This window comes from Cyprinodon tularosa, unplaced genomic scaffold (assembly GCF_016077235.1).
Source record: "Cyprinodon tularosa strain WSP-4 unplaced genomic scaffold, ASM1607723v1 ctg195, whole genome shotgun sequence".
NCBI classification, from domain to species: Eukaryota; Metazoa; Chordata; class Actinopteri; order Cyprinodontiformes; family Cyprinodontidae; genus Cyprinodon; species Cyprinodon tularosa.
In genome coordinates, this window is record NW_024038707.1 from 1,977,868 (window position 1) to 2,122,046 (window position 144,179).

General features: G+C 38.1%; 1 protein-coding gene across 1 annotated transcript; it reads left to right on the top strand.

The window, feature by feature from the left end:
• Positions 1-45,305: 45,305 nt before the first annotated feature.
• LOC119782568 (BMP/retinoic acid-inducible neural-specific protein 3-like) lies at positions 45,306-118,029 on the top strand. The gene is made up of 7 exons (XM_038283588.1): positions 45,306-46,146; positions 65,605-65,807; positions 74,673-74,881; positions 88,101-88,206; positions 100,086-100,322; positions 109,441-109,663; positions 116,729-118,029. The coding sequence occupies exons 1-7, from the start codon at positions 45,911-45,913 to the stop codon at positions 117,852-117,854; spliced, it is 2,340 nt and encodes a 779-aa protein (XP_038139516.1). The 5' UTR covers positions 45,306-45,910; the 3' UTR covers positions 117,855-118,029.
• Positions 118,030-144,179: the final 26,150 nt, after the last annotated feature.

Below are 144,179 nucleotides of genomic sequence, written 5' to 3' on the forward strand. Positions count from 1 at the left end.
GGGTTGAGGGGGGGGATCAGGGGGATCTCTGTTCCCATGCATAGAGATGTCTGTGGCATGCACTAAATTAACATAGACCCACGTAATCCTACAATAACATGATATTTACAGTTGGTTTATTAAAAAATGCTTTTTAGTAAAAGTCAACAGCAATAACTCCAATACAAAATGATAATTTTATTAAAAATGAATTTATTAAAAAATGCTTAACAATTCCTGTACTGAATGAATAGCACAATGAAATATATAATGTCTCATCTATACATCCCTCACTTAACAGTAAAAGTTAACAATAACTCTCAACTCCCAATAACACATGATACTCAGCCTCAGCAATGAACGAAATAATGTCTGTTCTGTGGGCTATTGGAAAAAATAAATTAACAAATGAGCTAATTAACAAAAAATACCTCTTGTGTAGCAAAAAATAACTCAAAATGTACCAAAAACGAACAAACATATCAATAGACTATCTTTACTTTCGGTGTCCAGGTGGCTTTTCAGATCCCTTGCACCTCCATTGGACACAGAGACATATGTGCCTGCTTTGCACACTGTGCACAAGGCCTCCCGTTTGTCTCGACCCGGTCTGAAAGCGGGGAAACTCTTTTGTAAATTGTCGGTAAACATATATTTGCGCTTTGGCATGTTTTTGGTGTACTGACAGCCACACTATCTATATTCTGATTAAGAACAGGGCTGCCCGCACTGACGTGGCTCAGGGATTACGTCACACGCAGCGCCGTTCGCAGTGCCCTAGTGCCTGTAAATTAAAAGGTCCAATGAAGGTAAAAAACAGGACATTTCCTCACTTTCTAAAAAAAAAAAAACGGGGACGCCAGGGACAGGACGTGAAATACGGACATGTACTGGGAAATACGGACGTTTGGTCACCCTAGGATCTGTAGCTTTGAAAAATCTGATTTACGGTCACATTTCACTGCTTAGAGAGTCACTACGTGGAGGAGAGACACACAGCAGCACTTAGTGAATATTAACCCGCAGCTATTTTGATATTTAGGTAAAAGTAGGTTGGTTAAAAAAGTTAGAGATCATACCATTGAAAAATCTGTTTGTTTGACATACAGAGCTTTTTCAGTCAAAAATAGCAACAAATTGTAAGTTTATACAAGTTAGTATTATAATGCAAAAAGCTTAAGCAAACATAGTTTGTTCTTCTTTACTAGTTAAAAAATCTTTGACCATGACTCCCAGTTACAGGTTAAAATTAACATATTTTCTTATTGAAAAGACGGAATCACACCATAGAGCTTATAATTATCTTGATATTTGGTTTCTGGCATCATTTTATTAGTAAAGAGGTTCATAAATCTTTTTTAACAGAGCACAGAGAGAAGTAGGGAGAGCTGCAGATTTAAAGGTGAAATAGATTTACTGGGATATCCAACATGCAATACAATATATTTCCAAGTTTACCAGAAAGTTTACAAAAAAAAAAAAAATCTGCTATGCTGTATTTTAAATTCAGCATATCCATATTTTTTTGGATGGAATTGAAATTGTACTTCTATGCATGATATATGGATTTTTGGTATCGGAATCATCTGTTATTCGCTATATTTTTTATACATTAATGTTTTTGGGCCCTATATATGTAATGCACTAAAAGACATCTCTCTAAAGATCTATAAATATAAATATGAGTTTATTATAGATCTCCCTGTTTTCTAAACCATAGGAAATAATTCAATAAGTATATGTTTGAGCTCATTTTTGGAAAATAAAAAAACAAATGAAAGCGTTCATCAGCCCCCATCCTTAGTGTGTCCCCACCAACTTTCATTACTAAGTTACACCCTTGGGTGTAACTTAGTACATTTACAAGTAGTAAATGTGTAAATACATATATATCTTGTATTTTTATAGATTTTTTTTTGGTGCTTTTATAAACATTTAAGACTTGGCCTTTTTCGTTATCTGTAGGCCTTAATGGGAAGTTTAACCTGACTCCGCCAGATGGATTTGCTCCGCATATCCATCTGGAAACCTTCCGTTGAAGTAATTTAGGGAAGGGGCGAAAATACTGGTTAGCTGATTGGCCTATGTTGGTGATAGACGGGCCAAATAAACCAATCAGATCAACGAAGTATATGACGTACTAACAGAGCGATGATGAAGAGGAGCCAATTGATAGATCAAACTCTTGCTGAAACAAGTCGGGAGAAGAGAAAAAACATCTTTTCCTCTGAGAAAAGCCTCCAGAGCAGTGGTTTGCTCTTCTTTCAGTGAAGAAATACTCTGTAATTCCCATAAAACTTGCTTGATAGCCACGCTAACGCTAGTTTCATCGGCTGAAGCCGCCATGTTCTTTAGACTGAACTGTCGCGCTTCTCGTTGCGTCACACTTCAACCCGCCTCAAAGCCAACGCTGATTGGACGTTCGTTTGGTGAACGGCTCCAAATTTTCTTCAACGGAGAGTCTCCAGACTGATTAGCGAGTGAAATCTTGAAAGCTTTTGGGAAGTTGGCCTAGCCTTGAAGGAGAAGCAACTTCAGCTTTTCCTGTTAAGGCTTTGCACAAGGCAGAACTTTTTCTTTTTTTTTTTTCAAAACATGTTTTGGAAGAAATACATAAGGCAAATATCCAAGTTCAATAAAATTCTTACGTTTTAGTCATTTTATTTATTTATTTATTTTTTTGCAGTTACAGTATTGGGGAAGTGTAGCCCCACCTGAGACTATTGGCTGCATTACAGGTAGAGAAAAGAAAATGCAGAACCTGAATCTTCCTTTGCGCTCTAGGTCTGACAGTGGGGTCTGTGTTGGGGTCATAAGCGTATGGTAGCACTTTTAAGTTTCTTGCTAAATTAGTGTTTTTTTCAGGGATCTGTTGTTTATCTTTGCTAGATTAACTTACAGTCTGGATTTGTTCAATAGATATCATTAAGAGGCATTGCTGTTTCTGATTCAATCTAATTAAGTCAGGGATGACTGGAGGCACGTCCATCACTGCACCTGCGGGTTCAGGCTGCAGGTAAACAGCCATAAATAAAAAGCACATCCTGCTGTAGAACCTGAACTGCTAAAGAAAGGTTTTGGACTTAATATTTTGAGCTCAAATACAAACATGCAGCACAAACAAAAGTCTACAATTGGATTGATTGTGATTTATGTTTGGAAGTCAGAAGTGTAACAAATAGAATAAATTACAAACAGACGATATTTTCTTCAATGTTTCATGTGACTCGCAATTCATTAGTCAATTTCATAATAAAAATATTCTTTCCTAAATAATAAATGCATAGTTTTACTTAATGGACATATGCTAAAAAAGTAGCCTGTTCATGGCGGACCAGGGAACATACTGTAGCTGTCAATCGGACCTGGTCTGGTAAGGAATATAAATATTGAATTTACTAAATGCTAAACTAATCAATAGCTTCAGATCACTATAGGGGCATATACTTGACGGAGTCACGTTGATGCCCCACAGCAACTACCAGGTGATGCCGATAAAAAATCGAAGTGCTAGACACCTGTTAAACATTAAGAGTGCGACACACAGACAGTTTTAAACTAAATTATCAAAAATATTCCAACCAAGACATGTAAACAGCAATATAAGACATCCATGTATACAGTTTATTAGCACAGCAAATGCAATACCATGTCTACTTGTCCTTTCAAATGGTTATTCTTTTATTATTTGCTGTGATCTTCTCTGATTGAACAATCAACCATAGCAGCACAAAATAAGCAGCCTTAATAGAAAGTGTGTGATATGTGTATATATATACATATATATATAAATTTTTATATATATATATATATATATATATATCTATAAAAGTTTAGGGTCACATTGAAATGTCCTTATTTTTGAAGGCTACAGGCTACTGCGGGTACTATTTAATGAAGATGCCAGTTGGGGACCTGTGAGGCGTCTGTTTCTCAAACTAGAGACTCTAATGTACTTATCTTCTTGCTCAGTTGTGCAACGCGGCCTCCCACTTCTTTTTCTACCCTGTTTAGAGCCTGTGTTTGCTGTCTTCTGAAGGGAGTAGTACAAACCGTTGTAGGAAATCTTCAATTTCTTAGCAATTTCTCGCATGGAATAGCCTTCACTTCTAAGAACAAGAATAGACTGTCGAGTTTCAGATGAAAGTTCTCTTTTTCTGGCCATTTTTAATGTTTAATTGACCCCACAAATTAAATGCTCCAGAAACTCAATCTGCACAAAGGAAGGTCAGTTTTGTAGCTTCTGTAACGAGCTAAACTGTTTTCAGATGTGTGAACATGATTGCACAAGGGTTTTCTAATCATCAATTAGTCTTCTGAGCCAATGAGCAACACATTGTACCATTAGAACACTGGAGTGATAGTTGCTGGAAATAGGCCTCTATACACCTATGTAGATATTGCACCAAAAACCAGACATTTGCATCTAGAATAGTCATTCACCACATTAGCAATGTATAGAGTGTATTTCTTTAAAGTTAAGACTAGTTTAAAGTTATCTTCATTGAAAAGTACAGTGCTTTTCCTTCAAAAATAAGGACATTTCAATGTGACCCCAAACTTTTGAACGGTAGTGTATATATATCTTTTTTTTTTTTTTTTTTTTTTCCCTTTTTGAGTAGGAAGATATAACTTAAATCAGATTTTTAAATATAGCAAGACTGGAACTTCCAGGCGGTCGCCCCATGGCTCTGGATTACCTTTACAGAGTTCATGAGGGAGACCCAGAAATTGTGGAAGTATTTAAGAGGTGTCTAAAAACTTTTCCATTTCGTTCAGCCTTTTAAAACCAACAATTAATATATTTACTTTATGGTCTTTTATTGTCTGTTGATCTTGTCTTGGAACTGTTTTTAACTCCCTGTTACCGTAGCACTTTGAGATTTCCTTTTAAATGTAAAGTGCATTACAAATAAAATGTATTACAATAAATATATGACTGATTTGTTCCTTAAATATAGAGTTATTTATTATCTTTATTCGGCTCTATGTTCCAATAAAACTGTGGAACCAGTTTAAGCCAGTTTGCTCAAACAGGAAAAGGATCTCGTGTATACGTGAAATATATATATTACATAAATAAATCAGGCACACTTTGTGCACAATAAAATGTGCAACAATATGAGGTAGCCATTTAAAAACTTTACACCAGTATTTATTTCTTTGATCTCCCGTGATTTCAAGCCCACTTCTGAAAATAAGCCAACAGATAGAGCTCAAATGGACGTGGCTATTGTGCTCATAATTACAAGTTCCCATTAACCAGTAAAGCTAACCTGCCGGCATACTTTTAGGTAAATTGTGAAATAATTTTCAAGCAGTTTGAAAGAAGAAAGAAAGATGGATGTTGAAGGGGGGTAGTGAGAGCTTTTTTACTCTTAACAATAAGAGTAAATTACCAACCAGCTTCTTTTACACTGATTGCATGGAAATACTGAAAAACTGCCGACATAGATGAGTCATGAGTTTTATAAGGGGAAAACAATTTACACCAAAGTTAGCTTAAATTTTCAACTTTATAAGAGTGGTATATGGGTGTTAACATTTTGATGAACAAAGAAACAAAACAGTGTGCAACACATTATGTGTTTATGGTTAACAAACATACACAGAATTAAGTACAAGGACGATTCAAGTGCTTTAGATGAATAAAACACCAAAACAGAGGAAAAATAAAAGCATGTGCAGATAAAAAACACCATAAAAGCAGGTTTTAAAGCAAATAAAAAGGTTGGACCACAAACTTAAACTATTGATTCCTCAGTTAAATCTGAAATAAAACTTAAATGGAAAGAGAAATAAATGTTACTATTACAGTTATTTTAAGACTTTCCCACTCGGAGTTTGGTAGGAAACATAAGCGCTGAATTTTACTTTAATATGCATAAGCGGGTGAATGAGAACAGGGATTTTTCCCCCCAGGCCTGAAACTGGTGGTGGAATGGAGAAAGATTAAGTTGATTCAGTCCATAGACTGCTGGTTGGCGAGACAATCTGTTTGAGATGTGATGGTGAGATCCAGCAGACTGTGTGACCTGATGCTAGTGGTTAGATAGATTTCCAGCTTGGATAAAAACAGGTAGCATGAACCCTTCCACAATGAGCAAGCATAAAGCAACAGTGGAGAGAAAAAGTTCCCCTTTTGGAAGAAACCTCTGGCAAAATCAAGCTCCTGTTCTTCTGCCGAACCACTTGAGGTGTGACGGGGAATGCAGTAAGAGTACAGGAGGAATTAAACTCTGAGAAACTATGAAAAAGCCAGATGCTTAGCTAAGATGGTGGAAAAGGGGATGGAGGTGAGTTGAATCGGGATCATCAGAGTCAAAATCAGACATAGCGCAATCACTGCTTGGCTGGAGAGCAGATTCAATTGTGGATTTGAAGACATAAAAGTAGGGGTGTGGGAAAAAAAACTATATATATGGATTTTGGCTGCCTCATGTAATATTGATATTTTAGATCCTTTTAGTCCTTAACGATTTTTTTTTTAAGTAAAAACATTTCTACGTAAAACTGAGGGAAAAGGGTCTACCTCTGCACTGCCAGTCTAGCAGATAGTGCTGTAGGGCTCTTTTGCTGTGTGGCGCACCGCCATATATGTAGTGGAGGAAGTCGCAGTGGAAGACGTAAACTTACTCAAACTCCAAGCAACATGGATACCAAAATAACTGAAAGATCAATATCATCTGATGAGCCTATACAGAGGTTGCTTAACTATACATTTAATTTTCAAAGCGGAAAAAATATCGCCATATATATGGTGATATTGCAATATGGTGATAATATTGTATCGTGACCCAAGTATCATGACACGTATCGTATCGCAACACCCATGCCAATACTCACTCCTATTTAAAAGGAACTCTGGATGCTGATTGGGATTCATGGAGGTGCCGTTCAAAGCTGATTGATTTGCGTCAGAGGCAGGTGAGCCTCTGCTGATGAGGGAAGGTAATTTTGTTTGTTCAGTTGAACTTCCACCTAGAATTCATTTAACAGTTAAACTTTAACAGTCAAAAACAGTTCTAATGAAAGGATTAATTTACTATAAAACTAAGCAAAAAAAGACAAACAATACATTTTACACCAGCAGGATGTTGTAATTTTTCATAAGAAATGTTTATTCAACCAGAGGGAATTACTGGAGAATTCATTAAAAAGATGTCAATCATTGTGGCTACAGTAGCAGCCATTCAAAATGGCCTTTCCCAGTCAAACACCAGGCAAATGGCAGCAATATCCCCTCCAACTTACAGCCATTGGCCTTCTCATGGGCGTGCATATTTTTTCACTCTGACTCCACCCTTTTACTGAGTTTTAGGGTCTGACCAGGAGATGTCCACAATTCATGACAGAAAGAATATTTTAGATGTTTAAAAAGGAATTGTAGGGGACTTGCCAAGGACCCATCAAGGAAAGTGGGGAAGTTTTAAATGGCTACTAATGAATGCACATGCTCGAACCTGAGTGAACCTTCTCAGAGTTGATTAAATTAACACCCAACAGCCGATGTGAAACGGAAATGCAGTTTCCAACCTTAGGCTAGGTCAATTAAGAGTTGAGGATTTGAGTCATAGTTTGTGAAATGGGCCTCAGGTTGATGAGTTGGGGTTTGTTAGAAAGCTCCGTTGCCACAGCAAAGCTTTCTGCTGGGTGCACGCAAGCTCTCTAAATTGGTAAGCGTGCAGTAAGCCCACAAACCTTTGATTGGTGCAAGATGTTGGAAAATAAAGAGTTCTAGAGAAAAGCATTTCCTGTCTAAAAAAATCACTCCTCTGCGACTCCCAGCAAAATCCCCTCCAACTTCCAGCCACGGGCCCTCTCCTTGTCGTGCATTTACTCTGACTCCAACCTTTCACTGAATTACAGGGTCTCTCCAGGAGACGACGCTTCTCTCTAGATCTTAATGTCCAAGAATCATGACAGAAACAATATTTTAGTACAAAGATTGATGTTTAAAAAGAAATTGTAGAGGACCAACCAAGAACCCATCAAGGAAAGTGGGGAAATTGTGAATGGCTACTACTGTATGTACCTTCCATACCAATGGGATCATATTTTATACTCATCAATAAAACAGACACATGTAGTGAACAGAAAATCAATATAAAATATTTAATTGAGCTTATTTAGAAACTATGTTTGTGTCAGAGTTTTCAACTGTTGGTTTATTCAAAAAAATTGAAAATTTCCTTCAATCATTTTACAGATTAGTGTTTCAAAGGTTAAAGTCGTTATGAAACCCACATCCTCTACAGGCAATTGATTAACCACTGTGCACGTATGACATCACCAGGACCAGATAATATAATTTTCACTGTTGATTGTGAGAACATTTGAATAATTCTGTGATGTTAAGCTACTTATAGATGTTTTTGTTTATTCCATCAAGCTTTATCCCTGACTACATGTCAGCCTGTTAGACCTTAAGCTATATTCCCTAAATCAGCGCCTCTGTTATTGTTAAAACCTGACCCTATTGTGTGCAGAAGTGGAACTATGATGTAGGCCAGAACTCAAGAACGGGGACAGATCCATTTGGTATTCTGAGTGTAAACAGATTTGCTTTTCTTAAATATCATCCCTAGTGGAAGTAAATTGGAAAGCGTAATTGACTCGCTCATTATGCTTGCACATTAGCCAGTATGGATTCCCGCATTAGCATAATGTCACCCATCTTTTTACTTCACTGCTAATGTCTTCTTCTTTCCTGTGAAAAGTACTTTTTATAGCAGCTGATGTAAAACATTTATCAAATACTGTATTCAAACACACAAAGCAGCTTCACATAGAGGGAGCATAAAGTCACTTTCAGATCATTATTTAAGGAAATCAGAAAGAGATGTAAATGGAAATCAATACTTAACTCACTGTAAGCAGTAAAATTATCACTTATTATATATGAGAAGGCGAGTTTATCTATAAAGCAGAATTTAGTAGCACTTTACATTAAAAGATGGAATTTAATAGGATATCTTTAAAGCAAAACATTGCAGTGGCTTAAAGGAGATTGAATAATTAATCAAAATAAGTAATTAAAGAGAATACAAATGAATATTTAAAATATTAAGATGATTATAGAAGAATTATAATAAAACAATTGATAAATCAATGAAAGGAAGTTTGACTACAAACTTAAACAAAAAATGTTAAAATATTACAATCAAAGTTCACACTTTACATATATAATGTTTTCTGTGAGTTAACTGCAGATAAATGGGGGTGGGGGGGTTAGAACTAAAAGCTGCTTTTCCCTGTTTGGGTTTTCTGGGTCTGTAGAGTAGATTTGAGCCAGAAGACCCGAGAGTCTGCAATGTATTTTGGTGCTAAGCCATTCAGTGATTTATAGACTAACAGAAGTATTTTAAAGTCTATTCTCTGAGATATGGGGAGCCAGTGTAACAACTGTAGGACTGAGGAATATAGGCTTCACTCTAATGGAATAGAGGAGCCTCACAGCAGTCAAGAAGAACATATGTTTTTAGAAAGTAAAAAAGTTAGTTTGACATGAAACCCAACAACCTCTCTCTCTCTCTCTCTCTCTCTCTCTCTCTCTCTCTCTCTCTCTCTCTATATATATATATATATATATATATATATATATATATATATATATATATATAGGGGTGCCCGGTTTTCGGTCCGGTATTTGTTGATGTAATGATTGTTAGCCTGACATGTTGGTCGTGTTGCTGTTAGCATAAACAAAACGTGTTGCACAATGTTTGCACACTGTTGCACTTTTATCCACAACTTTCATTCCGCCGTCATCGTAGGTCACTCTAAATGCAAAGTGGTCCCATACAGCAGACCTATAAAGTGCTGCTGGCGCGTCTTCCAACTCCTGTTCTTTCCCACTCACCATTCTCACACAATTCTCCACAACAACAGATTTTTTCTGCTACGCTGCTTCACTTCTTCTTCTTCTTGTTTACTACTGGTGGTTGGCTTTGGTCGCAGTACCGCCACCTTCTGCTCTGGAGTGTACACGCTTCTATGAGAAAAAGGAGCCACGCATGAACCGTTGTAGGTACCAGATTGACTCGGGCTGCCAGATTAACTCGGGGGCCTACGCCTTTTGAGATGCGTCAGAGCGTCCGCCATCTTAAATGTGGCAAATCTGCAGTTTCTCAGTCACTTAAACAATATCAGAGGGACTTTCATCTCTGAATATACTTTGTATTCGTAGTATTTTTGTTTTTGTAATATTACAAGTTTATTTTTTGTATCCCTTTAGCTTCATTCTCCTGAATTTATTCTCGTTACAAATGCAGACCGCGGGCTCAATGTAGTTTGTTTGAGTGGCGTGGCCATAATGTCACGTCATCGGGAGGCGCAAGGCCCATGGCGAATTCGGTGACGTCATCGGAAGGCGCAGGGACCATGGAGAATTTCTTCGTAAAATTGTCCGTTTACAAACCGCAATCCCGCTTTCGAATAAAACCTACACCCCGCTATAATTACTTTAGTAAGCTGTCCAGACCAATCAAAATGTTTTGCGCAATTGTGCAAACGTTTATGTATTGTGACGTCATCAAAAGGCGCAGGCCCCCGAGTCACTCTGGCAGCCCGAATCAATCTGGCACCTACACCGTACGCAACACACGCTAATCGAACCAAGACAGTTGAACCGAACGGTTCGGACGGTTTTCATAAACCGTTCCATCCCTAATATATATATATATATATATATATATATATATAATTTTTTTTTTTTTTTTAACAAGTTTATTCATACTAGTTGGAAGAAAAAAATGTATGCCGCAATCGCAAGGCGACAAAGTCTGCCTATTGTGTGGTTAGACTGGATGGAATCTGCATGCTACCAGGGCAGCAACAGTGACAACAAAGATGGCTGACTACCATGAGGTTATTATTGAGCTGAGGCACTTAGCATGGTGATTTATAACCAATGCTGTAGCTTCTAGCTTTATCATATGTCACCTAGAAGCTTTGATAGAGCATGTCTTAGTTAGTGACACACATGGACAGCGGCTATATTAAAAAGTTGTCATGCCAGACTATGTATCTCTGAGTCCCCAACAACGAATTTTGCCCCTGTGTCAGAAAAACTGAGGAAGCCCATTTTTTCCACCTAAAAATATTTTATATAGAATATGGAGCTGGAAGAGTCTCAATATTCACAAACTCACACATGCATACAGTAGGGCTAGATCCACATGAACATGATTTACACAAGCACATGACATTTACACAACATAAAAACCAAATCCATAAAAGTGTTTGTGATGCATTCACAATTATATCTTGATTTATAAATTTCCCACTGGTCTTTGAACTGAACTGTATTTGTGTATGGATTTTTTAGACTCACTTATGTTGTGCGAAAAAAAGTATTCAACTATACAGTCCAGTTAAATAAACTGAGATTGATGGATTTACTCAGTCGGCACTTTATTTGCTTTACAAAGTAAATTGAGAACAAGACATCGATGTCACACATGTATGATGATCTGCCCTGTTCTGCTCTAGACAGAGTTTGTCTCCCTTACTTACAATAAGGGTAAGTAGTCAGATTTTAATCAAAAGACACCTTGGTTAAATAGTAACATGTTATGAATGAACCTTGAGAAAAAAATCTGGCTTGTTATGGGAATAAGTATTTCTTGTCCCAAACACTCCTTACTTAGACATTTTATGGCCATTTAGGTGAAACAATCTGAGTTAAAACTTTTTTTCAGTTTGAGTTTGAGTTTTATTGGAAGGATCCCCATTAGCTACAGCTATACTTCAGATATTCTTCCTGGGGTCCTGAAAAATATATACATTAAAAACAAAACAAACAATAAAACAAATAAATGAAAGGAAAAGAAAAGAAAATCCGTATACAAATTCATATACAATATATACATATTAACATACATATGTGCCCTCATGCGTAAACATACCTACACTTATACATACATATTCGCACACAAATATAAATAATTATAACATTCAGTTAAATAATTTTGATAGATGCTGTTTAAGATATAATTTAAATTTATTGACATTAATAGCAAGCAGGATATGTTTTGGCAGATTATTCCATTCTTTCATACCTCTTTTTTTCATGGAATTTGATCCCACTATGGGTAGTGTGAAATTACCTTTAGTTGCATGTTTGGTACTGTACTGGTGATTTTCTACGCTGAAAGAAAGATGCCTGAACAAAACAGAAGAAAATTTTGAATTAGAAATATTTCTTATGAAAATATGAATACAACAATCTTTCTTTGACCAACAACTAAGTATACGGAAGAGGATTAGGGCCACTGGAAAAAAAAAAAGTTAACTGATTTTTAAATTTTATTTCAGTTTTACATGGGAAAAAACTTTTTTTCTCAGAATTCAGACTTTTTTTTCCAGAATTCTGACTGAATTCTGACAGTAAAAAAGTCAGAATTCTTAGATTAAAGTCAGAAATTTGAGATTAAAGTAAGAATTCTGAGAAAAAAGTCAGAATATTGAGAAACAAAGACAGAATTCTAAGATTAAAGTCAGAATTCTGTAACCTGACTCCGCCAGATGGATTTGCTGGATTTGCTCCGCATATCCATCTGGAAACCTTCCGTTGAAGTAACTTTGGTAAGGGGCGAAAATTTGGTTAGCTGATTCGCCTATGTTGGTGATAGACGGGCCAAATAAACCAATCAGATCAACGAAGCATATGACGTACTAACAAAGCGACGAAGAAGAGGAGCCAATTGATAGATCAAACTCTTGCTGAAACCAGTCGGGAGAAGAAAAAAAACATCTTTTCCTCTGAGAAAAGCCTCCAGAGCAGTGTTTTGCTCTTCTTTAAGTAAAGAAATACTCTGTAATTCCGATAAAAATTGCTCGATAGCCACGCTAACGCTAGTTTCATCGGCTGAAGCCGCCATGTTCTTTAGACTGAACTGTCGCGCTTCTCGTTGCGTCACACCTCAACCCGCCTCAAAGCCAACGCTGATTGGACGTTCGTTTGGTGAACTGCTCCAAATTTTCTTTAACGGAAAGTAGCCAGACTGATTAGCGAGTGAAATCTTGAAAGCTCGCGAGATCAGGATGGTCTCACAAGGCTAAGAATTCTGAGAAAAAGTCAGAATTCTGACTTTACTCCCATACTAAACTGAAATAAGATTTAAAAATCAGTTAACTTTTTTTTTTCCAGTTGCCCTAATCCTCTTCCATACAATTAAGATCGTTGTGCATTTATATTATATTTTTCCTGTAGCTGCACCTGAGTGCTACACGAGCAGCTCTATTTTGTATAAGTTGTAATTTATTCATATATCCCCCAGTGACTAAATATCATAAAATAAGAAATGAATAGAAATCTAAAATTTCCGACCATGTCTTACATAACTCAGGAATGCATTTTTTTTTTTTTTACATAATATGATCTGCAAATTAATTAGAATCTGGATTAAACCTGATTGTTGGTTCCACAAGAGAGGAGCCTGATTACTAAAAGTTCTGCCTCCCATTTTACTTTTAGAAATTGTACTAAACCTTCAGATTTTGACTAAAGTGCTTTGTTAGAGTATATAAGAGTATATAAGCTTTAAACTTGAGGAGGAGGATTTTAAAATCTATTCTGGATTTAACAGAAAGTCAATGAAGGGAGGCAAAAATGAATAGATTTTAAAAGGTGTAAAGATGTTCCTTCAATAGGTTTTTTTTTATATATATATATAAAAAAGAAAAGTATGCAGAAAGGCAGACTAGACCACTGCTGGCAATAGTGACGCATTTGTGAGGTTTGTTAAAAAAGCGTTAAATTATTCATGATGTAGTTTTACAAACCAAAAACTGAGTTAACATATCAATAAAAACCTGCACTCTGGACCTCTATATTTTCTTACCTTTTAATACAATACCCTGGCATACATCCTGTCTACTGCTATCTACTGTTTGTAACTAACTGTACTGAAAAAAACACCTAAATATATTTAGAAGATGTTTAATTATAAAAAGGTAAAAGGACTTATCAGAAAAGCAGCCAATAAATAAACTGTAGCAGTCGTATACTGTATATACCATGTAAGCTAAAAGGTCTACTTACAGAAAGCACAGCATGAAATCTCCATTTTCTTTTTACTGCTTTTGTCATTGGATTATTTAGTAGAGGATATAACTTTTTATTTCTTGTGTCTTGCTACCGGTTGGTTACCTTTATGCAGATGTGCCCTGCTGTGACAGGCTTTCAGTATTCTAGGTCAGCCCTCCAATGCTCCAGCGTGACTCAAGACTGAAAGGCCATGTATGGGGAGGAAGCAAAAATAGCTGCTGGGCCACAGAAGCCGAGGCTTTGACAAAGACTCGGACATGTATGTTCCCTGACCTGAATAACCAAAAGAGCCGAGGCGTGCTCTCCCAGGTAGGCCGTGCCACAAATATGGACCAGCTTTAATCATAAAGCTAGATAACATAGAAACGGCTGTAGGAAATATATTCATATTAATAAAACTTCAGAACTGAGATCAGGTTGAGATGAGTGCAAATGTGCTTCTGCCTACTAAAACTCCCCACTGCAGAATGTGTGAGTGACAGAGGCTATTTACTGTCGTTTCCAAACATCTTTCCTGCAAAGCTGCTTCAATTACTCACAGTACAGTGCCCCCCCCAACCCACACCCAATCCCCCCCGGTCGCCGTCTTCACTCCAGAGTTAAATGGAATTAGCAAAGCCGAGACCTCATAATCATCAGCTCCATTTTGTTTGCACTTTCACATTCACCACCTGCCAAGCTACACTTCCATTCCATTTCAGAGAGACTTTTAAAGAACAATGAGCACACAGTGTGGCCATGATCTGCCTTACACGGTGCCCGTCAAGTACAAATCATTCCTTCACAATAAGAGGTTCAGAAGAAGTAATTACTTAGTTAAACTCTTTTCTTGTCAACTGGGAGACTCCAGCATGTTATCTATTAAACCAGAAAGAAGTGTGCAGAACTCTTTGGAACGTGCCAAGCACTTGACAGAAATTAATCATTTTTTAAGCCCTTTCAGCAGAGATGGTGCCAAAGGAACACACATACAGAGACACAGTCCTCCTGTATCCTAAATCCTTTAAGACATTTCATGTACATTTTAACCATATTACCCCTCACTTCCTGTGGGAGGAATTCACAACCTCATTCCTTCCTTGTGATTATGCCGACATTTTACATATCCCCCGCCTTACGCTTGTATTCAAACCCATTTAAACATTCTCACATTTCATCACATTAGAACTGCTAGAGCCTAATGTGCCTCTATTTCCATTATGTAAAGTGGAAGGAAAGGGATTAATGGATCTGAAACACTTTGAATATTTAAATCTGAAGAGTGTGGCGGGCATTTGTGTTTATCCCTTTATCTGTATATGCCCAAAATAAAATCCAGTGCACCCAATTTAATAAAAAAAAATAGGGTCCAACTGTGTTTCATTTAAATTGAAGCGGGAAGACAGAGGACATTTGAGAAGAACAAAGAGTTTCATGAAGACAAAGGAACACAGCAGACACATTGGGGGTTGACTAGTTGAACATATTTAATTATGAAGGGTGACATTTGCTGTGTCTCAATATTCTAATCCCTACAGTAAATCCCTCAATCACTAGATAGAGCAGGAACTTTATAGTGCAGGGGTTGATGTTAAGGATTTTTAACACTTGCCCAAATGGCAAGTGACTTTCACATTTCATATGCCCAGAAACAATTTTTACTTGCCCAATATAATGTTTGATAAATATAGTTCCTAATATAAATTTTTGTGTGTGTATATATATATATATTAGTGCTGTCAAAATTATCGCGTTATTATCGCGTTAACGCGAGGCCATTTTAACGGCGATAATTTTTTTAACGTGAGATTAACGCTATGTGGTTTTATGGTACAATTTTCCAAGTACATCCCGCTGCAGCCTGCGGGAAGGCGGGGCTATTTTCCCCCAGTCTATGCATTTTCTATAGGCTTCGAGAGCGGACCTCCTCAAGGGAAAAAGACGCTCATACACTGGGTGACGCTAGTGCCTTTTCTTTAAGCCCCACCACCAACAAACAAGTTGAGTGTCTGGTAACTAGTAGCAACCTGAAATACGCTGAGAAAACAGATTACTGAGGAGAAATGGAATCTGCTACGGCACTCTTGCTGTCTGTGTACGCCACAGGTCGGTATCGTGTGTGTGTGTGGGTGGGTGCTTGTGTGTGTGTTCTCATTTTTGTTAAGAGGCTGAAAAGTAACTTTCTAGAGCATAGACTACCTCCATCTAGTGATGTCGGTCTATTGATTTTGATGTATTGATTGAAAATTGTTCATTATTATCTTGGTTAATTAACATCTAATGTTAACTCTACTACATTTTATAGCAGTAGGGTAAAATGCTTGTCTTTGTTCAAAAGACTGTATTAACTGTAAAGACTGTCTTTTACATCAGCCTGTTTTCAGGGCCTTTTTTTTTGGCTACATATTTGTTATTTTTGGCATAAATCAGTATCTGTGACCTGTTTTCATTTTAAAAAAAAGAACATTGGCACAAACCTAGCCTGTATGTATTTTTTTGTATGTCATCGAGAGTATTTAAATGATTTTCAATCAGGAAAAAAATGTGCGATTAAAATGCGATTAATCGCGAGTTAACTTGGGCATTGATGCGATTAATCGCGATTAAAAAAATTTAATCGATTGACAGCACTAATATATATATATATATATATATATATATATATATATATATATATATATATATATATATATATATATATATAAAAAACTAAAACTGTTTTCTCACCCCCCGTGGGGTGGTATGTGTCATCCTCAAGCTCGGGTCCTCTACCAGAGGCCTGGGAGTTTGAGGGTTCTGTGCAGTATCTTAGCTGTTCCTAGGACTGCGCTCTTCTGCACAGAGACCTCTGATGTTTTACCTGGAATCTGCTGTAGCCACTCTCCCAGTTTGGGGGTCACAGCCCCCAGTGCTCCAATTACCACTGGCACCACTGCTGCTCTTACTTTCCACATCTTTTCTAGCTCCTCCTTCAGTCCTTGGTATTTCTCAAGCTTCTCGTGTTCTTTCTTCTTGATGTTGCTGTCGCTTGGGATTGCCACATCTATCACTACTGCCTTCTTCTGCTGTATATATATATATATATATATATATATATCAATGAAACATGTTTGTTTTTTTAAATGTTTTTTGTAATTCAGTATTTTTTAAGTTTACAGGTTCCTGGTGTGTATATGCATGCGTCAGATAATTAACTCAAGCCTACATTACCGTGTTAACATGCTTTTCAATCCTTTCTGCACATTCTTTTTAAACTAAACTTTGCTTTAAACTGTTGTGGGCTTGGAAAAATATAAATTGTAATGTTAATAATCTAAAAAAAACTTGACAGGTTAAAAACTTAAGATAAATCACAAGCAAGAAGTCAATGTCACAAAAGAATAACTTTTATTTTAGAGTCACGGTATGTTTATACGAGATAATCCTATTAATATCATGTGACTTTTCTAGAGAATCATTATACATAGTTATTTTATACAGGGTTTCCACTGTCTTACATAATTTCAGAATTCCCTGACTTTTAACTGACTCGGGATTAGTTTTCCCTGACAAAATAAATGCAGCAACAAGACAATAATAAGATAACAGGTCACCAATTTAACATGTTTAGCTCTATAACATTTAAATGCACCTCTCCAATTTCTAAAAGAAAAAAAATGTTATTAAATTTTTTTAATGTATGACCTGAATCACTGCACAAAAGACTGCCTTAAGATAGCCATATTTACACTGTGCGCATGGGTAGTGGGTGTGTCTGATTCGCGCCAATTCCTGGACAAAAATCACGCCATCTTGTGGAAAATCTTGCGGCTTTTTCAAATCACGCGACTATTTTAAATCACGCAAGAATGTGTACAAAACAACAAAAATGGCGCCAGCAGCGCATGTGGGTCCTTTTTTAAGCGAATGTCGGTGATTCAAAAGTAATTTTGAGTGATAAATAATTTTTTTGCGATCATTGCACTTGCCTGGCGGGCAAATGCAATGAAATTTGTACTCTCCCCACAATAAAAACTAAACTGCCTCGGGAGATCGGGCAATGGTTAACATCGAGCCCTGTAGTGAACTCAGTTAACTGACCGTTTGGACAGATGATCACTACTTTACTCTTCCCGTTGGTCACATGACTCCCCCTCCCCACACTTTTTCTGTGCCATCTTTGTTATTTGGCGACGCTCTCGGGTAGCAACAGCCGAAGGCAACAGTGGGCTGCTGTGACAAGCAATCCAAAGCATTCTGGGATATATCTGTTCATCTAATGACCAAGGATGAACACTACTTTTCAAGGTGCATTGTGGGAAACTTCGAGTCCACTACTTTTTCATTCACTAGACATTTGGACACTCATTTAAAATGGCGTAACCACTATATAGTGCCCTATACAGTGATTAGGACGGACATTTGGACACAGCCATTTATTTCACCTGTGCAATGCATGCTGGGTAGATGATGCAGCTAGGTCTTACTGGACTGGAGCCAAGAGAAGAAGCACATGAAGGCTAACATTACCAGAGATGTTTTTTTGTATTCTATTGCATTTGACTGCGTAAATTTAGTCCAGGGGTCTTCAATGTTTTCCAGGCCAAGGACCCCGAAACTGATGGCGAGATGGAGCGGGGCCCCCTAATTACATATATTGTATAAAATTGTAGTATATATCTGGTCCAATAATCACTCTATTACAGATGTAGTCATGTTACGAAGATAATTCCAACCTGGGATTATTAAAGCATTTCTGATTCCTGGTTGATGGGACAGGTGTTGTTAATGAAACGGTGCCAAGGTTTGAAAGAGCTCCTGTGTGTCGCTGAATGTGTGCATTGATGACTAAAAGACATCTTCTGCCTCCATTTATCTGTTTACTACAGTGTGTTGAATTTATGTTGATATGTATTTAAAGACAGGGGGTGAATATAAAAAAAGTCTAATCGACGAAAACTTTTGCGACCCCCAATTTGCAACCCCCAGTCGGAGGTTTTCAACAGGGGTCCGTGACCCCTAGGGGGACCCCCTGCAAGAACTATCACTAATAGCAGAAGCTAATATGAATTCAAAAGAAATCAGAAGATAATGAATGTTGTTTAAAATGGCAGTGAAGCATCTTTAAGTTGTTGTAACACATCGTTCTAATACTGTACAATATATCTTGATCCCCACGCTAGCTGTAAACAGCTGTTTGTTGCATTGCTCTTCATCTGGGTTAGCATCTCCTTACAGCCTCACAAACACCAGCTTCATCAACCAACTCTTCCCTCTTCCTCCGTTTTGGTCCTTCTAAACTTTGCTGCTTATTGTTATTTATTCTCATAATTTTCAACACACTTCGGTTCAAACTATTTAACTTTACTCATTACTGTTTTGGCTGGAACAACCTAATGCTAGGGACCTAGCATTCGTCATTAATCCAAAATCCATTGCAGAGTAAACAACATGGCGTTTTCTTTGTGGCAATTCTTTGGTTTATTTAATTTGATCTTTTGTGCTTAATTTGGGTTTCTTTGCATTCTCTCTGTCGTAACACCACATTCCCTCAATCTTGAGCCCCCCTGTACCCCCTGGCTGTCTCTCCTCTGTTCATTAACTCCCCTATTTAGCATTCCAGTAGTTAATCTCCCCAGTATATGCTTCTTGGTTTCCTTAGCTGATGTCAAATCCTCCCGTTGTTCCCTCCAGCCTGTGCCGTTGTCTCTCATGTTCCTCACAAGCATCAATCAGAGAGCAACCAAGAAGCTCCAGAGAAGCAGCCGCACCAAATGGGATTGTATCTCGCCTCTCTTGCAATCCTACCCTTAAGAAAGCCACTATTAAAATAGACCCATACAAAAAGAGAATTGCCCAGTTGGGTACAATGCTAAGATGCGGGCATTGTACAGTGGGCACTGGTTGGAAATGGACGGTTTCCTGCATGATTCCTGTGTGATTCCCACGTGAATCACGATGTATTTCTTGAGGCCAGTTTTTTTATTTCAAAAAGAACTGCAATGTACCCGGACAACCACCAGGCAGCACTTGGGAACTTTTTTTTTTCTCCTTAATCCAGGCTGTTATTTAGATGCTGTCTTTAAAGCAGGTTTATTGGGGATCTTGGTGTGATATTGTGCTATTTTATGATGTTTTTGATTAAAATAAAGTTAATGAATTAATTTAACATAGTGACTGCATTATCTTATTTCATGAAAATTGTTGCATACTGTATGGGAGCAGTTATAGATACACCCTGCGACCTTATCTGAGAACTGTTTATTTCTATTTATCTCTATTATTTAATGAAAAATTATTATAATTAATCTTTTGGCAAAACAAATAACTGAATCAATAAAGGTCCGTGGATCATCCGTCCATTCGGGAGGGAGGGGGGTTCATGCAACGTCATTCCATCACCGGTATCTCGGTATCCAATCAGCTCACTGACTTGCTCGTTGATCAAAGCCATCTCTGACAACAGCATTGAAACAGCACTATTTATCAAGACAGTCTGGCTGCAGCACCGCAGCTGTCAGACCAGTTCCGCTGCAGGCGCCTGTCACAGGCCACCTCCACCGTAGAGCCGGAAATAAACAAATTTAGCCACGCCCACCTCCCCCCAACCGACATCACCTTCTAGACGGAGAAGAAGGTTGTTGAACACGCGAGACTCCGCAACAATGGTAAGTTAATTTCTTACTTTTACCGCGAAGCAAAAGATGTCTGGCTTTCATATGCTTGTCAGCAATGTATCGCTGTAGCGTTATATGTAAAGCACGTGCGGTTACTGAATGTTACAGTCAGTGATGGGCAGTAGCGCCGCTACATGTAGCGAAGCTATTAGTTTAACTAATAGTTTAACGGAGTTATTTGCTGGACATTAACGCATGAGCCTCTATTCTGCCTCTCCTGTCTGTGTCTATGAAACATGCGCATGCGTACTGCAGTGGAACTGCAGTGGAACCAATAACCTGACTCAAAAAAAGTTGTACTACTTTATAAGGCTTAAATAGTTGTACTATTTTCATTTGTTCTGCTCTCTCTGCTTTTTCTCATTGTATCTTCGCCTCGTCTTTTCCTGTTTGGCTGTGACACCACCCTGGAGAGAAATATCCGCTGTGCTTCTGCCATCAACACCTTTGTTTATAGATGTTGGAGATCAGCCTGTTTTACAGTGTAGTCCTGTTTCTCTGACTTCGACTGGCTGAATGTGCTCTCTTCATCCTCTGACATGGGAGCTGTCTCGGAGCTCGTCTGCCTGGCTGTGTGTTTCCTGGACGGGGCCACTTTTTACAGTTGCTGTTGTCTCCATGAACACCAATTGGCCTCGGTAGATGGCCGCTCACAGAGCCTGGTTATGCTGGCATCTTTCCTCTCCACTGTCACTACAAGCATGCTTAGTGTGAGGGATTGCATTCAAGTCAGTGAGTCGATGCAATCAAGTGGTTTTCCTTAGATAGACAACTTTTAATCAATCTGATTGGATTATCTGGTGAACTGTAAAGTGCCTTGAGATGACATTTGCTGTGAATTGGCGCTATATAAATTAAATGAATTAAATTGAATTTAGATTTGACTTTTTAAATGTATTTTTCACGATTATTGAATTTTTAGAACTTGTTAGCTAGTTTATTTTAGTTTATATTTTTGGAAAAATTTTTAGTTCCAGTTTAATTTTCATTCGTGTCAGTTCTAATTTTAGTATTTTACGTGAAAAAAAAAGAAAGAAAATCCCAGATATGGACAGACCGCTGCAGGAACGCAAATTGTCTGACTGCCATACTGCCATCTGCTGGTGTAATGCTGTACAGCGATAAAAAGCGAAAACGGCAACCAAAAACCACACCTCATATTAGTACATTCTCATAAAGACACAAACAAAAGAAGTCTTAATCCAAGAAATTACTCAAGTAAGAGTATCTTACGCATGCGCATCTTACGCACCATTCAAGAATATAGAATTGAAAATACAATTAGCCCTAACCCTGACCCTAACCCTAACATTTAAAACAGCAAGCAACGTTGTTAGAGACATGAAGAAGTGATTATTGCACTGTTTTTCCCAGTTTTACGTCCGCCCGCGGATCTGCTTTTTTCGTCTGTCTGCCTGAGCATGCGCACTGATCTGGTTTTTTGAGGAAAAACGTCCAAAACGTACGAAATAGTGTGCATAACTTTTCGTACGATTTCATACAAACTCATAATAAGAATATGTTGAATGTGCAGCCAGGGCTGTGCTGAGATCCTTATGTATCAGAATGGCCCAGTTAAATTCTCTTTCCTAAACTGATTAGGAATCTGTGGGGGACACTTGAAATTTAACATTCATGGAAACTCACCATCCAATCTGAGCTGGAATTATCTTTCAGCTCAGATGTTCTTTAATCAGATTTAAGTTTTCCAAATCTGGTAGAGACATGCCCCAAAGGGCCTGAATCTGTAATAAGATTAAAATAGTTTTGAATCAGAAAGACATAATATAAGTTTAGTTGTTATATCAAATAGAAATTATATAAAAATGTTTATTGTTGAAATACTGACTTTAAACAGGTCAGTCAGGTATGAAAACTTTGATAAGAAGCTGTAGCCATTCTGAAGGGTATCTGAAACCAACAAGAAATCCAGTTTGAAATAAGCTTTGTTATTGCACATTTTAAAGAATAATTAAAGAGAAAAAGAAAAGTGTATCTACTAATCCAGTACTAAATGCTTCAATTTAAAAATGTGTTTTCCAATCCTCTTTCTGAATGGAGATAAAAAAAAACAAACACATTTTATAAAACTGATTATAAATACAGCACGTTTTCTTATCAGACATTTAAAAGGGTAATTGCTTTCCTCTCTAATATTTTCTTTTTTACCTTGTGTTTTCAAATTCTTTTTTTAGATTTTACTTTCATTTTATTTAACCTTCTCTGTTTATCATGTTCATGACCTCTCTGGTCCCCGCATGTTCTCTTAACGCTTTCCCTTTTCTAGTTAGCTTTCGTCTGACCCTTCTGATCCCTAACGACGCCCAAAACCAAGTTAAGCAAAACATAGTTGCTCCCTAAGATGTAACCAGCTCTTACTGGTTAGATGGCCAGACTTGGATAATAACATGATAGCTACTACAGTAGATACTTTGCACAATCACAACTCTCCCATTATATATTCCCAACATCCAGATAAGTCAACTAATTAAGTACCAACACTTTTTTACTTTATTTAAGAAGAAATTTTAGCCATCTATACTTAACTGGAGTAATTAATTTTAAGACAACTTTTTACTTCTACTCCTTATATGTTTTTTTTTTCCTTTTTACAATTATCTCTACTTTCTACTCCTTACATTTTAAAAATAGACGTATTATGTTTGTTTCATTTAAGCTCATTTTTATTATTGCCTGTTGGTATTTAAAGAAAAAAATAGATTGTTTCATCCAGACAATTAATTTCTTTATGGTTGGACTTGGTGCTGTAGAAACTTGTTGTTCGTCACATACCAACATAAAAAGTTTTTCCAAGATGATGTAAAGTCAAATTTGGCACTGTTACCATTAGTTATGAAATGGAGTGCTTGGCCTGGTGGTTAGAGCAGTGCGCTTGTCCTCTGAGAAGGTTGCAACTACCCGGGTTTGATCCCCACAGCCTGCACTCTGGCTCCCTGAGCAAGACCCTTAACCCAAGACTGCTCCCCAGGCATCACACAATGGCAGCCCACTGCTCCCCAAGGGGATGGGTTAAAATGCAGAGAGTGCATTTCCTAATCATGGGACATTAAAGGGATTTAAAAAAAAAAACGAAGAAACTTAAGTCTAAGAAAGTTATCATCCAGAATTTGAGAAAAATGTTGCTTCAGTGGAGTAGGACAGCAACCAGTATAAGGATTAAAGCTTCTGTCTTTACCATTTTTCCATTATTACATTTAATTTTATACTTAAGTAGTTTTGAAAATTGTACTTTTACACTTTTACTTGAGTAAAAAGCTGATATCTAACTACTACAAAAGTGTTTTAAAACAGTAGGAATTATACTTCTACTCTAGTAATAAACATTACAATTTGTGTCACCTCTGCCTACATCAGCTTCCAGTTAAATCCAGAATAGAGTTTTCTAATCCTTCTTTTTACATATAAAGCCCTAAATAACCAAACTCCATTTTACAGTATGTCAGAGATCTCATTGTTTCTTATGTTCCTAACAGGCCCCTCCTCTCTCAATCTGCTGATTTACTTGTGGTTCTTAGAATATCTAAAATTAGAACGGGAGGCAGATCTTTCAGTTATCATACTCCTCTCCTTTGGAACCAACTACCAGTTTTATTTTTTAGAAAAAGAAAAATAAAGAAAACTTATAGTAAGAGTGGCTAAGGATATCCTGAGCTATTTCCTATAATTATGCTGCTATAGGCTTAGATTGCTGGATGACATAGGGACCACTTTTCCTAAATCTCCTTAATTAGCTTCTATTTTCTATTTCTACGGTATTAGTTGTTTTGGTTTTTTTTTGCGTAACCCCTAAGTCTATTTCTTCTCAGATTTTTTATGTCATCATAGTAGCTTTATTTGGCCTGATGTTTGGCTTTGAAACAATCCTGCTGACATTAACACATTTGATTATAGATGACAGAAGTTTGCCTGTTTTTCAGTGTTCTGTACTGTTTTTTTTAAGATACTGTTTCCTCACTGCATGCATTCTCCTCATGAGGGATTGCTGCAGAGTCATCAACACAATACAAGCAAATGTCTACTGTTGGCACATCCTTTTTCAGAAGGAGCAGATCCTGTAAAGTCAATGACTTAATGAAGTGTGCTGGTTTTCCTAAGATAGAAACTTTCAAACAATCTGAGTGGATGACCTGATTGAATTGTCTCTGTAAAGTGACTTGAGACGACGTGTTGTGAATTGCCATTATATACATGAACTCAGTTTTTAATCATATAGTTTACAACATACAGTTAAAAAAATTAGATGTTTTAATTACATGATTTAAATGTTAAATTGTACATGGTTAAAATGCTTTTTCAGTATCTCTCCTGGTCCCACTTACAATCAGCCTCATTTTTTTCATAACCTTCCTATTCTGTTCTATTCCTGCCTCTCATCTGCTGCTGCAGGAAACTAAAAAGGGGGAAAGGTTTGGGTGTAAATGATCAGAAATGGTCTACATTCATCCTAAAGCTCAGCATGAGGCAGATGGATGTGGGGAGAGCGGAGGGGAGATCAGTCAAACAAGAGATAACAGGAAATTCATGTAGAAGGAAAACCCAAAGAGAGAGACAGGGAGACAGGAGGACTGCTGGTTGAGGTGGTGGAAGGGAGGTGAGGTGGTGGCGCTGGGGGAAGCAGGAACTTTTCAATTACAGCACACCCAGACAACAAAGAACTAGATTTCAAGAGGATATAACAGCCTGTAGCCCAGAGGGAAAAGCTCATTTAGCCTGTTCTCCTATTCCTTATCCACACAAATTACTGGTTGGAATATCTAATGCATTTCTTTTGTTGCTCCTGCAAACGCTGCCTCTGCTATCATGATACATGTCCCAAATGTCAAGATCAGCTACCTGGGGAAGCAAATCCTCCTCCTGACAGATAACAAGAAAACTGCCTCCTGCTTTCAATTTCAAAGAGTTTTGAGTTTACTGAGACAATGCAGACGTCTATCAGTCGAACAGATGGAAACAACTGCCGTTCAGGCTCTGAAGATGTGGCCGACTCATAATTGGATTGACAAATTGTTATAATTTGAACTTTGAAATAAAAGAGCAAAAAAAGAAAAAAGCTTCCTTGACATTCTGCTAAATGACAATAACCCAAATGGGAATCAATAGATGCAGGCTATTGATCCCACTCTTCGCTGGATAAAAGAGAGTCTTAAGCTTATTTAACACAGCGAGGTCTTTTTCAATCAGCAGCTCAGTGTGACTGACAAACATAATGACAAAATAAGACCAGGGTGTTTATTCAGCACACATAACCTTCTTTTTAAAGAGCAAACAGAGGAAATCAGCTTTTGGTTTCAGTATTTTATTTTTGGGTTGTTGTTTTTATTTCACATCAAAGCAAATCAATCATTGATCTCTCAAAACAGAACTACAGGGTTATGAAAGCGTTTGCCCCAAATTGCTGCCTTCGGTTTTTGCCCATGTGCTGCACTCTGTGAAAACAGAGTTAATCCTGGACTGACTGTGAAAGCAAAGATTGATTTAACTAGCAACACCCCAGCCCTATTTCTGTCTACTTCTACTTACTGGATTCTACCTGTAGAATCAAGAATTCCATCAGGAGGAACATGTCTGATAACAAGCAGCAGGCTAAAAATGGATCTGAAAAGTAACACATAATGTCTCAATTACTAGGTCAGAATTCAGCCAAGAGTGCACACACATAATACTCAAATGATACTCAAAACACACTTGTAAACCACTTTCATTGTGCATTTCAGATATGTTATGCGTAAAGATTTTACACTATAGGACCCTTAATATGTCACAAGTATGACTCCATGCTTCTTCTCTCGCTTGTTTTTTATGTGTCCATAGCAGGGGTGTAAATAATTATCGTTTTGTATCGATGCATCGATCCAACAGCCGATGATCCGATGCATCGATACGTCCGCAAGAGAATCGATTCATGTTTTTTTTTTTCCTCCGGTGTATTTTTATCCATTTGCGCCTTGGTGTAATTCTCCTCCCGTGCTGCGGTGGCGCTAAACCTATTTTGCCCTCCTACCTCGCTTCCTCTTACAGCAGTTTGTTGCAGTGAGCTTGTCATTACCCGATCCGTACCGGAAGCACGATCCGTACCATCAGCTCATTTGGGCGTGCGCAAACAGAATAACTTCCGGTGGCAATATTTCCTTTTTCTTACTTTTTTATTCTTTTGTATTTTTTAGAGGCAATGGTTTCTTTTTGTATATCTTTGTATTTTCGTCAATATTGCTTTTTCTAAAAATGAAAAAACAGAAATACATAAAAAAGTTCAATCGCCATGTGATAGTTACTTTCACTGCTCTGAGCATGCGCAAATATACGTCACACAGCGTATATATTTAAATTTGTTTAAATATTTGATTTACTCTGTACTGAACTATGCACTCCAGCAGTACTGATCCCACAATGGATTCATTTGCTACCTTTCGTGACCTGCAGTTTTTCATTGATAAGGGAACATTTCCCGAAAATTTGGATTTTTATTCCAGAAAAAATGACGTCAAGCAATACAATGGTGTGAATTTAAAAAGCATTCATTTCTTCCAGAAAAGTCTTCAATATTGTCTTTACGATGTAGTTTAGTATTCTTTAATTATTTAAGGATATAAATAAAGTTTTTTCAGTACCGTAATTACATTATTTTTTGGCGACCCGGAAGTTATTCTGTTCACGCAGGCGCAAAAAAGCTGATGGTACGGATCGGGTAGCAACAGAGCTTGACACAGACATTTTTGATTTATGCTCAGTATAGTCCGACGACGGAGGGACATGAGGGCCAAAAATAGCTGAGATCCAGGTGGAAAAAGGTCTTCTAGAGGGTCAAACTTCACGAGTTGTTTTGCGCAATTTCGGTCATGAAAACAAAACAAGCCGGCCTCCTGTCTGCGGCACTGTCTGCAGTCAGCTACAATTTGGGAGAGGTGCAGCGGAGCGTCTGTGGGGGGGGGACGTCTGGAGTCGAGGTATTGCATTGCACTCATTGCACTGATTTTATGCAGTATTTTCTGATGCAAGGCCTTGCAGAATCTATAACGCATGGGTATTATTATTATATTATATCAGTGAATGAGGTTTTAATAGGAATAGATGGAGTACAACTTTTCTACTTCTGTTATTTTCTGTAGTTTCTCAAAAAAAAAGGAATAACGATATTACAGCTTTCATTGATTTATTTCAAATTTGAAACATTGTCTAGCCTGTAAGGTGTAAAAAAAAAAAAAAAAAAAAAAAACAATTAATCGAATCGTAGTGTATTCTTGAGTATTAAAAATAATCGAATCGTTGGGTCAGGAAATTGATACTGAATCGAATCGCCATGATGGATGTGATTTACACCCCTAGTCCATAGCCTAGTATTGTGTGGACCTGCTTTTTAAGAGCTCATGTCAACTGTTGTCAATTTCGGGGTGGAACCAACTTGAGAAAGGAAACTGCCGTAATTGGCAACCAGGTAACTTCAGGTTCTCTCCGGGCTCATCCCAATTCTGGAGCTCGGTCCTTCAAATTACCCATCCAACACAGTCCGGGTCATTGAAAGACCTTAAAAACGTTGAAGTCCTGAAATAATTATGTGTGAATTGGGACAGTCTATCCCCCAGCAGCAGTCCTGCAGTCACCCCTGGGGTAAATGTGGTTGCCTAGCAACCATGACAGCATTAGACACGGATCTATGAAGTGTGAACACAGAAGGAAAATATCTAAAAGGTCAATTTTAATCTAAAAAGTCAAATTCTAAACCTAAAGGAGCAGTTGGTAAGAACTCTATGGTCATTTGGAACCGGAATATAGTGATATTCCCTACAAATAATTATTCCTCTCCATCCACAGTGTCTAAATCAAGAGGTATGGTGCAAAACTACTTGGGTGCAGTCTGTACTCTGTGTTCAATCCTTTTTTCAGAATCATTCAATTCATGCAACTGCAGTTTTGGTTTTACGTTTAAGATGAGCTGCTCTTGTGTGATATTTACAGAGCTTTGACAGCGTTTTCTGCTCCTCTATCTTTATTTTAGGCAATAAGATTGGGCTTAGTGACATTAAGTGTGATCATTTTGGTCATTTAAATTTTGCACCATCATTGTCCTTTGGCAGGTTTGATTTTTTCAGCTGCCAGAAGATGTCCATCCTCGGCTGGGCTTTCTTGATGAGGGAGTTGATGTTAAGCTCTCATTTTAGGTCTTGTGAGATGATAATTCCCAGGAAGTGGAAAGACTCCAGTGTCAATTCTGGAATCACAGATGGTGATTGGAATACCTGGAGCTAAATTCTTCCTGAAGTCCACAACCATCTCCACTGTTTTTATAGTGCTGAACTCCAGGTTGTTCTTCCTTCACCAGGTCGCCAGATGGTCAACCTCCCACCTGTAGGCGGACTCTCCACCATCAGAGATAAGTTCAATGAGAGTGGTGTCATCTGCAAACTTCAGAAGCTTGACAGATTAGCTCGTAGTAACGCTGTAGTGAATCACAGAACACTGTAGTTCCCTCCCGAGTACGGTGGCCCTGAAGTGCAAACTGCAACTACAAATCTAAAGGCGCAACTACATTAAGGAAATCGCAACTACATAAAGCAAAGCACAACTACATCAAGAAAAACAAAACTACATAAAGCAAAGCGCAACTACATTAAAAAAAAACAAAACTACATAAAGCAAAGCGCAACTACATTAAGGAAAACACAAGTACATAAAGCAAAGCGCAACTACATTAAGGAAAACACAATTACATTAACATGAGACATCACTGATTGGACGACGGCGCTGTTTGATCCTTGAACCGGAAGTTGCGTCGTCTGAACAGTCCAGCTTCTTTTAAGCGTGTCTTCAGTGGACGCAAACTAACGGAAATTTCGTGATTAGTCTTGAGCATATCCAGTATCACCTCTCACGTATGTCCTGATTCAATATATTCCTGGATAACGGGAGCTATGTTTGGGGCGCCGACAATATCCATGTTTTCAAAAGCCGCAGCAGGCAGAATGACTTCCGGTTCAAGGGTCAAACGGCGCCGTCGTCCAATCAGCGATGTCTCATGTTTCCCACTGGTACCTACCTTTTCCGGTAGGTTAATGTAATTGCGTTTTCCTTAATGTAGTTTCGCTTTGCTTTATGTAGTTTTGTTTTTCTCAATGTAGTTGCACTTTGCTTTATGTAGTTGCGCTTTTAGATTTGTAGTTGCAGTTTGCTCTTCAGGGCCACCGTACCCGAGTGACTTGCTCTGATTTTAAATAAAAGAAAGTAAATGTATCAGTTAATGAAAGTGATTTAATTCAGTTTATTTACATACATGTTTTGTTTAATTGAGTGATGCGTTCAAGACCAACCCAACACTACAGAACGCAGCATTTGCTATTTTTATCAAAGAAGGCTTGGCTTTCTTAAAAAATATTTACACAGCCTACTGTGCCCGAATCATCTTCACTTGTCATTTTGAAATCACCTGCACCATGTCCTCCTCTTTCTTGAATTGGGCAACCTGAGTTGGCCAAAGATCCTAAACCGTAATATAAAAGAGGCTATGCAGGTATTGAAAATATCTGGTAGTTATCACCAAGAGAGACATTAACAGTTGTTTAGGATAATAGTTACTTTTCTCTTAGGATTAGGTTGATTTTTGTATGTTTACCCTAAAAAATAAAATGATCATTAAATAAACAAGTACGAAATTCCTTCTGTTCTGGTATAAAAGGTTATAAGATCACCTGCAGCATTAAAGTGAGACAAATGAGCAAATGCAGAATAGAAATGTAGGTGGTGTACATTCATACCTTCCCATGAAACATATTAAAGATACTTTAACTAATTCCTTCTAAAGTCACCGAGCTTTCTCAGCGTGAAAGATTGCCTCGAGTAGGTGTGAAGTTGCCGTAAGGAGGGCTGGGGCACAGAAAATCCAAATCATCATCTGTCGCTGCACCTGCGCTATCTGACAGAAATGCCATAAATAATGAGAATTCCCTCGAAAATGTTTTCAGGGTTGAAAATGCATTATTTACCAGTTAGAGGTCACAGATTTCTTTTGCATAATTTTGAGTTTAATAGCCCTTTTAGTTGGAGGAAAATGGCATTTTCGTGCAAATGATCACACTTTGGGGAGTGCAAGCTGAGTGCACTCCTGAACCTGAAACACATAAACCAAGAAATCTGTTCCCTGATAATGGCCAGCCGTTTTTCATACCTGGTGAAGACGGAAATGTACGTTTCACAAAAGGAAGCGCGAGCGGTTTAGTCATGCAACCTGCAGGTTATGAAGCTGTGGAACATTAAGTAAAACTGTGTTCTCAAAGTACTCAGTAGTCAGTATTTCCCAGCTCCAAGCTGGAAAACATAATCTAAAACATCCAGAAAGCCTTCTAAAATCTAAATTCAGTGTTCCACTATGGCTGCTGTAACAATGAAGCACAACATTCCCTGCAGAAATAAGCTTTTAGGTTATTTCTTTTCGATTTTAATCTCATTAAGTGAGTCTCTTTCTCCTTCCTCCTCTCTCCTCACACTGTGTTCAATTACATACAAACTATTGCTGGCATTACAAGCCAATAACCTTATTTTAGTAATTCAAATGGTACTGATCATTTCTGCTATTCATTAGGCTGTACTTTTGTCATTTTAGTCACCTACTAATTACGCTCTACATGTACAAAACTGAGCCTCCTGCTAAGAGATGTGACGTACTGACAAAATGTCTTCAGAAATGTTTTATTCCCACTTTGACAGCCAACAATTTAAGGTAATTTATATTCACTGGACTCAGTTTACTGCAACTAATGTAATTCTATGTTGATTTTGGTTTCTAGACAGAGTCACCTATGGAGCTAGCTTACATTTATCTTTTCCAACATATTTAAAGTTTATGTATCAACCTTCTATGTTCTTTTTTGTCTCCCTCGTTTTGTCTTTTTTCTCTATACCTCTGGTTTCGTCTGAAATACCTAATGTCAGGTTTCTGTTTCTGTTATGTTTTTCTTTTGAGTTTTTTAGTCTTACTTTACTCCTTGTTTTCTAGTGTTTAGTCTTCTTTTCTCCATGTTTTATAGTCCTAGTAATTTAATTATCTTTTTGTTATTTCCAGTCTTCCAGGTTTCTATTTGTTGCTCTCTGCTGCCCTCTTATGTTCTCCTTCTTCCCTAGCTCTTTCCCTCTCTTGTTCTGTGCACACCTGCTCCCCGTTTCCTCATTAGCCCCCTCTTTGTCCAGTCTCCTTTAAAAGCCCTCTCTCTTCAGTTCCCCTTTGCTGGGTCCTCATCAAACACCGTCTAACATGCTCCAACTCCCTCTCTCTGAGCCTTCCTCCTAATGATTGTGATTCCCCTGATCTCTCCATGGTTTCTGGTACGTTTAGACTAGTTTTCATGTTTTGATTTTTTGGATTTTTGGACTCCTGGTTTCATGTTTGTTTGGACTTTGTTTTCTTTTTGGATTTTTGGATAACCAAACAGGAATCCACAAGAGATTCACCTCTGCCTCCCTGCCAATGGTTTGGATCAACTAACCATAGCCAAATCGTGACATATAATAGGTTTATAAAACAGCCAGCTGTGATCTCGCGTGATGGGAGCTGCCACAGAGTTCAGCAGAATCAGCATCAACCCCCTTCCACTGAGTAGCTCTCATTAACCTTATAGAGATAAAACTAAGGATATATGGAGGCTCACTCAAGACTCTTTCCCACTGAAAATAGCGGGCTAACACGTTTTTTCCAAACATGAGTCGACCTACTAATAATTGGCATTTAACTCCTTTCCCATTGGCAAACAAAGCTGACAATCTGCATGGCCTCTGTTCTCCCACCGCTGCGTGTCTAGTGACACCATCACACAGGGTTAATTTTGATGATGTCAACAGAAATCTGGAAAGTTAACAATGGAGGGCCTCATGTAAGGAAGCCATGGTTTAGTAAGTGTAGTTTATTGTTTTGCTCTTTTATCTCTTTTGCCAGTGCTGCACAATGTTTTTCGAATGTAAACAGAGTTTTTTCGGCTTGTTAATTCAGACCCGACTGGCGAGGTGTGTTGACATCCATAGTTTGCCCGAAATAGTATCATGTAAATCAGTGGGGCAACCTGGGTCTGGTGTTCCTGTATGGAAGTAAATCTGTGTCGCTGGGATTTGAATTAAAAATGCCTCTGAAATTTAAATGTTGTATGTTTGTACTTACTGTTTCAGTGTTAAAATATATTCAGAACACATTTTTGACCTAAAGGAAAAATTCATTGTCATTATTTCTACACAGTTGAAATTTCATGTTATTTTCTCTTCAAGCTAAAAATTCATATTACGATTTCAAAGTGATTACATTTTCAATACTTTTTTTTTTCAGTTAAATAAATCTGCATATAAAAAAATTCAACCTTTCAAAATTCAAACTCAATATTTTCAGTCTCCTGAGATTCAACTGGCTCTATTTCACTGTATTAAATTCAGCGTCTAAATTCAGTGTAAAAAGGAAAGGGTTTACTTCAGGTCACAGACATTAGCAATGGATTGTGGCGTCCAACACCCAGCCAATCCCGTTAAGTTTTCTTTGTCACGTGACGTGACGCATGTGGTGCTCATACAGAAGGAAAACCAGCATGATGGAGCCGGTCATGCAAGCTAACGCTAGCTCAACTACAGAAAAATGAAAGTAATAAACTCACTGTTGAGTCAAACACATAAATGACTGGCCAATGCCGGAGATAATTTTAGTGATTTTTATTGAGTTATTTCTCTTCTGGTGAACAAAGATGGTTGGTGCAGAATATTTACATGGACGTCCAAGGCAGATTAAGAGCAGAAAAAGAGCAGTACCTTCAACAATCAGAGTCCATCACCTTCAGTGTGACATCTCAGTAGCCCAGCCACAGACTGCCTCCCTGTGGAACAGAGGCCTGCTTTTAAAGCTACAGGCTCCGTCAAAAGAAAGCAAAAATAAAACAAAACTAAGCAATTACTTCTAACTCAAATGAACTAAGTAAACAAAAATAATTATCTTAATAATAATAATAACAAAACAATACTAATGAGAAAAGAATAATAAACATGTAATCAAAAATGCAATACTCAATTTAATACAACACAATCTGTATGTTCTGATGACATCACTACGTCATCATGTGACTCCCTCCCGGGGCGCTACAACCCGGAAGTAACCCTGTTTGAAAATAGAAGCAGAAAATAAACTTAGTTGAAAATAAACGTTAAACAAAATAAACCGGAACATCGCGTGTGCACCCACGATGAACAGCGCCAGCCCAACCTGCAACAAAAGTAAGCGAGCGATTGTGTCCCGGCTGATGACGGCTCCTCCGTCACAACCAGGATAATAAAAGTGCACGTGTTTTGCCAGCAGGTTTCGACATTTTAAGTTAGTTCAGATCAAAGATGGCAAAAGTACTCACTTTCCGTACTTGAGTAGAAGTACAGGTACTTGTGTTAAAAAATACTCTGGTAAAAGTGGAAGTACTGATTAAACTTCTTTACTCAAGTAAAAGTAACAAAGTACAGGCTTGTAAATTTACTTAAAGTATAAAAGTAAAAGTAGAAACCACTTTTTTCATGCCGTTGCCTACATTTTAAATGGATGTCTGCCAATAGGACTAGATCTCCGTTGTGTTCATTTTCAATCATCTCGTCGTCCATGCTACTATGCTAACGCCACCGCCACCAAGCTGCAATGATTTGCCGCAAATGAATATCGCTGAATCTGTCGATTCATCTTGTAGTGGTGCGTCAAATGCAACGTAGATTCCCATCCAATTAGATTGAATTTGGTATTGATGACGTGAAGAATAATAACGGTAACTCCATTCAAATGATTCAAAACTAAAGTAACGAGCCAATTTTTTAAAATGTAAGGAGTAGAAAGTACAGATATTTGTGTAAAAATGTGAGGAGTAGAAGTAAAAAGTCACCATAAAAAAAGGTAGTAAAGTAAAGTAAAAATATCAGAAAAATCTACTTGAGTACAGTAACAAAGTATTTGTACTTCATTACTTCCCATCTCTGGTTCAGATGTTAATAAACTGTTTCATAGCTTTGATCATAGCAATCAGCATCAGCAGTACTGTGTCTGTCTCCCTGCCAGATCCCAAATCATCTTCTCTGATTGGTTGATGTGGCGCATCCAGCAGCAAAAGTTCAATTTTTCCAACTCCAGCAGCTGCTGCTTTCGCAGCACATCCTGCACGTCAGATGCCCATGATGCGCTGCTTCAGCTGCACAGATGCACTGCTCCTGCTGCACGTCAAGCATTGATTTTGTATGTAAACTAGCCGCTTCTGCTGCTTCAGGTGTGAATGTAGCATTACAATTAGACAGCATTTATTGTAATTTTGTATATACAAAGTTTATACAAAAAAATTACGTTTTGTACAGCTTTCATGACATTTCTAAAAAGAAGCTTAAGAAGCTTCAGAGAAATTAAGAGTATCTGTCACGACTCATTGTAGTTTTTGTTTTACCATCTGTTATTTGTCCATTGATGGTTCAGATTGGATTGGTGATCAATTTAATGTTCAGCTTGTTCGTAACGAGCTTCATTGTTTCTGTAAACAGATGTAGGCTTTCAAACCATGAGAAGCAAAAGTTGGGAAAGTTGGTAAACAATGTGGCTACAACAGCTCCTGTGTTCATTATTTGAACAACTCGGCTCTGTTAGGGCGTGCTGTACTATTAAAAAGTAATATCAACATTATTTTTATTCGTTTTTCCATGTAAACCATACATTGCACCACAAGTATAATCCAAATGTTATCTTTTTTTAGAGGATAGTGGACCATAATGTTAATCCTGTTGTAGCATTAATTGCTTGTTGAGCAGAATTACATTTTCAAAGCATAAGATGATGAAGTTGGAGTGTGATTGTAGCTTCCATTTCAGCACACAAGGTTGCTGAAACACTGAGGAGAGCAGGTCTGTACAGCGTGAATTATGAAAGATACGTCATCATAACTCAACATGATTTTGCCCTAAAAATATATTTTGTCTTTTTGAAAAACTGAAGAATGACGAGATCCAGTGTTACAGTTGTCAACATCAGAGAAGCAGATCAAAAAGCCGAGGAGGAAGATGAGAGGAAGATCCATCTTCTGCATGTTTGTGTGTTCAAATATTAGTGTAAATTAAAAATGCACCACAAAAAGTTCCCTTTGTTGTTCTTGTGATTCTATCTTTAAATAAAATCGATGTTATATGTGTAATATATCAGAGCTAAAGGAAATAAAAGGCAGACGTCGGCTTTCAGAAGTTCTCTATTTCTTGTACACACGTAAAATGCTTTTTCTATTTTTTATTTTAGAAATGTAATACAGAGTTAAAACTTCATCAGAATGCAGCCTGGAAAATCGATCCACCAAGCTGTTCATCCAGCAGGTTGGGAGGAAATGGACAGAGGTAAAAAGACCAAGAACCAACTCTATACTGCCAACAAGCGGAGATTGTTACGTGAGAGCTTGGACTTCCTGACCAAATTCACCAGTGGGATTCCACATATATCAGCATTTGGAATATGGATAATTCCTCATAAAAATGTAATATGTAATCTTTTTGATACTAAGAATTTTTTTTCTTTCTATCATGATGTTAAATACCGGTGTTGAGAGTAACTGATTTATACAATTGCAGTTTAAAGTAATTTCCGGAACGCCGGAACGTTGTTTGTGATCTAATGCGGCGCAGCTCTAAAACTCTATTGTTAAATTGCTTAAAAATCATTGTCAGCTTCATGCTTATTTCATATCCATCTAAATACTGACATCATGCAAAAGTAAAGTTTAAATCATCCTGCTGTTCTTCCATCATAGATGAAAAAACTTCAAATACACATAATTATATTGCAATTAATTTCTCCAAAGAAAACACATCTAAATGGTGCAAGTTAGTATACATTGTTTTCAGATATGGAGTCCTTGTAATTAATTACTTAATTTAATATTTAATATCCAAAAAAATCACCCACCCATCCATCCATCCATTTTCTTACACGCTTATCCCTAGTGGGGTTGTGAGGGCTGCTGTTGTCTATCTCCAGCTGTCTACTGGTGAGAGGCGGGGTACACCCTGGACAGGTCGCCAGTCCATCGCAGATACACAAAATTCATTTTTAATAATTAAACTTCCAGTTTTAAAATGAAAGTCAAATTCTTTAAAATATTTAAATCACTAATTTGAATTCTATACTTGACTTCTAAAGATAGACAGGTGAACGGCCCCATTTTTTAATTTGGATGACAACAACCTTTAGAAGCAGGACATTAAATGGCAGAGGAGTGCAGGATGTCCATGTGACTTGTTCCCAAACTGAACCTGTTCAAGAATGTATCGAGTTAATTTGCTCTTTCCAGACTTCCATCTGTCTGATCATTGTTCTGCTTGAAGCCTGTGTTCTTCTTCATCCCTGAGCAAACATCTCTGCTAGTGTTCTACTGGAGTTTGTTTTCCAGCCTTTTCCTTGAAAGTCGTTGGGAAGCGGCTGTTCCAACCGTTGCAGTTCCGAATTCTCCCGAGTGGTGCTGGACTTTACACAAGTGAATAAAGTGAATGTAATTAGTTGTTTATCAATTGGTTGTGTTGGAAGGTTCACAAGCAAGTTTGGTTGTGGCCGGTTGGTCGGAAGCATCTTGCTAACTAGTTAGCAACTTAGTGCTAGTAGGTTCCCGATGGGAAATTACTTTGGGACCAAGTAGCACTAAATTGGTGACTTAGAAACGTCACTGTCAAGGAACGCTATGGACAGAGGAAACATGCAAGAGAAGGAGAATTTTGTGTCTGAGGTCGTGGATGAGTCTCCTCCGTCATCCATTTTTTATTTAGAGGAGGAAAGCGGGGACGAAGATGTTGTGGAAGAGGACGCCAGGGCGGCAGAAGCTTGGTTTGGTGTAGAAGGCTTCCAGCCGTACATGTTCGAGCCCTTGCCTCGCAACGCTGCCAGTTCTGTTAGCTCTACGCCTGCTGAAGACACAAACGTCCATCCCCGTGAACACTGGGACGGAACTTAATGGGAAAGGAAAGGATTCTTATTTCTTATTTCAACCGTTTCCTATTTTAGCTGCAACATATGAATCAAGTTGCTTTGACCGAAAACATTTGATTGATAGATGACTTTTGGTATATGAATGGCCGAATTTAAGTGTACAAGCTGATGTATAATTAACTGGCCGGCATAAAATAACGAAAAAACCCACAGATTTTAAGACAGCATTTTTTTTTTTTTAAATAGAAATTGTCTTTTGGGACAATATGATCTCATAACAAGTACATTTATATACATGTTTAGGCCAGAATGATTTGAAATTTAAATATAATTTCCCTACGACTTTAAGACTTCTTCCTTTCTCTTATTTTGATCTTAAATTGCTTCAGTATACTCCTCCTTAATCCCCCCTCTCCCTTCTTAAAGGCTTCTTTTTTCTTGTTGAGCAGTTGCTTCAGATCACTTGTGATCCATGGTTTATTATCTCAGAAGGAGTTATCTACACAGAAGTTTATGTAGTCAGTCACACACTCAGTCATTGCTTTGATGTCCTCTCCATGTGGCTGACACAGTGCATCACACAGTGCAGGCAAATACACATTTCATCATAACTTCATAATAACAATTAGTTACTCTGATGTGCAGTAACTATTAACTTGGATAATTTTTTGAAGAAGTAACTAGTAACTATGTACCTGTAATGTATTTCCTTTTTAATAAAAGTAACATTCCAAACACTGATAAATACTCAGAATGAAATAAAGAAAAAGATTACAAAGGTTATTATTAACTAAAACCAACAAATAATGAAAAGTAGAATTGAACCTTGCAAACAAAATACCTAACTAAAACTGTGATAACAGTTTATAAAAGTAAGTGAATTTTGTGAAGTGAGAGAATTGTTCCTAATTTTGTTTGTGTCTGTATCATTATTTTTGTTTTGTTTTTTAGTTTTGTACCTGGTATTTAGGTTTTGCTGCATAAGACAAAAACCAAAACTGAAACCAACAAAATCTTAACTGAAAAAAAAAAACATTTTGAAAAAACTGGAAACAAAACAAAACTAGAAAGATAATAAACACTAAAAATGAATCCCAACTGAGATGAAATTGGACATCTGAGGTCAAATCTTGATAAAAGTAAAAACCAATGAAAACTGCAGAAGTATTTTAACCATGAAGGTTCGTAATGAACAGGATCAAACTCAAAGCTCTTACTTTTTTCCACAGAATGTAGAGCTCAACATTTCAAATGTCAAGTCATATTTATTAAGGATGGAGCTAAGTTTTACCTGGCTTTAACTTTTCATAAACTTTAAAGAACTCTAAATCATTAAATGTTTTGAGTTCATTTATGATTTAAAACTGACTGACAGTGGATTTACTAATGAGGTATTTCTGTATTAAACGCATGGGATATTATCAAGGGACTCTCAGAGTAGAGGGTGATAAATACAAACACTTTGTTTTGTTGTTTTTGTTTTGTACAAAAATGAATTTTCCCTCTTTAAAATTATGCAATATGTTTTTTTTTTACATAAAATCCCCATGAAACCCAAGCTTTCATTTCAAATCCAAGTAAATTATGAAGCAAACAGGCAGTTCTGAATATTATTGCAATGGTAATTAGTTTTAAGATGTTCTTTCAGTTGAGACTTTATTTCTGAAAAATTTGATGAACATAGCTCATGAAAAAATAAAACATTTTAATTGTAGGTAAATTTGAATATCATAAAACACCAATGAAAAACTACTTTGAATGCAGCAATATGCAGATGTGGGTAGAGTACCAAAAAATAGTACTGTGGTTAGGTAGCATTACTTCAACATGTTCTTGAGTAAACTAAAGTGTAGATTTCAAGAACATCTACCCGAGTAAGAGTAAAAATGTATTTGGTTAAAAGGCTACTCGAGGATTAAGTAACAGTTTTAATATCTAAATGATTCAATCAGTCAGATCATAATATAAAATTATGTAGAAATTCCATTAGTTTTAAAAACTAAAGCTGTTGATATGATTTAAAAAAAATATTGAAGAATTCATCTAATTTTTCAAGATATAAAACCCTATTTTTAATATTATGAAACCTGTTTTTACAGTATTATAATGTATGTATGATAACATAGGGTAAAATGACCCCAGTGACATTATATAGGCTACTTTTTATTGTGTTTTACTTTGACCACCGTGTCACAAACGATGATGAAAGTAACATTATTGTCAGGACTCCTGTTTGTGTGTTTGTGTTTCTGTGTTTTTCTCCCTTCCTCCACCAGGAGGCGCCTGGTTCTGATCCGCCTCCTCACACACCTGCTGATGGTTTCCTCGTTAACGGAGTGTTCTTAAGCTGCTGACTGCCACTACCTCGACGTCAGAGTGTTTGCCAGTTCTGGGTACTCTAGCCAAGCTGAGTTTTGCTGAGTCAAACTGAGTTCTTGTCAACCTGAGTTTTAACTTTGTTTTTGTCTTTGCCTCTCGGCAGGAAGTCATCCTGCAAACTGGGTTTTTTGGACCTTCTCTTCCTGGAAGGATCAACAGAGCTTCAAGCTGAGCTGGGGTTCAAACAGGAGGTTTGGATCCACTTTCCCCAAGAGATCGTTTGAGCTTCACACTGAGAAAGGGATTCATCTCCACTACGACCCGTTCAAGTACCGCAGGAAATCTGAGTGGCAGTCAGCTTCTCCGTTCACCTACAAACCACCGCATTCGGGGTAACCCTGTCCGCCCTCCACCGAATCAGACAAACATGAGAACAACAGCATACAGGCTAGAGTCAAAGATTCAACAACTTCTCTGGAAACGTGAGTCAGCAACCAGATCCTCTTCTCCAAGTTCACGAATCAAATTTCCCACTGAGCCTGAACTAATTGCTGTGTCTTCCCCTCACTTTTCAGTTCCTGTTGAGCAGTGTTCAGAGCAACACTTCTCTCTGCATTATCGCTTCAATACAACCTGTTAAACCTTTTCTGCTGGTCTCCCTGTTTGGTCTGAACTTTAGTAAAATCATGACAATTATTACAAAGAAAAAATATAATATTCATTTTTTTTAATAGCTGCTATTATTTGTCTGCTACATTTTAGATTAAAATGTTCCTGTTCCTTAATTAGTAAAGTTACTCAGTGAGTAAAATAGCGGAAATTTTACTCAATTAAAAGTAGCAATACCAAATGATTATATTACATAAAAGTAAACAGTAGTGCAGTGGACAATGACCCTAAAAGTAAATTATTGCTCAAGCAAATGTAACTGAGTATATTTAACTTTATATCCTCCCCTGCTAATATGACACCAATTTGAAAACCATTGACTGACTTTGAAAAATGCTGTGGTTTGATTTTGCAGGGCACTGGTGCATACATGTATATTTATACATCTGCATGCAGGAAAACAGTCTGTTAGTCTGCTAAGGTGTTCAGGAATCCCTAGCTGCATGAATAGCAGCCGGGGGGGGATGGGGGACCTTATCTTTCTCTAGACAGTAATTTACAGATTGTCTCTCAGATAAGGTTTGCTAACCATTAAGATAGACATGGCTTTCTCATTACGGCATGTCTTGGTATATTTAACGCCAAGGGCAAATACCAAATTGTAATGGAAATGTAGATCAGCATATTTGTAAAACATCAACGGCCTGATCTTTGAAGAATCCAAATAAGATGCACTAAATCGCACATCTGGATTTTGAATGTGCAATAATTGGGAGTGTTGCGGGCATTTTATAAAGATTTCAGCACAAATGTTTAGATATGCAAACTAGTTTGGTTCTGCCACAATAAAATGAGCAAACTAGGGGTTCTAGAGGCAGTTTTGGCATCACCGTAAAAGAAATTAGAAAAGTAGGTTTTAAACCACATTTATATACATGTTTAAGCAAGAATGAAATTTAAATATGGCTTCCCTATGATTTTGAATAGCACCCAAAACAGTAGTGAGAAGTTAGGTATCCATTCTTTTTCTGCTTCCTGTTTCAACTGTCACTGTTGCTAGGTAACAGAGCATAGGGGAGGGGGGCATGTGAAAGTCGGGGAAGGCTGGACCTGTTTTTAATCCACAGCCAAACTCTTCTGGCCTCCTTATTTTCACAGACCTGGGCCCAGACCAGGTAGACCGGGTCCTTGGAGGTTGCAGCCTCTGAAACAGACCACATCCATTCTCTTCTTTTCTCGGGGCGGTATTTCCTCTGCAGTGAGGAGTGAAGACACATTTCTACTGGTCTCTATGGATGTCAGCATTAACATTTTTACTGGTCAAGAGTAAGCTTTTGGATTGGGCTTCAAGTGAAGAGAATGTAATCTCAATTTAAAAATAAAGAACAATTTAAAAATAATTAATAAAACAGACATTTTATGAAAAGTTTCAAAAATATAAAATCTGCAAAAAAAAAAAAAATGATATATGAAAATCTTATTTTAAAAAGTGAAAAAGCAAAATCTAAGTAACAGCTAAATTTCCCTCAAAACCTTTTTTTTGATCCAAACAAATGTTTTTCAAAGTTATAGAGGATGATCTTTTATTTCCGGATGAATCATCTAAATAAGTGGTCCTCCTAATTGTCAATCCTTCTGGTTATATGTTTACGTATGGGTGTCCAACATGTTCATCCTTAGCTTTTTCGGCGCATGCGCACTTCCAGCCACATATCTGTAGTGATCTACGGTTTCAGCCAGTCGTTGTAGCTCACCTTTCTCACCGCGGCTCTTTGAAAATGTCCTAGGGTCGTAAGAGAAAAAGTATCTACGAAGTGAATGAGAAGAAAATAAGGTCTCAGAAGAGGCAGATATATTGCAGAATGCTTTGCGCAGAGAGCTCAACTTGCAAAGCATCATGGGTTTTGTTGTCACAGTGGCCCGCTGTCTCCTAGGCTGCTGCTACCTGACAGCAGCAACTAATGGGGAGCAAAAAGTAGTGATCATGTGTCCAAATGGTAAGTTAACTGAGTTCACTATATAGTCCCCGCTCTATATGGTGATGGAGGGATTTAGGGGTTAGGGCGGACGTTCAGACACAGTAAGCTTGAATGAGCTATGTCAACAGCAACTTTTAAACAGCGTACACGATGAAAAATTGTCTTGTGCATTCTCTCACACACGTTTAATAGGCGTTCCCTCTCGGGAGCGGGTACATGGTTGTGCATGTGCTTTTTCTTTTTAAAGTGATGAGCACTGGCGTAAATATCGGTAAACAGAGACAGCAGTTGCTTACGGGCCCACAACCCCTTAGGGGTCCCATCACTGACACCTGGTGGGCCTCCTACGCAATTTTAGTCTTGGACTTCTCTTTGCAAAAATAAATGTGCGAGAAATTCCTCTTAAGCCCACCTGCTACTGAAGTGACTGTCCGCAGCAGACCATATTTATATCGCAACACATGGCAGATTTCAACATGATGGTGAGCTGTTTAAAAACGACACCAATTGCAAAGCAGTGCTACTTTTAATTACTATGTTAATAATTGTGTATAGTTCATTAGATGGTTGTTAAAAAATACACTGATAAAATCTTTTAAACTGCAATAAAGATCTTAAAAGAACAATATATTTGAGTATTTTATTTTTCACTCTACGACTTGGAATTATGGGTAACCCAGAGCGTAGATTCAAACCATAACCGTTACGTACAATGCGTTAGCGGCGATGGATATAAAAAAGAGGTACTTAAGCGGATTCCAGAAAAGAAAAACGAAATAAGAGCTGCTGGAAGATCGGAAAAAACTTGCCAAAATAAAACACGTTCTTTCAAATAATCAAAGAGGGAGAGGTGGACATCTACGGGGCGGAGGTTGGGATAAATGAGTTTTTGGATATTGGGATGTCTGTAACATGTGGTGGTGCGCTGCACCAATGGTTCCATTCAAGGTGCGCAGTCACTATTTTTCCGTGTGTGATCAGATACTACTGAGATTGCATAATTATATCTTCTTGGCCGATTTATGGAACTGTCGGCGTATCCTGAACCTTTATGACGTGTTGTACTTCATATGGGGCTCATCCAGATAATTTTGCTTACAGGCCTATCATTGTGTCGTTACGCCATTGGTGGAGAGGGCAGATTGTAATGATGTTTCAAAGTTCTGACCCAAAAATGCAGAAAACCAAACAGAGAGACCAGGTAAAAGGTTTAACAGGTTTCATTGAATAAGTAAACTGGGGGAGAAGTGTTGCTCTGAACACTGCTCAACCAGAACTGCAAAGTGAGGGGAAGACACAGCGGTTAGTTCAGACGCAGTGGGGGAATTTGACTCGTGAAACTTGGAGAAGAGGTTTTGGTTGCCGACTCACGTTTCCAGTGAAGTTGTTGTGTCCTTGACTCCTGTCTGTGTGTTCCAGTGTCTGTCTGATTCGGTGGAGGGCGGAACAGGTTTTACCCATAATGCGGTTGATTGTTGGAGAACAGAGATACTGACTGCCACTCAGATTTCCTGCGGGACTTGAACGGTTAATTGTGGAGAATAATCCCTTTCTCAGTACGAAACTCAAACGATCTCTTGGGGAAAGTGGATCCAAACCTCCTGTTTAAACCCCCAGCTCAGTTTGAAGCTCAGTTTATCCTTCCAGGGAGAGAAGGTCTGAGAAATCCAGTTAGCAGGACAACTTCCTGCCAAGAGGCAAAGACAAAACAAAGTTAAACTCAGGTTGACCAAAAACTCAGCTTAACTCAGCAAACTCAGCTTGGCTAGATACCCTAAACTGGCGTCGAAGTAGTGGCAGTCAGCAGCTTAAGAACACTCCGTTTAACGAGGAAACCATCCGCAGGTGTGTGAGGAGGCGGAACAGAACCAGGCGCCTCCTGGTGGATTAAAGGAAAATTACGGTTTTTAACACTTTTAGCCCATTTTCTGTAGTGTCCAGGATGAAATCGAATGATCGACACCAAAATTTTGACAATTGGTCCTGTCTCTGCTTTTTGGCTCATGCAGAATCCCCCCCTGGCTGCTTCAGAATGGCTTCCATAGTGCATGTCCGATGATGTCCTTAAAACAACCTTAAACATTCTTTTTTTAAAATATGCTACTCACCGGGTCGTCAGCGCTGTTCAATGACGTTCCAAAAAAAGTTTCGTAAAGAAAAAACGTTCCTGTAGTGTTTTATTTAGCATTTTGTAAATCCCATTGAGTTCTGTTGGAATAGTCAATATCCCTCCGCCACCGGAAACGGAAATGGGGCCTGTTTACGCTTAGTTGTAGTCTTTTCGCTTCACTCTGTGTACTCCGACGTCGAAGTGCTGAATACTCGAATACTGAAACACAAACACAAAACAGGAGTCCTGACGCAGAAATCCTCCAGAATACCTTTAAGATTAATTCCTGAGTTGAATTTTTATTAACCTATTTCAATTTATAAACAAAATGTGTTTTTTGTTTCCATTTACAACATGTTTTCGTTGGAAAAATTATGGAAACAAATTCACTCCATATGCTTGCTTGTATATATAACAATAAAGATGACAAATAATTCAATCTAGAACCTCATTTTATGTGGTCAAAATGTTGTTCATTCATTACGTGTTTTTTTGACAGCTAAAATAAATGAGTCGTTCAATGATTTATTAAGAGAAGGGACCTTAATAGAGGTCAGTTTATTGACCCATGGAGTATTTTTCTGACCATCACTATCATCATCTCCCTCTTCTAAAAACTTGAGCGCAGCCAATGATCTTTCTCAGCGTCTGTGTTGCCCTCATCGTGATGCGCCGGCTCGCCCTCTCGCTGTCTCACAAGGAAGAAAAGCTCTCTTTGTCGAAGCCAGAGAGATCATTCACTCTGTGAAGGGGAGCAGTAGGGGTAGGAGCCCGCAGCCTTTCCCTGCGCACACATTTCTGTTTCTTAGACATGCGAGTGATGAAATATGCCCTTCGCAGCCCACCCTTGGAGATGTCTCTGAGCGCAGGGACGGACCCAGCATGAACTCCGCTCAGCATCAACTTCTCACCGGGGAGCAACGGGAAGCGGGGACGCCGGAGGCTCTTCTGCCGATTTAAACTTAACGAAGATTGAGGGGGGAACTAGTTGGAGTTGGCGCTTCAAAGACATCATTGCCTGCGTTTGGTTTCTCTTGGTTTAATCGGATCACTGAATCTGGACGCACTGAAGCTGAGGGGCGCATCTTTGCATTTTGAGTGTCAATAAACTAACAAAAAATAAACCGGTATTATTTTCTCACTTTTTTTTTTTATTCCCTGGATTTGTTTCTGACTCCTGACAATCCTGCGCAATTTGCGCGCTGCGCGACTTTTTCAGCCCCACCATCCGTCCTCCCTCCAGTCCGAAGAGAATGAGGTGTCGCTGGGTGAAGCATGAGCCGTCAGAGGATCAGTCATAAGCGGCTGTCTCTGCTATGGAAGGGGCTGCTGGTCCTCTGCCTGTGGCTATGCTGCGGCTGGACCTCCGGCGCGGCCGCGCAGGGCGAAGGCGCCCCCGGCTCCCTGGAGTGGCTGCTGTCGGATAAAGGACCCTTCCACCGCTCGCTGGAGTTCCAGGAGGCTCTGGAGAGATACCAGCAGGGCTTCAGCACCCGATACAAGATCTATAGGTAACATTTCTACACGATTATCCAAAGGAGTTTGCCCAATTATATGCCTAAGCTTAATTAAGACAGGGGCACATCTAGAAAGTTCTTTTTAAGGGGTCCAAATGGGGGCCACTTTATTATAATCACAAGGGAGGACATAGAAACCTAAAAAAGAATCTCAGTTTTTACCAAAATTTCCTAATTCAGTGTGAAATTAGGCTCAGGTGAGTGAGGAGCATTCAAAATCAGGCTATTGTTAGAAGAATAGATAAATTTATAAACAAAAACGATTTAATTAAACCAAATAAATATTACCAGTTAATGAATGTCGTCGTCTTTTTTCTTAAATTCATCATAAAGATGTTAGAGAGTGGATATAGTGTTGCCTTCCGAGATTTTAATGATTTTTACAGGAGGAGGGAGCTTAGCCATAAACAGATTTCTGTCTGTAGAATATCAATTAGAATAGATCAATAGGTAAATTAATAAGTCATCAATAGGCTGTCTGTTTTTAAAATTTTCTGAAAGACACAGCCAGGTGGTTATAAAGCTCAGAGGGGCGCATAAACTGAAGGCCAAACAAAGATATCAGTAATACACATCTCCAGGAAGTGTTTTTTTTTGTTTTCATGTCATTTATAGCTAAAGGGAGCCAGCATGGATGCTAGTAAATGTATAGAGGTTGCCATAACCCCTCCATGCTTAACCTTTTGGTGCCTCTGTTGATCTGACCACTGTTGTGTTTGCAGTTAAACCTTACATTCCCCACAGGTATTGACAACTGCATCAATTAGCGGCGAGCAGATGAGCAAACCTGAAGAAGTAGTGGAGCGATTCAAAACGTGCCCTTTGCTTTCCATCATTAGGGATTCGAAGTGCAAACAGTCCTACAATCCCCACTCATTCCTGGGATTTGGATGATTCAAGACATTTGGTGGCTCTGTGAATGACCTCTGCTGCAGCAGAGCAGGAGTTAATCCCCTCACAGCACACGGAGCTGTGCATCCTTTCTTCGACTTCCTGCAGCTGCATTAGCAGAAGCTTCTGCCACCTTTGTCTAAGTATTCCTCACAAGCATTCCTATGTATCGCTGCTCCGATGCAGCTGTTAGGAGCTCGTTGAAGCGTGCACTTCATATCCTCCGTCTGTCAGCATTTAGACTGCACACAAGCAAATAAGCCGGTCTGAATCCACACATATTCGCTATGCTCTTATAGTCTCGTGGCGTTCGGTTAAAGAACAGAATGCTACTTTTCCTGCAGTGACCACTGCCAGGAGTTTATCCAAGTGGAAAAAATACTTAGCGGGCATCCACAAGCAAATAAATAAATTTCTCAATTTTTCTATCTTGGGAATCTGCATTGTTTTCATTCATTTAGTTTTTTTCCGGTGAGTTTGCCACATCAGCTTTCTCAGGAGTCCCTTGACTTCATGCCTTTTCTCTCCCAAAATTACTGAATAATCGGAGATAATTACAAAAGATGCTGACAGCTTGAGCTGTCAGAGGCGACCAGCATCAGTAACGGCCTTCTGCCACCTTTCTACCTAAGGGTATTTAACACACTGTGCCCAGTCCTGTTTACTTCACACTTTTGACCCAACAGCCACTTGGAGGATTATGGATTAAGCATTTTAAGCCTGACGGCAACGTAATATACAAGTTCTACAAAACCACTGCATTCAAAACACCCATCCATGTATCATTTCAATAATTCCACATTTTATCCTGCAGACAAAAAGTGAAGAATCCCTTCAGCAGGAAAAATAAGTCCTTTAACTGAAGTCTTTTTTGCTGTTGTTGAAATTTGAAGAGCAGAAAAATTCTGCATTTACTTCAAGCAACTCTTTTAAACTGGGAAAAATAATTTTGGAAGGTTTAGGAAGTAATTGTTCTAACTAGATTGCATGTGCAATAATGGGTGCATATAAAACTCCCTTTGAAATAACAAGCTTTTTATTCATTCACACATTTCAAGTTGATTAGACTCTCTAGAAACTTCTTATTGTTGATGCTTGACTCCTTTTCCCCTGAGATATAAATATAACCTGACACAGAGGCCTATTAGTTAGTCACTGGCGACAAGGATAGCCATGCAAAAACATCATAATGGTGAGGAAGAGAAAAAAACTCTACAGCTAAGGGTTAGAGAGCTGCAGAAGAAAGATATCCTTGAGTCACAATTCAATAACGAGTCATCTCGAAGCCCTTTATAGAGACAATTCAATCAGAATAACCCTAACCCATCCAGTTAGACAGGTTAAAAGTTTCCTATTTAAGGAATACATCAAATTAGTCACAATATAAGCTAAGCTCATACCTACATCTGGGAGAGAAACAGGACTAAGCACTGAAAGACATGCCCAACTATATTATGTACAGTCAAAGGTGTTGATGGTAGGTTAGGGGCTGAGCTTACAAATACTATAGAATGCAAGAACATACATACAATGAAGGAAAATTATGAAAAGTTGTCCCTGTGTCCACCAGCATCTTAAGCGTATGGCAGCATAACTATAGAGTTTCTGTGACAACCAGTTGGTGGTCAACATCCCAACTATTCATTCGACTGTGATTTTTCTCTGATCATCACAAGCATAAACTTGCGGAGGTTAGTTAACATAAGTGGAATTTTCTCTGTGATTACATGATTTGGTAAGATTAGAGTAAGTTTAACTTTTCAAAGACCCTGGTCCAAACTTCAACAGTAGTCGATACTTATCAATATGACTAGGGCTGCAACTAACGATTATTTTAAAAATCGATGAATCGGCCGATTATTTTTTCGATTAATCGATGAATCGGACAAAAAATATTTTTTATATTAACCTTTTTATTCCAAAATAAACATTTTAGACAGAACAAACAAGCACACAAGTACAGGGTGCTCATTAACTGTACTGGTGCAATATGAAAATAAATGTTTGTGTTAAAACTACGCAAACTTACATGAGAAATGTAGCTGTACATCCACAAAATATAGGCTACTTTGTTTCATAAAGCGCAAAAAAAGACAGGCATTTTTGTTTTTAAAAGCCCCTAAGGGGTTCAAACAATAGGCCCCCCCCATTTCAACAAATTAGTTTTTTTTAGACTAGAAGAGTTCTGCCTTTTAAGACAGGAAAGTATAGCAGTTAAAGTTGCTACTTGAGAAAATACTTAACCATAGAGATAAAAATAGCCCTGTGATTCAAATTATAAATTGTATTTGGAATAAAAATGAGAGAACTAGGGGTGCTAAAAAACACATCCTCCAAAGACAGATATTTACATGGGAATGTGGCAGATAATTAATTGACATATTACTGATCTTGCTGGATTTTATTCTGCTTTACTTCCATAAATTGCAGGATCTTCTTTACTTTATCTTTGCCAGAAGATTTAAACTTTAAAAGCCTTGCCCTCATAATTTGAAAGTTAATTTATTTATAAAGTAAATATAAACGCTGCTTAAGCTAATTCAAATGAAATTAAGAGTAAAATAAGTAGCCAACCTTATCACTGTCTGTAACCTACTAACAAGGTAAGGAAAGCATCAGATGAGCTACCTGAGAAACTAACGTTACGTTTCCCCACTTTAAAACGAAACTGATGAGCTCTCTTCACTGCCATCGAAGGCTCCAACGTGTTTTCTTTTCAGAAAGAAAAACATTTTTGATATTAATAATTTATTACTATGCGATAAGTCAAGATTATTTTTTGTGTAGTCTTCTACTGGCTGTTATCAGGTATATCTGATTGTGTACAATAGGATTTTGAGCAAAGTTTTTACCATTAAATTATGCAAAAGGTGTCAGACGCAAAACATTTCAGAAACAGTATGTATCAAATATGATACATTTGGCATTACAGGGTTAAACACATTGCTATTTGTGAGTGGAAGAGCATCTAATGCTCTGTGTAAAAGTATGGTGGAGGATCTGTGATGCTTAAGAACTTTTGCGAATGCACGGTAACTCTGATATATCATGAGATGGAGGTACTATTTTTCAAACCTAACAAAAATAAAAAAGAAAAGAAAATACAATGATTTTATTTGTTCCACTTGTGTATAAGCACATGCTTTTTCTTTATAGGTAGAGATGGCAAAAGTACTCACTTTCCGTACTTGAGTAAAAGTACAGATACTTGTATTAAAAAATACTCTGGTAAAAGTAGAAGTACTGATTAAACTTCTTTACTCAAGTAAAAGTAACAAAGTACAGGCTTGTAAATTTACTTAAAGTATAAAAGTAAAAGTAGAAACCACTTTTTTCATGCCGTTGCCTACATTTTAAATGGATGTCTGCCAATAGGACTAGATCTCCGTTGTGTTCATTTTCAATCATCTCGTCGTCCATGCTACTATGCTAACGCCACCACCACCAAGCTGCAATGATTTGCCGCGAATGAATACCGCCGAATCTGTCGATTCATCTTGTAGTGGTGCCTCAAATGCAATGTAGATTCCCATCCAATTAGATTGAATTTGGTATTGATGACGTGAAAAATAATAACGGTAACTCCATTGAAATGATTCAAAACTAAAGTAACGAGACAATTTTTTAAAATGTAAGGAGTAGAAAGTACAGATATTTGTGTAAAAATTAGGGATGTACGATATAATCGGCCCCCTATCGGTATCAGCCTGTATCGGCCTTAAAACTGAATATCGGACATCGGCCACCCCACCAATATTTAACCCGATATTTGATCAGCTTCTGAGTTTCTAAAGTCTAAAAAAAAAAAAAATACTACTTCTTCTTCTTCCTCAAAAACTTCTTTTTTACAGACTTAAAAACTTCTAAAGACGAGGGAAAAAATATTGATACATTAAAATATCACAATATCTTCATATGCTGATATATTGCCATTTAAAAACACCATATCAATCTCTTTTACTAATGAAATATTGCTATATGTCATCGTTATGCTACGAAATCCCCCGAAAATTCACGAAATTTTGCCATATTTTTATATGTTGATATATTGACGCGGTATCGATCTATTTTACTAACAAAATCTCACAAGTATTTGCAAAATATCACGAGAGTTTGTAACAGAACGATGAAATTTCACGACATTTTGAAAGTAAAATAGGTCGATACCGCGTTTTTAAAAATCAATTTGATATTAGCATATGAAAATATATTGGAGTATATTATTTTTCAACGTGTCAGAAATGGATAACGAAACTGCTATTTTCAATGACTACTTTATTTTGTCCAGCTTTAACATCGGTATCGGTTATCGGCTACATGAGTTTTAAAATATCGGCATATCGGATATCGGCCAAAATCCCAATATCGTGCATTCCTAGTAAAAATGTAAGGAGTAGAAGTAAAAAGTGGCTATAAAAATAAGTAGTAAAGTAAAGCAAAAATATCAGAAAAATCTACTTGAGTACAGTAACGAAGTATTTGTACTTCGTTACTTCCCATCTCTGTTTATAGGTGCATATACTCTCTGCAAATCATGGGAGTTCTTAGACATACATTTTCAGTGTTTGCCAATCAGAGCTAATTAAGGGAAAATTGTCCAATTCCAATCTGTAGGTATGTGATTGATGCATCTCCATCTAAATCAATACCAAAAAGTCTTTACCAGACACAGAATCGAGCTCTAAGTGCCGCCCTATTGGAAAAAAGAAATAGAAAGAGGTTACTAACAGCAGGTGCTGATAATTGTTCAAGCTGCGATTTTGTGAGAAACAATTATTCCCTAATAATTGCTTCTTGCCACAATAAAAAGCATGCCGATGTGATTAAAAATAAATGTTTATAAAATGCTATTAAAGTGTCAAATTATCAACTCCTTTTGACCCGATCTTATAGAAAACCAAAAACGTAGCTGAGATGGTGTAGGAGCAATGCTTCAAAGTACTTTCTTTTTTCTCTACATCCTCTCGAATGGCCCGAAGGACTCAAGTGCAGTCCCACCTCTCTGACCACTGTAATAGGCCTAACAGCACAGTGAACATAACATAGCTGTCAGTCATGTGACAGCATGTGATTAAGCTGTCAGTTCGGCCCCCACGGCAGCAGCTTTTATACCCCCCACCCCACCAGATTCCAAAAAGTTTCTGCTTCCTCTGCCTCCAGTTCACCCAAAGTTCCACCTCCTGTCACCTCCGCTGTTCGCCACATGCCGAGAGGAATAGCTGCAGGCTAAACCGCCATCTGTCCTGCAGAGCAGGACTCTCATCCCGTCCTATTGTTATGATGATTGCCTTTAATGACACTCTCCACACCGTCCCAGTTCACCAATTATTTCTTGTTCTTCTCGTGGCGTTGATATAATGGCCTCTTGGGAGGTTGCGGTGGTGGTGAGGTGAGGTGCATGAGGAAGAGGTAAGATACTCGTTAACGGCAGGTTAACGAGTATCTAGAGTTCAACAAAGAAGTTTGTCTTAAGGCTACGAGTTTTCGGTGTCTATGGCGCTTTATTGCTGTGAGCTTTGCGCTGCAATAAGCTTTGTTTTTAGAGCTAAAGTTCTGCGCAGCAAAGCATACACAAACGTTTCCCCACGTTGATTTTTTTTTGAAAGAGGTAGAGGCGAGGCATTTCTAAGACATACAAAACTCTCGTTAGCCCTCATACACGTGTAAAAAGTACACAGACACAAAAAAAACTGCATAATTTCATACTGAATAAAAAATGTGAGTATATTTACTCAGAGGGAGAAAATTCTGACTCAAGAAATAACAGATTTCTAACATAATCCCAGTTAACAGGATTTTTGGTAGCAAACTGTTTTTCAAATAAATGCAACTGAAAGATGTTTTCATACCTTGTAAGTTAAGCAGAGTTTCTGTCATTTCTTGCTACTTCTGCTGTCAATATTCTGCTTAGTGTTTTGCCAATGGCACTTAGTTTTTCCTCATTTCCATTTCACAAGTTGAAAGGAAAGTTGGTTCCGGGGCTGGTGAGGCATTTCAGTCTTGATCTGGTCCCTTCCTCTGAATCATTATCCAGCTCAGATATCCACTGAAGACCCACTTTAAGTTTTCCGTTGCTTTTTTCAATTGGCTTTTTAAACTCTCTATTCAGTTTAATACTTATGCCTACAGCATTACAAATCTATCATACATAATTCTGGGGAAAATTCTTATTTTCACTTTTTTTTTTTTTTTGTGTCCTGTCCAGCATCATAGTAAGCAGAATGGTAGTCTGGTTGCTTTATTGTGTTGAACAGATTTTGCTTTGCCAAGGGGAGCTTGGGGGTTCCCCTTGAGAACCTATTTATTATTTTATTAATTTATTTTATTTCTTTAATTACACATTTTTATAGCAACATTTTACATCATATCGCTGGGCTTGACAAAAGGAAACTGAAAGAGGCAATGATAGAAAGTGGAAATTTTCACTTTAATTATTGCTTGCTACTAAACCTACCTTCAGAGTTTGATGCTGTAGCTCAGTCATACCCTTCTTTCAAATCATCTTATTCCTCTACCTACTGTATTAGAGATAAACCTTTAAATTAGTAGGCCGATATTAGTGCTTTTTTTGTGTGCCTGTATAAGCTGGTACGTGCATGCATTCAACAATTCATTAGTGCATTGAGAAGCCATGCAAGGCATGGCTGCTAAATTGCTATCCACTGCTATCTTTTCCTTTGATTTATTAATAAATGTTTCTTTTTATTAAAATTGAAGCTTGTGTAATTGTCATCTAAATCGAGGAGGAAAAAGAATTACTGGCTTCAAGAAATGCCAAAAAAATAAAATAATATAAACATTCTGAAGATTTTAGACCAATTTACAACCAAAAACACACCACAACAAAGATAAAAAGACGAATGGCAAACTATCCTGAGAAGGCTAAGAAGTGTCCTGTTGTTGTTTTTTTAATTGTTTATATACTCTTTAGTTTTCAGTTGTCCATAGTTTGTTACTTGGTTGAGAGGTGACTGAATGTCGCATACAAAGCCAGGCAAACCAGAACCACAAGTGATATACTGTATTTTATAATTTCACGTTACATTTGTTATGGTATATATTGTTAAAAAAATTTACAGTACAGTATTTTATTGTTTATCTTTTACCCTTAACTATTATGTTATTCTTAGACATTTTTCTAAGGTCCACATTTGTGTTAACCTGACTCCGCCAGATGGATTTGCTCCGCATATCCAAACCTTTCGTGGAAACCTTCCATTTAAGTAATTTTGGGAAGGGGCGAAAATACTGGTTAGCTGATTGGCCTATGTTGGTGATAGACGGGCCAAATAAACCAATCAGATCAACGAAGCATATGACGTACTAACAGAGCGACGATGAAGAGGAGCCAATTGATAGATCAAACTCTTGCCGAAAGCAGTCGGGAGAAGAGCAAAAACATCTTTTCCTCTGAGAAAAGCCTCCAGAGCAGTGTTTCGCTCTTCTTTCAGTGAAGAAATACTCTGTAATTCCGATAAAACTTGCTCGATAGCCACGCTAACGCTAGTTTCATCGGCTGAAGCCGCCATGTTCTTTAGACTGAACTGTCGCGCTTGTCGTTGCGTCACACCTCAACCCGCCTCAAAGCCAACGCTGATTGGACGTTCGTTTGGTGAACGGCTCCAAATTTTCTTCAACGGAGAGTCTCCAGACTGATCTGCGAGTGAAACCTTGAAAGCTGGCGAGATCAGGATGGTCTCACGAGGCTACATTTGTGTGACCATTTTCTATAATGTTCTCGCTTCTGTAAACACCATAATTTCCCCATTGTGAGACAAAAAAAAAACTGATTTTCTATTCTATTTTAGTCTATTCTATATCATGGTCATTTTCTGTTATTTTCCCCCTTCACATACCTCCAGAATCATATTATAGTGATTGTGAAAACCATCTCATGACCCCCCCCCCCCCCCCCCCCCCCCCCATTTTATTTGTGTGTTACTTTCTTTTGGCAATGCGGCGAGAAAGCAATCAGCCCATCCTCTCCCCCTGGTAAATTTGGTCTAGAACCGCCACTAAACTGATGTCAAAATAATTGGTACTGGCATTGGCCTTAAAAACTGGTATCTGTCGATCTCTAATCTGCATCTTGCTATCTGCTCAACTTTCACATTTATCTCTCCAAACTGTGCTCTCAGAGAATAGATTGCTGGAGTCCAACCTTGGATAGTTTCTACAGAAGCATCTGAACAGAATCGTTTGGAAAAGAATGCTGCTGCCTCGGAGCTTCAGCTGCCAACCAGCTGCAGCCGGTTTTGGCTGTTTGACACATGTCTGATGCTGCTGATGTGCACTGTTTATTGGGATATGGTGATATCATGCCAGGCTAAGACAGCAGCCGAACAGGAGCCAGTGGGGGCAGAAAGAGCAGAGACATTGGATGATCCTCAAGGGATCAGTCTTATCGGGGAGAAAAACATTGGTCAGCACAATCTGAGGCAGATAATAACACCTGGTAGCAGTGCACAGCAATCTTTCTCTAAATGTATTTGGACACCATGGATGAGGAGCTCAGCCAGATAAGGGGGAATCACTCATCCCTTGTATTTAGGGCGCTCAGCTCAATGCTACGAGTTTTAGGCCATGCTGGAAAGTCATCCCTTATGTGAAGTTTTTTGTGTGTTTTTTTGTTGTTTACTTTTTGTTGAAGACTAAAATAAAGCAGTTGGCGTTAAAGTCAGAGTTTATAAAGCCATATTTTCATGTTTGTGATGGTAGGAATGGCATCAATCCAAACTAATGCTTGGCTTTTAGAAATCATCTAATGGTTGTCATGGAGATTTAGTGACACCGAAGATGCCAGTCCTTGCTTTGGAGATTTTGCTTACCTCCCACACTGTCCTGCAGACTGTGGGTGGTGAAAAGATAAATCCTGTTCCTCTTCCAGCCTTGGACTCAGTGGCTATACGTCAGTTGTATACACAATGGAAAAGGAAATAAAAAAACACCGAAAAAATACTTTTTGGTTGAAACTTTACATAAATTCTTTCTTTTCTAGCTGAACATGTGGGAAAATTACAACATATATAGACAAGAAATCACTTCTAAAATACAAGAAAAAAAAACCAACCTGGAATACAATTTGAAATTAGTGAACTACAAACTGTTTTTAAAAGTGGTTTAGAATGACCTTAAGTTCTCTAACAGAGATTTTTTTTTTTCAGCTTCAAGTCCTTCTACAGGTTATTCCAGTCTAAGGGAGCTGCAAACTGGAAGTTTATGCCATGATGAGACCTTTGGGAAATTTAATTAAATGAACTCTGAAAATACACAGTACCCCTGTGAAGAATAAAATAAAAATGAAAAGAAGATCCTTTGAACGAAATAGTCTCTTCTGTCCAGCGCATGAAAGATAGAAGCATATGCTGATCTTTGTTTTGTTGGATTTAGTTTTTTGGGTTAGTCCTGTTTGTTGTCGGTCTCTGGTTGTTTTCCATTTGTGTCTTGCTAATTAGTTTCTGATCTGTGTTCAGGTCCTGTTCTTCTTTGATTCTCTCTGTCTCTGATTTCACTCTCAGCTGCTTCCACTCTGCTCATTAGTCTCATCTGTGTCTTGTTCCACTCATCGATTGTCCTCTATATATGTTCTGTAGTCACCGCTGGTACATCTGCTGTGTCCTGCTCTAGCCTGCCTCATTTAATTTAACCCTCCTTTGTATTCCATCCATTATTCCTGGTTTATTTATGATTTTTTTTTTTATGTAGTTTCACGATTTTTGGTTCATTCATTTGGGGGAGTTGACCTCAGATTTTGTAAGGTGCATTTTGTGTTATGAAGAGTTTTTCCTTCATGATCCCCTTTCCTCCTAGTAATTTGCTCTGTTCGAAAAGCTAGGACGCGTCGTTAGAAGGCCAGATTCGAAGGCCGATGACGTCATAGCGCGGGGCCGAGGTCTGGTCGGATTCCAAGAGTCCTCGTTTTGCGGCCTTAAAATGCGTCCTTCTTTTTGCCTGATTTGAAGGACGGGTCCGATGTATCGTCGCTATCCTTGGATATCCCAGGATTCATTGCGAGACCAAGCAAGCCGTGATCAGAGGAAAGGTTACTTGGCGCCGAACAGTGGTGAAAATTGGAAGTTCAGTTTAATAAAATACAAGTCAGTGAATAGTTCCGTCTCAAATGAATGAAAATAGTTGATGGTTATTGAGTCAGATATGTGGCGGTAATGTTTGGTTTATCTAAAGGTTTTTTATCTGCTACGTAAATGGGATTGGCTGTAATTTAAGGACAGATTCTAATAGATCTGCAGCGTGGGGACTATAAATCTGATGGGAGTTTTATCTTTTTATTGCTGTTTTGCACAATATGCTTAACTACGTATTTTTTGTTGTTGAATATTAGAGATTTTGCAGATATATTTTTTACACATACATTGTTTAGATTTACTTATATCTTTCTACCCCTTTTATAGAATAGAATAGAAAATCCCTTTATTGTCCCACAATGGGCAAATTTACAACAGCAGAAAGATTATTGAAAATTGTCACACAAATGTGGACCTTAAAAGTTCTGTAAAGTGCTTTAACAATATAAAACTGGAGAATAAATAACAAATATGCAGCTATGGACATTTTTACAGTAATGGATATTTGAAAATAGCAGCAACATCAGAGATGTGCAGAATGACAGCAGCAGGTTATTTAACTGACTAAGGTTTCTATCATTACATTTGATTTGATTTGTTCCTGCTCCCGGTGGTTGGAACCTTTATTCCACTCTGGATTCTTGGTAGTCTTTGTTCACTTTACAATAAAAAAATAAATAAATAAACAAACAGTTTTGAAAACTTCGGTTTTCATTCTTTTCCTGCTTTTTGTGTCAACTTTCGCGGTTGCTAAGCAACATAGCATACGGCGGTAAAACCCGCCTAAGGGTAGACCTGTTCGAATTTACAGCCAGAACTCTTCTGGTCTCCTTATTTTCAAGGACTTTGAAGGATCCAGTCTAGGTAGACCGCGTCCTTGGAGGATGCAGCCCAGGATTTCGAACAGAGCCATTGTGAAAGTTAAAGAATAAACAAAAGAAGACTTTTCCAGTTTAATCAAAGTTACATAAAACATGTCAACACACAGCATTTATAATATTTGTAGAGTAGTTTATCATCTGGATGCCAGCCACCCCGTAGCGTTCAGCTTGTCCAACAACAAAAGATTTCAAATTAACTACACGGCAGCTGCTATTAGCCTATAGAAAAGCTCTTAATTTGGCTGCTTATTTATGACTTATAATTTTGAATTGTTTCTTTTTTTTTTTTTACACTAGAGTTGTCCAAGTATCTCACAAAGACATTAGAAGACAAAACATGACATTTAAAAACTTGAAAATGGAGGGTATTTAAAGCGCTGCAGCTATTGTTCCATTTTTGTACAAATTAAAGCTTATTTCCTTTTAAAGGATTTAAATGAGGTATTCATGCCTAGCAAAAGCGTCACCTGCAATACAGAGGTTCTACTAATCCTCCTTGTTAGAGTAGCAGAGCTTAACCGTTGGCTTTAAGTACAGCAAAATACTATATTTAACTGTATTTAAGAAGGTCGGTGCTTCTGCACTGTTGTATCTATCGTCTTTTAAAAACTGGATATTGGCTACCATTCAAAACAAGCAGAACACTAAGGCATGAGGCTGGGTTCTGATGCCAGCATTTAGAAATTGGCTGAGCTGATGCTTAGTGTCCCACACTGGTTGTTTTATATTAACTTTGGCTGATATGGTTTTAAATTTTCCATTTTCTTTGGGCATGAAACATCTGTGCTCTGGTACGTTACGCAGATTTGGCTGAAGCAGCAGTTTTGTTCTCCTTCAGGGACTCATGAGATCTGATGATGGAGACGTTCCAATTCTCTCTACATATCTGTGGTGTTTTTTTTTTCTCAAGCTCTCGTGTTTATCAGCCTGTCTTACAAATGGCCTTGCCCTGGAGATGGCTCTGTAAAAATCCTTCCAAAAAGGCTCATATTAGCCAGCCAGTATATTGAGCCTTCTTTAGGAGGAAAATAACGAAACCTCTTTAAAAACATGAACGTAAATCAACTGCATTCACTAACCAGTGACTCATCATAAGCTCTTAAGCATAGAAATAATAACCCTGTCCAGTTGGTGCTTTTTTGGCTAATTTCCTTCCCTCGATAGGGTTCTTAATGTTGACCCCAAAAAGGTGAAGGAAAAGGAGTTGAGTGCTACAGTTTGAGGTATTTGGCTCATCTTTAATGCCCCCCTCACTATTTTTTGCAGGGCTTGTATCAGAGAGAGACTGACACACAGACCAGCTGACAATAGCAATATTCCCTCCTGTATTGGTATCGACCTATGAGAACATTTGTTCGCTGATTCATCAGGGCATTCAGCAGCCATCCCTTGAGATCATGTAAGGTGTATTCATTGCCGCTCTATTCATTTGCTATTTTTAATGATTTGCTTGATTTGTTAACAAATCTTTTATTGTTGAAATGGAAAATCGTATGACTTTAATAATAATTCATTTTAATAATGTACAAAGTTTAAAAAAAAATCAGGAGCACTTATCGGGATTGTTAGACTGATGTCAACATAATCAGAATTGGCATCGTTCTTAAAAAAAAGTGCATTGCTACCTGATATGATCTTGCCGCTGATAACTGGCTTGGTTACTCATTTCATTCTTCTGCCTAGCTCCGCCCAATTTCCCATTACCACTCATCATAGCCACCTTTTCCAGCTTCCATTTAAACTGCTTGCTCCCAGTCATCAGCACCAAGTTATTCTTGTGCCTTTGGTGAGAGTTCTCGATCTCTCTGTGAGGTAACCGCTGCGACTTGTCAGAGGACCCGCTGGTATCAACCTCATCCTCTGGGCACGGACTGTACTCTAAACCAGGTTAGTGAATCACGTGTTCATTATCATCCTCCGTCAGATTATTGTGGTCACTAACCTGTGTTTCCTCTCTGCAGAGTTTCCTGCCCCTGACGCCCTAGACGCTTCTACTGCAGACCCACAGCCTGTTCATTTTAATAAACTCTGTTTGAGTAATCCTTGGCTGAATACTGGATCCTCTGTTCTGAGTCGTGACTAGGGGTGTAAATCACATCCATCATGGCGATTCGATTCAGTATCGATCTCCTGACCCAACAATTCGATTATTTTACTCAAGAATACACCACAATACGATTCGATTCGATTAATCGGTAAATTTTTTTTTTTTTTTACACCTTACAGGCTACACAAAGTTTCAAGTTTGAAATAAATCAATGAAAGCTGTAATATCGTTATGCATTTTTTTTTTTTGAAATAACAGCAAATAACAGAAGTAGAAAAGTTGTATCAAAAAATACAGCAAAAATACTGCACATAATCAGTGCAATAAGTGCAATTCAATACCTTGGCTCCAGACGTCCCCGTCCCCTTGAGAGACGCTCCGCTGCTCCTCTCCCAAATTGTAGCTGACCGCCAACAGTGCCGCAGACAGGAGGCCGGCTTGTTTTGTTTTTATGACCGAAATTGCGGAAAACAACTCGTGAAGTTTGACCCGCTAGAAGAGCGAGGTGCGCGAGAACGCTGGGACCCTTTTTCCACCCGGATCTCCGCTCTTTTTGGTCCTCATGTCCCTCCGTCGTCGGACTAAACTCTCCCCCACTTCCTCACCGCCTCGGCCGTATCTAGACCCACAGGGTGTAGAACAGACCGCGCTTCAATATTGAGCATAATTTAAAAATGTCTGTGTCAAGCTCACTGCAACACACTGCTGCAGGAGGATAACCAGGAAGCGAGGTAGGAGGGCAAAATAGGTTTAGCGCCACCGCAGCACGGAAGGGAGAATTACGCCCAGGAGCAAATGGATAAAAATAGACCGGAGGGAAAAAAAACATGAATCGATTCCCCTGCGGACGTGTCGATGCATCGGATCGTCGGCTGTTGGATCGATGCATCGATACAAAACGACTATTATTTACACCCCTAGTCGTGACACTACCCCATTTTGTAGCTGGAATACAATACTAACATCTAGCACTTCTTTATAAAGAATACTATTGATTAGGGCTAAAACAAGTTGTCTGATTAATCACAATTAATTGATTATTGAAATAATTGTCAACTAATTTAGTAATCAATTAATCATTAACCATAGTATAGGACTCTAAATCATGCCTTGAGCTGACAGAACAACCCACTTACAGCAGTATTTAGAACAAAATTGCAAAAACAAAATATAAACATTTTGCATTTAAGATTAAAAAAAAATTTATTGGTCCATAAATATGTTCTATCTAGAACTCCTCAAGTAGAAAGTTTCGCCTCGTTTAATTCTCTACATAATCTTCTTCAAGCTATTTGATTATCAGAAAATTAGCAAAATAATCGTTTGTTGCAGCCCCACCATTGATCTTGTTTTTTAAAATACTTTTTAGAGTACATTTAGCATACTTTAAATGAGTTTAATTTTGATGAGGTTGACATAAAAAAACTGCTTTCAAGTAAATTTAATTTGATCTATGCATTCTAAGCTAATTAACATCTAACAGACAAGGTTAATTTGAGTAAATATAAAATGCACTGCTCAATTGACATTTTAATTTATTCATTGAAACAGCTAACCAATCTAGAGCTGCACGGTTCTAAGAAAATATGACTTGGATGCAGCAAAATGTTCTCTATCTGAACAGTTCAAAATTAGTGATTCGGTTTTATACTCTACATTTGGTTCAACAAGAGAAACAGCTTAGTATAACTTGCCTTAGCTAGAATACTTTCTCCAATCTTGGTGTTATTTTTGTTCCACATCTCTACTTCAAAAGTCTAAGCTTTAGATGTGCAGATGTGCTTCAAGCACATCTATAATTTTTCAGCTTTGAAATTTTGCAAAACTTGCACAGAAGATTGTCCATGCCTTTGTTTACTCCAGACTTCACTATTGCAATTCTTATTGGGATCCCTGGCAAGAACATACAGTGATTACGCTATGTAAAAACCTTTGCTGCCAGGATCCTGATGAGAGTGAGTTAACATGACTGTATCACCCCCGTTCGTTATTCTCTACACTCGCTCCCAGTTCCTACTGTGATCAGCTACAGAATTGCTCTGCTCACTTTCCTCTGCCTTCATGGTAATACACCAACTTATTTAAAGGAACTTTTAACCTCCCACTGTCCCTCACCCTCTCTCACTTCCTCCAATACCAGCCTCCTTTATATTCCCTGGAGTTGCTGTTGCAATAAAGAGAAAGAGCCTTTGTCCTCTGCTGCTCCTCTGCTGTGGAATACTTTGCCTCCAAATTTGAGGACTGCACAGACTGTGGAATACCTTAAAATGAGCAAAAATCTTTCTTGTCAGAAAATGTTTTTTTTTTATGTAAATGTCTTGAATATATTTTTTATTGTATGCTATGTATGTAATGTGTATATAGTGCATTTTATCTGCATATTAACTCATTTTCCTTTATATGCTGCAGCTACAAATTTTCATAATTATCAGTATTACTATTATGAAGCCACTTCTAGCCTGTTAATATGTATCAATTTTATATTTTAAAGCATAATTTTGAACATGATAATAATATCTATAGGAATATGTTGTCTTTACTTGTCCCACCACAAACATTGACAAGGTATTTAGTCCATTTTATGAATAAGTTAATTCAAAAAACTTTTTTATATTTGGTAATTAAACTCACAGTGATGTTTAAAGTAAGAATAAAAAAGTTATCCAATCTTATCAGCATTTTAAATAATAAAAAATGAGTATTCACATTACCTTTACATTCTGCAATAACTACTAACTCTTTTAAAGTTAATGTTCCAGCCAATTATTATGTTATTAATGGAAATTAATCGTTTCAACTCTTTCTTATCCAGAGAATCGTACCATGAAGCAAACTCAACCTAGCTGGATTTCTTAAAGCCCATCCAGTTTAACAGATCCACAATAACTGCAATCAGGATCAGAGGTAACACAAAGCTGGTTAATAACTAGCTAACTCAATCCAGCTGGAAAAGATTATGAATCTGTGATCACGGTGGCGGCATGAAAGAGACGCCAAATAATGTGTCAAAGTATTTGCTGACTGCATAAATACGTAAGTTACACATCATTGTAACATGCATCCCAGCCTGTACTGCATATTAATCGCCTTCCCATCTGGAGTGAGGATGTAGGAGCAGATAAAAATAAAACACAAAAACATAATTTAAATTAATCTGGTTTGTTGGACTTTTAAATTCTTCTTTTATACAGTGTTCAACCAAGGGGCAGCAATCCTGTGGGTCAAACAGCTAACACACTGTTCTAGGAACTGGCCTATATATGCTAGTCTGACCCATGAAAACCTGTATAATGATCCAAAGGATCGCCTTTTGTTTTTAGGGCTTTCAGCACACAAATTGCCAAGGCAGCGCATTTCACTTTAGTGAGCTTCATATTCCTCTTCTACGCGTTTGGCTTCCGGATAGACGAGTCCGACCTGCGCCATCACACTGCAGAGCTGAGTCCAACATAGTTTTTATATGTACAGTGTGAGCAGGTAGAATGCATCAGAGCGTCATGTCGCACAGTGTGAGAACATACTGTACATCGTGAGCTATCTTTTAAACCTTGCGATTTCGTTTTACAGTGTGAGCTTTAGCTTCGTGCACCGATTGAAAATAGGCCCGGCTTTAGTAAACCAGTTGCCTCGTTTAATCCACCCTAGATGTTTTGGAAGCAAGACCAAAGAATCGAGAATCAAGAATTACAGAAAAAGGGCCTCATTTCCTCTTGGAAAAGGTAGACCTCAGCAGACAAATGTCGCTACAACTGATAGAAGTAAGCTAGTTAGAAATAATGGAATCCCTCTAGAAAGCAAGTTTGCCCGAGTGAAAACAAGGAAAACAATAACTTTTCTAAATACAACAGAAAAAGCTAAGAGAACAATCTTCACTCCAAGCAGTCTTGTCCTAAGCTGTCAGAGAAAGACAGCTTACACAGTACCCATTACTGTGTAACACAGCTTTTATCAGATCAAAATTCAAAGTTTTTAGTCCTTAAATTTTTGTTGATCCTTTAATCATCTTATTTTAACTATTCCCCTTTACTCCCTGTATCTCAGAGAATAGACTTTAAAATACTTCTGTTAGTCTATAAATCTCTGAATGGCTTAGCACCTAAATACATCACAGACTTGCTATCAGTGTATCAACCCTCCAGACCACTCAGGTCTTCTGGCTCCTGCCTGCTCTGCATACCTAGAACCAGAACTAAACATGGAGAAGCAGCATTTAGTTCCTATGCTCCACTTATCTGGAACAAACTTCCAGAAAACTTTAAAAGTGCGGAAAGCCTGAGTTCCTTTAAATCAAGACTAAAAACACATTTGTTTAGGATTGCCTTCCACTGTTCTAGTTAAACAGTTCAACTAAAACATATTTTCTTTATTCCAACTGTTTTTTTTGTTTCTGCATTTTTTATTTTATTTATTTTCCTACTTGCTTTGATTCTGTTTTATCTTCCTGTATTTCAATCATGTAAAGCACTTTGCATTGTCTTTGTACTGAATTGTGCTATACAAATAAATTTGCCTTGCCCTTGCCTTGCCTTGCCTACTATCTATAATTGTTGTGTTGTCTTTATGCCACTGGTGTCTACCTTTTTCTACTTCTTTTATTTCTCATGTTCAGCACATTGAATTATCTCTCTAATAAAACGGGCCATGTAAATAAACTTACCCTGCCTTGCCTTGCCTTTTTTTTTTTTTTACTGTTTCTTGGGTTTCTCTTGATGTATTTCTTCTAGGGATTTATTGCTGGACAGGTTCTGTTTAAATTACTTCTTGATATTAAAAGTCTGGCACTAGTCAGGCCTGACTGTAGCTTTTAAAACAATTAATACTGGACCATAACTTTTCAAGACAGGTCCAGCCTTTCTTTCTTTCTTCTAAATAAAATCAGAATTTCAAAGCACGTTTTTTTTTTTTTTTTGTTTCTCAGAGTCATATTCTCTGATATTAACACTGATTTGAAAGGATAAAAGACCGAAAACAAACACTGAAGAATTCTTTAGGGTTTTTTTTCCTCCTTTGGGAGCCTCTTGACATTCATATGAAACACATTTTTTAAAAGCTCAGAGTTCCTCCTAGGCTAATGCAGCTTACAGTGGATAGTAAAGCAGCTACCTTTTTGTTCATTTTTCTTTGCAGTTCAGTGGAACTTGATGGAGTTTTGGTGTCAGCTCAGCCTGCACCCCCGTGTGCCTGTGTGTTTTAATCTTTGCTGGAATTTCAGTAGTTTCCTCAGCCTATATGAGCGACTTCATTTCTTTCCAGCAGGTGTAACTGAAAATGGTGGCAGGAGCTGAATCAGATTTCTGTCAGGGGATTTTGTGGTTTAATACTACATTAAGAACGATATATGTTCTTCCTTGCAGAACGGTCATACAGTACCCTTGAAGCTAACCTTTTGATTTAGACAAATCTGTATGAATGCCTCTATTTTTTTCACCTGTGCACAATGCCTAGTTGGTCTATTATGTAAAATCCCAATAAACTACTCTGTGTAGCAATGCAATACTATGATAAAGTACAGCTAAATACAATACATCTCAATTGTGTGTGTTCCCAGGGAGTTTGGTCGATGGAAGGTCAATAGCCTGGCGGTGGAAAAGCGAGACAGTTTTGGTGGCAGTGGAGGTCTAGCTTGGCCCCTTGACCCAGACTTCATGCACGCCATCCGCCAGCTGGGGAGGCGCCCGACTCTCCAGATGATTACAGAGAGTCTAATCAAGAAATACGGGACCCACCTCCTTCTCTCCGCCACCCTGGGAGGTACTGAGAACAGCCTGTGCTTCAAAGCAGGCCTGATTCCCAAGGCTTCTAATGTGATTTTGTTTTGTTTCTCAAGCATATGTGGTGCTGATTTTCACCGTCTGCTGCCTGCCAAGCAACAAATCACATAATGCATTTCTTTTTTTCTTTTTTTCGGCTCACAAAGACACCCAAACACTTTGTTTAGCATACAACACATACATTAGAGAAAACAGTTAAAAACAAAAGACATATTGGAGTTTTTTAATCTGCACTTAAACCAGCATAACTTAACACATTTTCTTATGGTGATTTTTGTTGTTGTTGTTTTTGTTAATTACGGTCTTATTTCACAAAAAAATTATATTATCACTAATAGGACTAAAAAGGATAATAATTATGATGTTTGGAAATCTGACCTTTTAAAAAACATTTTTATATAATTCCCTCTGACCTCAAATCTGAATAATTTTTTTACGCATAGCATGGCTCTTCCTTTCTATTTCTATCTTTCTATCTTATCGCGTGAAGTTACGTGAACTCAATTGAACTTCTGTTCTCACGAGTTAAATCTCCGGACCTGTTGCCGGAGCCGCAGAGCCGCACCGCACCGTAGTCAAAAGGGCGGTGTGAGAGGGGGTGTGCGGGAGTTGCGGTCTCCGTCGGCTCGGTAACCGCACCGGAGCCAGTGTGAGCAAGGGGTTAGGCACATTTCAGCAATAAGACATTTGAATTAGCTTATGAAAATAAAACACAAAGTACATTGCAGTGCTATAATAATGGAAATATTGAAGAGTTGGACTAAAGTTATTAGTTTAAATAGAAAATCCAATGAAAACTATAACATTTTTTTTTAAAGAGCTCAGGATTTTTGCAGTTTCTGGGAGTTTGTTTCAGTTAAGTGAATCCTAAAGATTAAATACTGCTCTGATGGTTTATTAGCCAGAGTATTGAGTGGTCTGGGTGTTTGATCCATGTATTTATTTATTAGCTAACTGAAGTATTCTATAGTCTATTCTTTGATATACAGGTAGGCAGTCTGGGGACTTTAAAACTGAGCTGATGTGCTCCAGTTTCTCAGTTTTAGTGAGGACACATGCAGCATCAGCAGTCTGGAATTCTGACCTTTGAAGACACCTATACAGGAATCAATTCTACTAAAGATAAAACCATAGATTTTTTTTTTTTTTTAGATCTAGATAAGACGCTAGTGCGTTTGTCCTGGAGATGTTCTTCAAATGACAGAAGGCCAACTTTGTAATTGTGTTTTTTACGTCTGAAAGTTCAAGTCTGAGTCCACTTCTACGCCCAGGTTTTTAACCCGATCAATTTTGGCTCATTCATGCCCTGTTTTGCATTCCATTCATCAAGCCCTACTGATCTAGGGTCAGCCGGTAAATATTAAACGGCAGATACTCCAAAATTTATCTTTGGGGAACCCCACATGTAATTTTTCTGGACTTTGATGTACAGTTACCTCCTAAAACAAAAAAGTTCCTGTCATTGAAGTAGGATTTCAAAAAGTCGAGTGCTGTACTACTAGAAAGGCCAAAGCAGTTTTCCAAATTCTCTAATAGAAGAGTGTGTAATGTTGCACTAATGTCCAATAATAATAAAACAGCACTGTGGTTCTTCCACAGCCTGCATATAAACAGATGCCATCTCAATGCCTTGACATAGGCAGTTTCTGTACTGTGGTGAGCATGAAAGCTTTACTAGAGGATATCGAAGACAAGTCATTGTTGTGAAGGTGTTTAACTGCTAAAAAACAAGTTAAATCAATAATCTTACTGATAATATGGAACTCCCTAGTTTTGCAGTATCAGCTTGTCTAAGGAGGTTTTTTTTTTTCAAGCCTTTTGAATATTGCTGTTTTTAGGGCGTGGAGAAAAACATTAGTCTTTTAATCCTGAAGATGTTCTCCAGGTGTTAGAAAGCTATTGTTTTAATGTGTCTCAGAAGGTTCTGTACTGAAGCCTCATCAACACCCAAGACATAATCGGTGGTTTAAGCTCTTCGTCTAAAAGGATCTAGCATTTTTCAAGAGCTTTAACCACAGTGTGTGAAACCGGATCCCAGAATAAAAAACAAAAACTAAAATTTAGATAATGTATATTATATTTTTTAGTGTGTGCATGGGAGCAGCACCCCTTTTTTAAACGATCATATTGGAGCTCCAACACCTTCTGTAACCCCCATGGACCTCTTTACTGTCATGTTTCTGTGTTTACCTCTCATGAGCTGTCTGCAAATTCCCAATTATTTCTTTATTTTATTTTTTTTTGCGGTCAGTGAGATGGGTGTTTTTTTGTTTTTTTGTGTCAGTGTCACAGCGCCAACACAAGGCCGGCATACGAACTATAGCAATATTATTAGTTCTCTGTACACATATGTAGCTTTGTGTAGCTCAAAACCCAGATTTTGAGCCTGATCAGTGGTTTCTAGGTTTAAACTTAGGCTTCGCTAACTTTTAAACATGTTTTCATTCTGTCCAAAAACTCCTACTTATTTGTTCTTATTCAAGCAAAGAAAATATTGGCCAATCCTGGCATTGATCTCTCAAACATTAACAAGGGCTTGATTAGATTAATGGTCCCCTGGTGACATTTTAATGTATAGCTACGTGTCGTCTACATAGTGATGGTAAGTTATCCTGTGTTTTATAACTTAAAGGTATTGTGGAGGATGTTCTTTTTCCGGATGGGTCATCAAAATAAGTGGTCCTCCTAAATGTCAATCATTGTGGTCATATGTTTACGCAAGGCCGTACTACGCACTCATTCCCATTTTTACTTACCTGTGGTGAGTCTGACATAGCCTCGTGAGACCATCCTGATCTCGCGAGCTTTCAAGATTTCACTCGCTAATCATTCTGGAGACTCTGTTATAGAAAATTTGGAGCCGTTCACCAAACGAACGTCCAATCAGCGTTGGCTTTGAGGCGGGTTGAGGTGTGACGCAACGAGAAGCGCGACAGTTCAGTCTAAAGAACATGGCGGCTTCAGCCGATGAAACTAGCGTTAGCGTGGCTATCGAGCAAGTTTTATCAGAATTACAGAGTATTTCTTCACTGAAAGAAGAGCAAAACACTGCTCTGGAGGCTTTTCTCAGAGGAAAAGATGTTTTTGCTCTTCTCCCGACTGGTTTCGGCAAGAGTTTGATCTATCAATTGGCTCCTCTTCGTCTTCGCTCTGGTACGTCATATGCTTCGTTGATCTGATTGGTTTATTTGGCCCGTCTATCACCAACATAGGCCAATCAGCTAACCAGTATTTTCTTCCCAAAATTACTTCAACGGAAGGTTTCCACATGGATATGCGGAGCAAATCCATCTGGTGGAGTCAGGTTAAGTCTAACATACACATATTGGAAAAATTGCAAATCTTCTTTTTGAAAGTAAGCTTGTATGAGCGATGTAAACAGCAACTTTTAAACAGAGCGTGCATGAGGAGAAACTTGAGAAAAAGCTTGTGCATGCTCTCGCAGACACTTAATAAGCGCTCCCTCTCGGTAGAGGGTACAGGTTTGTGAAAAAAATTTATGAAAATCCTCCATTATACCTTTAAGTCAGGAGGAGCAGGTAGATATTAGACAGAGAGAGCCAAATCACCTAATGACAGAAAGGAATCAATATAATTCAAATAACACTCAAACCAGATAGTTAATGTACCAGAAAGACCAATCTAGTTTTCCAGTAATATTCCCTAATTATAGAGTCAAATGCTTTGCTCAGGCCCAATAACAATGGACCAGCGCTGTGGTTCAGCCACTTACATTTATGCTAATGTTATAAAACAGCTTGACAAGGGAAGTCTTATTGCTGTGCCCTTAGAAACCTGACTGGATGGCGTCAAAGCAGCTGGTCATTGTTAGGAAGGTATTAAGCTGAAGAAAAAAATCAACTTTTTTCAATAACCTCACTAATGCGCTCTTGTACTGATTGGTTGTGTTGCCATCAAAAGTACTGCAGCTCTTAATGTCGCCTGGTCGTCCTCTCAAAAGCATTTAGAATGAAAAGAAAAAAGAGAAAAAGCTGCTGAAAAATCCTTGAGCTTTACTGGTTTAAAGTAGTTTAGTCAAACTATTTTCCAGGTTTTGGCCGAAGGAGATAAGAAGTAAGGCATAAAAGACCGCAAGCAAACAGACTAGCTAGTGAAAGGTTCTGAGCAAGCTCTATATCATTTAATTAAATGGTATAGAGCTGCATCTCTCCCACTTTCCTTAAATAAGAAAAATGCAGAAATATGTGCTTGGTTTTGCATTATTCGGTGGTGGGGGGGCATCCGGATGTATCAGTGTGCTGTACAAAAATGCAAACATGCATAGTTGTCATGTTTGTTTCTTTTTAATGTGTTGCTTCCTTTATTTAGCATGTTACATCAGCATACACTGCATCCAACACAAAAGGGATAATAAATAAAAAATAAATAAATCAAGGATAAAACTCTGGGTTTGGTCACCAGGGAATTGGTCAGCGAACTGAGCTCCAGGAATGTAATAACAGTTAAAAGCACCAGCCTGTTTTTTCTGATTCATATGTCGGAGCTTCCAAATATGTGGAAAGTGTACACATCTAACATAGAGATTTTTAGATTGTTTTTTAGGGATGCACGATATAATCGGCCCCCTATCGGTATCGGCCTGTATCGGCCTTAAAACTGAATATCGGCCACCCCACCGATATTTAACCCGATATTTGATCAGCTTCTGAGTTTCTAAAGTCCAAAAAAAAAAAAATACTACTTCTTCTTCTTCCTCAAAAACTTCTTTTTTACAGACTTAAAAACTTCTAAAGACGAGGGAAAAAAATTGATACATTAAAATATCACAATATCTTCATATGCTGATATATTGCCATTTAAAAACACCATATCAATCTCTTTTGCTAATGAAATATTGCTATATGTCGTCGTTATGCTATGAAATCCCCCGAAAATTCACGAAATTTTGCCATATTTTTCTATGTTGATATATTGACGCGGTATCGATCTATTTTACTAACAAAATCTCACGAGAATTTGCAAAATATCACGAGAGTTTGTAACAGAACGATGAAATTTCACGACATTTTGAAAGTAAAATAGATCAATACCGCGTTTTTAAAAATCGATTTGATATCAGCATATGAAAATATATTTGAGTATATTATTTTTCAAAGTGTCAGAAATGGATAACAAAACTGCTATTTTCAATGACTACTTATTTTTGTCCAGCTTTAACATCGGTATCGATATCGGTTATCGGCTACATGAGTTTTAAAATATCGGCATATCGGATATCGGCCAAAATCCCAATATCGTGCATCCCTATTGTTTTTGGTTTTTCCTGTTGTCAGTTTGTCCAGTGGGTTTGTTGTATTTTTCCCCCCATTGCTCCTTCATTTTGTAACATAATCAAGCATCTATATGTTTATTCATCTGAGCAGACAGTTTAGTTCATTTAAAAAATTGAATTCAGCAGGAAAAAGCAAAAAATTTTGTTTGAGCAAATAATTTCTTGAGCGATAATTTTGAAACCCACAGAAATAAAATAAATTTGATAATGAAGGTTTGCGTCTCACAACTTTTAGATGCATCTTTTCTTCAACACAACCGACTCCATAGTGAAGTCCAGTGTTGGGAAAGTTCTCTTTCTACGTGAACTAGTTCAAAGTTCAGTTCACACATTTTAAAATGAACTAGTTCAGTTCATAGTTCACAATTACAAAAAATGAACTAGTTCATAGTTCTTTTTTTTTTTTCATATATTGCTCAATTACACCATAGCCTACTGTAGAACCACAGACAGCAATTATTTTATCAGTTGTAACTCTGAAACTGTGCGTCAGATTTCATCTTCATATCCAGTTTTGAATCCTTATCCAACCAGGGTTTACATTAGCATTGAGGGGACAGCATTTCCCCATTGTTGCTTTAACGCTTTGTTGCTGTCCATTCACTTCACACTAGTAGCAGCTGCAGCTTTCACCCTACAGTATATTCTCAAAAACATCAGGAAAAATGTGCTGCTTGAATGGTCTTTTTTATGAGTAATTATTAAAAGAAAAATAGGAAAGTAGTCTTTAAGGTGCAAATGTTTTTTTTTTATTTGAATAATTTTTTCCATTTGAAATTCCATTTCAATACATACTAAAAAGGAATACTGGAATCCTGGAAAATTATACCAGGCAGGTTTAACAAACAAGTTACATGGATAGTAAAACCCTCAAGAACAGGGGTCTTCTATGTTTTCCAGACCAAGGACCCCCAAACTGATGGCGAGATGGAGCGGGGACCCCCTAACTATATATATTGTATGAAATTGTGTCCTATAGTCACTCTATTACAGATGGAGTAATGTGAAGAAATAAATTTCTCCCTGGGATTATTAAAGTTTTTCTGATTCTGATTCCTGGTTGTTGTGAAGGAAACGGTGCCCAGCTTGAAAGAGCTCCTGTGTGTCGCTGAATGTGAGCATTGATGACTGAAAGACATCTTCTGCCTCCATTTATCTGTTTACTACAGTGTGTTGATTTCATGTTAATGAGTATTTAAAGACATTTCAATTAGTGGGGAAAAAAATGCAGGGGGGGAATATAAAAATATCAACTAACCATGCAGACCCTCATGCAGTACCTCCGTAGACCCCCTAGGGGTCGCGGATCCCCTGTTGAAGACCTCCGCTCAAGAAGATTTTACTAACACAAACTGAGGGACCAGGCTGAGGTAGGAATTTAAGGTTACTGAAGTGCGGATTTTTTTACTGAAAGCCGGCGGGCAAACTTGTTGCCATCGTCCTCACCGACCACCTGGTCATAAACCTGTTTTAAGTCGCCTCCATGCTGCTGTGGCTTCCACGCTGCATTTTGTTTTGATGACGCACGCGGCTGTAGGCTACGACGCTGGTAGCTGGTGTTGCCAGATTGGGTGTTTTTCCCGCTACATATTAAGGCTTGTTTACGGTGTGATTTAGCTGGGGTTTCGCCTGGAGGGCTTTATAGAAATCTGGCAACCTATTGAACGGAGTTGAACTGAGAGAGCGTGCCGTTCACAGACGCCAGAATGAACGAGTTCACAATGACGTTCATCAGGCAATAATGCAGTACGTTCAGTTCACGTTCGCCCAACATATGAACGAGTTCATGAACTTTCGTTCAATGAACGCGTTCAGGCACAACACTGGTGAAGTCGTTAGAAGAACTCTGCAGAGGATGACTGCTGCCAGTTTAGCCATTTGATTCAGGTCTTTAGGAAAAGGGACACACCCAGAGTAAAGTTTCTAGAGGATTTGAGTTTGAAATAAACAGTTTAGAAGGTTACATCAAGCAGATGCTGAAAAAGTTTCAGAATGTATGGAGGTTGGTTGAGGACCAAAGAGCTGAGACCAGGAAGCAGAGGTCTCAGCTCTTCCTGGTCTCCTGGTTTCAGAATGTATGGAGGTTGGTTGAGGACCCAAAAGCTGAGACCAGGAAGCAGAGGTGAATCTCGTAGATTTAATGAAAAAACAGTGGCAGACAACCAAAATACTATGAACCGAAAATCCAGAAAGCATCAGGTAAAACTCACATGTGAAGCCAGAGACGAGGGAATAACAAAATAACTACAATGAACCAGCACTGAGTCACTGCAGAGGTGGAGTATATATGGGGAACAGAACAAAGGATCGACTAATGAGCTGAATATGGAGCAGGTGTGAGTGGAACTAACTAGAAGGAAGCCAAGGGGAAAAGAAACAAGCACAAGGGGGCAACAGAGAGTACCTAAAGGCTGATGAAATAAATTGAAAATAAACCAAACATCAACAAAACAGAATAACTGATAACTAAAAACTGAGAGTCCCAAAAGGGGAGAACCGTGACAAAAGAGGTTGCGAGGACTAGAGGTAGACATTTCTCATATCGTTTATCATTTTTTCGCCTTGATAGGAATTTCAATATACTGTCTAAATGATAGATTAGAAATAATGACATTTAAATCTTCCAGAAAAGTGACTGAAATTTCAAAATTATTTATTTATTTTTCCTTTTCTTTCTTTTCTTCCTGTAGGAAATTAACTCATGTAGAGAGTCTGTCTAAATGCAGTTGCTGTGGGATTTTTATAAATAAACCAAATTAATTTCAGTAATATTAATCATAGTTCTTCTTCTAACCCATTTCATGAAGAAGCCCATTTTAAACCCACATTTACCTAAAAAGACTGTAAAGAAGTAATGGAAAGTTTTGGGTTTTTTTTATCCTCACATTTATGGTTATCACAATAGTAACACAAAACATAGTGATAAGACTTTAGGCCTAGTGAGAACTCCCAATACACTAATATCATTATGTTGCACAATGAATGTCAGCACAGGCAGATCTATCATAGAAAATATGGTACAGTTAAAAATATTGATTTGGTTAGCAGATACTGCAGTATGGATTTGAGTATGTTTCCCTCAATGCCAGTTAAAAACATAGAAGAACTCGCCTTGTAGGCTCTAAGTCATGTTCCTTTACAGTAACTCCTGCATTAAAGCTTTCATTCTGCTGCATACTTTAAACACAAAAAAATTGAGATCGATTCAAAATTAGGGCTTAACTCTGCAACTTCTTTGTGTTGAAGAGAATCACTCCCCAATTTCAGACCCGTATCTGTTTTCTTCAGATTTTATTTTCTGTCCATTATGATTAAGAAGATCGCGATCATTAGTGTAACTTCATTAGTGATCTCAAATAACCTCTATTTATTCATGAGGAGTCTAATAGATGCAGAGACCTTGTTTGTGTCTTTTCCTCCAATCATCCAAGCCATCAGTTCCCCCACAACACTTAATCACCACTGTGCTTTTCTATCTGAAAAGATACTAATGAAAGGTGATTAGTGCCGCTCCGTCTGAGCTAATGAACCACTCTCCCCGACTGTCACCAGGAGAGGAGTCTCTGACAATATTTGTGGACAAAAGGAAGCTCAGGCTGGAGTCGTCGCCCTCGGGGGCCGAAGGCAGCAGCAGGAGCTCCAACATGACGGGGGCAGTGACTCTGGAGGCCCTCCACCAGCTGGCTGCTTCCTACTTCACGGACAGAGAGAGCACCCTGCGCAAGCTCCACCACCTCCAGATAACATCCAGCGCTATACGGGTATGTGTAAGAATGAAAGGGCAGCAGCAGCAGCAGCCCGCTGGGAAATGAGACCACAGAATCCTTACTGCCTAAAGGCAGCTGGTTGCTCTCCTGGTTGGCGGTTTGTTGGCCTCCAGCATTCACACCAGGGAGCGGTCGGTTATAAAACGTGGATGCTGTTTCCTGAAACCCATAAATGAATAAATTATTGAAGACGGTGAAAAAAGACCGCAGAACGGATCAATAACTACAGAGATATTTGCTGGTGATGGAAAAATCCATCCATACCAAACGACTGGGTTCATTTTGACCCAGTGCCCTTTCTAAAAACCCAACAATCTCAACTGTAGATGGCAAAATAATTCAGCAATGCCTTGGTGAAGATGAAGATAACAGCAGCAATCACTTATAAATAGAAAATAAAATATCTCAAATTTCAGTACTTTTATATAGTGGGGGATAGTATATGATTGTATACTATATATTGTACATAGTATAATGTATGTTCTATATTGTATATAGCTATAGATACTGTATTCATATATATATATATATATATATATATATATATATATATTAGGGATGGAACGGTTTATGAAAACCGTCCGAACCGTTCGGTTCGACTGTCTCGGTTCGGTTCGCATGTGTTGCGTTCGGTTCATGCGCTGCTCCTTTTCCTCATAGGCGAAGCGTGTACACTCCAGAGCAGAAGGTGGCGGTACTGCGAAGAAGAAGCGAAGCAGCGTAGACGGGTGTAGCAGAAAAAACTCAGTTGTTGTGGAGAATTGTGTGGGTATGGCGAATGGGAAAGCACAGGAGTTGGAAGACGCGCCAGCAGCACTTTATAGGTCTGCTGTATTGGACCACTTTGCATTTAGAGTGACCTACGATGATGGCGGAAAGAAAGTTGTGGATAAAAGTGCAATAGTGTGCAAGCATTGTGCAACACGTTTTGTTTATGCTAACAGCAACATGACCAACATGTCATGCTAACCCCGAAATCCCACATACTCCACCAGACCGCCTGCACAAAGCAAAGCCTACAGCCTCCACTGTGGCTCCCGTCCGCTCCGCTCTGAGTTCCTTGGAGATCGTAGAGGGCATGCGCAAGATGATTAAATTCAAAGCAGGAAAAAATGCGGAAATGATCCAGGGTTTTCGTGGATCATTAAAAATAATTACAAATCATTAATTTTTGGGGATTTTTTTATTAATTTCAATAATGTTTATGGGATTTCGGGGTAACAATCAACATATACCGAACCGAAAACCGTGACCACGAAACTGTGAACCGAATCGAACCGTGGATTTTGTGAACCGTTCCACCCCTTATATATATATATATATATATATATATATATATATATATATATATATATATATGCACCATCATCACCAAGTAAATTCCTTGTAAGTGCAAACCTACCTGGCAATAAACTTGATTTTGATTCTGTAATTAGTTTTTAGCAACATCCATGGTTGCAAAACTATTGATATATCTAACTATGGCATTATAATACATGAATGTGACATTTGCTTTTTTGGCTCATACTTTCTTTTTTAATGATTGGATTTTTTGAGGTTTTATTTATAACCTTTTGGAAAAAAAGGAACATAAAAAAAACAAGGTCAAGTGGTGGTAAATTAAATCAAGCATTTACTGGCGCATACATTTGAAAACGTCGCAGCCTTTTCATCTTTAATATATTAAAACTAATATAGACTCTTCATCGTTCCCTCTCTTGTCGCAAGGTTAAAGTCATTTTTTCCATTCTCCCATTTTTTCCATAATGGACGTAAAGTTAGTTGCAAAAGGAGGGTTTGTAATTTCAGGACGGTTTTCAGGAGGTAAGCATCATCAATGGTTACTTTGTCTGGAAGATATTACCCATGACCAGAACATGTGACCCTGATGTTCCCACACTTTTTCTAAAACAATGTAGGTGTTGGAATAAGACAATAAAAAACGTAAAAAATCCCAATTCCTTGTCTAGGTATCTTCTATAACAACAATGTTCATGTCCATTTTGGACCTCCTTTAATTTTGACCAAACACTGACACGGTTCACTTAAAAGAGCTTTATTACTTCCAGAAATACATAAATTTTAAATGATCAGACTTTATAGAAACATCTTTTTAGTAAGCCAAGAACTTTTGTTTCTCTGGGGTAGAAAAACAATGTGACACTGAGGTGTTTTGGTGTCTTGTTTTTGAGGATTCGTGCAGAGGAAGCAGGGACATCAAAATTCTTCGAAGTTTCGATGTTATTGAGCAGCAGAAGAGAATGGCATCTGGGTGGGGTGGGGGGCAGGTCTCCACGACAACAATTAGATGCTACCTACAGCTAAGCAAAAAGATGATTACATTTTCTGGCAGTTTGGATGATATTAAAAAATTTACTCACCCTAGCAGTAAAATTAGAGTTTGAAAAGGGCCCAGCAAGAGTCCCATCCCGAATGTTATTCAGGATTTCTCTGTGAAAAAAATGGCAATTTTTCAAAAATAAACACAGCAAACATGTCAGCCAGATTAGTGAAATCTAATTACGTCATTTTTTATTTCCTCTATTTATATTCAAATTGATTCAACTGATATTTATAATCAGTTATGGTTCTTACAGAGCTGGTAAATCACAGCTCAATTAAGGCCTTGTTTTAATCTTTGATAAAGATTAAAAAGGGGAATTCAAACAGTCTCTGTTTTTGCTGCTGGTAGTAGTTTTAGATTTATGAAAGATAAAACTCATTTTGTCATTATGGTTATAAATAAAACTATTATGTTCTTTTAATTTATGGCATGAAAAAAATACAGTGTATTTCACATTTTTTCAAATGTGATTCTCATATTACAAATGATGATCCCATGAATTTCACATGTGATTCCTATTTCTCATAGAAAAATATGTAACACTTGTAACATGTAACACTTTTTCACGTCATTCGGAAGTTTTTCCCAGGTGTCATGTTTTCGCGTGTGAGTCCCATGTTTTTAACATGTATCACGTTTTGAATGTGATTTAAGTTTTTCATATGTATCATATTTTCACATATGCTTCCCATGCTTTTCACGTATATTACATTTTCACATGAGATTCCCATGTTTTTCACGTATATTACATTTTCAGATGCGATTCCCATGTTTTTCACGTGTATTATATTTTCAGATGCGATTTCCATATTTTTCATGTGTATTATATTTTCAGATGCGATTTCCATTTTTTTCACGTGTATTATATTTTCAGATGAGATTCCCATGTTTTTTACATTTATCATGTTTTCACATGCGATTCCCATGTTTTTCACATGTATTATGTTTTCACATGAGATTCCCATGTTTTTCACGTTTTTACATGAGATTCCCATGTTTTTCACGTGTATTTTGTTTTCACATGAGATTCCCATGTTTTTCACGTGTATTTTGTTTTCACATGAGATTCCCATGTTTTTCACGTGTATCACGTTTTCACATGCGATTTCAAGGTTTTTCAAGTTTATCACGTTATCACATCCGATTTCAAGGTTTTTCACGCGTATTATGTCTTCACATGAGATTCCCATGTTTTTCACGTATATCACGTTTTCACATGCGATTTCAAGGTTTCTCACGTGTATTTTGTTTTCACATGAGATTCCCATGTTTTTCACGTATATCACGTTTTTACATGCAATTTCAAGGTTTTTGACGTGTATTATGTTTTCATGTGAGATTCCCATGTTTTTCATGTGTATTACATTCTCCCCAGTGATTCCCAGGTTATTCCCATGTATGACGAAGTCACATGTAATTGAAAGGTGTTCTCATATCTCACGCTTTCATGTGATTCATGGGTAATTTTTAAGTAAAGACATAAATTACCCATGTTTTTTATGTGTATGACGTTGTCACATGCAGTTTCCATGTTTATCAAGTGTATTTTGTTTTCACGAGATTCCCATGTTTTTCACGTGTATTCTGTTTTCACATGAGATTCCCATGTTTTTCACGTTTATCACGTTTTCACGTGAGATTCCCATGTTTTTCATGTGTATTTTGTTTTCACATGAGATTCCCATGTTTTTCACGTATATCACGTTTTCACATGCAATTTCAAGGTTTTTGACGTGTATTATGTTTTCATGTGAGATTCCCATGTTTTTCATGTGTATTACATTCTCCCCAGTGATTCCCAGGTTATTCCCATGTATGACGAAGTCACATGTAATTGAAAGGTTTTCTCATACCTCACACTTTCATGTGATTCCAATTTTTTTGCCTCTATTAAGTTTTCACATGTAATTCCTATGTTTTAATGTGTAACAGGTTTTCACATGTGATTCCTATGTTTTTAACATATATGTTTTCACATGTGATTCCAGTATTTTTCCACGTTTATGACATTTTATTTTATTTAAATTTTAAGCAAATGTGATTCACATTTAAGGCACATGTCTATAACGTGTGGAAAATGTGTTAATCCCCTGAAAATGTGATACACATGACTCCCATGTGAAAAATCAGGGAAATCATCTATAAATGTGATAAACATGTGATGCACATGTGAATCATGTGCTTAACAGTAACAGTTCCAAATCCAAATATTTAAATGTAATTTTACATGTGATTTACATGTGTACCACATCTTAATGTGACATTTTGTACATGGGTCTCACATCTGATTTTCATATGTAATGTTCATGGTTTTTCCTGTTACGGATTATAAAACTATTCCTTTTTTCTGTTATTAGATTAAGATCTTTGATCAGGAGTAATTTGTGATAAATCCATCACCATTCCCCTACTCTGCCTTACTTTGACACTGTACAGGGAAAATATTAATCATCAACAAAAACCTTCCTGTACAGTCCTCACATTAAAATGGGTCGAATTAATTTGCTCGAGTAAAATGCCAGAACAAGTTTTTAATCCTATAAACCGGGGCGAAGATTAGTCCTGCTGCTAATTGTCTTCATCTGCTAAAGTCTTTATTTCTGCGCTTTAATAATCACCTCCAAGACACAGCCGTTTGGATATTATATGAAATCACTTTGCTTATCCTGCTTTGGATTTATAGAGTGACTTCCTAGATTTATAGAGTTAACACTATTTGAACCTTTAGGCTAAGTGTGATATGGAAATAATGTGGAGGATTGCAGTTCGATTTTTGTAGAAGCTGGTAGAGATACAACAACATAGTTTGATTGAAGCTTGATTAGAGCAAAAACTGTTTTCAGCCGTTCCATCTATGTGACCTGGAGGTTTTGCAAACATTAATTGTTTTTAAAAAAAAAAGACATTTTACTGCCATCAAGTTCAGTCGATCACAGAGTCGGTTAGGAAAGATCCTAGAGGCCGTTTAAAACACCTGAGCTGTTGTGTGCAGTGGGAACTGTCTCTAGGAAGCAGTTTAGTATCAGCTAATATTAAAATCAGGGTGCATCTATTATACAGTGCATTGCAGAGTCAGCAGATTGTGAACCGTCCTTCGCTTCAATTACAGCTGCGAGTCGTTCAGGGTACATCTCTCCCAGCTCTGCACGTCTCTCTACTGACGTTTGTAGCCATTCTTCTTCTCCAACCGGTTCAAGCACAGCTGAAATAGGTAGAAAGTGTCTGTTAAAATGAATTTTCACGTCCTGTCAGATTCTTAATTGGATTTACGTCTGGAATTGAACTGAGCTATTCTAACACTTGCTAGTGCTTGATCCGGCCCATTCTGCATGCTTAGGTTCAACAACAGCTGTCTCACTCTTTTAGGAAGATTCTTGTTACCGATCCTGTATCATAGAAGGCAACATTTAAAAAGTAAAAAGAAAAAAAGCCAATTAGACATGTTTCTGTCGTTTGTAGCGAAATGGGGAGGCCATGCAAAAGCATGGCATGTTTTTAGACTTTATCACATCAGCTTGTATTGTGATGGACCATTGTGATGGTTTATGCCATCTGGAGACAAAGGCTGTGTCCGATCGTCCGCCATAATCACTATACAGTAGTGATGGTAAGATGAAGCCTCATAAGGCATTGAACCATTTGGCCAAATTGCTTCAACGATCCCCACAGTTCATGAGGCTACATGTGAACATGTCACCACCTACTGGTGGACAGCAGAACTAAAGTTTGTAATAAAATCTGTTTTTTTAGCAACTGTTTTTCTTTTTTCCCCATTTCAAGTTCCCTAGAAATTGTTGATGGTTGGTGTGTATAATACGGTAAAATCTTTTGTCATTTTTTTTAAGTGTAAAATTTCTTAGAACAATAATTTAAGGTGCACCGTTTTTCTGCCATTTTAGTGAAATAAACTCAAGCAGACAGTGAAAGTGTTTGTGCAAATTGGGCAAACTGGGCAATCATAATCAGAAATACTTTATTTAATCCCAGAGGGAAAATACTTTGATGAGCAATGATGAGCAAAATGAAAGGTATTTCTCATTTTTATTCAAACATGATAGTTTTTCCACGTTTTTTGGTTTTAATCAGGTTGGAACCAATTTTTCCACTAAACCGACCTAATTTACCCAATCTATATTTTTACTCGGGCAAAACGATGCAAATTAGTCTCATCAGCCAGTTTAATTGCAATTTTCAAAAGTCAAAGACAGGACTTGAACCATCAACTTCTAGAGCGAGAGCCTGCTTCTTACAGATCACGCCACCTATGTAGATTAACCATATCAGGGAGAAAATACTACTTAACACCAACGTGTTAACACTGACTTTGTCCGGTGGTTTGCTCAAATTTTGATCATTACATTGTTTATTCTAACCAAATTAGTTTTAAGCATCTAGATTGGTTGTTTTTCCAACCAATCTATTCTTAGAATCTATCCAAACTTTATCCAGCTGACAGCAGCTCTCCTCCAAACTCCCACATCTTGACTGAACACTGAGGCTGTTTAGATGCCTGTCAAATTTCTTGCGCTTCCCGAACCACTTCCCGAAGCGGCCACGTGGTATCACGGTAGCGAGGCCTCGGATGTCATCGATTTTGGCCCCGCCTCTAAATGAATCACGCCTCAACACGCGCTTCGGGGAAACGCCCCCTCCATTACTCGACACACGCCTCGAAGCCTCAGCTTATCTCATAACATCACTACCATACAGGGCACTATATAGTGGATGAAAAAGTAGTGGACTCTAAATTTCCCACATTGCACCATGAAAAGTAGTGATCACCCATGGTCACTAGATGAGCAGATATATCCTAGATTGGTTTGTGAGAGCTCTCCTTACAAATAACAAAGATGGCTCAGGCACCGCCCGCGGAGGTGGAGTAACGTGACCCAACAGGGAGCAAAAAGTTGTGATTATCAGCTAGTTAGCTGAGTTCACTACAAAGTCTACTATATAGTCCTCTATATATATAGTGATTGAGGGATCTAGGGGTTAGGACGGACATTAGGACACAGCAATGAGACAGAGAGAAAAGTTAGATACTAATTGCATTCATGACGCCAGCAATGGAGGAAATGGCTGATCTGTCATGTGAGGAAAATTATTTCTACGTATTATTTGTTACTCAAAAGGTATAGTGGAGGATGTTCTTTTTCTAGGTGGATCATCAAAATAAGTGGTCCTCCTAATTGTCAATCATTCTGTTGATATGTTTACTGTAAGGCCATCCTACGTGCTCGTCCCCATTTTCACTTAACAATGTAAGTCTGACATAGTGGAAAAATTGCAAATCTTTAAAACAGTGTGTGCATGCGGAGAAGTTGGCTAGTGCATGCTCTTGCACGCATTTAATAGACGTTCCTCTCAGGAGTGGGTACAGGGTTGTGCATGTGCATATTTTTTTTAAGTGGAGGGGACGGGTCTTTTCAAAAACTGATGAAAATCCTCCACTATACCTCTAACTTATTTGAAAAAGGGTGTTTGCATCTCTCTTGAGCATGTTTCAATAAAAGTAAAAGAAAAAACACAAGCTAGTTTAAAAAAATTCGCAAAATTTTGTCAGTTGTTATGAATTTTACTGTTTCCAGCAATCTCTGTTAATTTGATGATTCAAGATGTGCCAAAAAAAACATGAGCGCACAGACAGAGGGGGACAGAATCTACATGCGTACACTCATGGTTGTGACATACTGGGGGCCTCATGGTGTTTAATCTGCACTGTTCAAAATGCACATGGAGAGTAGTTTATGTGTGTGTGCTTTAAATAAAACTGCTTATATGGTTGTTTATTCCTTTGTAGTATTTTTGGTAGAATTCTAACTTCATATAAGCAGTGGTGTCAAAAGTTCACACATTTGTTACTCAAGTAGAAGTATAGATACCGCCGTTTAAAAACACTCAACAAAGTTGAAGTATCAACTTCACCTTTTTACTCAAGTAAAAGTAAAAAGTTCCCAAAAAACTACTCCAAAAAACTACTTTTAACCTTTAAAAAAAAAACAGCCAGATGCCACTATATGAACTGAAAGCTTCGACTATTTTGAAAAATTCTCTGAGATGGATGAGGGAGGTCTTGTTGGTCTGCGTCTCCCGATACGCTCTCGCCTGTGCCCGACCTTTCAGACATTTCAATATCTTTTTCTGAATCCCACATTGTAGCATGGCATAGACAATTCACGTTTGCAGTTTGAAGAACACCTGCTTGCTTCTGATGATTTCCTTTAGCTAACCAATGAGCGTTTGCGTTATATGACTCATCCAATGACTCTAGTTTTCACTAGATGTGGATGGAGCCAACGATCTGCATTGGATGGAGCACATGACGGGAAATAAATATTTATAAACATTAAACTAAAGCCAAGAGTAACGAGTAACGTTTGTTTTAAAAATGTAAGGAATAGAAAGTACAGATACCTGTGTGAAAATGTAATGAGTAGAAGTCAGTAGTAGGAAGAAAAATAAGTAATGGAGTAAAGTATAGATACCTAAAAAGTATCTAGTAAAGTATTCATACTTTGTTACTTGACACCTCTGCATACAAATACACAACTTTGGAATTATGGAAAAATAAAGTTAGGTTTAACTAAACCAGAGTGCATTCTCTGTTAAGCTTGGGGTGATTTTCCCCTTTTCAACCTGAGTGGGACTTAAGCTAAAATCTAGATTAGTTTACAATAAGCAAGAGGAAGATTCATCCAGAGATAACGGAAGTGCAGTTAGTTAAATAAAATAAATAATAATAATCAACTTTATTGATCTCACACTGGAGAAATTTACCTTTTCATTTAACCCAACCTCTTGGGGAGCAATTGGCTGCCATTGTTTGGTGTCCGGGCAGTAGAGATTGACACGGGAGTGGATTTTCACTCCTGTCCCGTCCCACTCCCACAGTAAAAAAATTGTGTCCTGTCCCGATCCCGGGCCAGAGTAGAAATCTAAATCCTGTCCCGTCCCACTCCTGGTGAAATTACTCCCACTCCCATCCCGCTCCCATTCAAAATGACTCCCGCTCCTGCACCACTCCCATTCTTGTTGTCTTCAATAAGACTTCTGTCAATACATTGAATCGGAATTTATATGAAGGGTCAGTTAAGTTCCTGTTTCTAACTGTAGTAACTGTTGGTCCCTCCATTGTTGTTTTTGAGCGCGGGTGAAAAACTCATAGCGGAAGCACTGTTGGTTTTTGGGTCGTGTAGTTTTTTTTGACTCGCATTATAGTGTAGGCTTCAAGGAAAAAATCTACAAAATGGCGGCGCCAGAACTGGATTTTTTTCTTTCTATTTTATTTTATTTTTTGCAATCGATCCTAGTTTTGTTTTAGTTACTATTGGTTTTCTCCCGCTCCCGTCTGCTCCCGTTAATGTTTAATCCTGTACCGTCCCAATCACGTGATCATTGCTAATACTGACTCCCATCCCACGGGAATCCCGTGACCCGTGGGATTCCTGAAAAAATGTCAGTCTCTACCGGGCAGCAGTGTGGGGTTAAGGGTCTTGCCCAGAGACTCTGAGTGGAGGCTGTGGGGATCCCGTCAGGTATTTGCAGCCTTCTCAGAGCACAAACACACTACTCTAACCACTAGGCCAGCTCCAGAGCAGATTTAATGGCAGCAATGAGAGTCTAAGCATCCAAAATAGAAGAAGCTTCCTAAACGAATATGTTGGAGGTTGGGATCCTGGATGATAGTATTCACGTTAGATTGAGTTCCAGAGTGAGCTTGAATGTGAGTGAGGCTGTTGGAGGCTTTTCAAGATGGGTGGATACTTTGAGGGCCAGCAGGGAGGGGATTGCTGGGAATGTAGGAGCTGCAATGGGAAATCATGGATGGGTTCCTAGAGAGATCAGTCTTGGGAAGGCTTGGAGTGATAACTGAGAGGTGTGGAAACCATCAGAGGAGAACTGCCTGTGAAGCACAGAAGATTAGTTTGATTGATCAGCAACCAGCTTGATTGGGATAGAAATGAAAAAGAAAGCCAAAAACAACCAGACCTTTCAGAAGGGGTGTTACTCTGCGGAACATGTTTTAGCTTTTCTCTACCAGTAAGGCAGCAGTAAAAATCCCCAACAGCTGATGAGGGAATTGCAAATAAGGTTATAGTGTGTAGCTGCAGTCAGCTGTCATGCCCTCCAGCGAAGATCCTCTATTCAGAGAAGCTGCCTGCAACTTACTAAAAACACGCACACACCAGAATTACAGCTCCTTTTCTTTTAGTCCACACTTATGGACGAATGCATGAAACTATTTGGCACCTTTTTGTAATGTTCAGATATTTTCTCCAATTATCTTGTCAGTTTCTGCAACCACTTTCTATATATAATATGCAATGAAAATGTTTATGTAAACTTCTCCTGACTGATACCTTTGAACAGTCGGATGCTTTTGGTATAATACAGCTTTAGCTAAATGTTTCTAAACTAAACAGTCAAGGACAGATGGACAGCTGACTTTATGGAAGATGGATGCTAAAAATGAACGACAAATTCTTCCAACAGTGTCAGTTTAATTTGTGCATGCTTAGGCAGCAAACTAAAATTATGGAGAGAAATGTCTTCCATTATTGTTGCAATTAAAGAGGATATTTTGTAAAAGTATATAAAAGGGAGTTTTAAAGAAAATATTGTTTTTGTAAATTGAATTTAGAAAAAAATAGTTCTGAAATAAAAAAGACCTTGCACGTTTTTTATATTTGACTTTTTCAAATGTCTTTTTTTAAAACAATGTAATTTTAAAAATATTTCACATCTTTAAACTTTACTTAAATTTTTTTTTTCTATTTTTCATATTTTTATGAATTCCACAAAAACAGGTTTAAATTGTCAATTCTGTTGAGACTGGTCAATGACATTTTTCACATCGAGAAAAATGTCTTAAATCGAGAGGAAAGAAGGTTTCAGAGAGAAATCTGTTTTTGATAGAAAATGTTTTTACTATATATTCTTGTAAGGGCTTTTATTCCCTCTTATTTATTCTGTGACAAAATAGTTTCTTTCTTTGGTCTCAAATAACATCAGTTTTTGCTATCAGTGTGAAAATATATTCTCTCCAATATATTTATTTTACTTTCAAAATTCAAAATCACTACTTTTCTTAAATTTTATAAAAACACTATACTTTGCTTCTTTGCAGTTTGAAAAGAATGCAAATCATAAAACTTAATCTGAACACAAAAACTTAACTAAAAATAAGATAAAATGTGCGGGGGAAAAAATAAAACATGAAAAATTAATTTGAAATAAGTAAAAAAAAAAATAACAAAATCACAGAAAACAGCAAAGTTACTCTCAAAGCCCATTTGCACATTCACTCCACACTAAATTTTTTGGTTTTACATCCCATAAAATACTTGGGGAATTTATTCGGAATTATGTGTAAGTGCAAAACAATCCATTACATTACTGAAACATGTCTTCCTTTTAGCATATTTTTAAAGTAATTCTCTTTTTTTTAAATTCATTTTTAAAGTAATGGCGTCTCCTCCTAGCTAATGAAAAAAATATTTCTATGGATTCCTCTAAGAATATGTTCATATGTTCATGAAGCATTTTTACAAAATGTAGTGATCTAAAATGCAGTTTTATATCCAAACTGAATATAAGATAAAAGTATTTCACAGCCTGATAAGAAAATAATATATTACAGAATTTCAAAAGGCTGTTTCCGGTACTTTTATTCATCTAGAGCAAACTTTTTATTTATGACATTTTAGAAACTAAACTGGAGGACAACTTGGAATCATAAATCCTTTAATACCAGCTCAGGGACTCTCTACCCGTAGCCTATTTAATCAGTCAGATTAAGAGCAAATACTTATTTACAGAATTGGCCAGACAGTTGCATCTCCTGTGACTGCAGGCGAGCGCACGACTGTCAGTTCTGTTTCTTGCCTCTTTTCCTCTTAGATGCAGTTCACGCCTCCTAAAAATCTCATGGAAAGATGGAGAATTGATTGATTCTAACCGGAATCTCATAAATCCCGTCTTTGAGCTGCTGTAGCTAACATCCATCTGTACAGCATATTAATAAACAGACGATACAAGCTTTTAGGAGACATTGTCTGCTCTGTGGCAAACTGTAATCAGGGGAGTTAGGAGGCAGAGTGGAGCGCCGGTTGTGTATCCTCTCGTATAAAACACCAATCATCCATTTTATCATCTGAAGTGGCTATTAGAGCGCGTGCATTAATCAGGCCGAGGGGGCAAACGTAGATGCTAAAGTGAGTGGCCACTGATGAAGACAAGTGCCCCCCACCTAAAATGAGAACGTGTTAGCCTGGTTATGCATCAGCTTGATGGATTCCAGATACCATTCCATTCATTTCCAGCCAGTCTGACTTCCATTCATTTTACCACTTTGCAGGAACTCTGCAGCTTAGTCGGATTGAAGATCAGTGAGAATGAGAATGTGAGCAGAGGGAGATGAACGCCTTGTTTTATGAGCGATGGAAAGCAGCACCGGCGATACACGCACCTCCATTAAAAATCACGCATCAAGATTCAGGGAGAATCAAGAAGAATTTGGAGCAAAATATATGCAAATACAGCCTGAGCAATGTTCCTGCATTCCTACATTTATCCTCAAGGCTAATTTATATTAGAAGCAGCTGCTTTACTCTCCTGAAATATTTCAAAGTTTGGTGGGATAAATATTCTGTCTGTGGAGGAGAGTCTTTATAATTAAAGAGCTTTATATTAAAACCTTTGCGGTGTTTTTGTATTGCAGATCCCATTGAGGGAAAAGTATGCTTCTAATGTGCTAATATGTTCTCTTGACCTGCTTTAAAAAAAAAGGAAAAAAAAGTGAAGTAAGTCTGCAGAAAAGGCTGTGGTACGCTGATCTGGTCTTTCTGGATTCTCCTAATGTCGTTTCAGGTGACAGAAACGAGAACCGGGCCTCTCGGATGCAGCAACTATGACAATCTGGACACGGTCAGCTCTGTTCTGGTTCACAGCCCTGAAAACAAGGTTCAGCTGCAAGGTAAATGCAAAGCATGAGACACTGTATGAGTAGCTCACAAATGGTTCATGTCTTTAACCTGTTAACTGTCCCACCCAGTGCATATCTGATGCTTCCAAATCTGCAGCTTATACCACCACAATAAGGCTACAGCTGTTTATATGGAAAGCTTGACCCTTAAAGATCAGCAGCTGATTTAAACTATTCATTTTTTATGCTTTTTTTAATATTTTGGTTTGGCCAGTTAAAAGGTTAAGAACATCTGTGTTTGAAGGTTAGGGGTGAATAGGGGTTACCGGCTGCACACTTTGAAATTATAACCTCTTAACTCATATTATTCAGAATCAGAAATACTTTAATAATCCCAGAGGGAAATTACTTTTGTTACACTCTCCAGTTACAGTTTTATATAATATATACACACATCCAACTATACGATATAATAAAGATAAAAAATAATAATAAAAAGAGATAAAATATATACACATATAGCTCTTCTGTATATATATCTGAACATATATCTATGCATATGTAAAAACTAAATCCAAGTAAAGTGATAAATCCAAGTAAAGTGATACGTGGCCTGCAAAAATAGTGCATATTGCACGTTCACTGTACTTGCACTTTATATTCCTCTTGATTTCATACATTTTTTATATTTGTTTTCATCATCTTCATATAACAAGATTGTAGGTATCCATTAACAGTATTTTTATTGCTAAATAAATTAACATTTTTGTCCAATATTTTGTTCAAAATAAACCAACAATTTCATCTACATGTGTATATCCTTGAGTTATTTTGTCGGAATGGCATAGTTTAAGTTTTTATGCCTATATCGGCCAATAACGATATGTTGCGTATCTTTAGTTTAAAAAAGTCGTGGGTCTGAAAACTGATTAAAAATAGGATCATAAATGATGAGTTGTGGGAGATGAAATTACATGATCTTTAGAAAACCTTATCTTATATGGTAATTTTGTGCATTTTGTTGATACCCTATTCATTTGTATGGAAGAGGATTAGGGCCACTGAAAAAAAAAAAAGTTAACTGATTTTTAAATTTTATTTCAGTTTAACATTGGAAAAAAGTCAGAATTCTGACTTTTTTCTCAGATTTCTGACTTTAATCTCAGACTTCTGACTGAATTCTGACAATAAAAAAAGTCAGAATTCTGACTTTTTTCCCATGTTAAACTGAAATAAAATTTAAAAATCAGTTAACTTTTTTTTTTTTTTTCAGTGGCCCTAATCCTCTTCCATACATTTGCATCTGTTACTGAATATGACTGTTTTTTTGTTGTTTTTTTCTACAGTTCAGTTTTTTTTTTAATGTTTTAAATTTCCCTGTACTGTAAAGCCTCTTATTTTTCTGTTCATTTTTTTTTCACATTTCTACCTTTGTGTAAATCTACCTGTTCAGTTGTCTGCCTCTTTGTTCCTGTCCCCATTTAAAAAGCATTTTTCTACTCTATTAAAATGCCACACTGAAGTCGATCCCACAAAGTGCCATTCAGCTTCTGTCAGCACAAATAGATGGAAATGATTAATATGGCACCTTTATTCTAATGTTAACTGATATTTTCATGTCTGTGTGCACGTTTAAGGGCTACTTCAAAGGAAGAGGACTATATTTCTGGTTTGATTTCCTTGCTGTGCTAATGCAGTCCGCTAATACACATCCAATTAAGGTAGACTAGGTCACAAAAGAATTCATGAAGCTTTAAATATTCTACTTTTGATTAGAAATATTTTGAAACCTTTAAATCATTAAATTAATAACATTCAAGTTATTGATTAATGAAACAATCTGAAGTTAAGTGATCTTATGATCGGAATCATGATTAAATAAAAAAATGACAAATAAATAATTTCTTATTATTTCTTAGGGGTTAAGATCTGAAACTAAAAAAAAAATCACTTCTAACTCAGTTGTTTTTTGGAATCTAGAGATCTATTTGAACCTCAAATTATTTGATATTAACCAATTCTTTAAAATCTGAAAAGTTTAATTTACTTTAAAAAATCTAGGAAACCATTTGTCTTGAAAAAGGTAAGTAAATTTAACTATTAGTCTTACATTTTGTTTACATACGATGTATTTTGTTCATTGTACTTAAGACTTTATTGGATACACTTTAATGAAGTTAGTTTAATTTAGTTTGGAAAGTTGTTTTATCTTCCAGTAAATTAATTTCTTCAAGTTAATCTAACTTACATAAATAAATTATTTTACTAGGAATCTAGTGAAGCAATTGCCTTAAATAATTGAAGTAGCTTCAAAAAAGATGATTGAATTACAAGGTTTAGTGTTTTATTTTTAACAAAGTGTAATTCTACTAATTAAACTCACTCCCACTATCAACTATAGTGAAAGAAATTGACCTGCAATAAAGAAAACTGCCTCCAAAGGAATTTTCTTTTATCTCCTTATTTAAATCCAGTTTGTACAGAGATCCTGGTGAAGATTCTTAGTCATTCAAGTCATAGTTATTCCAAAAAAGTAAAAAAATTAAAAAAATTAAAAAAATCCACTGTTTTTCAAGTTTAAAGACGTTTTGCTTCCCATCAAGGAAGCTTTTTCCAATTCAAAATCTCTGGTTTAGAATGGAGTTTCAAGCTTTATAGAGTCGCCATATAAAGCTTTGTTAAGGCTTAGAAAACATGCAAATTGAACCGGAAGAACAGATCCACCTCTTAGGAATGGGGAGTCATTGAGATCTTTTTTAGCCTGGTCTCTGGCTCTGAAAGGGGGGAGTCGTTAGGGTCATCGTTGGCCTGGCTGACCAGGCGAGACGTTTTGCTCCCCTGCATGGTGATGAGGATTGAGATGATAGCTGGAGCTTTTGCAGCTATCATCAAACTGCAGATGGGTCAATATGACAAATTGATAAAATAAAATAAAAACAAAGATGCAGAAAAAGGAAGACTTTCTGGGGGTGGGGGTGTTTTGTTTTTTTTATTGTTTTTTTTTATCCCAAACACAATTTATACAAAATCGGTTGCAGGCTTATATGTCTAAAAGACTTATGGGAGAATGTATTATTTTAACGTGACCAGATATCTGACATTAAAATCTGGGGACATTTCCAGCTTGTAGATAAAAAGAAATTAATCTTACCGAGATGGAATCAGGAAGGATTTTTACAAATGTATTTATATTTAAGCGACAAAAAATTAAGTGTAAAAATGCGTCTGGTCACCTTATATTATTTTGTCTGAAGAAACCAATTTTTGACTTTGACACAGGTAAGTTTGACACTAAAACATCACCAAACAAATATAAATATCCAGTAAACCATGGCTGTGCTAGACCCATGATCCGGGGTTTATCTGCGGAAAAGATGAAGAAGGATGCAAGAAATCTAAGTTATCATCTAGATCAGAGGTTCCCAATAATTTGAGCCTGAGACCCTGAAATAAACAACAGACTGGCGACCTCCTAAAACTACATTTTCTCTTGATTACTTCATTCTATAGTTATTTATAAATATAACATAAATAAATGTTAGTACTTTATATTTTTATTTTATTAAATTTTCCTTTTAATGTATTATTTTATGTTTTTTTATTGATTGGGCAAAGGGAAGAATAACAAATAAATGCTAAATCTATTTTATCTCATGGGATATTCATGCATTTTATTATATATTTTTGACTTCCACATACCTCACTAATCATTTCCCAATAACTGTTTAAACCATTTCGCATCATCACTTGGTAGCTTTGACCCCCCACTACGTAGGTCCTGACCCCGACTTTGAGAACTCTTGATCTAGATCATCTAATTAATTATTAAAAATAATAATATTTTAGAAGAGTCTAGCCAAAGTTTAAAACTACTTATGAAAATAAAATCTTTGGAATCATCAGAGGCATTAAGATCAGTGATGTCCTCACAGTCTGATAGGTGTGAAGAAATGTTGCGAAGCGGCAAGGGCAAATTGGAACCGCATGCTGATAAATATCTACCATTCTGAACTTCAGAATGTGCTCCAATGAATTGTTACTTAATGGGTGTGAACACTTATTTCACTCTTGTGTGTTTTTCATTTCAATTGTATGGACTAAATGTAACACTGTATTTGAATTAGTCCTTGAGATTGCTGAAATGATAAAAGCCCCACCACAATTAGCAGTAAGTGTTAGAGTTTACTGTTGCAGCGTTAATGCACATTTTAGCAGAATGCTTTCTGGTTTATGTGTTGGAAAATATAATTGTCATTATGCGTCTGCCTCCTGCTACTCTCAGCGGGAACAAGTCGTACTGTGTCAAGCCATCTTGTTCATCATGAAGGGTGCAGGCGGAATAATCCCGAACTCGACAAAAAAAAAAAAAGACTGCAGAGGCTTATTTTTACAAAATGTCAGAGCTCTTGCTCAAAGGACACCTCTGATGATATTTTCACTTTTCTTATTGACCCAAACCTGCTGCTTAGCAGCCTGTAAATTCCTACTCCCCCACAAGAGCTGTTCCTTAGAACTGCCGACATTAATCTTTTATCTTCTTGCCATCTTTTTCATCCTGCTTGAAATTTTAAATTGTAGAAATGTTCAGTAAGAGCCGACTCAAAGACCATAGTGCCCATTTATGATACCAGTTGTACCATTGGCCTAATACACATTAATTTCTTTCTGAATAACAATGAGAGTATTGATGTGTACTAAACCACCTGACTGAAGTCTAGGAAGGAGCAGGAGCAGATCTAGAGGGGGGGCTGGGGGTCCATGGCCCTGCCTTATGATATGTTAGGGTGACCATATTTTCATTTGGGAAAACCAGGACACCTTGGAGCGGATCTCTGTTCCCATGCATAGAGATGTCTGTGGCATGCACTCACTTAACATAGACCTACGTAATCCTACAATAACATGATATTTACAGTTGATTTATTACAAATGCTTTTCAGTAAAAGTCAACGGCAATAACTCCAATAACAAACGATAATTTCATTCAAAATGTATTCAATAAAAATGCTTAAACATTCCTGTAACGAATGAAAAGCACAACGAAAGAAATAATGTCTCATCTAAACATCCCTCACTTAAAGGAGAATTCCGGTTTTTAACACTTTTAGCCCATTTTCTGTAGTGTCCAGGATGAAATCGAATGATCGACACCAAAATTTTGACAATTGGTCCTGTCTCTGCTTTTTGGCTCATTTAGAATCCCCCCCTGGCTGCTTCAGAACGGCTTCCATAGTGCATGTCCGATAATGTCCTTAAAACAACCTTAAACATTCTTTTTTTTTTAATATGCTGCTCACCGGGTCGTCAGCGCTGTTCAATGACGTTCCAAAAAAAGTTTCGTAAAGAAAAAACCTTCCTGTAGTGTTTTATTTAGCATTTTGTAAATCCCATTGAGTTCTGTTGGAATAGTCAATATCCCTCCGCCACCGGAAACGGAAATGGGGCCTGTTTACACAGTTGTAGTCTTTTCGCTTCACTCTGTGTACTCCGACGTCGAGAATCAAGAATCCACCTTTCGTATTCCATTTTCAGAGTTTTTTAAAGTGTTTAACAGAGACGTTAGCACCTCGACGTCGGAGTACACAGAGTGAAGCGAAAAGACTACAACTGTGTAAACAGGCCCCATTTCCGTTTCCGGTGGCGGAGGGATATTGACTATTCCAACAGAACTCAATGGGATTTACAAAATGCTAAATAAAACACTACAGGAAGGTTTTTTCTTTACGAAACTTTTTTTGGAACGTCATTGAACAGCGCTGACGACCCGGTGAGCAGCATATTAAAAAAAAAAGAATGTTTAAGGTTGTTTTAAGGACATTATCGGACATGCACTATGGAAGCCGTTCTGAAGCAGCCAGGGGGGGATTCTAAATGAGCCAAAAAGCAGAGACAGGACCAATTGTCAAAATTTTGGTGTCGATCATTCGATTTCATCCTGGACACTACAGAAAATGGGCTAAAAGTGTTAAAAAACGGAATTCTCCTTTAACAATAAAAGTTAACAATAACTCTCAACTCCCAATAACAGATGATACTCAGCCTCAGCAATGAACGAAATAATGTCTGTTCTGTAGGCTATTGGAAAAAAATAAATTAACAAATGAGCTAATTAACAAAAAATACCTCTTGTGTAGCAAAAATTATTCAAAATGTACCAAAAACGAACAAACATATCAATAGACTATCTTTACTTTCGGTGTCCAGGTGGCTTTTCAGATCCCTTGCACCTCCATTGGACACCGAGACATATGTGCCTGCTTTGCACACTGTGCACAAGGCCTCCCATTTGTCTCGACCCGGTCTGAAAGCGGGGAAACTCTTTTGTAAATTGTAGGTAAACATACATTTGCGCTTTTGCATATTGTTGGCGTACTGACAGCCACGCTATCTATATTCTGATGAAGAACAGGGCTGCCCGCACTGACGCGGCTCAGGGATTACGTCACACGCAGCGTCGTGCGCATTCCCCTAGTGCCTGTAAATTTAATGGTCCAATTAAGGTAATTTAAAAAATCAGGACATTTCCTCACTTTCTAAAAAAAAAACCCGGGACGCCCGGGACAGGACGTGAGATACGGATATGTCCCGGGAAATACGGACGTTTATTCACCCTATGACATAGGCGTAACTTCCTTAAGGACTGGTGTGGACATGTCCCTACCAATCTTGACCGGTAGGGGGACATGTCCCCACCAATATTTTGTGCACGTATTTTACTTTCGGTGCTGTGTATATCTGATTAAAACCCCATTCATGCCGCTCCTCAGAAAGAAAATAAAAAAGTTCTCCCCACTGCTCACTGTCCACAAACCCCAACAAAAAAACTCTGCTGCTCCTCAGAAAAAATAATCTGTTGCCTCTCGCTTTCTCCCCATCCAAGTGTAAGTTTTTTTGGGCGAATTAAAATGAGTCACAAAACATGACAGCAGCATTTAATGCAGGTTATTCTTCTTTCTAACAGGGAACAAATATAATTCAGATCGCTTCCTAAGTGGAAGATGCTACGGATTTTCAGGTAAAATGCAAACAGTGTTGCGAAAATATTCTTGATGAGATGTGTGAGATAAAGGACATTTTAAGGTTCTATTGTTGTATATGTGTCATTCAGCAGGCCACAAGCATGCTAACCGATTCAGGGACAGCAGTGGACTCAGACTTGCAGGTTAGAGGGACTTGTGGAAATATTAAGACCCAATTTTAGTCAGGAGAGACTTAAAGTAGTAAAAGAATAGAGAATAGTGTAAAATAAGTGAATACCTTATTTAAAATATAACTGAACTGTTGGAAAAAAAACCTCCAACCACTTTTGTCCCGCCCTGTTACGTCAGCTACACCACATTCAGTATCGTTGCCATAGAAAAAGAGACAAAAGCGCCAATATATCAGAATTATACTAAAAGTCACGCAAATAATTTCCCACATAAAAAACAGGACTTTCAGTCCATTACAGTTTTATATATTGAATCTGTTTTCCTGTTCAGAGTTGTTCAGTTTCTGATGTAGAAAGCTTTGATTGTTTTTGGTTTTTTGTCTCTTGTATCAGCTTATTTTTGGGGAAACTTGTTAAGTTTAGATTTATGTGATATTTTTGCACAAAATATATAAGTGAATATTGTAACAGTTCTGTTTTCAGCTGTAAGCATTAAATTAATTTATGTTATTCACATTTTTTTGGCTTTGTCCTTTCTAACAAAAAAAAGGCGTCGCGCAGGTAGCTCCCTACCCTATGACTTGTCCACACCAACTTACACCCTTGCCCTATGATATATTGTTCCCCCTCGGATGTAATTGGATACCCTGGAACATGTCTACTCTAAACCTTAAGGTGGCAGCATCATATGAAAAATCCTACTTTCTCAACACAAAAATGTTGCAAAAAAAAAATAAAACAAATCATAGCAGTATACCAAAAATAAAGAGGACAAATAAATGATTATGTGCTCTTTTACGAATTCGTCTTTAGGTTTCGTAGGGGAGAGTTCGTCTCTGCATTCACCTATGTGTATTCTATGTAATTAAAAGAAAACCTATCAGTTTGCATTGGAGCCTACCTGGCTACCTCATGAAAATTTCCCTATCACCACTGGGAGGAAATTACGCTTTTTGCATTTTTTTTTATTATTTGAGTATCAATTTGATCCTCTCTAGTTAAAGGGATCCACAACTTGTTAATCATGTTGGCCTAAATATTTTGTAATATTCCTATCAACTAACAAAATATAAAGTTTATGAGACTCAAAACCTCATAATTATCTCAAAAAATTACATAGACTTTGTTGTATTTTTCATCAATGGAGGCAATTTTTTTTACCTAAAAAATCATGCAGTAATGCCTTTCTGGACTGAAACCTACAGAGTTAACCAAAAAAGATTAATATTACCAGAGTGGTTTTTTAAAGTATTTTTAACATTTGACTATTGTTAATTTAGGCAATGCCGCACTGCATTACTGAAACAAACAAATGTGATTGTTTTGTGAAGAGAGAATTTATTTCTCTGCATTTAACCCATCCCCTTGTGATGCTGCCATTGTGCGGTGCCCGGGAAGCAGTGTGGTGTAAGGGTATTGCTCAGGGGAAGTCTGTGGGAGTGGGAGATCAAACTCACAACCTCAGGATTCAAAGCCCTATGCCCTAACCACTAGGCCGCCACTCTCTCATTGTATCAACCAAAGCCAACACCGTTAGCAGAAGCTAAAATGAAATAAAAATCAGAGGACAATGAACAACTGTTTAAATTGAGAATAAAGCATCTTTCAGTGTTTGTAACTCAGCAGAAGCCGAGATCCCCAGACTTCCCGATCGACACACAGCTCCTCCAGCTGCTCTGGCGGGGAACCCAAAGGCGACACCAGGCCAGCTCAGAGACATAGTCCCTCCAGCGTGTTCTGGGCCTTCCTTGAAGCTTCCACCCAGTAGGTCGTGCCTGGAACACCTCACGAGAGAGGCGACCAGGAGGCTTCCAGAACAGATGCTCGAGCCACGTCAGCTGGCTCCTTTCGACGTGGAGGAGCAACGACTCTGCTCTTTGCTCCTCCCGAGCTCGTTCCGATATATCTGAGAAGAAACTGGAGCTCCTTTTAGCATAGCTCTCCATCTGTGTTAACATCTCCTAGTAGAGGCAACACAAACAGCAGATTCCATGGCCAACTCTCCCCTCTTTCTCTGTGTGGTCCTCCTCATTTTCATTAAGTCTTGTGAATTCTACATTTTGACTGTAGTGGAAAAACTTAAGAGCAAGAATCCATTAAAAAAACGGACATTATTAACTTGTCAAAGAGACATTTTACTGTTTTGCAGAACTCATATAAATTTATTACAGACCTAGACATATTTCAAAGGTTTATTTCAGTTGATTTTTTATGACAGCTAATGAAAACCCTTCACTCTGCTTGGTATGGTTATTTTACATGAAATCATTGAAAAAGAAAAGTACAGAAATAGGGTAAAAAATTATGAACATGTGCTGTACAGTTTAATCACTAAATACTTGGTCAGGCATCTTATGGGTGAATTAATGCATGAGTGCAATTACATTTAGTGACTGTTAATTTGCTTGTGAGCACCCATCCATCCCAATAAATCACAGCTTTGACATTCATTAGACAGAGAGTGATACATTCCCCGCATTTACTTCTCTTAATTTCAATGATTACTCCTTGTGTTTGAATAGCTCCATCAATACAGTAATTCCTCCTTCAGTGTGAGGGCTTCTGAACTCCTAAACTCTTCCTTCAGCCCATTTACATTGTTGATTCTGGTTCTCCCATGTTCTTTTTTATTCAAAAAGAGGTTCTTAAAGTAGCGTTTGGTTAACCTGACTCCGCCAGATGGATTTGCTCCACATATCCATCTGGAAACCTTCCGTTGCAGTAATTTTGGGAAGGGGCGAAAATACTGGTTAGCTGATTGGCCTATGTTGGTGATAGACGGGCCAAATAAACCAATCAGATCAACAAAGCATACAGTTTGACGTAACAGAGTGACGACGAAGAGGAGCCAATTGATAGATCAAACTCTTGCCGAAACCAGTCGGGAGAAGAGCAAAAACATATTTTTGTTTGACTGCAGAGTCAAACAAGTAGGACTCTGTCTGGTCCTGGAAGTCAGAGGTGAACAGAGTAAAAAGGAATTATGAGAGTACCGTCCCCTGTGGCGTTACTGTGCTGCCGACTACTTGATTAGATAGCTGACCAGGGGTGGATTTAGGGAATTTGGGGCCCTAGGCAAAGACAGGCAGGGGGCCCTCTGAGATGAGAAGACAACACATAAAACAGACCCATTATGCAGATAGAGAAATGTTAATAGAATTATTTATTCTAGGTTTTGTCCGTCTCTTCTTGTCCCCTTTTTTTTGTTTTCCTCTATATGTTTTGTACTCAGCTGACTTTTCATGCTGTCTCAAAAGGAATGAAAGATTTTTTTTCCAATCACTAAGCACTCAGCTGATTGCTTTTTCCTATGTTTCCAAAAAGGTGACGGCAAAAGTAAATAACCCAGTCCTCCTTTTCACGGTAGACAGGCCATGATCTGCTTATCTGTTCTCCATTTTTCATTTGGATTAAACAATAGCTGCATGAATCATGACAGCAGACAAGATAGAGGAGAGCAGAAGGCGGGGTTACCAATCTACTTGCTCTGGAGAGCAGAGTTCGCTGCTTTTATAGATGTTGTCGCCAAAGTCTCCAGTAGCAGAAAAAAGTTGCTAGACTTGTCGCTTTTTTTTAAATGAAAGTGCTAAAGGGGTGTAAAATGTGGCTAAATATAGTGACTAAAGTGCTAAGTTGGCAACACTGCTCTTCACTGTCTGTTTGGAGCCTTTCTGAACATTTGCAGCAAATGGACTGAGCCAATATAGTGGACACTGAGACACACTTAAGATTATAAGCGTTCTGGTGGCATTTTAAAAGCATAATGTGCACAAATAAATAATAGCTGTATTAACCCTACATGTCAAAGGAGTTTTATAGGGGGCCCCCAGGAACATGGGGCCATAGGCAACTGCCTAGTATTGCCTAATGGTAAATCCGCCCCTGCAGCTTACACAACTCTAACAAACTGTAGTCTGTTTGTCATGCAATCTCTGATCCAGGCGATTGTCACTGCCTCTACCTGAGTCTTCTGAAGTTTCTCACAGACTAACTCAGGCTGAATTGGGTTAAATGCACTGGAGAAATCAAAGAATGTGATCCTCACAGTACTGCCTGCCTCCAACTCCATTGCGATAAGTAACTGCAAGGGGTCCTGATAGCTTCTTGTATGTTTGCTGAGGTAAACAAACAGAATTTTCTCTGGGACCATCATGATTTGGGATGTCCGGCCAACAGGTCTATAGTCATGTACAATTTCAGGAGGACTTTTGACCATTAAGCAAAATCCAATCTTTTTTTTAAACATAAAGGATTCTTCACAATGTATTAAATCCAGAAGCAGCTTAATGCAATGAAAAGGCGTAGCACATGTCCTGTTTGTGCCTGCTTCAAGATGTTTGAGTCCATCTGCAGTGAACCAAATAGGCTTTGTTTTGTATTGTGACTACACCCTGCTTTTACAATTACACTTTCTTCTTACACTCAACTTTTCATCTATATGTTACAGTCAGCTTTCTTAGCTTTTACCTATTGTTGTTTACCTTCCCAGTGGAATGTGTTATATATGCCGCTGGTAAAATTATTAAGTCAGCATTCTTCCTCATAGTTTGTTAGACCACGATTATAAAAGAACGCTTTTGAACTGAGTTACTTTCTTTAATAAGCTTTATGGAATATTTTTGTTGTTTGAAAACTGAGGGTGATTTATCACCCTGTGAGAAATCAATCTGAGGGCAAGTTTTACTTTTTGACTCATTGTACATAAGCTTTCAAGTGAAGTACTAAATCATGTAGATTAAACTATTTATTTTCCATTTCTTCTGTCTCCTGCTGACCACAGGGTTGCAGGTTATCCTTCCAGGATACCTACAAAGTCCTTTCATTCAGGCGGCCCTCAACTACATTGGCTGCAAGTCAGAGGGCCAGTTTGTTTGCCGGAACAACGACTGCTGGTGTGAGTGCAGCGTCGACTTCCCTCAGTGCAACTGTCCTCACTCTGACCTGGACACTTTGGAAAACAGCCTGCTGCACATCAGAGATGGACTGAAGCTGGCCAACAAAGAGTTTGAAGAATCTGGTGAGTAACAAGTTAATTTTAACCTTAACAAATGGAAAATGAAAATGTCAGCTTGAGTAGCTCTTTGAGTGGGAATAGAAACATACAGATGGAAAATTGGCTTTTAAAACATCTTCCTGTCTTGGGTTCAGAGCGAAGGTAGTCACTTTTCTGTGACAAATAAATACATTTCTACAAAAAAATAATAACTAAAAAGATATTTTCCCTTAAATGGACTCCTCTGCGAAGATAGCGTTGGCTTGTTCAGGAGTGTCTGGGTTCATAGAACTAACAATTAGCTTTTAGTGATTGTTTTGATGCATCTATGCTGTAAGAGGCTTGGTAGATTCTTAGATAGACAATGTGTTTTGACCAAAAGTGTTTAAGTGCAAGAACAAAAAAAATTTATTGGAGGGGAGAAAAAATTCTACAGCGTGTAAAATCACTGCAGTCTAAATTATTTGAAGACAGAAAAGAAATATGACTTGCTGAATTGTGAAATTTGTTTGCACCGACACATCTTCATCTTCATATTTCTTCTGTTTCCAGCTGGTAAAACATGATGTGAGAACACCATCATTTTTCAAGTCATCATTTTTACACAATGAACAGTTTGAAGCTATAAATCTTTCCCCCCTATATAACTGAAAAAGATTATCTTTGCATAAATGGCTTCCTGACAAAAAGCAGCGGGAGAAGACATAAAAAAAGAGTCAGATTGAAACATAAGGGGGGAGACGCTACATGAAAATAATAGAATATGGAAATTACATTGACACCAGGATTTCAGCTTGAATGTCTTGAGCAAGTGAAAAACTATTATGAGATGGGAAACAAGTGTTGTCTTGGAGTAATTTTCTAAAGAAACATTATTTAGGTGAGAGCTATTCAGAGTTCTATAGTTTCCAAATCATATATGGCAGAAACTAGGTGTGTGCAAAAAAAAGTAAACAGATTTAACATTTCAGCCTTTCAGATAGGTCTTTGGTCTCCACAGTGGTTTCCCTGCCCACCAAGAAAAAACAGGGTAACTTCTAGGTTCTTTAAGGCTTTGAGCAGTTCGGGCGCAGCTCGGGTCCAGAATCCCGGATAAGCCCCCAAGAAGGTTTTATGGTATAACTTATTTAGCATGTTTAAAATTCACAACTAAAAGTCCCTAAATAAGTGCTTATTTGTTAGTGTTTGTTTTAATTAATTACACAAAACTGTCAGAAGCAGTAGCTTTAAACAAAATACATCAAAAAACATAAATACAATACCAAGAAAATATATTGGTTCCTAAAAGACCGATGGTGTCTTGTTTTCTTGGTAAGACTTGCATATCATCCATCCATCCAGACATCTTCTCCCACCTATTTCGTCAGGTTTATGGTGGGGTCAGTGCCTATCTCTGGCAGTCTGTGGACAGGTCGCCAGTTTGTTGCAGGGCCACTTAAATGTTTAAAATAATATAAAAAAAAATTTCATTTTGGACAACAATAACTCAAATGTAAATATGATGCTGTTTTTTGTTGTTTTTTTGTTTTTTTACAATCAAGGTGAAAAACTATGAATACTACCTTCACCCCATATGGAAAATGTATTACACCTTCCAATTATTGATTAACTGTGATCAACCTTTCTGTTGTTTGAAAAGATGAGCTCAGTTTCATGAGCCAGACCTTGTTCTGACTAATGCCAGAACTGCAGGAGGAGGCATGTCACACTCAAATCCTCCATGGCCAGTATCCTGCAGCTTCTAGATATCTCCCTGGTCTAACACGGATTAAATTAAAAAGCTTAATTACCTCCTCAGTTGAAGTCACATTCTCCTGAGTCCTGCAAAGTACATAATTGTTTGATTCCAGATGGATTTAAGTAGAGATTCATCTAAAAGATGCAGGACACCAGTGTCATGACCAAGTGGTTGGTATAGTGTACTGAATCATCTGTGCACAATATAAACTGGAGACCCCCAAGTCACAATGGGAGCCACCCCCCGAGATGGTGAAGAATGACAGAGCTAAGATCCTGTGGGGCTTCCAGATACAGACAAAATGGTTGTGTTCAACCAACTGGATATTGTGATCATTGATCGGTCCCAAATGATGGAAACGTCAGGAAAAATTTACATGATATTAACATTAACATTAGGAAAGGGCTAGAAAGATCCTAGAAGATGAAAGCCACTGTAGTGCCATGGTCATCGGAGCAATGGAGGCAGTGAAGCCCAACACTTAAGTTTCTCCAATAGAAACCTGGAGAAATATCAGAAATATCAGTGCAGAAATGAGCAGTTGCAGGGACAATTAAGGTACTGTGAACAACCCTCAAGCTCCCAGGCTTCCGGTAGAGGACCCCATGTTGAAATGAAGAAGCCCCCTACTCCTCCCGCCCAGGAGTAAAAGAGGTGGCTGAGAGAGTGATTTTTTTATTAATCTGTAAAAGTAAAAAGAAATAACCAAAAAAAAAAAAAAGACTTTTAAGAAATAAAATATTAAAAAAACATTCTGACAAAACAGCAGTTTATTTCAGAACCTTTTTTATTAATTAACATTTTTCAACATTTCATTTTGGATTACTTTTTTTTCAAATTTCCATTTATAAAACATCCTTGAAACATTAATGAAAGGAAATTCACTCCCCTTTAAAAAGAAACACTGACTCCTATTAATCGTGTTTGGCAGGATGGAGACCTCTAAAACCTACAATGCAGAGCAGGGTATCTACTGTATGGAGCATGATTTGGGAATGTTGTATTTTTAGACCAATTTACATTTAATCTGAAAACTTTTTAATATGTGAGTGTTTTAAGTCAGAGTGGTAATCAATTTAATGATAAAGGAACAAAGGTCTCATTGTTTCAATGAGACCTTTTAAAATAAGTAGCAGTAATTCCGGGGGCCTTTAATGCATCAAACCACTGATGTTAAGAAGCTTACTCCACATTCCCCAGGCATGCTTATAAACCTACCTTAACCTTATAAACAACAAAGAGCTTCCCAACAAAAGAAATAACAAGCCATAACACAGAACATCTCATTATGCCTCTTTTCTTGAATTTCTGAGACAGCGCTGCAGACACAGTGTCATCATGGGATTGATCAGCAGCCTTTTGAACACCTTTGAATATTTGCCATAAATAAAATGTGGAACAAACAGAAGTAACAGTATCTCCACTTTTAAATCTCAAGCCTCAGCATCAGTCTGTCATTTCCAAAGACTGAGCAAATCAGAGCTTTAAACCGTGACTGAAAGGAAATGCAGATATGTTCCTCCTCACTGCTGGAATATTGCCCAAAAATACCAGCACATTTATCAGACCCGATCTAACATATGAGACACATTTATGACTTATCAGAAAAAATATGCTACCTAGGCCCCCTTGACACAGAGTAAACATCGCGCTAGAGTAAAACAAATTAGACCAGAAAGTCGATGGACATTACATAGGTTTGACAAGGTCTCCCTGACACGTATTAAGCACTCTCTAAATGTACCGTGCAGAAACCTTCCATGGGGGGAGGTTGTGATGCTTTGTGTTAATGATGTTTTGGTATATGTCTTCTTACTGCAGCAAGTTATGGAAAAGGATGCACTTGCCGGCTTAGCTACAAAGATTGTTCTCAAACAAAAACTCTGGCCTTGCATTCACTGATCATGCAGAAGAAGAGCGAACCATGGCTAGAGGGAGACTGAGCAGAGAGAAATGTTATTGCCTAGTGGCGGGGTTTGGCAAAATCATCCAAGCTCTGTTGAAAAGAAAAGCAACCTCGTGCTTTTGAAATTTGATGTTCAAAAGCCTACAGGGATTTGGTCTAAAATGTACTGACATGATGGATTTTAATCACAGGATTTCTCCTAATATGAACAGAAAGCTCCTTCCCCTTGATGCTGATGCACAAGACTGAATGAGGCCCTGAGCAGAATCAGGTTTAAACGTACATAATAAATTTCCAGTGTCTTTTTTGAATTAAAAAGCTAGAGCTGCTTTCTGTTTTGGAACAGGGTAAGTGCAGTAGTGCTGAGATAGAGGGAAACTGATGCTGATTGGGTGAGGAGCAGTAAGGTGGGTTGGTATTTAGGTTGTATTGATTGTTCCTGCAGACGAACAACAGGAGAGACATGAGTGTACAGCAAAGAGCTACTTATATTAAATGATAACATTCTGAAACTACAAGGACTAATTTCTGCTAGCTGAAGTCAAAGGCTAAATGTTCCTGTTAATTTACCACATTATATCCAGCAGTAAATACTTAATTTACTTCGGTCACAAGTATCTCAAACTATGGCCTCGATAGGGTTTCATCAGTGGTTTCACTGCCAACTGAGACATGCACCTTTTGGTGGGCTCCTTTAGGCTCTCAAAACTTATCTCTCAGCCTCGGTGCAGTATCCCGGACTAGCCCCCCAAAAAGTTTAATAGCATCAATACTTTACCATGAACACAGTTATTTTTAACTAACAAAACCCTAAATAAGTCAAAATTTTATTTTGCATACATTTTTTACATAAAAACAAGCAGTTTAGTTGCATTAAAATCAAGTCTTGTGGCATAACCCAAGGAGTAGATAAGGGCAAGTAAAAGACATGAAAAAGACATTCATGCAGCTAGAGAGGGACTCGTCCATCATGTTTCTGAAGTACAATTATGACCATGAATACAATACCATGGGAAAATATTAGTTCCTAAAAGACTTAAAATATTTGTACTAGTACTTATGGTCTTCTGCTTATCTCAAAAAACAATGACTTACAACTGGCTGTTGTTTTTTTGTTGCTTGTTTGTTTTGCTGTTATACTGTGCTCACTTGCATGGTATCCTACAATTTATCATAGAAAAATAGTTTAAATACAATCCAAGTGGCTCTTCTCTGAAACAAGTTACAAACTCCTTTTTTTTAACTAATGTGTGGGGGGCGTAGCTAAAGGAAGTAGTCCCTAGCCAATCATTGACCACCCGAAGCCTCCCTAGCAAGGGATTTGTTGTTCAAATGTGACCGTAATTCACCACCAATTGAACAAGCGGTTCCCTTCTAAACCAGAGGGTTGCAGCAGATTCTACCCAGTTGAATATCCTGACAAATTTCCCATTTACATGTTAGTATATTTATCGTCAACTGACAAATGAAAATACAGTAATTTATTACAGAATAAAATTTTTTTCAGACCTTGTTTTTAAAGTATTATAGGGATTATCGGTCTTTGAAGGTCATCTAGGTGTTTTTTATGCAATTAAAGAACCCTGACAAACGCATTTAATTTGTATAGTGTGTTGTGGTTTCATTTAGATGTCAGATATGTATAACTATGTAACTTTATTAGCAAAGGAAAATACACTTATTTCAAGAGAAATTGTTTCACGTTTTTTTTTAAGGGCTCTTTTGATATAATTTTTTTTTAATAAACATGCCGCAATATTTCAGCTAAGTCATCGTTTTGCTTTGGTTGGATTATGAAAAGATTTCAGTTCTTTATGCCCTCATGTTTAATAGTTAAAATTATATATTAAACTTCAAATGTTATTTTTGACGGTCTAAATATGTTTAACATTACCATAGAATCTCTTTCCATTGCCTGACATTGCACCAATGCCTCCTTTGTGGCAACAGTTATTGCAGATATTGTGTCTCCGTTTGTTCCTCCCTTTTTGAAGTACTAAAAAAATGCAAAAAATAGCATTGTTGCTTAGCCAGGAATTTGTAATTTTTTTTCCATTGAAATATGATCTGTATATTGCTGAAGGCACAAAAGTGAATAAAATGTTTTGCACACGCTTTCTGCCTAAACACAAAAAACAAATCACTTTGCACCTTCTTTGAACATCTGCTCTAGGCCTGGAAACACATTTACATTTGATTTAGGACATACAAATATTCTGAAGGTCAAGTCCTACGTGTCATTAAAACATTCCAGTTGAAATACTCTGACTAGCGACTAGCCACCGAAAGCAGAAATACGTCACGTTGAGTAGACGTTCACATGCACACTCAGCTCAGCTTACCTTCTTTTGAATAACTTGATCCTGAAAAACTTTTAAATGCAGGCTGATCGGAATGTTAATCGCCATAAAAACAAACCTTTGTGTCGAATTACGATTTTACTCCTCTGGCCAATTGGCCATCATTCAGATAACTTATTTCCATGTAAACATACCATATTTTTTTTTTTATCTAACAGTCATGCTATTGAACTGTTGGTGTTAGTAAGAGTAACTGGAAGGACACTATATAAGCACAAAGAGAAAGCTCAAATTTTATCCAGAAAGAAATCATTGTGGGTTTGAAACTCAAGACCTTATGCTGGTGAAGATTCTAACTCATCCAAGTCCGAGTCAGTTTTAAGAGGATTCACTTTCCAACCAGGAAGCTTTTTCAATTAAAAATGTCAGAAATAGCGTTGAGTTCAAGGTTTTATAGAGTGGACAAAACACAAAGCCTTGTTTTGGCTTAGAAAACATGCAAATCGCACCAGACGAATGAGCCCACCCCTTTGGAATGGGGGTCATTTGGGTTCTTTGTTAGCCAGGACCTTTTTCCTGCAAGGCAACAGTGGAACTAAGGCCCCGTCCACACGAAGTCGAACCCTGGCCTGAACGCACAAATTTTTCACCAAACCAGCCTCTCATCCATACGAAGCCGGCGTTTCGGGGTCTGTAAATTATCTTTTTTTTATTAAGCCTTCAGTTCAGAGTGGGAAGATTTTGAAACACCGTTTTCGCGTTTCCATCTTTAAGCTCTAACCGCATTTTTTTTTTTACACGCATGCGTCATAGCGTCGCCTCTAAACACGCATGCGCGACACAGTATCACAACAACAATGGCGCCATACTGTGTTGAATGGTTGCTGCTCATGCTACTCACCCTGCCAAACGTTCTGGAAAATATTAGCGTTTCATGTTCGTTTTGACTTCGTGTGGACGGGGCCTCAATTTTCCACTGTAGCAGCACTCTGTTTTTTTTTGTTCCTTCTGTGCCACCTTTTTAAAAGTCAGTCCAACAACAAGCATTCAAAACACAAGCATTAATATTCTTTAAAAACAGATTTTTAATGAAAAATTTAATCAACATGTTCAACTAGTTCAAAATACTGTGTTTCTTCTAATGTCTTATGCACAGAAAACATGTGAGGGAAGCCCAAAATATGCTTAAGAGATACACAGTTCTATAGTCTATAAATCTAAATTAACAGTGTTTGTAACCTTTTTATGAAATTATACCTTTAATTAATTAAAATCCAATTAATTAACTGGCTCCTGGGGTGAATAGCTTTTAGTTAATGCTGTTAATTTATCTCTTTCAGCATTTTAACAACATCGAGCGTTTAAGTTCCTACCTTTTTTTTTTTTTTTTTAAAGCAAACTGAAAATTCAAAGCCAGGGTAAAAAAAGGCATTTACTCAGAGAGGAAAAAACATCACAGCCAAGCACATCAGACGAACCATCAGGATAAAAAAAACAGAAAAATGCTTAAAAACAGTGCTGAAAAAAATGAGATATAAGTAAGTCGTTTCTTTAAACTGTTCTATTTTTAATTGATTTAAGCGAATACAGTAAGTAAGAGCATTTCCCAAAGGAATGAGACAATTTGCTTTTAAAACAAGAAAAAATAAACACCATCTAATTATCTAATAATTAGGACAGAAATGCTTGTTTAATTGACAAATCATCTTATTTGCTTGCTCCAATTAGGGGGAAATACATTTTTCTAAATTTGTAATTATTTTTAGATCAGTATTTGCTAGCCTGATCGGCCAGACAAATTTGCGGCAAGTGCTCGACTGATAAGCGTGATAACAAGCAGGTAGAGCGTGATGTTAAAGGGGGGACTAACAGAGTCAGCAGAAAGAGTTCAGTACTAGTCATGTAACTACAGATGTTATAGACTTGTAAGACCATCCTGATCTCGCAAGCTTTCAAGGTTTCACTCGCTAATCAGTCTGGAGACTCTCCGTTAAAGAAAATTTGGAGCCGTTCACCAAACGAACGTCCAATCAGCGTTGGCTTTGAGGCGGGTTGAGGTGTGATGAAACGAGAAGCGCGAAAGTTCAGTCTAAAGAACATGGCGGCTTCAGCCGATGAAACTAGCGTTAGCGTGGCTATCGAGCAAGTTTTATCTGAATTACACAGTATTTCTTCACCGGAAGAAGAGCAAAACACTGCTCTGGAGGCTTTTCTCAGAGGAAAAGATGTTTTTGCTCTTCTCCCGACTGGTTTCGGCAAGAGTAGCTTGGCTTGTGGTTGTGTTTTCGTCGTCGCTCTGTTAGTACGTCATATGCTTCGTTGATCTGATTGGTTTATTTGGCCCGTCTATCACCAACATAGGCCAATCAGCTAACCAGTATTTTCGCCCCTTCCCAAAATTACTTCAACCGAAGGTTTCCAGATGGATATGCGGAGCAAATCCATCTGGCAGAGTCAGGTTACAGATGTTACGCATCATTTAAAAACATTTTTCCTTTGCAGCTGCAATCATGGGCCCTCCTCCTGCGCTGTGATTGGTCTGGTCTGTTTTAATAATTGATCTTTGATCTTTATTGATCTCAAACTGGAGAAATTTACCTCTGCAACAACTGGGTTAATTTGTGGGGAACGAACTGGGTACTTACAACCTTCTCAGAGCACAAGCACACTCCTCCAACCTAGACGGAAGAGTATTAAGCCTCACCATTTTGGCCTTACCTCCCAAAATTAAATTTAAAATAGGTAACTTGTTCTTGCAATCAGTGTATTTTCCTTTGATTTATGCAGGTGAGTAAGACAGAATGCCAATGGAAAATGAGAATCTACCCATAAAATTTGAAATATAACAACTCCATTGTATTATTGAAGTGAAGAATATTTAACCATGTTATTTTAAAATATATGTGTTTAAATATTTTGTAACTTATGTTAAGTTGCTAATAAATCATTTCATATCTTATTTTAACATTGATAATGTTTTAAATAGACAAATAACGCTGCTTGTTTTCTGAGCTGATCAGCAAAGAAGATTTGAATATGTCAACATGTTTTCCTTCCGCTGGACTGCCATCGTTAAGGCTGCTTAGCTGGTTGATTGTCTTGAGCAAACAGTGAAGGGTAGAGCTTTCTGGGTGTTATTAATCCTTGGGCTTATAGCTACAGGCAGACTTTGTTTAATCATTTTCTCCTTCATACCAGAGGAGTTCCTCGGCTTCGTTGGGAAACTGCCGGTCCACTACGCCGTCAACACATCTGTCGTGGAGTACCTGTGGAGGATGGATGCAGGCCTTCTGCAGCGCTACAGGCAGCTGGAGAGCAGCAGCAAGCAGCTCCTCGCCAGAGCTCGCCGCACGACTAACAAGCTCTTCAGCCTCAGCAAGAGGTGCCGAAAGCCGCCGAGGATTATCCTGCCGAGGCCGAGGTAAGACTGGGGACGAGAGTAAGGAATACGCATGTTAACCCAAGCTGCTCCGCTCAACCTATAATTATGAGAATGATTTATGCACGAGGCGGAGAGAGAAAGCAGCAGAGCAAGACGGTGCTTATTAGAAGGCACTTGAGGAAAAGTAGCCGGTGAGAGAGGTTGCGAAAGTGCTGACGGGAGCAAAGCTGCTTTCCCCAGAAGACAATGGGGCTGGAGTTTGGCAGAAAACAACAAACATTTCTAACCACCTGCAGTTCCTTTTTGCAAAGAACACATCTAAATATGGCAACTTGGACTTTTTGCCAAATATTTTATTTATTCTATGAAAACATGTCAGAAAAAGCTGCTGCAGAGGTAGATAAGTTGGTCTCATCTGGTTTGTCATTTCAGCAGCACTCCCACCTGGACGCTCTCGTTCCTGGCTCTCACATCGACTTCTGAAAGACATTTCTGGCAGGGAAATTAGCTAAATAACACAGGAGCCATCAGTTTTCTTCTCCTATAATCCTTCTGCTTCCTCACTCCAGGCCGACAGCACCTCTGAGACACCACTGATTGAATTCAGGTGTTTAAATTAGGGCTGAGCGACATGAATTTAAAATGTTATCATGATATTTTTTGGTACTATCATTAAAACGATAAAGTTGACAATTAAAAAAGAGCCTTTTCATTTATTTATTTGTCTTTTTTTAGGTAAATGTATGGCTTTGTCTGCATGCCATAGTGATCGTAGCCCCACAATCACAAACATTGCTCTTAAAAAAATGCATGTTAAAAATAATCTTCAGGACACCAGTTACATAAAGATGTGTGATATATATCACTAAACATACCACATTTATGATGTTTAATTACTTAATTACTTTATTATTTCGTCAAATTTTGGAAAAAAGAACATTTCTAGCTATTCATCCTTTTTTGGACTTTTTAAACATTGTTTATTCTGATTTATCATTTAGACCGAAGGTTTTAAACAGAGGTCTGCGACCCCTAGGGGATCTTCGGAGGTACTGCATGGGGATAGCGAAAATTTTGGTTGATTAGACTTTTTTTTTTATATTCCCCCTTTGCAATTTTTCCACTAATTGAATTAATTACACATTAACATGACTTCAACATACTCTTTCAAGCTGGGCACCGTTTCATTCATAACACCTGTCCCATTAGCAAGAACTCAGAGTCAGAAATATTTTAATAATCCCAGGGTGTCATTACTTTCATTACATCACTCCATCTGTAAAAAGAGTGACTATAGAACCAGTTTGATATAACACAATTTCATACAACATATGAAATTACGGGTTCTCCACTCCATCTTGCCATCAGTCCTGGGGGTCCTTGGCCAAGGAAAACGTTAAAGACTCCTGGCTTAGACGGTTAATCAAACTTTTTGTCACAATCATAATAGGGATAAACGATAAGATAAATTTCCACCTCTAGTTCGAGCCATTTGGACCACAGATTTAAAAACTCCAGCAGATCTATATGCAGACTGTCCCAAAAAACATTCTTAGTGAAATTGAGCTAAGTGGATTCCTGAATGGTATTGTGATACCAATACTATCTGAGCAATGCATCCAAATTTCCTGGATACTAAAGATCCCACCGATGACTTTGGGCTGAATGCTGACAAAACAGGAGTTTTTTTTTTTTTCTTTTTTTGAAGTGTAAAGCTCAGTAAAGGTGGGATCATGTTTTAGGGGCTGGATTACTGCATCTGGTTTTGGCTTCTTAGTTTTGGTCAAATTATCTCTCAAGGTTGCAGCTTAACTTGCAATGTTTAGACCAGTGGTCTCCAACCCTGGTCCTCAAGATCTACTATCCTACAGATTTTAGATGCATCCCTGCTTCAACACAGCTGAACCAAATGAATGGCTTGAAAATCATTTGATTCAGCTGTGTTGAAGCAGGGATGCATCTAAAATCTGTATGACAGATCTTGAGGACCAGGGTTGGAGACCACTGGTTTAGACTTTTTCTCTGAAAGTTAATGTTCTCTTTAGGTTTTCCTTCTTCAGCTCATGTCCTTATGCTTATTATTGTTTTGGAAATGTTAGATTATTCTTTAGTTCCCTTGTTTTTTCACTGCCTCTCTCTCTCTCTCTCTCTCTCTCTCTACAGTAGTAGCCAATCAAAATTTCTTCACTTTCCTTGATGGTTGCTGGTCATTGGCTGGTCCCCTACAATTCCATTTTAAACATGAATAATTCAGTGGTGGGCGGGGTCAGATTTAAAAAGATATGCAAAAGAGGGTCACTACAGCGGCTGGAAGTTGGAGCTACTGTGTATATATATATATCTATATATATACACTATATTGCCAAAAGTATTTGCTCACCCATCCAAATTATTGGAATCAGGTGTTCCAATCACTTCCATGGCCACAGGTGTATAAATTCAAGCACCTAGGCATGCAGACTGTTTTTACAAACATTTGTGAAAGAATGGGTCGCTCTCAGGAGCTCAGTGAATTCCAGCGTGGAACTGTGATAGGATGCCACCTGTGCAACAAATCCAGTCGTGAAATTTCCTCGCTCCTAAATATTCCACAGTCAACTGTCAGCTGTATTACAGGTGCTGGTCATAAAATTAGAATATCATGAAAAAGTAGATTGATTTCAGTAATTCCATTTAAAAAGTGAAACTTGTATATTATATTCATACATTACATACAAACTCATATATTTCAGATGTTTATTTTGTTTAATTTTGATGATTACAAATGACAACAAATGAAAATCTCAAATTCATCATATCAGAAAATTAGAATATTACTGAAGACCAATAAAAACAAAGGATTTATAGAAATGTTGGCCAACTGAAAAGTATGAACATGAAAAGTATGAGCATGTACAGCACTCAGTATTTAGTTGGGCCTCCTTTGGCCTGTATTACTGCAGCAATGCGGCGTGGCATGGAGTCGATCAGTCTGTGGCACTGCTCAGGTGTTATGATAGCCCAGGTTGCTCTAATAGTGGCTTTTAGCTCTTCTGAATTGTTGGGTCTGGTGTATTGCATCTTCTTCTTCACAATACCCCATAGATTTTCTATGGGGTTAAGGTCAGGAGAGTTTGCTGGCCAATTAAGAACAGGGATACCATGGTCCTTCAACCAGGTACTGGTAGCTTTGGCACTGTGTGCAGGTGCCAAGTCCTGTTGGAAAATGAAATCTGCATCTCCAAAAAGTTGGTCAGCTGCAGGAAGCATGAAGTGCTCTAAAACTTCCTGGTATGTGGCTGCGTTGACCCTGGACCTCAGAAAACACAATGGACCAATACCAGCAGATGACATGGCACCCCAAACCATCACTGACTGTGGAAACTTTACACTGGACTTCAAGCAACGTGGATGAAGTGCCTCTCTTCTTTTCCTCCAGACTCTGGGACCTTGATTTCCAAAGGAAATGCAAAATTTACTTTCATCAGAGAACATGACTTTGGACCACTCACCAGCAGTCCAGTCCTGTTTCTCTTTAGCCCAGGCAAGACGCTTCTGACGCTGTCTGTGGTTCAAGAGTGGCTTGACACAAGGAATGCGACAGCAGAAACCCATGTCTTTCATACGTCTGTGTGTGGTGGTTCTTGAAGCACTCACTCCAGCTGCAGTCCACTCTTTGTGAATCTCCCCCACATTTTTGAAGGGGTTTTGTTTCACAATCCTCTCCAGGGTGCGGTTATCTCTCTTGCTTGTACACTTTTTTCGACCACATCTTTTCCTTCCCTTCGCCTCTCTATTAATGTGCTTGGACACTGAGCTCTGTGAACAGCCAGCCTCTTTAGCGATGACCTTTTGTGTCTTGCCCTCCTTGTGCAAGGTGTCGATGGTCGTCTTTTGGACAACTGTCAAGTCAGCAGTCTTCCCCATGATTGTGTAGCCTATAGAACTAGACTGAAAGACCATTTAAAGGCTTTTGCAGGTGGTTTGAGTTAATTAGCTGATTAGAGTGTGGCACCAGGGGCCATCAATTTTGAACCTTTTCACAATATTCTAATTTTCTGATATGATGAATTTGAGATTTTCATTTGTTGTCATTTGTAATCATCAAAATTAAACAAAATAAACATCTGAAATATATGAGTTTGTATGTAATGTATGAATATAATATACAAGTTTCACTTTTTAAATGGAATTACTGAAATCAATCTACTTTTTCATGATATTATAATTTTATGACCAGCACCTGTATAAGAAAATGGAAGTGTTTGGGAACGACAGCAACTCAGCCACGAAGTGGTAGGCCACGTAAACTGACGGAGCGGGGTCAGCGGATGCTGACGCGCATAGTGCGAAGAGGTCGCCAACTTTCTGCAGAGTCAATCACTACAGACCTCCAAACTTCATGTGGCCTTCAGATTAGCTCAAGAACAGTGCGCAGAGAGCTTCATGGAATGGGTTTCCATGGTCGAGCAGCTGCATCCAAGCCATACATCACCAAGTGCAATGCAAAGCGTCGGATGCGGTGGTGTAAAGCACGCCGCCACTGGACTCTAGAGCAGTGGAGACGCGTTCTCTGGAGTGACGAATCGCGCTTCTCCATCTGGCAATCTGATGGACGGGTCTGGGTTTGGCGGTTGCCAGGAGAACGGTACTTGTCTGACTGCATTGTGCCAAGTGTAAAGTTTGGTGGAGGGGGGATTATGGTGTGGGGTTGTTTTTCAGGAGCTGGGCTTGGCCCCTTAGTTCCAGTGAAAGGAACTCTGAATGCTTCAGCATACCAAGACATTTTGGACAATTCCATGCTCCCAACTTTGTGGGAACAGTTTGGAGCTGGCCCCTTCCTCTTCCAACATGACTGTGCACCAGTGCACAAAGCAAGGTCCATAAAGACATGGATGACAGAGTCTGGTGTGGATGAACTTGACTGGCCTGCACAGAGTCCTGACCTCAACCCGATAGAACACCTTTGGGATGAATTAGAGCGGAGACTGAGAGCCAGGCCTTCTCGTCCAACATCAGTGTGCGACCTCACAAATGCGCTTCTGGAAGAATGGTCAAAAATTCCCATAAACACACTCCTAAACCTTGTGGACAGCCTTCCCAGAAGAGTTGAAGCTGTTCTAGCTGCAAAGGGTGGACCGACGTCATATTGAACCCTATGGATTAGGAACGGGATGTCACTTAAGCTCATATGTGAGTCAAGGCAGGTGAGCAAATACTTTTGGCAATATAGTGTATATCTATATATATATACATATATTAGGGATGAAAAGGTTTATGAAAACCGTCTGAACCGTTCGGTTTGACTGTAGCGGTTCGATTCGCGTGTATTGCGTTCAGTTCATGCGCTGCTCCTTTTTCTCATAGGCGAAGCGTTTACACTCCAGAGCAGAAGGTGGCGATACTGCGACCAAAGCCAACCACCAGTAGTCAACAAGAAGAAGAAGAAGCGAAGCAGCGTAGCCAGGTGTAGCAGAAAAAAATCTGTTGTTGTGGAGAATTGTGTGGGTATGGCGAGTGGGAAAGAACAGGAGTTGGAAGACGCGCAACATTTAGATGCATTTCTTGTCCATCGCCTGAATCTAATGGATCAAGGTTTCCTTCCTTCCTTCCTTCCTTCCTTCCTTCCTTCCTTCCTTCCTTCCTTCCTTCCTTCCTTCCTTCCTTCCTTCCTTCCTTCCTTCCTTCCTTCCTTCCTTCCTTCCTTCCTTCCTTCCTTCCTTCCTTCCTTCCTCTCATTATTTCCATGTTAGAAGTCACCAAAAGTCACCAGATATTGATGTCATTGCCTATTCATTTCAGAACTTTGGCATCAGAACAGAACACTTTTTGAAAAAGTGGAGAGAAACCAGCTTGGGTGGGTAGCTGTGACATCTAACAGACTTGCAGACTACCAGGGGATTTAATACTAAGCCCTTTCCAACAGTAATTGGCCACAGTGGACTGTTTCTTACAAAATAAGAAAAATGCTAAAATTCGAAACAGAGAAATTCTCTCAGCATTTTGGTCCATGATGTAATTTAGTCTCTAGTTCTGACCAGCAATGCAGCTCAGGTGCTAAACTTTCATCGAAAGAACATTCCTAACTGGAAGTCCTGCAGTTGTTGTCTTAAGCATAGCAACAGTGAAATACACTGTTTTAACACATGATGGTTTGCGTGATTTCTGAATTTTTAAGGACTCTAACTTTCATCTTAAACCCAACTCCTGCAGGTCATTTTCTCACGTTTTTCCCTAAAAGGTAAATTCAAGCTAAATTGTTGCTTAGAATGGAGGAAAACTCATGAATGTACAAATTGGCATTTGTTTGACTCAGACATTAAAACAAGTCACTCTTTAGCTAATGTTGCACATGAACTTGACAAGATCTCTGAATATCAGCTCATGTCTTGTTTAGATAGAAAAAAACTGAACGGACACTTTATGCTCACAAACGACACTTAAATCGCCTCAATGGTCTGGCTGCTGACTTTCCTTGAGCTTGTTTTGTGTGATCTGTGCTGTGTCCTCATCCTTTATTCTTGTTCTTCCTTTGAAGATAATATTCTAATAGCTGCAACTCTCCAGGATCTCTTTCTAACAGAGAGACAGACAGGATATATCTGTCGTCTTCAACCTGTTTACTCTTAAAAATCTCCAGTTTCTCTTTCCCGTGTTTGGTAAAGTCAGAGTGTTCCCTTCAACCTTTTCTGAGCCGTCAGTGAGCTGGTGGCCACACATCCATTTAAAGTATCCCTGTTTTGTCAAGAAAACACTATTTTGTTTTTACAACAATAGGTTGTAAAGAAAGCATTGCAGTAGAGTAGTGTTTTCTTTTTCTATTGTTTGGAGAGAAAAGCTCCAAAGGCTCATTTTTGGTGTGTTTTAAACCCACCTGCTTCGAGAGACGATGAAAAGGCCGGCTGTGATTTATCTACATTTCACATTTTCAAGAGTTTTCAAGTTTATTGCTCTTTAGTGTGACATTTCCCCATTAATGTAGAACTAAATGCCACTTCATGCATAATATGCTTAAAGGAGGAAAACTATGGCTAATGTAGTTTTTGTTCTCTTTATGGACCTGATAGAGCAGTGCAGGGTCTCTCAACTTGACGTGTATTAAAACGCTTGTCATCTCTCCCTCAGGACCCTGCACTTCTGGTTGAACTACGCTCTCTCCATGTTGTACTGCAGCGAGAACAAGCAAGTCGGTGTTTACAGTGAGAAGAGCCACAGCTGCTCCTGCCCCTACGAGCACCCGCCGTGCCAGGGCCTATTCCCCTGCTCCGTGGGGGATGGTCCCCGCTGTGCCTCCTGTTCTACGGAAAACCGCACTCGATGCTCCAGCTGTAACCCAGGATTCACCCTGACCCAAGGGGTCTGCCGCCCCGCGGTGCCCGACTCCACTGACCCTTACCTGGGCATGGAAAGCGACAGAGATCTGCAGGATCTGGAGCTGCGCTTCCTGATCCAGCGGCGTGACCTTCGGCTGGCTCTGCACGGCGTGTTTGTGAGCAATGACGTGCGCATAAACACCTGGTTCGATCCCTCTTGGCGAAAGAGGATGCTGCTCACGCTTAAGAGCAACAGAGTGAAATCCAATCGAGTTCACATGCTCCTCGGACTCACCTTGCAGTTTTGCCTCACCAGGAACAGCACTCTGGAGCCAACACTGTCGCTGTTTGTCAATCCATTTGGCGGCAGCCATTCTGAGAGCTGGACCATGCCCATAGGTCAACATGGTTACCCTGACTGGGATCGGATCAAGCTGGACATCCCCCTGGACTGCTACAACTGGACACTGACTTTGGGAAACAGGTGGAAAAGCTTTTTTGAGACAGTTCATTTTTATTTGAGGAGTTACAGCCGGGACTCTGCAGGAGGAAATAAGAACGCGAGTGTGTACAACGACCCCCCTGAGGACTCCGAGCCCTCCAACAACATCGGCTACATGAAGGTCAACAGCATGCAGCTTTTTGGGTACAGCGTGCACTTTGACCACGAAGCCATCCAGGACCTGATCCTGCAGATAGACTACCCGTACACTCAGGGATCACAGGACTCAGCGCTGCTGCAGCTGGTGGAGCTACGCTACAGGGTGAACCGCCTCTCTCCCCCGGGGGGGCCACACGTGGACCTGTTCGCCTGTCTGCTCCGTCACAGGCTCAAACTGTCCAGCGCCGACGTGACGAGGATACTCACTGCCCTGCAAGCTTTCAGTGCCAAACATCCAAACTACACAGAGTACGAGGCTAACAAACTCTGCAGCTAATGGCTCCCCTCTTGAGGATTTTTACTCTCGTCTTGCCACAGACAGACTTGTATCCATGGGCAGTTGGATCATATCGTGTCATGCGTGTGGTATCTTGTTTACGGCTGTGCTGTACATACACAATGTGCAATTAAATTTGATGTTTTTTTTATATTTTCGCTGTAGATTATTGGAGCTCCATGACCAAAAAAAAAAATAATAATAATCTTACCCTAGCTTTTACAAATACTGTTACATACAGTTAGTAAAAATATTGAATTTCTACACATTTCGGCACGACAGCACAAGAAACATTAATATTGTTTTTACTGTAAAGCTGCAATTAATTTTAAGTGAAAATATGGAAGTAAATCTGTGTCGCTGGGATTTGAATTAAAAATGCCACTGAAATTTAAATGTATGTTTGTACTTACTGTTTCAGTGTTAAAATATATTCAGAACACATTTTTGGCCTAAAAAAAAATTCATTGTCATTATTTCTACACCATTGAAATTTCATTTGTTCAATTCAATTCAGTTTATTTCTATAGCGCCAAATTCACAACACATGTCATCTCCAGGCACTTTACAGTTCAACCAGATCATCCAGTCAAATTGATACAAAGTTTTCTATCTAAGGAAAACCAGTTGATTGCATCGACTCATTGACTCAAATACAATCCCTCACACTAAGCATGCTTGTAGCGACAGTGGAGAGGAAAAACTCCCTTTTAACAGGAAGGAACCTCCAGCAGAACCAGACTCAGTGTGAGCGGCCATCTGCCGAGGCCGACTGGGGTTCAAGGAGACAGAAGCATTGCTATTTTCTCTAAAAGCTAAAAATTCACATTATTATTTCAAAGTGATTACATTTTCAATACTTATTTTTCAGTGTTAAAAAAAATCTGCATATAAAACAAATTAAACCTTTCAAAATTCAAACTTAATATTTTCAGCCTCCTGAGATTCAACTGGCTCTATTTCACTGTCTTAAATTCGGCATCTAAATTCAGTGTAAAAAAGGGAAGGGTTACTTCAGGTCACAGACATTAGCAATGGATTGTGGTGTCCAACACCCAGCCAATCCCGTTACGTTTTGTTAGTCACGTGACTTTCTTAGTCACGTTTAACACTGAAACAGTAAGTACAAACATACAACATCTAAATTTCAGTGGCATTTTTAATTCAAATCCCAGCGAAACAGATTTACTTCCATAGAAAAAAAATACAATTCAAAAATGAAATTATGAAAAAATCTTTTCATTGAAATAAGGTTTTAAGAGTAACTGTTTTCTCAGATTTTATTTTCATGTTTTCTTTTTCTCATTTTTGAAATAATTTTTTCTAAGAAAGTTTTAAAGATTATATTCAGATTATATTCTCTTCACTTTAGGGGGCGGACTTTTAGCAGATCTAGGAGAGGAGACACATTTCTATTGGTCTACATAAGGGGTCTGCAACCTGCGGCTCCGGAGCCACATATGGCTCTTTGGACCCTCTCCAGCGGCTCTTAATAGTAGCTAAAATGTATATAAAGAGCTAAATAATTTACTATAATATATACCGGTATCAATAGCTTTAGCGTTTTTTATAAAATGGAAAAGAATGAGATTAAAAGAACCAGAAATATGTTTTAAGAGACATTTTTCTATGAATTAGCTTGAAAATGATATGTTTTAACATTAAAAATACATGAATTGTTGATTGTTTGAGATGGCAACAACTAATTTCCTATACAAGATTAAAAAAAAAGGTTTTCTAGAAAAACTCACGTTATATTTTGCGGCTCTAAACAACTTTTACTTGGTCGGACTCTGGGCAAAACGGCTCTTTGGATATGAAAGGTTGCAGACCCCTGGTCTACATGGACATCTGTCAATGTGTTAAGAAAAAAATTAAAGACATTTTGATAGAACATTTGAAAATCTAAAATCTTTAATTAAAAAAAATCTTTGATTGATCTATTAGAAAATTAAATTTGATTAAAAAAATTATGAAATATGAAATAATCTTATTCAAAACTATTACATCTATGAAACAAATGTTTTAAAATATTAAAATGGAAAAATCTAAGAATGCAGTTAAGTTACTCTCAAACTGTCATCTTTGTCTTTTTTTAAACTTTATTTTCTAAATCGCATTTTTCCCCAATCTCAATTTACGAAATTATTTTTTAAATTTTCTTTTTTTTTAAACATGTTCTTTCCTTGCAACAATAATTTCATTTCATTTCATAACATCAGTTGTAAAATAGGACCCAGAAGATCAAGTAGGTAGCGATTTAATGACCTTAATAGTTTTTTAAATAATTTTTTGGTTTATTATGAAACAACTGTACATATTACAGAAATGACACAACAAAATCAAATAAAAAGATATAGAGAAAAATATATATTCTAAAATATATATATATATATATATATATATATATATATTCTATGAAACGATCAACAGGTGTTCAAAAGGGAAGCAGGAAGAAGAATTGCTGATATAGTCCTGCACCTCAATTTGCAAATCCTTAATCTAATAAGTGATTCAGAATATACATAACACGTACATACATATCTAAATTTACATATTTAATCAATTAATGTGTTTGTGGTTGCTTTTTATCATCTTTAGCTGTTTGAACTTTCAGACGTCTGACTCTAGATTGGGGGCGGGGCCTCAAGCCACAGTGGTTTGGAATCACGACTTAAAGGTCAAAACAGGGCTGGAAAAAAGATTTCCAGCTGATGCACTCAAGTATCGAGAGTCATTGTGTTCGTTTTTCTCTCTCCGTTTCTCTGTGGGATAAAATAACAGCCAGCCTTTATACCATCAGCTGGTCCCCGGGCCCAGCAGGAGAACCAGAAGAAGAGGAGGCCATGCTGAGTAGAGCTGTGTGGTTGGCTGTTCCTGTTGAAGTCTCGAAAATCCTCTGCTTTCCTTTAAGAGAGGAGGAAAATGCCGTGCAGCTTTATGAAAAAAAAAAAATCTCTGAGATTTGTGTCATATGTTGACATAAGCAGCTTAGATCACTAGAGTGTGTTATTTCTTTAGACTAATCACATAAACATAGAAAATCGATGATGTTTTAAAGACATCTCCAGCATTCTGTTGCATTCTTAAATGCAACAGTAAATTCACATTTAGTCCAGCTTCTGCATTGAGCTCTGTCATAACATCCACCCCCCCTTCATGTGAGTGGCTGCCAATACACAACAGTAGAAGTTTGAAACGGGACAAAATAACCTGAAAGTTTAACAAAGAAACTTGAATCTCAAAAGCAGTTTTGTTCTCTTCAGTTTCAAACCTTTTGTTTTAGTTTATTTTTTACTTTCCAGTATTTTTTATTTCTAGTCTTCTGTTGAAGGGATCCACAACTCATTGAAATAATTATTTTTTCTAGGAAATACTTATTTTTAATGAAAATTAAATTCAGTAAATTTATCATAAATGGTTTAGTTTTTATAATATTTTAAATAAAAATTTGTCACAAGGATATCACCGTGTTGGGACCACCAGAGGAGGATTCTGCTTGTCTCTGCTGAGGAGCAACTATAAACTTGTTTAAAAAAATGTATCTTATTTAAACTGTGGGAAAATATCCTGAGATCCTGAGATAAGATTGGGAAAAAGCGGATGTGTTATAAACTGGTTTGTGACTGGACTGAAGTGGCGATTCAGGTAGAAGAAGATGACGATAATATGGATTTGAGTAGTTGGAGTAATGTTATTAGTGGAAGAGGGAGAGGTAGATTCAGGCGGATACATAAAAGTTTGTTAAGGACAAAAGTCAATAAAAGAAATTTGGAAGAAAATAGTTGAGATGAAGGAACCCCTGTAGTTTGGAAAACGGCTCTGCGAGAGGAAGTTAAAGTAATTCTTAAATTTAAAGAAGAATATGAAAACATTCAGATTTGACCGATTACATTATCAAGAGAGCTTAAGAAGTAGATAACCCCAAGAGATGCTAAGAGACTGAAGTTTAATGATCATTTGTAAAACCAAAGAACAGAAAAACAAAGCTTTGAACATCATAGGCATTTGTAGAAAAAAAGGAAAGACAAGGATCTTTGGAGGAAAAAAAGTAACTAGGGGAGTGTTAACAGGAATACCTGTCAGTAAAGATTTAGAAATACTTAAAAAGGGCATTCGGGATGTGGGGGTGAATAAGCCTCTTGAGACCATCCTGATCTCGCGAGCTTTCAAGGTTTCACTCGCTAATCAGTCTGGAGACTCTCTGTTAAAGAAAATTTGGAGCCGTTCACCAAACGAACGTCCAATCAGCGTTGGCTTTGAGGCGGGTTGAGGTGTGACGCAACAAGAATCGCGACAGTTCAGTCTAAAGAACATGGCGGCTTCAGCTGATGAAACTAGCGTTAGCGTGGCTATCGAGCAAGTTTTATCGGAATTACAGAGTATTTCTTCAATGAAAGAAGAGCAAAACACTGCTCTGGAGGCTTTTCTCAGAGGAAAAGATGTTTTTGCTCTTCTCCCGACTGGTTTCGGCAAGAGTTTGATCTATCAATTGGCTCCTCTTCGTCATCGCTCTGTTACGTCATATGCTTCGTTGATCTGATTGGTTTATTTTGCCCGTTTATCACCAACATAGGCCAATCAGCTAACCAGTATTTTCGCCCCTTCCCAAAATTACTTCAACGGAAGGTTTCCAGATGGATATGCGGAGCAAATCCATCTTGCGGAGTCAGGTTAGGGGTGAATCAGATAAAAAACTTGTTGAAAAGTTGAAAACGGAAAGAGTTCAAGGTTTATAAGTAATGATGGAATTTCAAGAAAATATACTTCCAGAGAGTCTAAAGATAGGATACATTAGCTTTCCAGTTAAGCCCTACATCCCTCTTCCATTCAGGTGTTACAAATGTCAGAGATACAGGCATGTTGCGGCATTGTATAAAGGAAAAAAAAGATTTCCCAATTGTGGAGGTGATCATAGATAGGAGGAATGTGTTCATTGTGGTGGACAACATAGAGCGATGTTTGGGGGATGCGAAGTTGGGAAGAAAGCCATTGAAGTGTCTAAGATGAAGTGGAGCAACAATATCAGTTATGTACTGTAAAAAGGGGGGAAGGACAGACTGACAGGAGGGAGATTAATGTTCCACAAAACCCAACTCCTCAGGTATCAAAAGAGAGAACTGAACTTATGATAACAGTAGAAAAGATTATGTTGCTCATTGCATATGTGATTATTTGTTCAGATCAAGTCAAACACAAAACTGCGAAAATTTAAATAATAGTAAAAGCAGCAGAGAAGTTTTTTGTAATTAAAGATATTTCATGGGAAAATATAAAGGACTGGGAGGAGATGGGAATTCAGGGACATCAAGAGAGAGAGCACTTTGATTATTTTATAGGGGCATGCAGAGAGTTCAACAGGTAATGGGAAAGAATTTAAAGGGTTCCTTAAAAATCTAAGCAATAAAAACAGACATTATATATATATATATATATATATATATATATATATATATATATATATATATATATATATATATATATTTTTTATATTATATATATATATATACAGGTGCTGGTCATAAAATTAGAATATCATGAAAAAGTAGATTGATTTCAGTAATTCCATTTAAAAAGTGAAACTTGTATATTATATTCATACATTACATACAAACTCATATATTTCAGATGTTTATTTTGTTTAATTTTGATGATTACAAATGACAACAAATGAAAATCTCAAATTCATCATATCAGAAAATTAGAATATTACTGAAGACCAATAAAAACAAAGGATTTATAGAAATGTTGGCCAACTGAAAAGTATGAACATGAAAAGTATGAGCATGTACAGCACTCAGTATTTAGTTGGGCCTCCTTTGGCCTGTATTACTGCAGCAATGCGGCGTGGCATGGAGTCGATCAGTCTGTGGCACTGCTCAGGTGTTATGATAGCCCAGGTTGCTCTAATAGGGGCTTTTAGCTCTTCTGAATTGTTGGGTCTGGTGTATTGCATCTTCTTCTTCACAATACCCCATAGATTTTCTATGGGGTTAAGGTCAGGAGAGTTTGCTGGCCAATTAAGAACAGGGATACCATGGTCCTTCAACCAGGTACTGGTAGCTTTGGCACTGTGTGCAGGTGCCAAGTCCTGTTGGAAAATGAAATCTGCATCTCCAAAAAGTTGGTCAGCTGCAGGAAGCATGAAGTGCTCTAAAACTTCCTGGTATGTGGCTGCGTTGACCCTGGACCTCAGAAAACACAATGGACCAACACTAGCAGATGACATGGCACCCCAAACCATCACTGACTGTGGAAACTTTACACTGGACTTCAAGCAACGTGGATGAAGTGCCTCTCTTCTTTTCCTCCAGACTCTGGGACCTTGATTTCCAAAGGAAATGCAAAATTTACTTTCATCAGAGAACATGACTTTGGACCACTCACCAGCAGTCCAGTCCTGTTTCTCTTTAGCCCAGGCAAGACGCTTCTGACGCTGTCTGTGGTTCAAGAGTGGCTTGACACAAGGAATGCGACAGCAGAAACCCATGTCTTTCATACGTCTGTGTGTGGTGGTTCTTGAAGCACTCACTCCAGCTGCAGTGCACTCTTTGTGAATCTCCCCCACATTTTTGAATGGGTTTTGTTTCACAATCCTCTCCAGGGTGCGGTTATCTCTCTTGCTTGTACACTTTTTTCGACCACATCTTTTCCTTCCCTTCGCCTCTCTATTAATGTGCTTGGACACTGAGCTCTGTGAACAGCCAGCCTCTTTAGCGATGACCTTTTGTGTCTTGCCCTCCTTGTGCAAGGTGTCGATGGTCGTCTTTTGGACAACTGTCAAGTCAGCAGTCTTCCCCATGATTGTGTAGCCTATAGAACTAGACTGAAAGACCATTTAAAGGCTTTTGCAGGTGGTTTGAGTTAATTAGCTGATTAGAGTGTGGCACCAGGGGCCATCAATTTTGAACCTTTTCACAATATTCTAATTTTCTGATATGATGAATTTGAGATTTTCATTTGTTGTCATTTGTAATCATCAAAATTAAACAAAATAAACATCTGAAATATATGAGTTTGTATGTAATGTATGAATATAATATACAAGTTTAACTTTTTAAATGGAACTACTGAAATCAATCTACTTTTTCATGATATTCTAATTTTATGACCAGCACCTGTATATATATTTTATATTATATATATATATATATATATATATATATATATATATATATATTATATATTTTATATATATATATATATATATATATATTTATTATTATCTGAGATCAGTTTAAATGCTATTCCAAATGAAGTGGACGACTAATCTGCTTTTTGTACAAAAGCTTAGACTGTAGTACAAAAGCTTTAACTTCTGTTTCATCTGCATTGAGAAGCAGAAAGTTTAGAGTCATTCCTGTTTTTATGTCTTCAAGACATGCCTGTAATCTATGTAATGAGTTAGCTTCATCTGGATTTAATGATATATATGATAGATGAGTATGATCAGCAAAACAGTGGAAATTAATCCCATGCTGTGTAAAAATAATAATAAAGCAACCTAACAGAAAGTACCACAGGGATCAGTGATAGGCAATCACTGATACCTATCAAACTGCTAATGAGCTTTCATCAGCTCACAAATGGTTAATTATTAGCTTTTTAATAGGTTATTAACAGCTTATTAATAAGAGTCACGCAACAGCTAAATTAAAAAGAACAAAAAAGTGACCAGGTAAAAAATGGGGAAGGGAAATGCATTTACAAAATGTAAAAAAAAAAAAAGAAAAAAGTTGAAAAAATTTAAATGGAAAGAGATTTTACCTTTCCAAATGATAATTGTAATCATAATCAAATTTTTAAATGTTTTGGTATTTACTTTAGTAAACCAATTTACTTAAATAATTTAAGTTCAATTTATTTAGTTTTACAGTGTAGTTTAACGCTCACAGTGTTCTTTTAATCAGAGAGTTTTTGAAATGTTTCTGAAAAAATATCATTTTCACCCCCCATCCCGCATCACCACCACCACAGTTTCTCTCCTTCCCACTTGAGAGTCTGAGTGGTTAACGCTGTGTTGTTTTTGCCCATCTGGTAACTCAGAACACAAGGTCCCCATTCTCCATTCAGAGAGCGGCATCGCCACTGATTACTAAGTATATAGAGAGAGGAAGGAGGGTTGGGAGTAGCCTCCTTCGGCTTCTCAGCCGTCCCTGTACGCCATTCACAGTTACTGTGATGGATGAGTGGGGCAGCTGCAGAGACATGCCCGGCATCAAACAAACAGCAAAGCGAGATATCAGCCACACGGATCGCGCTCTCAGCCAGCACCACGCCGATTTAGGCCCTCACTCTCGCTCTCCTTCTCTAGAGTGATTCTGGCCAAAGGGAAATCAACTTTAAATCCCCCAAAGGGTTCACGCCGTTGGAGCCACAGGGTAGCGACGTGGCGCTGCTTTGATTAGGCCGGCTTCTAGGTGAGCTCGCAGGGAAAATGTGGCCTCATCAACATTCAGAAGACGTGCTTTCTCCCCAGATTGAAGACAGACACAATTTTCTCCAATGCCGTCATTGTGAATGAATGAGAACGAGGCTGCTGATGTTGTTTTGATTGTGAGATGAGCCGCTCCAAAAAACCTCACGTCTGTTACTGTATGATGCACCCCGCCGGAATGGTAATCTAAAATCGGTTTCCGTGGCAGACGATCGATTGGCAGGGCTTAAAAACTGTGCTCAAGGCACTGACTTCATTACAAGTTTTAGCACCACTTCCAACAGGCTGCTTTTAAGCTTCAGCATTGATTTTTCAATGTTACTAGCCAGTTTTCAGACACTGCTCTGTCTCCAGGCTGTGAGTCTTTTATTGAGTTATCAAACATAACACGAATATTGGCTAATTCGGCCCTCTCTCTGAATAATCATCCCTTATAGTTCTGTTTTTGCAACCTGACGTTTTATTTATTCATTTTTTTTATTTTTCTTCTCAGTGTGTTCTGGTTGTTTTTTTTTTTAAGTTCAAAAAGAAAGTTTCTCTGCAGCTGTATTATTCAACCAACTGAAATCTTAACACAAAAGTTGGCGCCGAGTTGAGAAGGACTGCAGGGGGGGAAATGTTAGGAAATCTGGACCGAATCCCAGGAAAGGGTTAAGTCCTTGGGTTTTAACAGGGAGCATCTGCTGTGCTTTTAAAACTTTTAAACAAGCAAATATTCTGCATCTGGGCATGAAAACTTGGTGTTGCTCTGCTTGGAAGTGTTCCAGAACAACTCTGGTGGGATAGGAAGAGACAGTGGTAGAAGGGTTTCCATTAGGAAGGCAAATATGGATTTAAGGCTGCTCCCCTTATCCTGTTAATCAGACTGTAAAAAAAAAAATAATAATAATAATAATTCTCTAAGTTTTAAGCTCAGAGGGCATCCAGCTTACCTGAATTGTTTTCAGACCTGGGGAGCAAAACATTGCTAAAGAAGACGTGTTTTCCTCACTAGTGAACTATTTATAAAAGTGGAACTAGAGCTCTTCTTCAAATGCAGAAAACTACGATCACTGATGTTCTGTGAGCTGTTTAACACTCTAGTACAAGGGTAAAAACCCTGTACTAGAGTGTTTATGCTTTTCTTTTGTGCCAAAAATGTTAACTCCAACATAAGGTAATTATATAATTCAAATGAGAGGGTTTATTTAAAATGTACACACGTAAGTTAGTCTCCATGGGGGTTTTGAATGTTTGATCCTGCAGGATCAATATCAATTTATGCAACATATTCTCATTATCAGTTCATATGAAATCCTACGAAAAGTTATGCACAGTACTTCGTACGTTTTGGACGTTTTTCCTCAAAAAAACTGATCATTGCTCATGCGCAGCCAGACAGACGAAAAAAGCAGATCCGCGGACGGACGTAAAACTGGGAAAAACAGTGCAATAATTACTTCTTGATGTCTCTCACTAGGTTGCTTGCTGTTTTGTATCTTAGGGTTAGGGTCAGGGTTAATTGTATCTTAAATTCTATGTTATTGAATGGTGCGTAAGATGCGCATGCGCAAGGATATCATGTCTCAAGGCAAGACGTAAAAATACGACGAAATACGACGAAAAAAACGTCAAAAACGTACGAAATTACGGTGCATAACTTTTCGTACGATTTCGTACGAACTGATAATGACAATACATTGATTTATGACATGGATGAGTTCATGCTCTCTTGATTTTTATCCCTTGCTTTTTATTGTGTATAATACATTGCTTTTTATACCTGTATAGTCACTCCTACTTATACGTGGACTTAAAGAACCCAACCGACTTCCTATTCCTAAGGAGCAGACCCGTTTTTCTGATTCAATTTGCATGTTTTCTAAGCAAAAACAAAGCTTTGAAATCAAAACTAATTCTTACATTTTGAATTGAAAAAGCTTCCTGGATGGGAAGCGAAACATCTTCATACTTGGAAACAAAGTCCGATGGATTGTTTTATAACTTTTTTGGAATAAAGATAGCATTGCACCTTCAGGCTAATCGATGTTCTCCTCAAGAGTAGAGTTCTGACTTTGTATCCACCATGCATCTCTCTCATCAACTGACAGTTTTATGAACACAATGCCGGATATAGATAAATCAATGCAAACTGAATAGAAGTGCATATTTCTTTATTAAACTATAAATGAGAGTTCATTGAAGCCTCGCCTGATATAAAGATTGAAGCTTCCATTAACTTAGCTCATACTACGTTCAAAAATTCACATTAATCATCATTTTAGAGCATATTGCTTCTGCTGTCAGAACACATTTATTACTTGCTAAAACTAAATTATTCCATGATGACTTCATTATCACATCATTAAAACAGCTGTTGAAATCAAAAGTCAGTGATGTAACAGGAATGGCTCCCCTCTGAAGCCACACCTCTACGACAGAGTTTATTTAAGCAAGTGGGTCATGTTCAACTTCCTGGACTAAGCACTCCTCACCTGAAAGCTATGCTAAGTTGCCACCAAATCCCTCCACAGAGGTCTGTACTTGCTGAACTAAGTCAGACTACCTTTCCTATGATTCAGAGGGAGCTGATAGTAGTGACCTTTTTTCCAGCAAATCAAACTGAATTGAATGCAGTGTTTCGGGAACAGTGTTGGGCACGTCACTTTGAAAAAGTATTTAGTTATAGTTACTTCTCCCAAAAAGCAACTGAGTTACTCCACAATAAAAGTAACTAGTTACTGGTAAAAGTATCTATTGCGTTACTTTTGCGTTTCTCGCTCCCGTAACCCTCACCACCCAGCCCCCACCTTCTCGCCGTGTGTTCCAGCTGAATAGAGTGGACGACAAAGACAAGAACCTGCAGAGAGATTTGCATTTATTGCAACTCAACGTAAATGACATCAGGGGGGAACGCCATGTGAAGTTTTTTAACAGGGCATTCAGATCTGGCGAGTATATGAAATTAATAACTGGGGATGTCTAATTCTGAAATCCTGTGTGTTTGGGTTGTTATAGATACTGCAACATCTATCTATCTATCATCTATCTAGATGTATACTCTTTGTGTGACATAAAATATGGATCTCCATCCCTGCCACAAAGGCCATCAAATAATGTTTAAAATAAAAAAATACAGTAGGTTGAAAAGGCAGAGTATCCATCCATCCATCCATCCAGATTTCTCCCTTTCTCCGTATAGGCTATCATTTGATCGTTCATGCTCTCTGTAGTTCTCCTGTGGCGCCTTTAGCTAGCATGCACGTTTCCTGTCGCTTGCGCGGTGAATTGTGCTGCCTGCGCTGTGTGGAGATGCAGGGGAAACCGTATGTGATGGGGAAACGCAGCTCGACTTAACACCGGTATTTCCATGTGGAAAACGCTGTTTTGCTGCTGGAGTCCTCCTCACTCTCCATCTCTCTGTGTGTGCTGTACGTTAACACCCGCCAGCAGAAACACCCACCTACCCAACTGACAGACGGAATCTCACAATACATCAGCCATTCTCATCCTCCCCTCTCTTATGACAAGGCGTGCACGAGTCCTATCATGAAAAAAGGTTCATTATGCGACCTGAGTAACGTGCAGTAACGGGGTGTTTGCAATGGTAACTGTGTTATAGTTACAGTCAAAGTAATTAGCTAGATTACTCTTTACTAAAACAAGGTAACGGCGTTAGTAACGCCGTTAGTCCCATCACTGTTCGGGAACCCACCTGCTGAAGCAGATGAGATCTAATCCAGCTCTGGTCGACCTACACCTAACTGCCAACAGAACAGCTGGGCTTAATTGCTGTTTGCGGAGGAGCCGTTAGAAGTCGTTCGCCCGTGCCATATTGATCGTGCTGCTGCCTGAGATGGCGACGCTTGCTTGATCCGGAGTTGCCTGCCCTCAGCCACCGCTACCTGAGCTATGGCTATAGGCTAACAGCCGTAGCTAAAGGGAGATGTCCGGGGGTGCTATTTGTTCTACAGCCCTGCAAAGTTGTCTCTTGTCATTGCATCGGATTAATCCAAATCTCTTTGAGAGCTGCTGTTGGAAGAACGGCCTACATTAAAGACCAGGTGCCAGACCGAACCGATTCCCTCCAATTCCACTGAGCCAAAACAGTAACTTCCATTCTTCCCCCTTTCCATCTGATGCTTAAAGCCGCAGGGAAGTCATGTTTAAATGTCAAATCATTCTGTCTTATACTGTACATGTATATAATTGTACTCTCTATCCGACCATATTGTCCTAAAGGTTAGAAAATTTCTATTGAAAAAAAATCCTGTCTTAAAATCTGTGTTTTTTTCCCCGTTATCTTATCCAGGCCAGTTAGTTATACGTCAGCTTGTACACCTAAATTCAGCCAATCATATATAAACCGTCATCAGTCAATCAAATTTTTTGGTCATATTTTATTTCATATGTCACAGCTAATATAGGTAGCAGTTAAAATAACAAAAAAGAATATTCCGTAAAAGTTCAAAAAATATCCACTGGACTTGGTTTCCAAGATTTGAAGATGTTTCGCCACCTCTCCAGGAAGCTTTCTCAATTCAAATGTCTGGATCTGCAGTGAGTTTGAGTCTTATATAGACAAAGCCTTGACATTCAAATAATGGAGGTCCATAGCGCCCGAGGCAGAAAGGTCCATAAAAGTCCACAAAAAACGTGTCAATATTCCTCCATACTGCTCGTCCAATGTATTCCAAGTGTCCTGAGTTGGTAGCGTCCATAATTTACTCGAAACAAAGTCATTTAGAATGTTTTTAGAGCCTAAACAGTAGTGTATAGGATTTCCTAAAAGCGCGTTCACGACTCTACGGAAACCGCGGCAGACCAAACCAGATGAAAGTGCGCATTCAGCTCGGCAAAGAACTCATGCTCTTTCTGCCTCGGGCGCTATGTACCTCCATTATTTGAATGTCAGCAGACAGCAAGAAGCCTCCCAGATCACCAGATGCATTTGAGATATCAAAAAAGTACTCCAGAGTGTTGTTCAGCATGGGGGTGAGTAGAAAATGAAGGCTAATCATGTTTTGGGTGTACTATTCCTTTAAGGGTCGGTCGTTAAGGAGGTATTGTTCATGTCATGTCTATGACTGAATTGTAAGTTTTTGGAAGCTGGAATCTGAGTCCACCACCTCTGTTTAAGTTGTTTTTTCTCTCTTAACATAGATGGCTTCCTTCACGCCCCTCTCAAACCACCTATTTTCTTTATCCAAAATGTGAACATTCTGGTCCTCAAAAGAATATCCTTTGTCCACAAGGTGTAGGTGTACTGCGGAGTCTTGTCCAGAGGAGGCCGCTCTTCCGTGTTGGGCCATGCATCTGTGGAGAGGTTTTTTTGGTTTCTCCAATATAAAGATCAGAGCATTCCTCGCTGCACTGAACAGCATATACCACTCCGCTCACATTCGGTCTGGGGGTTTTATCTTTAGGATGCACCAGCCTCTGTTTAAGGGTTTGGTTTGGCTTGAAATGTACTGGGATTTTTTGTTTGGAGAAAATCCTCTAGAGCTTTTCAGACACTCCAGCAACATAAGGGATTGTGATGTTTTTGCGCTTAATTTACTCATCACTATCTTCTGTTGCGTGTCTTTTGGATTTCCTTGCTGATTTGATAAATGCCCAGTTTGGGTATTCCCATGTTTGGAGAGCATCTTTGATGTGTTTCTGTTCTTTGTGCTTCCCATCTGTTTTATTAGGGACATATTCTGCTCAGTGTTGTAAGGTTCTGATGACTGAGAGTTTGTGTTCCAGTGGGCGGTGTGAGTCAAAAAGAAGATACTGGTCTGTGTGAGTAGGTTTCCTTTTCACTTCATTGTTTAGGCTTCCATCTTCTTCCATGCTGACCAGACAGTCCAGAAAGGGTAGTTTGTTGTCCTTGGCATCCTGTCTGGTGAATTGGAACACAAACTCTTAGTCATCAGAACCTTACAACATCGACACACACTTGACACACTTCTATTTTTCTTTTAACAACAATATTCATTTTATACATCTTAGGAAATAATAACAGCATGGAGAGATATTCCTGGCATCTACATATGATATTTGTCGTTTAAACATGAATAAACTCGTAAAAATAAAATAAACCATTACTTTTCCTGATTCCTAAATGGAATCTTAATAGATGCATTTCTTTTTTTCTACGAGCTGGAAATGTCCTTATATTTGAGTTCAGAAATCTGTTCACCTTACAATAACAGGCATTTGGGTCCATGTGGAATTGAATATGCATACATAAAACGCTTAAAATGCTCTTTGAGAGTAGTGTACGGGCATGTGTTTTAAATAAAACTGCTCGTAAGAGTACTTATTATGTGTGCCTGTTTTATTTTGGAGAATTCTTACTTCATATGATGACTTTTTAGCCCAATAAGGTGATTTATTTTAAAAGGTTGTATTTAAGAAATCTGACAAATATATGTTATCATCAAATCAACTTGCATAAGTCATCTTATGACGGAGTATTGTCACGTTATATGACATTTTAAAGAATATGCCAGTAACTCACCCTTACAAATAAAGTTTAATCTGAAAGATTACTGTGTTCTTCTGGCTAGAAAAATAATGTAGAAAATCCAAGATGAAGTGTGAAACATACTTAAAAAGTATTAGATTCTTAGAGGGTTAAGACTGGAACAATGCTGGGAATACAGTAGGGATGGGACGATTTATGAAAACCGTCAGAACCGTTCGGTTCGACTGTCTCGGTTCGGTTCGCGTGTGTTTCGTTCGGTTCATGCGCTGCTCCTTTTTCTCATAGGGGAAGCGTTTACACTCCAGAGCAGAAGGTGGCGGTACTGTGACCAAAGCCAACCACCAGTAGTAAACAAGAAGAAGAAGTGAAGCAGCTTAGCCGGGTGTAACAGGGAAAAAAATCAGTTGTTGTGGAGAATTGTGTCAGAATGGCGAGTGGGAAAAAACAGGAGTTGGAAGACGCTCCAGCAGCACTTTATAGGTCTGCTGTATGGGACCACTTTGCATTTAGAGTGACCTATGATGATGGCGGAAAGAAAGTTCTGGATAAAAGTGCAACAGTGTGTGAGCATTGTACAACACGTTTTGTTTATGCTAACAGCAACATGTCATGCTAACCCCGAAATCCCTCATACTCCGTCAGAAACCCCCGCTGCGCTCCACACCTGCTGCTCAAAGCAAAGCCTACAGCCCTGACTGTGGCTTCGTCCGCTCCCCTCTGAGTCCCTTGGAGATGGTAGAGAGCATGCGCGAGATGATTATATTCAAAGCAGCAAAACCTACGGAAATGATCCAGGGTTTCTGCGGATCAGTAAAAATAATTACAATCCATAATTTTTTTTTTTTTTTTCATTAATTCCATAAATTTTTATGGGATTTCGGTGTAACAATCAACATGTATTGAACCGAACCGAAAACCGTGACCAGAAACCGTGAATCGAACCGAACCGTGGATTTTGTGAACCGTTCCACCCCTAGAATACAGTATGAACACCAATGTTCACTAAAGCAGGAGCTAAAGCTGCCAAAGTCTTCAGATGTGGCCTCCAAGCTGATGAATGTTTAAAAAAACATTCTAATTAATATTGATATTAGTGATAGCCATTTTATTATTAGTTTAAACAGTCTAAGTACAAATAAAATATAGGTAGATAGATTGACTGACTAAGTAAACGGAGCAGAGGGAGGTAGTAGTTTTCTATCACAGCTCCTAAAATCCAGATGACAACTCATGATCAGATTCAATTCAGGGCTCATTAACAATGCACTTACCGGGTAAATAGCAATTCACTTCAATTAATCTGCCTTCCTTTAAAAGAAAAGGTTTTAGCCAGTCACTATTTTTAAAATAGATTACATTTAAATATTTATTACTTTGATGCGGCATCCCAGTTTGTGTTCAGTAGGAATGGGAATTGTCTTTTTACTTGATGTTCTTTTAGAAGGCTTTGGTACGGAAGAGGATTAGGGCCAATGGAAAAAAAAAAAAAAAGTTAACTGATTTTTAAATTTTATTTCAGTTTAGTGTGGGGAAAAAGTCAGAATTCTGAGATTAAAGTCAGAATTCTGAGATTAAAGTCAGAATTCTGAGAAAAAAGTCAGAATTTCTGAGAAAAAAGTCAGAGAAAAATGTCAGAATTCTGAAATTTAAGTCAGAATTCTGAGAAAAAAGTCAGAATTCTGAGAAAAAAGTCAGAATGCTGAGATTAAAGTCAGAATTCTGAGAAAAAAGTCAGAGAAAAACGTCAGAATTCTGAGAATAAAGTCAGAATTCTGAGATTAAAATCAGAATTCTGACTTTTTTCCCATACTAAACTGAAATAAAATTTAAAAATCAGTTAACTTTTTTTTTTTTTTCACTGGCCCTAATCCTCTTCCGTACTTTGGTGACGATTTACAAAAACTTTGAGTTCCCGAAGATCAGTTTATTTAACTAATATCAGTTAGTCTTCAGCCATGTAGAGCTGTGGTTTCACTGCGATGCCTTACAGGACACTCAGGCTCAGTTGGGCTCTGTTAAGTGCACAGATGTAATGGAAACAATACCAGGATGTAAGCTTGCTGTCTGTAACCTTATTTTATTATAACTGAATGATTTTGGGTATCTCTTGTACATGTATGGGTATATAACATAATTATCCCCCTTTAAAGGAAAAGACCGGTCAGCAAGAAATGATCAGTGACTCATTATCCAAACCTAAAACTAATACGTTCACAGTCATTTACTAAATTTAGGGTTAATCAGTAAAAAAATGAAAAATAATAACTCTCGTCATGATCACTGAGTCTTGGGGTGGCCATTTTGGTCCATTAGTATAGTAACACTTCACTCATGACATCTTCCGGCAGTGACGTCACGGTGCGGTAAGCCTAGCGCCATTCTCGCGCTTTACCAGCAAAATCAATGGGAACTACTAGACACATCTGCAATCAACAACAATTATTGAAGATTTCCAGAGGACTTCACCATTGAAATTCACCAGAGCTATAGTGAAACTGACAATGCCCACATGCTTGGCAGCTGGATTTTGTAATATGTTGGGTAAAAGTGAAAAAAAGAGAGTTATTCCACCTTTCTGAGTCCTGATTCTCCACGGACGGGTTGGTCGTTGGATCGCCAACTTGAAGAGGGAGGATTTGCCATCGAACTTCTGGCCAGAGAAAAAAACACGTAATATGTAGCCAACATTTGGAAGAAGAATGTTTTCAAGATACTTGGATAATAGCGCATTGTGACAAAAACACCAGATACAGCACTGGGACTTGATCAACAGCCGATACCGCACCGTGACGTCACAAACCAGTAGGTGGCAGTAGTGTTCTTTGACAAACATGGATGCCTCCAGTAAAGCACATTGAAATGAAATGACTCTTAATTAAAAACACTTATTTGTTGAACAGTATGTAATAATTTAATATTTAAAGTACTCTCAGAAGTTTAAGTTCTGAATATGAGCGGACTTTTCCTTTAAACCCTCATAGCTTTTGCACAGGTAGGCTATTTACAAAAAGCAATGGGAAACAGGTTTCAGGTTATGAATCACTATTAATTTTTCCTAGGTGAAATACCGTAAGTCTTGGAACAGAAACATGTAAAGCCAAGCAAAACACAGTGATTAAGCTCAAGATAAAGGTTTGAATAGAAGTTCTTTTAATAGTTTAGCTTTTTTTGACTGCTTTGCCAGTAAATTGTTTACTCTAACTGGAATAAAAAACATGCTCTGCTGTCAATATATGTGTCAGGAAGGAACACCAGTGGAGGCGCATCACCTCCTACCTCAATTTCTTGAGTAAATAATCAATGGGTTCTGTGTAAATGTCGGTCCAGTACTGACTTTATGGTTTAAAGGCTCATAAAGAAAAGCATTCACATAAATCAACCACACATTTTTCAGTTTGGAGCTGTTGGACTGGGGAAAGCTCGTCAAAGCTTCAAATAAATAAAAGAGCGTTCACAGAAACTAATATGACTTTTTTTGCTTTTTATACCGTCTGTATTTTATATATAAACATCCCTGCCTCTTATTCCTTTAATATAATGATAGTTTCAGATTTTTTTGTGCTTAATCTCTTCCACTGTTGAAGAAACTACTGCTGCCACTAACTTCATTGTACTCTGTTTTTTTATCAGACTGGTGACTTCTAACCTAATGACTGCATGTGATAGGCCACAGCATGCCCCCCCCCCACCCCCCCACACCCCACGGATAAACAGGTATAACTGATGGATGGATATGTAAATTGTCACATAGTTTTTACTACTGGCTCAGCACTGTTTATGTCAGGAATTGAGGACAGAATGACCCAGTATTCAAGGAGAGACAGTCAGTAGGAAAGTTCAAAACGTTTATTAAATAAACAAAACAAAAGCAGAGCTTTGGCTCGCGGACACTGCAGGTAAGTGACCACGATCATCTGACAGAAGATTATCAGAGTTGGTCACTTACCTGGTTTAACAGTCCAGACCAAGAATGTCCCCAAGTGCTGCAGTCCCAGAGGCCATGCTGGAAGCCGATCCTGGTCAGGGATCCAGAACAGACAGGAACAGACAGAACAGGCAGAATCCAGATCAAGCAGGAACAGAAACAGGTGGCAGGATCCAGACTTCCAGGCATCCACAGGCTCCCAGGAGGGTTCAGAGTCTGACTGGGACCAGAAGCATGACCAGGTGGTCACGCACAGGATCAGGCGCAGACAGGCAGGCTCAGTGGAAGAGGGTAGCCGAGACAGGACGTGGAACCGGAACTTGAAGCAGGACTTTAAACTGGTCTCCTCCCTGGAGCCAGGCTTACTGGATAAAAACTGAACCTCCCCACATATTGAGCCAAAAACCCAGAGGACGATCAGGAGATGAGACAAACACAAAAACTCTCTTTCCACTGGCTGCTATGATCCAGGACATGACCCATGAACTAAAACTCAACAGACGGACTGACAGAAAACTAATAATGATCTGGCACTAAATGCTCAGGCTGAACTCCTTATAACCAAGAGGAAACAGGTGAGAGGAATAAATTGTAATTGAGGCAGGGAGGGAAAACGGCAGGTGAGCGGAATTACTAATTAGGGAGGAGCAAACAGGCCAGATCATGACAGTTTAGCTGTGTTGGTATCCTAAAAGAACCCACAAAAGGACCTAATGCTACCATTAACTCTATTTGTGTATGTACTTGTGTGGTCACTGATATGGAGCCTCTGTTTCTGGAATTGTCTCCCTGTTAAAGGGGAATTTTCTTTTCTGCGTTCACCACCAGGATGTTCAGTTTTGTGGTTTTGCTGCAGTTAGCAGCTTCATCTGTTCACTGCATGCTCGTTCAGGCAGAGTAATTGCAGGAAAGTCAGTGGCCCAATACAATGTGTCCTAAGATATATAGATAAGATTTTAACAATTGACAGAAGCTGACTATGATGAAGTTGTTATCATTACAGAGATATGACATTTGTATGGAGGATTAAGGGGAGAGAAAATGAAATACATAAATTATAAAATGGAAAATTTACCATTAAAGCCACAATTTGTCATTTTCAGGGCAGACTTCAACAACATGAACCGCCTGTAGTTACTGCACATTGTACCTTTAAATATTTAAATGTAAAATGAAATTCATAATCAACCCATTAAATGTAGCATTAGATATTTGAAGGTATGATTTATTTATTTAATACATTAAACAATTAAATTTACCAATAAATTATAAAATCTAAAATTAAATGAACAAATGTACCATCAAATAACTAAATATCCCTTAAAATGTATAAAAATCTAGAATCAAAAGCTATTTTGTAATAATACGTTAATTAACATACACATTTCATTGTTTCACTTTGTATTACTATAATTTTTGGACTGTAAGCCGCAACGGACTATAAGCTGCAGGTTTTTAATGTTTAATTACCATATGGTTCGTGCACAGAGAGGATTGTCGGGAAAGAGGCAACTGTTTGGGAAAGCTCCTATTTATTAACATTTCAACACAACTGAATTGAGACAATTCTTCCTGCTGGCGTCTCCAACGTCTCACCATTGACTCGTTGATTCCAAGGTTACGTACAGCGGTTCTATTTCCTTCGTTTACTGCCAAATTGACTGCCTTTAACTTAAAAGCTGCATCATATGCATTTCAACGTTTGTTTTCCATAATTAGGGTGTCACACAAACTGTCTTGTGCTCGTAATGTCCGTCTTTCTCGGAGTCTGCTTCTGGAGGACGTCCGCATTCCCGTGCGCGCGGCTACTTGTGTGTTGAGGCAAATGTGACGTCAACATGGTGGATGGTAAAATCCATATATTTAGGCACCATATTACCCTAGTGGCCGTTAGCTGTAAAAGTCCATAGATAAGCCACATTGTTATACAAGCCGCAAGGTCGAAAAATGGGGAAAAAGTTGCGGTTTATAGTCCGAAAATTAAGGTAATTTATTTTTTCATAGGGTCTTTGGTGCAGACCAGGCTCGGACTGGTAATCTGGTGGGCCGGTCTTAACTTCAGCATGCGAGGGCCAGCCCTCAAATCATAGTGGCCCCAACACTTACTCTCCGGCAGTTGGCATATGGTGTAATTTTCTATTTCTTCAAACTGTAAAATCCTTGCAACAAACTAAATTATAATAAAACTAAAATGCTGTCTTTAAACCAAACTACAATTTTCCTGTTATATTTGGCGAATTTCATTTCGAATATTTTGCAAAAATGTTGCGGTGCATGACGGGGTTTTGCATCTAAAGGCTAACGTTTCCCGTCTTACGTGCATTGTTGCCAGGTTGGGATGTTTCCCAATCTGGCAGTTTAGGATGGCCGTCTATGGGTAAAAAATGTTTTTCTTTAGATTTATGGCCTAAGAGATGGAAAAATACCAGTGCCAAAAATCGTTCCCAGTCCAAGCCTAGTGCAGCGTCATCAATAGTATCTAAACTTTACTCATCAAGCTCAATGGGAGGGACTAAGGTACTTGACGTCTGATTGGCTGCTTCTCACTGAGAAAGATGAGGTGATTTCTTCATGTTTTTTGGGTTGATTGTTATATAATTTAAGCTGAACAATCCACTCCTCTGTTTAGCGATAGCTTTTCTCTTTAACAAAGATGTTTATCTGTCCATTTATCCAGGTAAAGGCTTCCGGATAAATGTCTTCCCATAAAATGCCTTCAGAATGCATGAGATAAAGTTTAGTTGCATTTGATTTAAGCCTGTTTTGTGGAAGTCAGATTAAGGATTCGTCACTTTGATTCAAACATCCACAGCCTTTGACTGCTTTATCTGGAATCCCATTTCTCTCAGCCAGTTTCTGACATTTTGGTCCTTAATACTTCACTGATCATTTGGTCAAATAGCTGGAAAAACAAACCTTCCCCTTTAAAGTTCCTCTCAGCATCCCTCAGCCACCAGTGGAGGGATCCCACACAGATGTAAGCACTCAAAGTAGAACCAGGTTGCAGAACCACAGGAGGCACTGCCTTTCTGGCTACTCTGAAGATAAAATATGTATAAAAAAAAAAAAAGCTACACCTCTAAAACCCTCATAGAATAATATTGCAAATGGGCTTCAAACCGCTCCTACACACACACTCAAAATATATATTTTATCATAATTAAATATAAATAATAATAAATTCAGGTAGTAAGGGATTAGAAATAGCAATATACTGGGTCTAGTGAAACCCACCAGATGTATTTGGATATTGTTTTTTTATATATTAACATTATAAGCTGTGCTGAAGTGCTCTGTTTATATGTGGGAATGGTGAGAACTAGGGCTGCAACTAACGATTATTTTAAAAATCGATGAATCGGACGATTATTTTTTCGATTAATCGATGAATCGGACAAAAAATATTTTTTATATTAACCTCTTTATTCCAAAATAAACATTTTAGACAGAACAAACAAGCACACAAGTACAGGTTGCTCATTAACTGTACTGGTGCAATATGAAAAATAAATGTTTGTGTTAAAACTACGCAAACTTACATGAGAAATGTAGCTGTACATCCACAAAATATAGGGTACTTTGTTTCATAAAGCGCAAAAAAAGACATTTTTGATTTTAAAAGCCCCTAAGGGGTTCAAACAATAGGCCCCCCCATTTCAACAAATGAGTTTATTTAGACTAGAAGAGTTCTGCCTTTTAAGACAGGAAAGTATAGCAGTTAAAGTTGCTACTTGAGAAAATACTTAACCATAGAGATAAAAATAGCCCTGTGATTCAAATCATAAATTGTATTTGGAATAAAAATGAGAGAACTAGGGGTGCTAAAAAACACATCCTCCAAAGACTCCAATTTACATGGGAATGTGGCATATAATTAATTGACATATTACTGATCTTGCTGGATTTTATTCTGCTTTACTTCCATAAATTGCAGGATCTTCTTTACTTTATCTTCGCCAGAAGATTGAAACTTTAAAAGCCTTGCCCTCATAATTTGCAAGTTAATTTATTTATAAAGTAAATGTAAACGCAGCTTAAGCTAATTCAAATGAAATTAAAAGTAAAATAAGTAGCCAACCTTATCACTGTCTGTAACCTACTAACACGGTAAGGAAAGCATCAGATGAGCTACCTGAGAAACTAACGTTACGTTTCCCCACTTTAAAACCAAACAAACATGGTGGTTCCGTGCCATGTTAATTTCTTTTGAAAAAAGTTGCATGTTATCACTTTTTTCGCTTTACAAAGCGCAGGCTATTTTAATTATTGTGATCAATTTGCGCCGTCAATCCCGGTGCATGCACGCTTCATTTGCAGTCTGGACGCTGAGGCTCTGACTGCAGCTGAGAGGGATTCCTGCGGGAGTGGGGGCAGGCGCCCCACGGCAGAGTAGGAACGATACATGCTTTCACGTAAGAGTCTCCAAAAGCCGCCAGTGAAACCGAAAAAAGTCGCCAGATTTGTCGCTAGTCGCTTTTTTGAAAAATAGTCGCTGGAGGGGTCTGAAAAGTCGCTGAGTTGGCAACACTGCTCCTGCGGCGCTGACTCGCTCTGCCATATTTTTTTTTCTTCCTCTTTCAGTCAAGAGGCAGTGATGACGGCGCGGCGGATGACGCAATAATCGCGCGACACAACTAATCGATGATGAAATTCGCTGCCAACGCTTTTAAAAGTCGATTTTTATCGATTTTATCGATTCGTTGTTGCAGCCCTAGTGAGAACTGCAGCAGGTCAGATGTTGTATAGTGAGAATGCAGGTAATCCTGCAGCCAGCTGGGAGACCGTCTGCTATCTCCACATCATGTCACTGCAGTCTGACCATTAGATTTTGCTAAAAATTACACATTGTGTCTTCAAGCTAAATATTCAGCTTGCATGGATGATTATGCATCTTTGTGCAACACCGTATCATCATTAACTCACTCGAAGTTCCTTTGTTTAGCCGATGGCCAAATGGGGCCGTGCTTCCTGCCAATCAGATAGCTGCAGGGGATGTTTTGGTCAGCAAGATTTACCTGCAGACTTATTTGTAATATCAGACTACTGCAGGGTTCTTTCTTTATAATTAATTAGCTAAGAAGGAGAAGTGTAATAAATGAAACAAATAATTACATGAGCCAAGCATAACTGCAGTCTGATCCAAGAGGAGTAGAAGTGTTCAAAGGCAAATGTGCTGAAGTCTCCTGGGTCCTGAAGCTGAAAAGCAGAAGCGTACGTATGACAGAGAGCACACAGCAACAGGGAGATGTCTTCTGAACAAGTAGCCTGCAGTTATTAAGAGTCAATTAAAGACAAATATTACTATGTGCTTGTTCCCTATTTGCTTTTACAGATACCCTTCAAGCAATTCAAACAGCCTGAAACCAGACATAGGGAGTAATATTTTACTGACTCAGCTTAGACAAGTGATCTGAGACTTGAGTCATTTAATCAATGGCCATGTAACTACTGGTGAAAGTTAATATATTAGCTTCAGGGTGTCGTTCTGAGTTTGTTTTTGTTTTTTAGATTAATGTGCTTGATTTGTTATACAGTAATTTCCTTGTATCGACATTGTCTTGGTGCTGACTTTATCATTGGGTAGGCTTTTCCTTTTTATCAAAAAGGGCAGATAGTCAATGTTCTCATTCATATACGCACACTGTGCCTCACTCACTATATGACAATCTTTTACTTGCCTTGAAACAAATTTGCTGTTTGGTTCCGACAGCAAAAGTTTTGAATGTTTATCTAGATTGAAGATTTTCAAATAATCTGAAACACCTTGACTCAGAGTATAGTGAAAGAAAAACTCCAAATCCATTAAGGTAGGTTATAGAGAGAATGACAACATCGGCACAGTTATTAACAGGTGGCAACAAAGTCAGCACAGAGTCATAAAAGCATTTTGTTGAATTCATTCCAGGAAAGATTTTTTTTAATATAGCATACATACCGTCAGTGGTAATACTTTAAACTACTGCATATGAGAAAAAAAAATGTGAAAGAAAGGTCCATTGGAATGGATAAGAGGCAACACAAATGTTTAATAGAATAAAATCAAATAGTTGAAATAAATGAGTAAATAAAAAAAAGATTAGATTAGTGTAAAAAAAGGGAAGTAGGATTGAAAACTTAGCCAACAGAACAGGCAAGGCCATTCAATACATAATCTTATACTTAAGTCATCATGATTTGCATTGTAGTTCCGGGTACCAAGCATGTACAATTCAGTCCTGGAAATCATCCGAAAAACTTTAAATAAGAACAGTCATGATTCAAATGGCCAAACACAAAACCCATACAACAAAACCTCCAACAACCACCATGGGTGGGTCTTTGATTTGCATCTGATTTGGAATGTGTTTGGAAGGATGGAGCTCCATTTGCTTAAGAAAATTGGCCCTCCAACTGTAGATTGCTCTAGTGCAAGTCGACAGAGTTGACAAAGAAATCTAAATAGTGTTGAAATGTTTCCAGAACTGGGCGAAATTCCTATTTCAGCCTGTTTTGTAGTTGCCATGACCCGGATTACTGAGAATTTTCTAAAGCACATGAATTAGTTTTTCAAGGTCCTGCTGAGATATTAGTTCTTTTAATCCTAGAGGTGTTGATGAAGGTTGTTACTGTGTGTTTATGTGCCTCTGAAGGTTCAAGGACCAAGCCTGATAGGTTTATTTTTGCTGTATTAACTGAAGCTGTATGCTAACGTTTCAATTAAGCGATTCAAAATTAAAAGGTTTTATCAATGGTTTTTAAGAAACTTATTAAAAGGTTTTATTTTCTAATACTTTTCTTTAAACATAAATAGCTTCTTGGGTTTCTATTGGAGTAAATGTTGAGCTTTTTCTTTTTTTTATGTTTTAAAGCAGCTCATGAAAGATCATATATGCAAAACTAATAGTTAAAAGGAGATTTTTGAATAATGTAAAGCAAAGTCTAATTCTTATAATTTTATGTGTAAAATTAGGGCCTGCAGACACACAGTAGTGTTTCAGTTCATAACAGAAAACAAAGTAATGATTTCCAGCTGACTAAATTTAATATTTCTACTCCAGCCTATTGAGACTTGGACTTGAAAAATGAGTTGTTATCATCATCAACAGAACTGAGATTATAGAAGCTCCTTTGCTGTCTGTAATTATGATCCCTGTCAGATTGTTCAATAAGTACTCTAAACGTACCTAGAAGGCAAAAATATGGGGGAATAATCTATTATGAAGATAGCGAGGGTGGCTGCAGAAAGGTGAAGGATTTTGTTTGGGAAACTCATCCTTTAAACTTGTTAACAGAAGATAACAGCACATTAAAAAGTGACAACAAAAACAAGTAGTTATACTTTGACACATCCCCTCGGATTAGATCACAGCCATTTCACTGCATACCACTTTTTTTATTTAGGCTCTGAAAGATGGGGCTGAGGTTTAGAGGTATTAGATTTTTTATTTATTTTTTTAACCACTGAAAGCTTAACCTCTAAGCTTTTGAATAAACCTTTTAAAAGCTTCAAAATGAATCCTAAAGGATTATGTG

Excerpts from the sequence above, each read along its gene's own strand:
- LOC119782568 (XM_038283588.1), top strand. The coding sequence starts at position 45,911 with ATGAGCCGTCAGAGGATCAGTCATAAGCGGCTGTCTCTGCTATGGAAG. Across the intron at positions 88,207-100,085 it reads AAACAAGGTTCAGCTGCAAG|GGTTGCAGGTTATCCTTCCA; the intron begins GTAAATGCAAAG and ends TGCTGACCACAG. Across the intron at positions 100,323-109,440 it reads CAAAGAGTTTGAAGAATCTG|AGGAGTTCCTCGGCTTCGTT; the intron begins GTGAGTAACAAG and ends CCTTCATACCAG.